The sequence below is a fragment of the Myxocyprinus asiaticus genome, chromosome 32 (genome assembly GCF_019703515.2).
Source record: "Myxocyprinus asiaticus isolate MX2 ecotype Aquarium Trade chromosome 32, UBuf_Myxa_2, whole genome shotgun sequence".
Classification (NCBI taxonomy): domain Eukaryota; kingdom Metazoa; phylum Chordata; class Actinopteri; order Cypriniformes; family Catostomidae; genus Myxocyprinus; species Myxocyprinus asiaticus.
In genome coordinates, this window is record NC_059375.1 from 1,121,278 (window position 1) to 1,265,456 (window position 144,179).

At 39.4% G+C, this 144,179-nt stretch overlaps 2 protein-coding genes across 13 annotated transcripts; both read right to left on the reverse strand.

The window, feature by feature from the left end:
• Positions 1-435: 435 nt before the first annotated feature.
• On the reverse strand, positions 436-88,420 carry plekha1b (pleckstrin homology domain containing, family A (phosphoinositide binding specific) member 1b). Of its 10 annotated transcripts, XR_007894326.1 has the most exons (15): positions 88,268-88,420; positions 66,174-66,334; positions 45,806-45,862; positions 45,531-45,576; positions 43,563-43,660; positions 32,065-32,193; positions 23,873-24,013; positions 22,058-22,126; positions 18,409-18,473; positions 15,410-15,473; positions 12,980-13,069; positions 7,244-7,314; positions 5,847-5,998; positions 3,571-3,772; positions 3,328-3,461 (listed from the first exon to the last, which is right to left on the reverse strand). XR_007894326.1 is itself a non-coding variant. In XM_051667814.1 (13 exons), exons 2-13 carry the CDS (start codon positions 66,312-66,314, stop codon positions 3,257-3,259), a joined length of 1,146 nt encoding a protein of 381 aa, XP_051523774.1. In that variant the 5' UTR covers positions 66,315-66,334; positions 88,268-88,420; the 3' UTR covers positions 436-3,256. The 10 variants fall into 10 exon arrangements, 5 of the variants coding, with proteins under 5 accessions (XP_051523774.1, XP_051523773.1, XP_051523772.1 ...); XR_007894327.1 differs by lacking the exon at positions 3,571-3,772 and having other exon boundaries at positions 3,335-3,461; positions 5,853-5,998; XR_007894328.1 differs by lacking the exon at positions 3,328-3,461 and having other exon boundaries at positions 3,468-3,772; positions 7,274-7,314.
• Positions 88,421-94,193: 5,773 nt separating this feature from the next.
• On the reverse strand, positions 94,194-133,397 carry btbd16 (BTB (POZ) domain containing 16). 3 transcript variants are annotated; one of them, XM_051667795.1, is made up of 17 exons: positions 133,258-133,397; positions 132,633-132,681; positions 131,774-131,930; positions 111,874-111,979; positions 111,478-111,566; positions 111,138-111,266; positions 108,595-108,726; positions 108,393-108,504; positions 105,102-105,171; positions 104,870-105,000; positions 102,378-102,497; positions 100,342-100,427; positions 97,690-97,772; positions 97,225-97,299; positions 96,886-96,987; positions 96,058-96,246; positions 94,194-95,963 (listed from the first exon to the last, which is right to left on the reverse strand). In XM_051667795.1, exons 1-17 carry the CDS (start codon positions 133,314-133,316, stop codon positions 95,898-95,900), a joined length of 1,755 nt encoding a protein of 584 aa, XP_051523755.1. In that variant the 5' UTR covers positions 133,317-133,397; the 3' UTR covers positions 94,194-95,897. The 3 variants fall into 3 exon arrangements, 2 of the variants coding, with proteins under 2 accessions (XP_051523755.1, XP_051523754.1); XM_051667794.1 differs by having other exon boundaries at positions 94,194-96,246; XR_007894324.1 differs by lacking the exon at positions 94,194-95,963 and having other exon boundaries at positions 96,221-96,246; positions 96,795-96,987.
• Between the last annotated feature and the right edge of the window lie 10,782 nt (positions 133,398-144,179).

A 144,179-nucleotide genomic window follows, 5' to 3' on the forward strand; every position in this document is an offset into this window, starting at 1 on the left:
GGATAATAAGAGGTTGTGCCACACCAGCAGAGGGCACTGGATGAACATTAGAAATGAGTTGCAGACTGAAGCTGTTGTCATTCATAGATGTGCATGACTGCTGTAATCTCTTATATATCTGTTGGGACTATTATACAGTATCACTCAGTTTGGTGTTCAGAGAATGAAAGAATGAAAATGGAATAAATGGGCAGGTCACTCATGACTGTATTCTTACACAGTGTTGGGTAGAGTACTTCTGAAATGTAATCTGCTACTGATTACATAATCCAGATTACGTGTCATCCGTTACTACCCAACAGCGTGCACAACACAATGTGCGGTTTTAATTTTTAATTCCACAAAATAAATAATGATCAGGATTATGAGGTACACAGTTTGTAAGGTCGACACAGCTGCAGACACAGAAAGAATGCACTTTTACAGCTGTACAGATGGAGTTGTGCAACATGATTTACTGACGGACAAGTCCACTCATACACAAACATGTGGACAGATTGGATTCAAATCTCCACAGTCACTGAATCCAGATTACATGAAATCTGTTTATGTTTATGCTTGTGCTTTATCAAACGTCTGAGCTATTTGTACTGTACACCAACCTGGGAACAATAAATTGTATTCGAGAGAGAGAGAGAGAGAGAGAGAGAGAGAAATACAGTGGCATTCAACAACAACATTAAAAAATCTGAAATTCAAAATCTAATTTAAACTTGGAAATAAACAATGTTTTGCAACAGAAAAACAAACAAACAAAAAAAGGTTATGATGTCAAATTAATTCAGATTATAATTATTTTTGCTTCTAGGTCACTAATCCAATTTGTGACCATGTTCACTAAGTTTAGAGAATTTTGGTAAATCCAAAGTAAAATCCAATCTTTAGTTACGCTCACCCTATAAAACTTGTGTGTAATAGTATGGAACCAAACATGTCAAGCTGGATATTTCCAGTTCTGTCAATGATCATTACAAGACATGCACAATACAAAAACGCAGATGCACATCAATATCATGATGCAGTACAGGGAGTGTTTGTACTGTATGTTTACATGGGTTTCAGTCTGTTCTCTGGAGTGTGTGTGTGTGTGTGTACATTCACCAAACACAAGAATACATGCCACTAGAACGACTTCTGTGAACAAGAGATGCAGTGGATTCAGAGTGTCGGTGTGTTGGTAGATGCTGAAATATAATGACAACACAAACACATTCTCTCTACAGCATTATGAAACAGAAGCATGTCTATGTTTCTGTGGTCTGACAAAGTCAAATTCAATGTAATACATAAAACATTCAAATGGAAAATTCAATTCAGTTAACAATAAAATCAAAAACAACTTAACCTTGCGGCCTTTCAAAATAAAACATGTTACTATCAGTCTAAACTGAACCCCAAGAAAAAGGACAGAAAAGCACCAGATTAATTAAAAGAATTATATATTGGAGATTTATTTCTTTAATTATATGAGTAGGTCAATAGTGGAAACAGATAATATAATACATTTTATTTTATATATTTATTTTTAATTTAATATTGTTTTAATAAAAATAAAAACATTATAAAAAAATAAAGTAATTTTAAGTATATTTGTATTTTTAAATAATAATTCAAAAAATGTTTTATTTTATTATATTAATAATACATATCTATGTATAAATAGTTATTTTATTATATATATATATATTTATAAATGAAAACCTATTTTATTATAATTTATTATATTTAATTTAGTTTTATTGATCTTATTTTTCCCAATTTAAACTGTAACAGCATTTTCAAAAGCACTAAACAATATTCCATCTTTTCTACGGCACATTAAATGTTTTGATGACTTGTGACACTACTGTATGTTTAAACACCCGCAGAACAGCACAGAGGAAATTACTCTGACGTCACACCGCTGGCAGCTGCGCTTCCGGGTTCATTTCAGCAGATTTCAATGGTGGATATGAGCAGTGGTGCACTTTTAATAATCTTTTGAGCATTATATAATGTAGTAATGTTTGTTTATGTTAATACAAGTTATTATAAAGGAATATCTATGGTTTACAGTGAAGAAATATATGTAGGTTCTTTCTAAACTATCAACAAAACCAGATTTAACTTGTTTCGAAAGGACTGTATGATTATGTCAAACATGTAAGAGCTTGATGATTATAATCCTCACACGCTTAACACACTTCTGAAGCCTGAGAAATGTGGCATAGAAAAATGAAAACTACCATCAGACATGCAATATATGTCTTTACTGCTTAAATTACATACAGTAAATAATAATATTTGACTTTAATTACAGCCGGTTTAGATTGAACGTTACTTTATGCATTCAAAATAAATGCAAAGACATTACATTATTATTATTTTTATTCGTATATCCACTCACAAACAGCCAGTATGCGCTGCGGTGGAGGCGAGACGGGTTGCAGCTCATCTTACATGGTGGTCCTGTTTATATAAGATCATCGTTAGATCATATTTGACCTCATATCTGTCACACTTTGAGAATTAGTTTGCAATCAGACTTTGTGCAATTCCCTCTTGAAAAGTTCAAATCTACAAACAACAGCAGCGGGATAACAATGACGGTGATCAGAGAAATATCATAAATGATGTCAAATCCTGAGTTTGTCCTGTTCCACCGATCCTGATGGAAATTTAAAGAAGCCCTCATATCTCCAATAATCTTTCAGAAACGGGGTGTTTCAACTCCTCAAACAGCACTTTTTGGGGCATTTTCAGATCAATTTGAGTGAAGAGCCCATAGACAGCAGTTCTTTTCTGCAGTGCCAAAAGAACCCGGAAGTGCCGTCGCTGAGCGTCTGTTTGTAAACTGTAACTTTATCTGCATTATTATCGGCCACACCATAAAAATCATTTTTGGCTATCAGTATCGAACAACATTTTAATATCAAGATTATAGTAATAACTTGTGATACAGTTGAGTTTGAGTGGAAAAGGGAAGTCACAGGCCTCATAATCACCTGACAGTTCTCTGGTTTTAATGTACACTTCTGTGAGAGGCTTGAGAATGATCAGCCAACTCTCATAATCCCACAGGGCAGTCCATGTCCTACTTTTGACCTTAATAGTTTTGCTTGTTTTCAGATTACACTATTTTTTGCACTGTGTGTGTGTGTGTGTGGACTAGTCGTATATTCTTACACCTTGGTAACCTGCAGATCTTCATCCGACGAGCAATTCGGTGACTCTGTTCTGTTGCTTGGGCATTGCCACAGCGACGAGTCATCGTCATTTACTTGAAGAAGATTTGGGGCGACTCCTGGAGCGACAGGCGTGTTCGGGCCCCCAGCAGCAGACTGTTGAGGTCGGGCCCCTCCCACGCCATGCTGAGGGCTCGAGGCGGAGTGCCATTCTGGGTAATGGAGTACGGGGAGGGGTGAGCGAGGGGCTGGCACACTCGATTCGCTGTTGAAGACGGGGGCGGGTTCAGTGGGCTCCTGCGGAGATGATGTAATGGGAGAGAGAGCAGTGGAGGTTACAGCAACAGCACAATGTGGCAGGGCTCAGTGCCTTAGAAAGGTGTCAAAAGTGCAGGAGAGTCAGTACAGTGAGGACCACTCAGGTAGTGAGGGAAGACAAGGAGCGGGTGAAGCAAGAGTTACAGCAGGAAGTTTAGCAGGAGCCACAGGGACACGGGCGACAGTCAGGTCAGGAGACAGTGGGAGTGAAAGCTACAGCAACAGATCTCCTGGTCGTATAGAGGAAGAGCTCACTTTGGACTGCTAGTGTCTCTGTGTCATTTTAATCTCTGAAAGGTAAAAATAAGAGATGGACATGCACGCACAGCAAACAAACACCACAGGGGAATTTAACATGAAGGCAGGTTCAAAAACAAAAAGTTGTCTTAAGTTGAAGAATAATAATGCTTTAATTAATTATTTACTGAAATACATTAAAGCGATAGTTCACCCAAAAAAGAAAATGCTGTCATCATTTACTCATTTGCATGTCGCTCCAAACCTAAGATTTGCTTCTTACGTGGAACATTCATGTTTGATTTGCGTGACGCACCAGGTTCGACATCAGTGATGGCCAACGGTATTTGTTCTTGTGTGTAATGTGACAAGTGTTGGTGGTAATCTGATTACAAAGTAAACAATTACTGTAATCTACTTTTAAAGTCAAAAAGTAGTGTAAAACATTACATTTAAAATTTTTATGACTGGATTACAGTTACTGACTTTTAGTTAAATTACATTTTTAAGTAGGGGTGTGCACGAGTAATCGACTAATCAAGTACTCGTTCTGGTCCAGATAGTCGACTATTAAAAACACTACTCAAATATCACAAATTGATTTTCCTTTGCACATTCGCCTGCAGTGAGCAGCGCTTAATTATCCTGTACTTTTCCACGGAATCTCCCACCAAATCTTGCAGTTACAATTGAGTCCGCTGAGGGGTGCTGTGGATGTGTGTCGTCAAGGCATCTTTGGCCTCTTTGAGTGCTTTCAAGCAAAGCCTAGTTATATTACAAGGCAGTACTTGTAATATTTGAATTGAATTATACTCCACTGATATTCAGTCTTTGTTGGAGTCATGCAAACCAACAGACATGGATCTGCTTTTATGGTGGAAAGAAACTGGGAAGCGGTACGAGAAACTTGGAAGCTTATCAGACCAGTATGTGTGTTAAATCTCTGAACATGGGCAGAGCGCATTTATAAAAAGCAAACTTTCACCACTAGTTTTTCTGAATAATAACATGTGAAATTATAAAAATGTGATAGCCTTTATCTAGACTAGAGTTTATGTATGTGCATTACCCTAATGCTGTCAATACTGGTCTCTATGTAAGCTCCAGGTGAGTGCAAATGTTGTTATTTTTTGTTGTTGTTGTTGTTATAATTGTTTTTTTTAATTAAATTTGTATTAATGCATATTGTTCATTTCATTTTTTTCCCAAAAGAAAAGCATAGTTTGTGAAAGTTAGCTTAAAATTGAAACAGTTCTTTTTTAATTTCACATACATGTCATACTTGTTATTTTTAACTTGCATGTTAATTTTCAAGTAATTGATTATTTGTTTTTTTTTTTTTCTGTGGGTTGGAGTACTTGACTAAAAAATACACCTGAAGGCTGTGCGCCATAGTAAGAAGCATGTGGTGCTGAGTGTATGACTTACATGTATTAATAAATGAGGAAATATAAAAAAAAATTTTTTTAAAGTGTTCTAGAAAGTAACTTAAAATAATTATCAATGTGATTACTTTTTTCAATGAAGTAATCTGACCGCAATTTGATAAAAGTACTTAGTAACTCCTAGTCAATTACTTTTGTCAGTAACTTTTAAATTAAGAAATGGTTTTGTGAATAACGACTTAAATTTCAGTCTGTTCCTCAGACAAATCTATCATATGACTTCAGATGATTTGGAATATAGCGCACATGTCATATGGACTACTTTTATGGTGCTTTTTTTTTTGTCATTTTTGGAGCTTGACAGAGTCACACTAGTTTGGAACGACATAAGGGTGAGTGAAGGATGACAGTACTTTTTGAGTGAATTATTCTTTTAAAGGTGCACTAAATAATGTCGTTCCAAAAACAACTCGAGGGGAGCAGCTTTTGTAGAATAAATCTTTTTTCTTTTCTCTAGACCACTGATAGGACTAGAGTCTCATGTGGGTACCAGTATAAATAATTTTAACCAGATTTGACAAAAGAATTGTTCATTAGAAGTGAAAGACTTAGTGCACCTTTAACACTCATGACACTCCACCTGGCTAAGATTGTGCTTTTGCTGTTTATAAATATCCAAATCCATCAAACTGAGTCTAATGAATCTAGCTTTAATACATGTTGTGGAGAGTGAATACGTTACTTCAACCTGACTTGGTGAGCGATAGAAACGTTTGCTCTTCGTGTTATAGAGTCAGGTGTGTTGTTAGATTCACTCTTGATCAGCTCTGATGAAACATTCACCATCCACAGCATGCACTCAAATCCATTTTCTTTTAGGATTTAGATTCCGTACTATCAAACACAGAGAACGCTTCAGTCAATACAGGGTGAACATGTGGAATGGATGATTGTAAACTGAGAGGTCAGGAAATGAAATGAAACAGTTAAGATGGACACTATAAAAGAAGATAAGAGTAAGAAATGTTACTTATTATTTCATGACCATTCATACAGTAAAAAAAAGCTAACATCAATTTTAAAGTGGGCTGAGGAAAAGTTTTCAGTGTTTTATACACTGTATAATTATTAAAAGACAAATTTACAATTTAAATTAAAAAAAAAAAAAAAAAAAAGCATGAATGGGCTTTTCCAAACCCAGAAAACTATGTTGACTATGTAGCAAACTCGCATTGGACAAAGAACACATCCATGCATCTACCGGCGAAGTCCTGAACAGAAGTGTAAGTGGATGAGTAGGTGCTTTATGTAATGAGTGGATGAACTGAACATACATTATCAGGGTTCGTACAGATGCTTCAAAGTTCAATTCAAGGACTTTCAAGCACATTTTTATTTGTTTTCAAGGACTATGCTCGAGATGTCATTGTTCATTTGAAATACAAATGTTTTATTCATTCAGTTGATTTATTTTGATAAAACACCACGTATTACAAGTACAACAATGAGCATCTTTAACTACATATTCTCACAGTAACAGTTCTTGGTTCGTTCATGTGTTCATTAAAACACTCTGTGAATAACTGTCTGTAAACACAAGTTCATGTGACTCGTGTGCTGTTTCATGTTTTCTAAAGTCACACAACAGATTCATGTGAGGAACCGGCCCAAATCATAAATGGGTCATTCTCAAACAACGTGACTTTCCAACGTACAAAATATTGACATTTTCTGTTTTTGCCTATAAACGCTGAGGTAAACATTTTGTAACATGTTGATATTCATTTTTATTCATAAACGTCAATTTGGCTTTTATTATTTCTATAATTCAAGAACTTTTTAAGCACCTCTTGGTAAAAATAGCTATTTTCAAGGGTTTTCCAGGACTTCAATTTGAAAAAGACAAATTCAAGCACTTCAAGCACCTTGTACGAACCCTGCAATAAAAAGGTAAAGCTCACAACTGCTGGGATGGACAGAATGATGGGTGTCAAAGGTCACTCGAGCATGAAATAAGGGTTGGTTTGTTTAGATGAAGCAGCTCTACTCTGCTGAGATCTAGTTAAAGCACTAAATTGGTCTAGGGTGCAGACACACAGACAGGCAGAAAGCACAAGTGTTTGATCTCCACACACATACGTGCTGCATTCACCAGTGCAGGATGTATACCTCTGTATACAAGGGTTTGAGAGCCGCCTGGCCTGACGCATCTGCAACACAGCGCACATTCATCAGGCACGAACAGACAGAAATAAGATATAGCAGAGTGGGGTAGAATTTGACACAGAATTTACTCTAGCTCGTTCTCTAAATTGAAATGTTAGCTTGCTTTTGAAATTAATTTGTTGGCATTTATCCATTGGGATATATAATTAAAATCTCTTCAAATATTATTCTTTTTTTATCCAAATGTTCTTCAATGGCTAGTTTAAAGCAGTCATTTAATACACGTTTAGCATTTTATTTTCTTCACTTATAATCCACTTATAATATTAGTAGGGCTGTCAATTGATTATAATTTTTAAATGAATTAATTACATGATATGTCTTTTAATGTCTTTAATCTAATTAATCACAAATATCAATACTTGATGAGAAAGGTGCCTAAATAAAGATAATTCCATACATAGTAATCAAAATAGCTATAAAACTAATCCTCGAACAGGGTGATCAGGACCCCAACGTTGAGCAGAAGTTCGTAAATAATGACCATCTGATCATCATTATCCAGCTTATTACACGACTACTACCAAATAAATAAATAAAATGGTCATAAAATATTGATTTGCATTAAAATGATGTATTATCAAATGAATCGCAGAGTCTCTAGAAACAGCTGATTCTGTTGAGTTCTGTTGGTGTTTATTTAGTGAATAATGACCGTCTGGCTGCTCATTATCCAGCTTATTACAAGGCTACTTGCCAAATACATAAATAAATGGACATGAAACATGGAAAATAATGTCTTTGAATTATTTTTACAGGCATTTATTTATTACACAGATCTGTGGTATACTCGATTCTAATTGGTCAACTGCACGATTCAAGTGCATTGATTTGACAACACAAACAGTGGCTTCAGAAGTCAATATATTGTTAGTTTTATTTCCATATCATTGAGCATAAGCCTATCACTGCTCTACGGTCCACAGCAATCACTTTTGAAATTGAGTTTGTCCATTTTTCAGGTTCTCACAAGATGCGTTCCAGTGTTTTTATCTGTACACGTCCAGTGTGATTGTGTCGCATTCACTTGGTTTGCAGTGTATCGCACCATTAATGCCACATTTTTAGGACGCTGTGTCAAGGTAAATGCAGTCTGATGGAGTTTAAATGCACTCGGCTCGTTCCAGCTACCCTTGAACACAGAAGCGTGTTGCGCTGACTGACACTTGAAAAACTTTTTAGTCGGCCCATGTGCCTGCTGCTGACTGTAATGAAAGCAGTCGTAGTACGTCCAACGCATTTGTATTCGCTCGCGGTCAAAAGAGTAAACACAGCCGACTATGACAGAGAAAATGAATTATACCCGGGCCTTTATAATTAAAGAAATGTTCTGGGTTCAATACAATTTAAGATCATTCGACAGCATGTGTCATAATGTTGATTTCCACAAAAATGAATTTCAACTCATCCCTCGTTTTCATTAAAAAAGCACAAATGTGTGTTCCAGTGAGACACTTACAATGGAAGTCAATGGGGTCAATTTCTGGAGGGTTTAAAGACAGAAATGTGAAGCTTATAATTTTATAAAAGCACTTACATTAATTCTTCTGTTAAACTCATGTATTATTTGAGCTGTAAAGTTGATTGAATGTTTTTTTTTTAGTCATTTAAGGGTTTTAGTGTTTGTTGACATTACATCGTCATTGTAAAATTGTATATAAGTTTCCACAGATGTGGTTAGTAAGTGATTTTATGACAGTAAAATCATGTGAACACACATATTGTTTATGTCTTGTGTCTATACTTTTGAAACAGTGAGTATTTTAATGTTTACAGATTATTGACCCCATTGACTTCCATTGGAAGTGTCCCTTATGAAAATTGAGAGTTCATGGCATATTGCCAAAAAAACTTGCCACAAATTCGCCACTGATTACATAGTTTTAAAATGTCCAATCCTGCAATAACAGCCTTTTTTGCAAAGCTGCATGACATCGTGAGAGACTCCTAAAACAATCTTTGCTTAAACAGTTCAAATCAGATCCACTCGTTCCTAATGTTAGGATTCTTCAGAAGGATCAGCAGAGCGGCAGGTGCTACACACAGACAGAAACAGCACAAGGTTTCATGAACTTTCCCTCATTTTACTCTTATTGTTAGAACTGCTGGTGTTTAGGAATACTAGTATCTATCCTCAATGTGACTGGATGGCCCAAGTTTCTGATCTCTGAATTCGGTCCTGTCCCAAATGACTGTGCGAGTTCAGAACGAGAAGTTTCAATAAATGCTCTTTTTGGAGTGGGAGGGAAGTTTTGAGTTCTGCAGGTTACAGTGCATTTTCAAACTCTTTTATCATTCTTGATCTAGAAGATCAAGGACAGTTGGATTCCTTATGATATGACCTCTTAAATGCTATTTTGATGTCAAATTAAGCAGAAAACAGGAAAACCTGATCTGAGAAGAATGTACAGTACGTGTCATTTAAAGTGTGTACCTTGATGTGGACTGAAGTGGTTTTCTGTGATCTTGCTTAAAGGAATAGTTCACCAAAAAGTGAAAATCAAGTCATCGTTTACTAGTCCTCATGCCATTCAAAACCTGTATGACTTTCTTTCCTCCGTAGAACATAAAAGGAGATGAAAAATGTTCATGCTGCTTTTTTCCACACAATAAGCCTCATTCATGAAACTTTCGTAAATATATGAATAAATTCTGAGTAATATATGCATAAAATGGACCTTCCTGAAAACTTTCCACCAGATACACAAATGCTGCGTACTCCCTAGATTTGTTAGTAAAAGGTGTGTATGTTAGTGAATTCCAAATATTCGTAAATAGGGGGCATGTACACGTTCATTCACAATTATCATAATCCATGAAAACACCTTATAAGTTAACATCCATGCATCTATGCGGAACAGTAATGAAATCGTTTTTATGAATGAAGTGCATTCACATCGTAAAATGTTGATTTATCAAGCACAATAGCATCACAAAGAAAGTGAGGATTTACTGTCATCGCATGTTTTTGCTGTCATCAGAGGCACTTTTGTAAATCAAACAGTTCAAGAAGTCAATAAAAATTGTTTGACATGAGTGTAAATAATACTATTAATCTTCTCTGGTTCAGTTATGCACATCGCCTGCATCATCTGTGAAACTTTTCGTGTAAATCATGATGGTAACATTGATATACAGGTGCATCTCAATAAATTAGAATGTCGTGGAAAAGTTCATTTATTTCAGTAATTCAACTCAAATTGTGAAACTCGTGTATTAAATAAATTCAATGTACACAGACTGAAGTAGTTTAAGTCTTTGGTTCTTTTAATTGTGATGATTTTGGCTCACATTTAACAAAAACCCACCAATTCACTCAAAAAATTAGAATACATCATAAGACCAATAAAAAAAACATTTTTAGTGAATTGTTGGCCTTCTGGAAAGTATGTTCATTTACTGTATATGTACTCAATACTTGGTAGGGGCTCCTTTTGCTTTAATTACTGCCTCAATTCGGCGTGGCATGGAGGTGAAGTGTTTGTGGCACTGCTGAGGTGGTATGGAAGCCCAGGTTTCTTTGACAGTGGCCTTCAGCTCATCTGCATTTTTTGGTCTCTTGTTTCTCATTTTCCTCTTGACAATACCCCATAGATTCTCTATGGGGTTCAGGTCTGGTGAGTTTGCTGGCCAGTCAAGCACACCAACACCATGGTCTTTTAACCAACTTTTGGTGCTTTTGGCAGTGTGGGCAGGTGCCAAATCTTGCTGGAAAATGAAATCAGCATCTTTAAAAAGCTGGTCAGCAGAAGGAAGCATGAAGTGCTCCAAAATTTCTTGGTAAACGGGTGCAGTGACTTTGGTTTTCAAAAAACACAATGCACCAACACCAGCAGATGACATTGCACCCCAAATCATCACAGACTGTGGAAACTTAACACTGGACTTCAAGCAACTTGGGCTATGAGCTTCTCCACCCTTCCTCCAGACTCTAGGACCTTGGTTTCCAAATGAAATACAAAACTTGCTCTCATCTGAAAAGAGGACTTTGGACCACTGGGCAACAGTCCAGTTCTTCTTCTCCTTAGCCCAGGTAAGACGCCTTTGACGTTGTCTGTGGTTCAGGAGTGGCTTAACAAGAGGAATACGACAACTGTAGCCAAATTCCTTGACACGTTTGTGTGTGGTGGCTCTTGATGCCTTGGCCCCAGCCTCAGTCCTTGTGAAGTTCACCCAAATTCTTGAATCGATTTTGCTTGACAATCCTCATAACGCTCATAAGGCTGCGGTTCTCTCGGTTGGTTGTGCATCTTTTTCTTCCACACTTTTTCCTTCCACTCAACTTTCTGTTAACATGCTTGGATACAGCACTCTGTGAACAGCCAGCTTCTTTGGCAATGAATGTTTGTGGCTTACCCTCCTTGTGAAGGGTGTCAATGATTGTCTTCTGGACAACTGTCAGATCAGCAGTCTTCCCCATGATTGTGTAGCCTAGTGAACCAAACTGAGAGACCATTTTGAAGGCTCAGGAAACCTTTGCGGGTGTTTTGAGTTGATTAGCTGATTGGCATGTCACCATATTCTAATTTGTTGAGATAGTGAATTGGTGGGTTTTTGTTAAATGTGAGCCAAAATCATCACAATTAAAAGAACCAAAGACTTAAACTACTTCAGTCTGTGTGCATTGAATTTATTTAATACACGAGTTTCACAATTTGAGTTGAATTACTGAAATAAATGAACTTTTCCACGACATTCTAATTTATTGAGATGCACCTGTACTTGAAACTGGAAGAATCTTCAGAGAAATTAACAGAATGCCTGAAGAAAACGCTGTAAGATATTACAGATTTGCCAGCTATATGACAGTGTGCAGGCTTTTTCTATTTTCCCCCATTGTGTCGTGTTCGCTTCACATCTGCCCGTGATGTGTTCATTTATGGATTTAACAGCATTAGCATTGACCATACGTTATCAACTGAATTTGCCTATGCCTACACTAAATTACAGCACTCATACCAAATAAAAAAAAAAAACTGTCCAACCAGTCACGTTAATTTGTTCGAGAAAAATCAAGCACTTATGGAAAAAAATTATACATTGAAAAAATAAATTCAAGCAGTAAAGTAACGGTTCTAAATAAATAAAACTACTCTTTTTTTTGTAATTTATGCAATTTGTTTAGTCAATTTCACTCACTGAATTATTAGTTAATGTTTTCATTACTTATTTAACTTCACTTCTATCTAAATGTACTCATGTCAGTTTGCCTGAAAGAACACAACACATTCGGATGTCGTAAGCATGATTTACACGTGGTCGGGGGCAGGTGTACATTTTGTTAGTACCAACTAACATTTTGAAAATACGAAAACTTTCATGAAACCGAGAATTTACATCAGAATGGATTTACGAACCATTTACACAAAAGTAGTTCTGCTCGTGATTCATGAATGAGGCCCAATGACAAGCTGTCAAGCTCCAAAATGCTAATTTTGTGTTGCATGGAAACATACAGGTCTCCAAGGACAAAATAGAGTAGACGATGACAGAATTTTCATTTTTGGGTGAACTTTCCTTATAAGACTGGACCTTTGGATCAACAAACACAAATGAGTGACATCTGAAGAGAATCCTGGCTGGTTTGGAGATGAACAAGATGAGAATGAACACTAAACAGCTGTTAGTACAGAGAGAGAGAGTTCTTACAGAGGCTGCCGTGCGCCCCGGGCCCCGCTGAGCCACTATGGCCCCAGAGATTGCCTTGATCCAGCCATGCATCTCCTCTGGACTGTCAGACTGAGACAAACAAAAACAAAGATCCATTATTTCCTTTTCAAATACCATATCAAAAGACATAGTGTATTTCCATGACCAATGTAGCCAGAACAGACTTAAGTTTGAAAGTTTGAACATTACATTTCACAATGCTGTGTTTTATCATAAACATTAAATGTGTTATTCCCTGATGTAAAATAAGAACATTTTAGTATTCTAGATATCTTCAACAGAACAGAAATTAGATACAGGTTTTGTGGTGTGATTTCATGTTTGATTTTCGTTTATTCTGCAGAGGACTACAATGGCTGAGTCTACACTGTATATTGTCAAAGCAGACTACATTACACATGTATGAGTCTGATTAAATGCACACAGCTGTTATAAAACTGTAAATAGAAAAAGAAAAAAGTACAGTGGGGTGCTAGTCTATTTTGCACTCTTTTGTCATTTAATACAAATCTATAAATTACAAATAATATTACCAGCATAACAATTTGAGATCAAAAATTACCATGAATTTGAGAATTCTTAGTATTTGGTAAGGTAGTTCAATTCAAGAAATGTTCCAGGTTCCCACATTTTTAAAGGAGTAAATCACAGCTTTATGGGGATTTATAATTACACTGGGTCATTTATCTGGAGGTGAAAATCTACCATCAGAAACACCAAAATAAAAGCTCCATTTAAATGGACACATGCATTTTTGCTTAAATATTACACTTGTTGGGCATGTAAAATGTCCTGGAAAATTGTGCCTTTAAGCTCAGGCCCACGAGAAGAAAAATAAAAAGGTCAATATGAATAACTACAGTCTTGACCAACACAAAATACGTATTGTTTGAAAGCTTAGAAGCTCTACTTTACAATGCATGCGGACATTATGACCAAAACTGAACAAGTGCTTTGAAATTTGCAGACAAATCAGAAGTGTTCTGTTTTGATAATTTTTATTTTTATTTTAATTGCATGTACATATTATTGCAATCAGTAAAAACATCAAACTGATCAAATAGCCATGTGTCATATGTTGTTGGAAAGCTCTCAAAGAGTAGAATACAACCAGCCTAGTGTTACTCACAGACAAAAATATAGCGAGTAATAGCGAAGTATATGTCTTTGACATTTATATTGGTGGTGCTTATATGCTGTGTTTTCGCTTATAACTTCACAAAAAATAAACAGAACATGAAATAACACATAACATTACTTAGAGGAGGTGATTATGTTTCAAACGAGTCCACACACAAGATAATCAGATGTATAGATCATTAGATAATCCACATGAAGCACAATGTTACATATGTCCACCAGGAGATGGCGCCAGATACATGACACAGACTCAATGATGACTCAAATGACACAGAATGAAACTCATTCTGTGAAATCTCATTACAAAAATCATGTCTGCGTGCTATGCAAACCTTTAGTCATTGTTGTGTTTGCATGTGTAATTAGTTCTTATGTACAATTATTATGTTTTATTTGTTTGGAGAGGATTTTGGACACAAGATGACGTTTTTAGAAACTATGATAAATTATTTTTGTAATGCTATAACTTTTGATTGCTTTGTCGCATCAACACAAGATTGTTCTCGGATACAGTTGACATGATTGGGAACAACACAAAAGCAGTCTTTCAGAGCCACCTTATTTACACCCAGAGATATATAATGTCAAATCAGAAAGAAAAAAGTACATTTTTGGCTCTTTTTTTAATGATTTTTCATCAGTTTCTTAGGCTGAGTGTCTCAGAATGTATCATAATCATGTATCATTAAAACATTTGAAAATTTTTCTTTACAATGATATCAAACACTTGACACCTTGTTTTGTTTTTTGTCGAGTTATAAGCCTTTAATTTTGGGTATGCCACTGAAACAGGAAATCTTTAAAAACACCTTCAGAGCTTAAAGGGTTAAACCACAGTATTCCACTAGAGCCGGCATGAACAAAAACCCGTTGATCATATTATAACAGCATGAGTTTTTAAATATTCTGTAATAAAAAAGCTCAAAACACAAACATTTCCACTAGTGAACTTTAGTTTTGTGTTGTGTACTACCTGGGGGTACTATGTATTCCACCGTTTGAGAAACACGAATTTATGTTTTCACAAATCTTTTTTTTTAAATGCTTAGTTTATTTTTGCTGATTACACTGGAAAAAATTTTTTTTCTAGACAGAAGAAAGAATAAAGAGGTGTGTGTGCGTGCCACCGTAAAGTTGAGAGATGTTTCTAATGTGTTCACTAGTGAAGAATCATTGAATGCAAAACTTCTTCAATATCAAGGTGGAGTTACATAAACCATCCTGGAGTTCATGCATTCAGAAAAAGTGACATGAATTTGACATTCTTACCTGAATATAGAAGGTTCTCGAGATCGTGACCAGCTCAAAGAGATTGTCTCTCATCATCAAATCACTGCAAACAAAAGGTTCATGAGAAAAATCATCCACTGTTGAGCACAGATGTGCGATGGAAGATCTGTTATTGTTCATTTTTATAATGAAGGGCCTGCCAGACTCAACAAACAGCAACTAAACATTCAAACATTGTGCATTTTCTCTAATGTAAACATGAAACTTGGCTCTTTGGAGATAAACAAAAATATAACAGATGTCATGTTTGTCTGATCCACCCTGACAGAACATGTAGGTCACAGAGACATCATTTGATATAAGTGTTTATGACATTTTTAAAGTGTTCTGTAATGCTACCTGAAGGTCGCAGCACCAAACAGAATAGCTAAATTAATGAATGTTTTCCCACACACTCCACCCACCCTGAACTCACACTGATGGCTGAATCAGAAAATGACATGTCAGGCCAATCAACAAACAGAGCAATGTTTTGAAAGAGCATCAGCATCTTCATGAAGTCAGTCTTCCAATGGATTACTGATCACTGACTCGCATATTGAACTGGGATAGGAGAAGGTATTTTACCATGAAAAAAATTGCACACATGACCTGAAAAATAGAATATGATTTTGTCCAGACGTCTTGTGACATATGTGCTCAGTGGGTATGTCAAAGAAAAGAACAGTAAACATTTTTATTTCCAGTGTGAATTAGGGCGATAGGACGATGAAATCAGGTATTGATGATATCTGACAAATATCCCAATGCCGATTGCGACGATGATGATCGACATGACAAAACCTGGGAAGTCACCAAATATATGAATCAGTAGCCTAATAGTTATCATGCACTTACGGTTTTAGACACTAATTGAAATATTAAAACGATAAAAGCATTACAGTTTAAAGAGGCCGGTTATGTCTATTTCCACTGCCGACACATTCTCTGAATAGCATGAAACGTTAGTTATAACCTAATCTCTAGACTCAGACATATACACTATGGCTTAGCAACTAGATAAAAACAGAACATTTATATTTAGAAAATGCAGCCTGTCGGGAAAATAAATTATTATGAAATGTCATCAAAGCAAAAATAATGAGAGTAATAAAACACATTGCTTTGTGACACCGACTTGTATTCATCATCCACTCAATAAAGAAAAGTTTTTAATTTGCAGGCCATGGAATCAAACTAATGTTTTCTTTTGAAGTTAAATTATGGCATACGACACGTCAAACAACCTTATGATTTGTTTAAAGAAAACGTCATTTCAGAAACAAAGATGAAAGTGATTCAGTCATAAAATAATCAAAAACACAGTCACCTTGAATCTAAAATTGAGTTTTGTTTCATTTTCTTTAGGCAGTAATAACTACATTAACAAAACGCAATACAATCACAAATTCGAAAAGAACACAGTGGAAATTATTAGGCAGCACTAATTTGGTGTTTATTAGTCTGACACCTAATAGAAAAAATGGTGTTTTATATTTTAAGGACAGAATAAGTGAAGTAACACTGTTGTCGCCATTTTATGCAAGTACAAATGATGTGGGTTGTGTTGAACGTTCTAGAGGTAATGGTTTATTTATATTTCAGTTATTTTCTTTTTTTATTATTATCATGTTATGTTTATATTTATAATTGTCTTTATGATTTTAATTTACATTGTTAATTTCAACCTAGTCTCTAATGAACATTACTATAACGAAACTTTAGCAACTTGAGTTAAGTGCCGCGTTTTGTTGCCGTTTTCTGGTGAAATGAAGGCGCGACAACATCTGTTTTCTTCACTTTCACAAAAATCACGACTACAACGGCTGATTATGACTTTAGAAACACTTAGTTCTTGTTCTATTACACATGATATCGAAACAATTTTACTCAAATGCATCATTTGAAAAATTATACATTTTAACGTTTGTATTACAGACTCACCAACATTCACACGCTTATTTCATCATGATTATCTTCAGTGGTAGCTCACTTCATAGAGTGTTGGACTTTGGAGAAGAAGATCCAGCCTCGAGCCCAGCTAAGGACCCTCAAAATGAAAGTGTCATAGAAGCGACACAAAATGATGTGGCTTCTTCAGAAAATGTGCTTTTCATGCGGCATTTGCTTTTACGACACTATCGGTTAGTTTAGGTGTTGGTTTAGGGCAGGGGTCTTAAACCGTAAGCCCTCCCTCTGACAAAATTTACAAGACTGCCCCTCATGAATTGTAATTTTGTAATATATGTAGGAAATCGTGAGCACTCACATTAAAATGAAGACTCCAGTCATATCAGTAACTTTATAAAAGCTGTTTTATTCTACATGGAGAGGGTCCACACATGGGGGCTGCCATGTTAGAATCACATGACCAGCTGAATATTACTCGCTTCTAATTAATCTCAGTAACCGTCCTGTTATCTGACGCTTTCACTCATTGATTACAGTAATCATGGCTGACTGTGAATACTACATTTCTACAATGGCATCTGACACTGAAAACTATTGATTTTATATGATGCTGCATCCAAGACACTAGGTGTCACTGTAAGTCCAAGATGACACAAAGACAAAAGTTACTGAGTGCACCTTTAAAAACATCGTCTGATTCCAACATAATTTCACTCGCTTTTGGCGCCCCTCGCTGGATATTTCACTGGGAAACTGCAGCCAAATGAATAATACAGCACATAATTTTGGTTTGCAAAAGTTTTGTCATGGTCACATACATTTCATGAGATCAGACTGGTTAATTTTCCATACGTTGTAGACAAAGGATACTTGCTTGACAGCCAGTAGTGGAAGTTGGAGACGGTAAATGTTTAGATTTGGGGAGGTGTTTATATACGATTTTTTGACCACTTTGTTATTTTAATTGCTTTTTCGTTTCATTAAAAGGGCAATTTGAATTTAGAAATTGTGTGAATGATTGCACTTTCTCATTCAGACCCAAATGAAACATACAACACACATATGAAACAATGCTAACCACGACTGACCTTTGCTTACACTCCTGTACTTTGTTGACCTCTTTCAGCAGGATAACTCGTAACGGCTCTCGCTCCTGAAGGCAGAGACACAAAATGTTGATGTGTTCAATTATTATCTTTATTTCAAGTGACACATTGTGAAAACACTGAGAAACATTCCAGCAGTGTAGTGTGCATGTGTAGGGCACTACAGGCCTGAGCAAAATACAAACCTGTGATTATCAGCCCTCAAATAAACTTTATTGACATCTACTGTATGATTAACCTTTGAACAAACATCTGTCCTACATCATCACAGCCTACAATATGCCTGCACTATACACACACACACACACAGTAGTTTATTATTTTTTTAATGATCATTAGTCTTTTTTTACAACAGTCCAGATGTAACATATCATAAAATATGAAATTTGGTCACAATTCAGTTCAATTTGATTATTCTGATTTGATTTGAACTGATAATTGTATTGCTGCTAAGAAATAAACATGTAATACATTGAGTATGTGCGGTATGATGTAATAAACAGTATGATGGTAGAAATGTGGCAATCGGCATTAATATAGAATTCAATAGATGTCTAGTCAGGTTTGCATACTGTATATAGACCATTTTACAATGCCTTCAAATATAACTCATCCAATCAGAATCCGAATCAGAGTCTGAATGATATGTATTTATGGCGAGCAGGGTGGGGCTGAGCGGGGTCTGAGCAGAGCGAAGCAGGAAGATAAGTGGTGAATGAGTTCCACCAGTGTGCCACACCGGTCTCACGTTCACGTGAGGGATGGCGGGAGTATTTAAGGAGAGGAGACAGCGGCGCACGAGAGATAGAGATGCACGAAGCTGACTGTGTGTAGTGTTGAGCTGACAAGCCAACAGAGTTTATGTGTAGTGAAGCTGAAAAGCATAACGTAGTGTGAAGCAGTGTGTTATTGTGTATGACTGAAAAGTACAACAATAAATGTATACATGTTTTGTCATGCCAGCCCAAACTTCCTCCTTTCCACAAAATGTTACACTGGTGCCAAAACCTGGGAGGAGGAAGGATGCACCGTCAAGGAGCTCTGTGTCCAGTGCCATCGCCTGGTGTCATGGACAGAAACAGTACACGAGCTGAGGGCCAGTCGACAGCGTGTCCGGGGGGCCAGTCGACAGCGTGTCCTGGGAGCCCGTCGTTCTCTCCTCTCTCTCTCTATTCTCCCCCTCCTCTCTCCCTCATCCCGGAGATCATCCTGATGCGTCAACACTCCCTCCCCAGAAATGGGGGGGGGAGTATGTCACAGGCCGGAGAATGGGGGTATGTGGCAAGCAGGGTGGGGCCAAGTGGCGCCTGGGCAGAGCAAGGCTGGGAAGATAAGTGTGCCACACCGGTCTCATGTTCCAGCGAGGGGCGGTCGGAGTATTTAAAGGAGAGGAGACAGTGGCAGAGGGGAGAGAGAGACACACGAAGCTGTCTGTGTGTGTGTATGTGTGAGTTAATTTGTTTGACGTTGCTGGCTGAAAAGCAGTGCGTGTGTTTTATGTGGTGCTGGAAAGCACCCTGTTACACTGTACACTGAAAAGTGTGATTAAAGTATCTTACGTGTTTGTTAAGCCAGTCCCACGAAATATTACAGTATTACTGTACTGTCTTTTGTTTTTAACTGTTATTTAACTCAGTATGAATATTAAGTATGAATAATGTTATCTTTTGTTTTGTGTCAATCAATCAAGTTCCAAATAATTAAAAAAAAAAATAAGAAGAGAACAAATACATTTTATTTGTAAGCATTTAATTCCCTGGATTAAACAAAAAATAGATATTACTACATTATATATATATATATATATATATATATATATACATATAAATCATTTTTATTATTGAATTTACAGCAAATAAATCTACAGTGTGACATATAACACTACAGTGGCATGTAGATAAATTAATCATATCTCAATATAAGATTTTGGTCATACCGTCCACCTCTAGTAATAATAATTGATGATTAAATTCTGTGATCAATACATTGAATTTTCATTGTCAGATGAAGAGTTTTTATGAAACAGCCTCTGCTCTTCATAACTCTATGGGAATGATAAAAGTAATTAGGTTATTATAATTCTGTGGAAAAGACTTTCGACAGGAAGTTGTGTTTTGAGTCCGCAGTGGAACAGCTCTCCATTGTTTCCCCCCTAAGTCAAAACAATTTATAACCGTTTACAATGATTTCAAACCACTACAGCACAAAGTGAGCCACAATCAGGCATGAAGGCATGGCAGTCCCTTTATTTGAGCGAAAACATGCTTCCACCCATCTATATTCCTGCGAGTTTACTGATATTACGGGCACACCTGATATTGTTAACTCGGGATTATTTTTAACCCTGGGTTATCTTGTTCCTCTGACCTGCCAATAGAGGATCTAAACGTCGAGTTGTGAGAAAGTAGATATCTGGAATATAATATTAAAATATGGTTAATTGACAAATAAGATTGACCAGGATGATAAAAATGATAAATCTCTTAAAAATCTAGTTTTAAACACACTTGTCAAGAAATGTAATCTTTGTGTCCATGTTGGTTTAATAATAAATAAAAAAAAGACTTACATTGAAGATAAACATCATATAAAGGTAAGGCTACTAAACATTAGATCACTTTCATCCAAAGCATTAATTGTAAATGAAAGTATTCCAGATCATAGTCATGAGTCCCCCAGGTTATTATTATAAACGTGAGCAGAAGGTGTTGCTAAAATGTACAGTGACGTTTATGGTGTTACTCAGAGGTCAGGATATAAGTTCAATTATTTTGAACTGATAATGCTTAATGTGACATGATGGCATAAGTAAACTACTCTGAAATAAATGAGTTTGGATGATAAAATAGGTTCTCAAAACTTTTAAACTCCATCATCTTTTTTTTACCGTATATGTAATAACTTAGGGATAGCTCTAAACCTGATTCCTTTATGCATTTTCTCTCTTACCACAGCAGCAATGTCATCTCTCCCTCACTTTAATGAGAGTAGAGTTGTGACGAAGTGACACGATCAGAGAAAAAAATATACAAATAAATATCTGTTCTCAGCCACAAGGCCTCCTAATGTTCCATGTTACTCATGTCTAATAAAATATATCAAAAAGTGTACAGATCTCGTGCAATGAATCATTTCTCTTGGCCCACCCACCTAAACGTTTCTGACTACACTACTGGTTGGGTATGTAAATCCCTAAAACTTCAAGCTTTTAAAACTTTTTTAAATGTCAGGGCAGGGTTTTCAAGCCAGCATCAAAGTTTGTCTTGACTTTAACAATCTAGTTATAATTACTATAGACTAACCCAAACCCTACCCCTAAAATATTAACATTAAACTATTTATTTTATGCATTAATGGACATTCGTACACACGATAAACTTTCACTCCCACATGAGTCACAGGTGAAATTGTGTGGGCACACATGTAAATATGTTTTATTTGTAAAATGTGATTATGCCAGGAACAATACACAGGCTGGACTTTCACTTATCAGATGTGAGCTTACAGATGCACAGGTGCAAAACACAATGAAAACAGGTCAAGAGGTTCAAGCAGGACTAAATGACAACAGCAATGAACTGTACAGAGAGAGAGAGAGAGAGAGAGAGAGAGAGAGAGAGAAGAGACTGACCATGTCTGATTTGAAGTAGCTGAGTGTATTGTCATCCAGCATGAAGTACCTCCTCTTCCAGTTTTTCATCTGAACCAAGACAAAACCACACATACACACATTAATCTTGATTCACATAGCTCTGTCCAAAACCTAGAAAGCTGCCAACTAGACAGTATTTTAAGGCATCAGACATGCTCGACGTGAACACTGCTCATAACATTCTGTTGCCTTTTAAGTGATGCTGGTGCTTGGGGGTCCATCTAAAAAATCTCAAAAATTAGGGCAGTCGATTTAATGCATTTAATCATGACCTTAGACCGTAATAAAGGTCAGAGGAATTCAACCTTAAAGTACCACCTCTTTTCAGCAGGGGGCAGTAAGTACAGCTGTACAGAGAACAAACCAAACTCAGCCCTGCTTGACACTAGCAACAGCTCAAGATGAGGAAGTTCTTGCATTCAAACACAGCTGGACGGAGTGCTGTTCTGAATAAATTGACCTCAAGAGGTGTTTTTCTAAGTTTCAAACTAAGTTTAACTTGACAAAGTGCCCTAAAATGCTGTTTATGACGCAACGTAAAATTTAAATATGAGGACGCTCTGTAAAACCTGAACTAATGTGACATTTAAAATGTATTATCAATTACCTTATACCTCATTCTATAGAGTACAATTTACATGAGGTCAGTAAAGGAAGTTGTTTTAACCACTCTGATGATTTAAAGTAATATTTAATTTATCTTGTTTGGATTCTAAATTCATGACGCTAATGTGCTAACATGTTAAACACGGCCATAATATGAGCTGGTTACACTCTGTTATTGTAATTTAAGATGACACTGATACTACTGCAAAGATATGTTTATAAAAGAGTGTTGATGTTCAGAATACAGACAAGAATGATAAGAGAGGCATCTTTCTTCAGGCAGATGTGTGAATGACTTTCACTGCAGATGGCACATGAGTGAATGGGCACTTGAGAGTATTTCAGTAGATTTGATTCCTTTTGTAGACTAATTAAAATAAATAAATAAAAATCGCATGACATGGTTTTGGAAAATGTGGTGGTGGCGTAGTGAGCTAAAGCACAGAACTGGTAAGCAGATTTGATCCCCACAGCCACCACCATTGTGTCCTTGAGCAAGGCACTTAACTCCAGGTTGGTCCGGGGGGATTGTCCCTGTAATAAGTGCACTATAAGTTGCTTTGGAGTTGAGTGGTTTTTATTTACTTTTACTATGTTCATCAAGTTCCAAATAACAGAGAAAGTAATCAAATGAGCTGAAGTACTTTCTTTTATTCAATATTTAATTCACTAACTGGATTATCCAAAAATATACATTACCACGTGCTTATTTAATATGTAAATCTTATTTTTTGGGGGGGGGGGGGGGGTTTCTGGAAAAAAGTTATATGCAGTATACCATTACCATGGTATAAAAGTATAACTACTACTGTAATATACTAGAATTTTGGTCACATTGCCCACCCATACATACAAGTACTGTATGCTAGCTAATCAAATACAGTAAACCATTACTGTACTTCTTTGGATTGCTCTACACGTTAAAGTAACTAACACAGCCCAGTTTCCCAGTCGTAGTGTGCATGCGTCCAACATGTCCATAAGCGTATATGTATAAGGCTAGAACGCCTGATTGTGCACAGACGTAATGGCAGGCAAAAATCTAAGAATATCCTATCCTTTAGAAGGCAGCTGCCTATGTAGACAGTTGACAACAAGACAGATCACTAGATTTTGGAAAAGAGCTAATGTCTGTGAACTTTACAATGGCACATCATTGAGCTCACTAGTTCTGCTTTCTTGACTCACCACAGCTCCTTGTTTAACACAATATCCAGCTTTAATCACCGACTGGTCCTGGTTAATGCGGCTCAGATAATATGGCAGCTGACCTGACGGAGGTTTCCTCAGTCCACTCCGGTCTGCTCCGTTCTGACCTTCACCCTTCTCCTGAAACACAATCAAACAGCCAGCGCCACACATCAATGTGCAACTTTAGCTGCATCTAACTGTAAAAAATTTTTAAAAAAATAATGTTCTCTCAACAACTGTCTTCATAATTATCCTTAGCAATATTGTTTTGCTTGGTCAGTTTGAATTTGTTCATTAACTAAATGAAACATGTCTCGTTCAGCCGATAAATTCTTATCAACACAACTGCAGATTTTTTGTTACAATACAAAACATTTAATTTGTTACCAATTGTGTGCAGTTCTATCTGACTTTAAAATGAGGAAACATCTTGCAAAGCAAAGACAGGATGAGCAATAACTTGAGTTTGATGCACATAGACCTCAACACTTGACACACAAACATCAGTCCTAGCATAAATAAAGCACAAACTAAGGCTAGCTGGATAAATAATGGTAAACACTATCAGACACCTACTCATTCAGTACTATTATTATTTTTCACATTTTAGAATAATAGTAAAAACTATCAAAACAAACACTAACATGTATGAAACAAATGAAAAAATCTTATATTTGAGCATCTTCAAAGTAGTCACTCTTTGTCTAGATTACACCTCTGCACACGTTCTCATCCATTAAAAAAATAATAATAAAAACATAAAAAAATTATAATATCTATCTATCTATCTAATATATATATATATATATATATATATATATATATATATATATATATATATATATATTTATATATACATACTCTGTACTTTTTAAAGCTTTTCAATTTTAGCTTTGTAAAGAAATGCATATATTGGCACAATTTATATTAGTCTACAATCTAATTTTAAGCATTTAAGCATAAGACTTAATACATGAGCTTTTTAAGATTATGAGAAACAAATTCAGTCAAGAGTATCTAAACTTTTAACTGGTAATATGTATCAAAGTACCATGATATAGTTTCTTCAACTTTGTTCAATTTCATGTCCCAGAGGTTGATTTTGATTCAAATGAACAGATTTCACCTTCTGTTATATGAAACATTAAAACTGAATTGGAAACATTATTTATTTTTGCTACTTTTCAAATGTCTTTTATGTATAGATTTGGCTTTCTTTAGTCTTGTCCCAGACCCAGACTTTCAATAATAAACTATGAAAATACTAATTATTACATGTTTAAAACTATGATCATCTAAACAAAGAGTGAAATAAACAAACTATTTGAATATTTATCTCGTGAAAATAATTCCTATACATTTTTCAATAATTACGACAGTTGTGATGTCATTTCCACCACATAAAACAATAGTTTCTTCAAAAGTTAGTGAACTTGATAACCAAGTGGACAAAAGTGTCAGTGAAGAGCATGCTTGAGATGAAATATGAGACAAAACTAAAAACTAAAAAATCATGGGAAATATCACTTTTTAGTGTCTGTCATTTACAGTTAAGGTTTAATTTAGCAAGATTACACAAAAAAGGATTTAGTATCCTTTTGTATTTAGGATAATAAAATGTTATCTATGTAATTAGTCTTAGCAAGACAAAGGAGTCGGTCATTTTATTTGAAAAAGTTAAAAACTATAATTTCCATCAGCATCATTTCCAGCACACAATTCTATTAAACACAATAGAGAATTTGAGATGTGCTGGAAATGACACAAAAATGACATAAATCTCCTGTGATGCATTTACATACACTGTTGGACACTGTTAGTAGACAAAATTAAATAAACTAATAAGAGTGTGAAACATGTTTTAATGAGTCTTTACTTTCTAGAAATCCACTGTGCTAAAATGCCTGAAGTTGAAGAAACACCCACCCATCTGATACCATCACAGTACTTTTTTTCATAAGGGCATTTAGCTAATATCAATTCACAAGCTAGTCTGAAAAACGAACTATTGTGATACATGTACGTTTATGAACATTGTTATTTCTCAATTCATTCTTAAATGGGTCATGAAATGCTATTTTTTAATATTTTTATTATCTTCCTTTGAGGTCCATTGATAATATAAGTAAAGTTTTTTTGCACCAAAACAGTCACAATTTAGTAATATATGATCATTTTCCACCCTATTTTTGGCCCTCTGTCTGAAACGTTTGGTTTTGGCCTCAGTGTCTCCTTAAAACTTCAACGTAAACACCCACTGTTATAATTGTCTAACATTTTGCAGCCCCTCAAATACAGCCATATTTAAAACTCATTGGAAGAAAATTGAACTAGCTCCACAACATTATAAAATGACATTTCAGGATTTACACATAACACACATCCAACACATTGCATCCGAATACATTTAACTGTTCATCTCAAGCACAACTGTTAACACTCAGCACCATAAACTATCAAACAGTCACGACATTTGAAATGTGAAACGATTTACTTACGTTTTTGATTGTGTCCAAGTGTTTTAAACTGCCCCATAAACACATAAAAACCACCAGTGTTTCCGCTCCTTAACGCGGAACGAGGTCGGCCGCCCGTTTGCCTTCACCCAGCAGCTCCGTGATGCTAGCCGGCAGTGGGTGCTGGCCAAGGAGGACAGCGACGCAGAGGATGTCATCAACCTGGTGGTGCTGGAGCAGTTCGTTGAAGGGGACGGCCAAGTGGGTACAGTGCCACCGGGCGGTGTCGCTGGACAAAGCGATCCATCTGGCAGTGTATCCAGGGGCCGGCGCTCCGCAAGCCCTTCCCCCATCTAATTTCTCCTCCCCTGTTCTCTCCCCCCTTCCTTCCATCCTGTTCCATTTCCCCAGAAACGGGGAACATTCCCCCAAGACCGGCTCCCCGTTCATGGGGTTCTCTGCTTCCACAAACCCCGTCTCTCTCCTCTCTTTGTCCCAGGTGAAAGAGTCCACTGCCACAAGTGTGGGCGGAAGCCTTGGGCCGGTCTGCTGAAGTTGTGGGGAGCCGGGTCATATTCAAGAGCAGTGCCCAGTAATGGAGGTGAGGGCCTTGATCCAGATCCCCGACACCCCACAGACTGCCCCAGAGAGAGCAGGGACATACCAAATACCCTTGAGTATTAAGGAGGGTACATACCAAGCCTTGGTGGATTCAGGTTGTAATCAAACCTCCATTCATCAATGCTTGGTTCAAAATGGGGCATTGGAGGCAAATAATAGGGTGAAGGTGAGGTGTGTGCACGGGGATTTCATGATTATCCTGTAGTGACATCACGGTAATATTCCGGGGGACAAAAGCATAATATTGAGGTGCTGGTCCTCGCCTCACCCATCTGCTAATTTTGAAATAATTGGCTGGCTTTCGATCATTACTGAAGGGGTTGTGTGTGGATGGGTCCTGTGAGAAAGTAAACCGGTGTGGAATGTGCGAAGCGCTGGCTGGGGAGGCATGTCCTGGGCTGCTCTGCATCAGGCTGATGCTGGGGAAGGGGAGGTGTCATCCTCCCCCACCCTTAGGGGTTTCCTGGTTGGGGATTTCCCACTAGAGCAGTCGCGAGATGAAACCCTGAAGCACGCATTTGACCAAGTGAAAGTGATTGATGGCCGGGCATCGCACTCACATATCATATTTTTCAATTAAAAAAGATTGGTTGTATAGAATAACAGAGGACACTCAGACATATGAAAACACAACCCAGTTGTTGATACCAAAGAGCCACTGGGAAATGTTATTCCAGGCGGCTCATCATAATCCGATGGCAGGTCACTTGGGACAGGGGAAAACACCAAGTTGTCTCATGGCCCATTTCTATTGGCCGGGCATTCACGGCGATGTTCGCCAGTGTTGTGCAGCATGCCGTGAATGTCAGCTCGTGAATCCGCCGGCCACTCCAAAAGCATGGACCTCTTCGGGCCATTAAAACGGACAGCACACGGACATCACTTTGCGTCAGTCCTGGTTGATTACGCAACACGATATCTGAAAGCAGTGACGCTGCGCAACATCTCAGCATGTAGTGTTGCGGAGGCACTCTTTATCTCCCGTATGGGGATTCCATAAGAAATCCTCACTGATCAGGGCACGGCTTTTATGTCACGTACACTACGCGAGCTGTATGAATGATTGGGTATTAAATCAATTCAGAAAAGCGTGTACCATCCACAAACGGACGGCTTGGTCGAACAATTTAATAAGACCTTAAAGAATATGATTCGTAAGTTCATGCACGAAGATGCTCTGAACTGGGATAAGTAGCTCGAACCCCTATTATTTGCTGCGCGAGAAGTCCCGCAAGCCTCCACAGGGTTTTCCCTGTTTGAATTGTTATATGGGCGTTAGCCCCATGGTGTGTTAGACGTCATGAAGGAAAATTGGGAGGAGGGACCTTCACAGAGCAAAAATGAAATTCAATACACTCTTGACCTGAGAGCAAAACTCCATACACTGGGGCGACTATCACAGGAGAATTTGCTACAGGCGCAAGAACGTCAGTCCCAACTGTATAACAGGTGAGCTCGGCTATGGGAGTTTGCACAGGGAGATAAAGTACTAGTATTGCTGCCCACATTGAGTTTGAAATTACTCACAAAGTGGCAAGGGCCCTTTGAGGTCACATGGCGAGTTGGGAAAGTTGATTATGAGGTAGTGGGTACAGATAGGGGTGGGGCACGTCAGATTTACCACCTCAATCTACTAAAACCATGGAGAGAGGCGGTCCCCGTATCCTTGGAGATAGTAGTTCTGGAGAGGGAGGAGCTTGGACCGGAATCTAAAAGCCAATCAATTCACCCCGGTCCCTTGTGGAGACCACCTCTCACCATCACTATGTAAGGAGGTTGCCAGGTTGCAAAATAATTTCTCTAAAGTGTTCTCACCTTTCCCCGGCCGCACTAATCTCATAAAACACCACATCGAGACAACCCCAGGGGTAGTGGTACGTAGTCATCCCTACCGCTTACCCGAACACAAGAAAGAGGTAGTATGGGAGGAATTAAAGGCCATGCTCAATATGAGGGTAATAGAAGAATCCCACAGAGATTGGGTCTAGGGCTGGGACGATTCATTGACGTAATCGACATCATCGATTACAGAAATACGTCGATTTGCATAACATGCGTCGGCGCGTCGCAATGGAGTAATTAAAATGGCAGCGCCCGGTTTAAGCATGGATTCCCCCGAAGAACAAGCTGCAGCTAAAAAAAAACTCGACCACGGTCATCTAAAGCGTGGGAGTATTTTAGCCAGAGACCCAACAATATGGTGCTGTGTAAGCTATGCAAATTGGAAATGGCTTATCACAGCAGTGCAACCGCCGAACAAGTATGCAAGTATGACCGAATACTTGAAGCGAAAGCATCCCGGAGTGCTTTGTCAAGATGGCAGAAAGGCAGCACCGTAAGTCCTGTTTACTTTTTGTCCCCACCCAAGCATGACATATTAGTATTACAACACGTGTTTCTGTTAGTAGTAGTCACTTTAAATTGATTTTCTAAATGTTTCCTCATCGCCCCCATGTTAAAAGTAATTTCTGCACCGCTGCTAAATGTAGGGTGACCATACGTCCTCTTTTTCGGAACTTGAAAAAGCGTCCGGCCGGGATTTCTAAATTTGTGAAATTGTCCGGGATTTGGCTTTAGTTGCATTATGATGTGCATCTGGTCTAATACTTCATTGTGTGTGCACGCATATTTGCATTGCTTTAACCCCTCTTTGTAAGTCCCGCCTTCTCGCACACCAATTGGTAAATTATAAGAGGCTTGCAGCAACTATTGGCCAAATTCCTGCCTGTCAATCTCTCCGCGAACACGCGAAGCGCTGTTGTGTTCGGCATCAAACAGTTGCTTGACAGTAGCAGCAAATGACAGCTGAGTGGAAACAATGCCCAAACGAAAGTGCAAATTTACAGAAGATTTGCACAAAAAATTCCCATGCTTTCGTCCAGGTCTAGATCCGTGGGAAGCAGAATGTATGACATGTAAAGCTGGCACTTATGTGTCAGTTGCTAATAAAGATGCAAGTGATTTAGAAGCACACATTAGCTCTGCGAAGCATAAAGGGTCAGCAAAAGGTGAAAGTTCATCAGGTAAATTAACGGACTACTTTTTGCGACCAGGTAAAATTATCATATTGCTTAATTTTCCATGGCCATTCAAAATAATAGTAATAGTAAATGAAGGTACACTCATGGCATCAAATATTTTATTTTAGTACATGGGCATTCAAAAGAATGTTGGAAATTTTTATTTATTTATATATATTTATGTTATGCTAATATATATATTAAAGTTTGCATTCATAGTAACACTGCTTTTTGTTGCAGAATAATGCCCTGCAGTGCACACTTTTTTTCTTGTACATTTGTTTGTGTTTAAGAGAAGATGATTTAATAAAATATTGAAATATTAATGAGACAAGTTTTTTATATTTATTTTGGGTTAAATAATTGTTATATTAAATCAAGTAATAATTATAAAAAATCTTTAGAATAATCTGCAAATTAGTCGTTAGATTAATCGACTAATCGGAAAAAAATCGTTAGATTAATCGATAAAAAAATAATCGTTAGGTGCAGCCCTAACTGGGCCAGCCTGGTGGTTCTGGTAAGCGATGTCTCGGTCCGGTTCTGTGTGGATTATAGGAAAGTTAATGCGTTGTCAAAATTTGATGCTTATCCAATGCCTAGTGTTGACGAAATGCTTGATCAGTTGGGCACGGCTCGCTTTTATTCGACATTGGATTAAACAAAGGGATATTTGCAGATCCCCTTAACACCGATGTCCTGTGAAAAAACAGCCTTCTCCACACCGTTTGATTTACACCAATTTGTGACCCTTCTGTTCAGTTTGTCTGGGGCCCCGGCTACATTTCAGCATATTGTGGACAGGGTCCTCAGACCGCATGCTGCTTATGCCTCTGCCTATTTGGATGATATCATTATTTATAGTAATGATTGGCAGCGGCACATTTAGCATCTGGGGGCAATTCTGAGATCACTGTGACGAGTGGAGCTCACAGCAAATCTGAAGAAGTGTGCAACTGGATGGGTGGAGGTACAGTATCTGGGGTTCCACTTGGGTCATAGTCAGGTGTGGCCCTAAATTGATAAAACCGTTGCGATTGTGACCTGCCTGAGACCCAAGACCAAAAAGGAGGTGAGACAGTTCCTGGGGCTGGCAGGCTATTATCGAAGGTTTGTGCCTAATTATTCAGACGTCACCAGCCCACTGACTGATGTCACTAAAAAGGGAGCTCCAGACCCAGTCCAGTGGATGGAGCCATGCATTCACCCATGTAAAAGCTGCACTTTGTGGCAGGCCGCTTCTGCATTCACCTGACTTCTCTCTCTCTCTTTCCATTTTTTTTTTTTTTTTACAGACGGATGCATCAGACAGGAGGCTGGGTGCGGTACTGTCCCAAGTGGTGAAGGGGGTGGAGTGCCCGGTGCTGTACATTAGTCAGAAGCTTTCTATGAGAGACAAAGTACAGCACCCTCAGTTCAGACCATGCACCACTCCATATGTGGTATGTGGAGGCGAGGGCCTGGTCAAGCGTTCCTCTGGGGAGAGAGAACTTGTTACATTAACATACATCGATAATTAAAAATATTGCAGATGGGCTCAAGAATGCGTCTATAACGAGTTTGTCAGCAGCAACTGAATGAATCTCCTTTTCAGAGTTGTAACTTGACACCGTGTCTTTTAAAAGTGGCATGAGATACATGACAGCAGTCAAAGACGTCTGCATAGTGCATGTTTATATACAAAAATAATTACAAATAGTACAGATGGGTCCCCTTTGGTGTTCAGGAATAGTTAGCCACACTAGGCCTGTCTGTCCTGCTCTCTCTCTGTTTACGATACAAACCGAGCGCCTGTGTGAGATGATGCGTGTTGTGGGATGTGTATACAAATGAGCAATAATTCGTAATGTCACGAACACACTCATTTCAAAACGAGACATTTCAGCAGGGTGGCAACTATAAATGCTCTTTTTAGACTGCGGAGGAAGTTTTGAGTTCTGAAATGTACAGTATGTTTTTATAGTACAGTTACCTCTTATTTGTCTAAATATCAAGGAAAATGTGATTCTCCATTTCATGACCCCTTTAAACATTCTCTTCATGTATAATGTTGCATGTGAAGTGTGAATGTGGTCAGTGTCTGCTGCTTGACCTGTGTGGTGGTGATGATGGGAACTCCAGCGATGATCTCCGTCTTATAGGACACTTGTTTTGTGGCACCCAGCGAGTCCACACATGTCTCTGCTGCATTATGACACACCTGCTCACCTGATTTTGGCACCTGCGGAAAAATGTTTTGTAATCCACAAATGATAAACAAGAATAAAATTCCAGATTCCATGTGGAGTTCATATACAGTACATATGCATGTATTTATTACATGGCTATATATCAGGAATACTTGATTGTATCAATGGTGGCATTCTACGGTCAAATATTTTTGTGTAATGAGCACTAAACTGCCCACAGGAAAATGTTATTTGTCAGGATCAGAGTGTAGGGAATGAGAGGCTCAGGACCCAAATGCAGAGTGAAAATAGCAGGTTTATTTTATACAACAAAAAGGGTAAAAAAACAAAAAAACAAAACACCCATGAGGGGGAAAAAACAAACATAAACTACCCCGTAGGGGAAAAAGGTATCCAGGCTGTGGCAGAGGGTAATGGGGAAACAGGACCGACCAGACTGACAGAATGAGGGAAGGTAATCCACACGGACTGGAACAAGACACAAGACCGACTGAACACATAAGATTGGAAACAAGACGAACTGGCACTGGACAGCAAACATGAGGAGACTAAAATAGGTAGAGAAATCAAACAGATCAACAAGACAGGGCAGGTGTGACAAATAAAATAATAATGGGCAAACAAGGAGACAGGACCATGACAGTACCCCCGCCTCCCGGTGTCCCAAAATGGGAACATCAAACAATACACAAGACAGACAAAACGAGCACTAACATACATTGGCGGCCAAAAGTTTGGAATAATGTACAGATTATGCTGTTTTGGAAGGAAATTGATACTTTAATTCACCAAAGTGGCATTCGACTGATCACAAAGTATAGTCAGGACATTACTGATGTAAAAAACAGCACCATCACTATTTGAAAAAGTCATTTTGTATCAAATCTAGACAGGCCCCATTTCCAGCAGCCATCACTCCAACACCTTATCCTTGAGTAATCATGCTAAATTGATCATTGGTACTAGAAAATCACTTGCCATTATATCAAACACAGTTGAAAGATATTTGGTTCGTTAAATGAAGCTTAACATTGTGTTTATGTTTGTTTTTGAGTTGCCACAGTATGCAATAGACTGGCATGTCTTAAGGTCAATATTAGATTAAAAAAATGGCAAAACAGAAACAGCTTTCTCTAGAAACTCATCAGTCAATCATTGTTTGGAGGAATACATTTTTTTTTTAGTTATACAATGCTTGAAATTGCCAAAAAACTGAAGATTTCATATAAAGGTGTACACTACAGTCTTCAAAGACAAAGGACAACTGGCTCTAATAAGGACAGAACGAGATGTGGAAGGCCCAGATACAACTAAACAAGAGGATAAGTACATCAGAGTCTCTAGTTTGAGAAATAGACGCCTCACATGTCCTCAGCTGACAGCTTCATTGAATTCTACCCACTCAACACCAGATTCATGTACAACAGTAAAGAGAAGACTCAGGGGTGCAGGCCTTATGGGAAGAATTGCAAAGAAAAAGACACTTTTGAAACAGAAAAACAAAAAGAAAAGGTCAGAGTGGGCAAAGAAACACAGACATTGGACAACAGATAATTGGAAAAGAGTGTTATGGATCTTAACCACATTGAGCTTTTGTGGGATCAGCTAGACTGGAAGGTGAATGAGAAGTGTCCGAAAAGACAGCCACATCTATGGCAAGTGCTGCAGGAAGCGTGGAGTGAAATGTCACCTGAGTATCTGGACAAACTGACAGCTAGAATGCCAAGGATCTGCAAAGCTGTCATTGCTGCACATGGAGGATTTTTTATGAGAAATCTTTGAAGTCGTTTAAGAAGTTCTGAATTGTTTTTCAAATTGTAATAGTAATTTTTCACATTATTAATGTCCTGACTATACACTGTGATCAGCTGAATGCCACTTTGGTGAATAAAAGTACCAATTTCTTTCCGTAAGACCAAAATCTGTACATTATTCCAAATTTTTGCCACCAGTGTAAAACAGAAAACACAACAGAAAGGGAGGGAAGGGAACCAAAGAGGGAACTTAAGGAAAGGGGTGGGGACCGGCGGCCTGGGGGGAGGCCTCAGGGTGAAGGCAGGGTCTGGCAGCCTGGGGGGGTGGCTTCAGGGCAGAGGGGACAGAGTAATGGGTGGCGGCCGCTGGACAGGGATCGGAGTACTGGGCGGCGGCCGCTAGATAAGGGGAAGTGAACTGGATGGCGGCCACTGGACAGGGTTCAGAAGGAAACGGCTCGGGGGCGGAGCCCTGGAAGGCTCGGGCACTGGCCGCGACAGGGGAATGGCCTCCATGGCCGTGAACACCAGCAGAGACTGGGGGATGATCTCATTGTTCTTGAGCACTGGCAGTGACGGGGGAACAGCCTTCGTGGCTGTGAGCACAGGCAGTGACCGGGGAATGACCTCTGTGTTCGTGGGCACTGGCAGGGAAACAGGCTTTGTGGCCGGGAGCGCTGGCAGCGACTGGGGAACGGCCTCCGTGGCCATGAGCGCTGGCTGCGACTGGGGAACAGGAGCCCTTCTCCTCCTCCTCTTCCGGGTGGCAGGGAGCACTCCTGTGGGAGCAGCTGTCATTACCAAGGATGCTGGCACTGGGACGGCCGAGGCTTCAGGCGCTGGTTCTGGGATGGATGAGGCTTCAGGTGCTGGCTTGTTTACCGTGGCAGGTGTGTTTGCTGGCTGGTCGACCGTGGCAGGCGTGGGCGCTGGCTGGTTGACCGTGGCAGGCGTGGGCGCTGGCTCGTTGACCGGGGCAGGCGTGGGCGTTGGCTCATTGACCGGGGCAGGCGTGGGCGCTGGCTCATTGACCGGGGCAGGCGTGGGCGCTGGCTCATTGACCGGGGCAGGCGTGGGCGCTGGCTCATTGACCGGGGCAGGCGTGGGCGCTGGCTCATTGACCGGGGCAGGCGTGGGCACTGTCTCGTTGACCGTAGCAGGTGTGGGCGCTGGCTCGTTGACCGTGGCAGGCGTGGGCGCTGGCTCATTGACCGTGGCAGGCGTGGGCGCTGGCTCATTAGGCGTGGCAGGCGTGGGCGCTGGCAGCAGCAGGGGAATGGTCTCCGTGGCTGTGGGCACTGACAGCAGCAGGGGAACAGTCTCTGTAGCAGTGGATACTGTCAGCAACTGAGGAGTAGGCACCCTCCTCCTCCTCCTCTTCCGGGCGGAGGGAAGTACTGCTGCTGTAGCAGCCTCCGCCTCCGCTTCATGACAGTCAGCAGCAGTGGTCTCGCCTGAGGTGTCCACTTCCTTATGGGGGGTGCCCTCGTCCTCAGGTTGGGATGAGGACTGGAAGTCCCCTGAGGCACAGACCGTGATGTTCTCCTCCCATTTAAGGGCAAGCCTGACTGCCTCGGGTTCTGGGACAATGGACCTAACGGGCTCGTTAAGGCCTGCCCAAAAGACATTGATTAGGCAGGTCTGATCGTATCCCAGACCCGAGAACAATGATAAAAATTCAAGGGCATACCCCCACACGGACTTCATCCTGCCGTAGCCTGTAAAGCTACTCAACCAGTGCTGCACACTGGCAGCCAGCTGAAAAAAAAAAATCTCTGCTGGGTCCATCTGGCCAGTTCATAATGTCAGGATCAGAGTGTAGGGAATGAGAGGCTCAGGACACAAACACAGAGTGAAAAAAATAACAAGTTTATTTTATACAACAAAAAGGGTAAAAAAACAAACCAAAACTCCCACGAGGGGGAAAAAACAAACACAAACTACCCCGTAGGGGAAAAAGGTATCCAGGCTGGGTCAGAGGGTAATGGGGAAACAGGACCGACTGGACCGAAAGAATGAGGGAAGGTAATCCACACTGACTGGAACAAGACACAAGACCGACTGAACACACAAGACTGGAAACAAGACGAACTAGCACTGGACAGCAAACACGAGGAGACTAAAATAGGGAGAGAAATCAAATGGGTTAACAAGATAGGGCAGGTGTGACTAATAAATTAATAATGGGTAAACAAGGAGGCGGGGTATGATGTAAGACAGAGAGACATGCGGCGATTCAGAAACAAAACAAGCCACGTGCTCTCACAAGACAACAAAACACCTGAATGGCATGATCGCACATCGGCAAGGCAATAAGGCAATATACGCTCATGCCAACCAACAAACAAGACGAGAGAATGCATAGAAACACCAAACAAAGTGATGCCACGCATTCTCACACTAAACGAAACCTGAGCGTACAACGCGAGGCAAATGCCACGCAATGCACGCAACAGGCAACAAAAATAAGACAGGACACCAGTGTGAGAGTTCGGCCACACACACACACCCAACACCTTAGACCGAAGTGACCGAACCTCAGCACAACATGAAGACAGCTCGCGACCCAGGTGTGCAACGCAAAGCGAGCGTGACGCGAGGCACACCTGCGTTCGCGAGAGCCAGACAAACTACTGACGCATGCTGCCAAGATGACATAAGCGTGATGCACCCACGCCAATCACAGACATACATGGAACACAAGTGATCCAGACACCGTGCTCCCGACATGAAACAAGACAGACCGAAATGTGCAGGGAATACAACTGAAAAAGCGCACTCACACAAAGACAGACAACGAAACACAAGACAGACATAGGACAATAATGCCACAGTCCTGTCAGACCAAAACCCAGACTGACAGAGTGACAGGACCGTGACAGTTATCGCTCAGATTTTGGTCCTTCATAGCTAAGAAGACTTCATGGAGTTCTCAGTTATTTAAGTATCAGCTTTGACTTGGAACATTTTTCCAAGAGTTCCTTGAGAGGAATAAAAAGACACAATTGAGACAAGTGATGGCATACAGTAAAAGAATATAACTGTAAAATTAAAGTGGATAGTATACTGTAGATAAGATAATTTGGTCTTGGGCGAATTTGGTGTATCTTGACACACTTGAGCACGGTTTGAGACATTGTTGAGATCCGCAAAATAAAACCAAACAGGATCATAGATCATACACACAAAAATGGACCACAAAATTACTTTTTGAAAAGATTCAAAATCACATCAGAAAACATGCAGTGCAAACGTTTGAAAGGGTGTAACGAACTCAGGACCAGAGTCAGATTAGAATCTATTTGCAGAAGTTCAATAAAAGAAGTACAGTTCACACAATCCAATTCGATAGGCAAATAGTGTAGTAAAAGTCCAGGCAGAGGTCACAAACACAGATAGGCAAATTAATATCAAACAAATATAAAACAGTAATCCAAAAACGTGAGTCGAATGAACAGGCCAAAAAAATCCAAACACTTGAAATCCACATACAATGAAAAATGCTCAGTAAGACAGGTAAAAACTGGCAATACTTCGCAACGTGGTGTTGCAAGCACATGTCTTATATATACAGGTGCATCTCAATAAATTAGAATGTCGTGGAAAAGTTCATTTATTTCAGTAATTCAACTCAAATTGTGAAACTCGTGTATTAAATAAATTCAATGCACACAGACTGAAGTAGTTTAAGTCTTTGGTTCTTTTAATTGTGATGATTTTGGCTCACATTTAACAAAAACCCACCAATTCACTATCTCAAAAAATTAGAATATGGTGACATGCCAATCAGCTAATCAACTCAAAACACCCGCAAAGGTTTCCTGAGCCTTCAAAATGGTCTCTCAGTTTGGTTCACTAGGCTACACAATCATGGGGAAGACTGCTGATCTGACAGTTGTCCAGAAGACAATCATTGACACCCTTCACAAGGAGGGTAAGCCACAAACATTCATTGCCAAAGAAGCTGGCTGTTCACAGAGTGCTGTATCCAAGCATGTTAACAGAAAGTTGAGTGGAAGGAAAAAGTGTGGAAGAAAAAGATGCACAACCAACCGAGTGAACCACAGCCTTATGAGGATTGTCAAGGAATGGACTGAGGCTGGGGTCAAGGCATCAAGAGCCACCACACACAGACGTGTCAAGGAATTTGGCTACAGTTATCGTATTCCTCTTGTTAAGCCACTCCTGAACCACAGACAACGTCAGAGGCGTCTTACCTGGGCTAAGGAGAAGAAGAACTAGACTGTTGCCCAGTGGTCCAAAGTCCTCTTTTCAGATGAGAGCAAGTTTTGTATTTCATTTGGAAACCAAGGTCCTAGAGTCTGGAGGAAGGGTGGAGAAGCTCATAGCCCAAGTTGCTTGAAGTCCAGTGTTAAGTTTCCACAGTCTGTGATGATTTGGGGTGCAATGTCATCTGCTGGTGTTGGTCCATTGTGTTTTTTGAAAACCAAAGTCACTGCACCCGTTTACCAAGAAATTTTGGAGCACTTCAAGCTTCCTTCTGCTGACCAGCTTTTTAAAGATGCTGATTTAATTTTCCAGCAGGATTTGGCACCTGCCCACACTGCCAAAAGCACCAAAAGTTGGTTAAATGACCATGGTGTTGGTGTGCTTGACTGGCCAGCAAACTCACCAGACCTGAACCCCATAGAGAATCTATGGGGTATTGTCAAGAGGAAAATGAGAAACAAGAGACCAAAAAATGCAGATGAGCTGAAGGCCACTGTCAAAGAAACCTGGGCTTCCATACCACCTCAGCAGTGCCACAAACTGATCACCTCCATGCCACGCCGAATTGAGGCAGTAATTAAAGCAAAAGGAGCCCCTACCAAGTATTGAGTACATATACAGTAAATGAACATACTTTCCAGAAGGCCAACAATTCACTAAAAATGTTTCTTTTATTGGTCTTATGATGTATTCTAATTTTTTGAGAAAGTGAATTGGTGGGTTTTTATTAAATGTGAGCCAAAATCATCACAATTAAAAGAACCAAAGACTTAAACTACTTCAGTCTGTGAGCATTGAATTTATTTAATACACGAGTTTCACAATTTTAGTTGAATTACTGAAATAAATGAACTTTTCCACGACATTCTAATTTATTGAGATGCACCTGTACACTGGTGGCCAAAAGTTTAGAATAATGTACAGATTTTGCTCTTATGGAAAGAAATTGGTACTTTTATTCATCAAAGCGGCATTCAACTGATCACAATGTATAGTCAGGACATTTATAACGTGAAAAATTACTATTACAATTTTAAAAAAAAAATTTCAAAACTTCTTAAACTACTTCAAAGTGTTTGCATCAAAAATCCTCCACGTGCAGCAATGACAGCTTTGCAGATCCTTGTTATTCTAGCTGTCAGTTTGTCCAGATACTCAGGTGACATTTCACCCAACACTTCCTGTAGCACTTGCCATAGATGTGGCTGTCTTGTTGGGCACTTTTCATACACCTTCCAGTCTAGCTGATCCCACAAAAGCTCAATGGGGTTAAGATCCATAACACTCTTTTCCAATTATCTGTTGTCCAATGTCTCTGTTTCTTTGCCCACTCTAACCTTTTCTCTTTGTATTTCAGTTTCAAAAGTGTCTTTTTCTTTGCAATTCTTCCCATAAGGCCTGCACCCCTGAGTCTTCTCTTTACTGTTGTACATGAAACTGGTGTTGAGCGAGTAGAATTCAATGAAGCTGTCCGTACTCCAAAACAATTATCTTGATTCTGAGATAACCTTGGAGGAACTTGGCAAGGTAATTAAGGCCTTGCCTACAGGCAAGGCTCCAGGGCCAGATGGCTTTGCCGCTCAGTTTTGTAGATCTTATGCTACAGAGTTGGCTCCACTTCTGCTAGAAGTTTATACATAATCATTAAAGAATGGAAAACTTCCACCAACCATGACACAAGCCCGGATCAGTCTGATTCTTAAAAAGGACAAAGATCCAAGCGAGTGTAAGAGTTACCATCCAAGACGTTAAAATATTGTCATAAATTCTGGCTAACCGATTAAGTGAAGTTATGGCATCTCTTATACATACAGATCAGGTGGGGTTTATTCGGGGCCGTAGCTCTTCTGATAACATTAGACATTTCATCAATATCACACCGAAAAGGCGTTTGATAGGGTAGAATGGGATTATCTTTTTAAGATTTTGGAAATGTACAGGTTCGAGAATACTTTTATTGGTTGGATTAAGTTACTTTATAGACACCCTGTAGCAGCGGTACAAACAAATGGATTAATTTTAGATTATTTTACTCTGGATAGGGGCACCCGGCAGAGTTGCCCTCTTTCCCCATTATTGTTCTGTCTTGCTCTGGAACCATTAGCAGCCGTGATAAGAAAGGAAGATGATTTAACAGGGGTGGCGGCGGGAGGTGTGGTGCATAAGCTTCTGCTTTACGCAGATGATATTTTATTATTCATCTCCGACCCCACTAGATCTATGCCTTGCCTCCACAGAATTATTAATTCCTTTTCCAAGTTCTCAGGATACAGAGTTAATTGGTCTAAATCTGAAGCTTTGGCTCTGACAGCATAATGCCCTGTAACGGCTTTTCAGCCAGGCGCCTTCCAGTGGCCCAAACAAGGCATTAAATATTTGGGTATTTTATTCCCAGCAAATTTGTGTGATTTAGTTAATTGAATTAATTTTGACCCTTTAATAAAAAGGTTTGATCGATGTGGGCAGGTGGGCTTCATTACATTTATCTATGATTGGGAAGGTTAATATTATTAAAATGAATTGTATTCCAAAATTTAACTACCTGCTACGGTCTCTCCCTATAGATGTCCCCCTCTCTTATTTCAAGCAATTTGATAGCATAGCGAAGTCCTTCATTTGGAATGGTAAATGTCCCAGATTACATTTCAGTAAGTTGCATAGGCCGACTGACAAAGGTGGGCTAGGCCTACCCAAGATTTTGTTTTATTATTATGCATTCGGTCTCAGATATTTGGCTCATTGGTCGCTTCCACCTGAGAGAGCCCCTCCCTGGTTTTGTATTGAACAGGAAGTTCTTGCCCCTATTTCGCCATTGCAAAGCCTTTCTATCAAACTATCCGGAGAAGTTAAGTTACACCCCGTTATCTTGCACTCGGTATGGACAAAAGTGTCCAGAGTGTTTAATTCGGACATTTATTTAAATGTTGCCTTGAGCATATGGCTGAACCCTAATCTATGTATTAATAAGTCCCCATTCTTCTGGTCAGAGTGGATTGTGAGGGAGGTTAATACACTCAGTGACCTGTATGAGAGTGGAGTGTTTTTTTGTTTTTTGGGATTTTTCCCCTTTTTCACCCAATTTGGAATGCCCAATTCCCAATGCGCTTTTAAGTCCTCGTGGTCGCGTAGTGATTCACCTCAATCCGGGTGGCGGAGGACACCGGCTTGTTGAGTGCGTTGCCATAGAGACATAGCACGTGTGGAGGCTTCACGCCATCCACCGCGGCATCCACGCTCAACTCACCACGCGCCCCACCGAGAATGAACCACATTATAGTGACCACGAGGAGGTTACCCCATGTGACTCTACCCTCCCTAGCAACCGGGCCAATTTGGTTGCTTAGGAGACCTGTCTGGAGTCACTCAGCATGCCCTGAGATTCGAACTAGTGAACTCCAGGGGTAGTAGCCAGCGTCTTTTACCACTGAGCTACCCAGGCCCCCGAGAGTGGAGTGTTGAGATCCTTTGAAAATTTGGTTCAACATCTTGGGATTCCCAGATCTCAGTTCTTTAGGTATTTACAGCTGTGCCACCTGCTCTGTACTATTTTTGAGAGTAGCATACACCCCCTTGAAGCAGCAGATACTCTGGGAGTGGTGATTACTGCTTTTGGAAAAGGCCATGAGGCATCAGTGTATTACTCCCTGCTAATTCAGAGTCTGGGGGATGGAGCTTCAACTTCTCTCAACAGATTATGGGAGAAAGATTTCAACTTGGTATTGGGGGAGGGAGTGTGGGCTAGGATTCTAAAAAACTTCAAGTCTGCATCTAGAGATGCAAGGGTGTGCCTTATACAATTCAAGATTTTACTTCGCTTCTATTGGACCCCCTCTAGATTGTATAGGCTTGGTCTTAAAGACACACTCACCTACTGGCGATGTCAATCTGAAGATGGAGACACAATCCATGTTTTTTGGTGGTGTGTTAAGATCCAAGAATTATGGTTGAAGGTTCAGAGTTTTATGTGTGATGTATTGGGCACTCGAATTTCATTTTTCCCCAGACTCTGTATTTTAGGCGATGGGGCGGTCATCAATATAGGAGATAAACACATCAAAAATTGGTTCCTAGCCAGTGTTATGATCGGCAGACAGATTGTTTTAAGGGGATGGAAGTCGTCTGGAGTGCCCTCATTTCAAGAGTGGTGTGCGGAGATGGGGAGGGTGGTGGCTTTCGAGGAAATGTCATCTAGAAGGCTAGGCAACTTGGATTATTTTTTTGGGAAATGGGGCAGCAATTTGTTGTTCTTGGAGGGCTCTCGGGGAGGGGCAGTGGAGAGAGAAGTATAGTTTTAAATGTGTGTGGTGATTATTATTACATATGTATATATATTTGTGAGTATGTGTGACCACAGGGATGTTTGTTGAGGGTCAGGGTGGGTTGGGGATTGGGAGTGGGAGGGGTAATAATGTGGGTTAAATGTTGATTCTATGTATATATGTTTTGCTTTTCTTTGTTAACTGTATGAATCAATAAAAATGTTAATCAGAAAAAAAGAGTGGGTATCTTAATTCCGTAAATAATGAAACATTTTGTAACGATGTTGGCAGTGCTGGCAATGATGATGACGATGACGTAGTGTAGAGAACCCAAGTGCAGTTTATTTACAAAGTGAGAACCAATAACCCTGACTACAAAACAAAACATGAACATGGACTAGACTAGACTTGACTATGGCTTGGCTTGACTTGACAACAGCGTACCAAACACATATATTCACATTCAGTACGTGACAAAAGACAATGGTGAACATGAGGGCTTAAATACATGGACATGGGGGAACATAAACCAATGAACAAACAGAACTGATAACAAGATAATTAAACAATAAACCAATGAAAACATGACACATAAACATGGAGGGAAAACATGAAATCACATGACAAGGGAAACAGGAACTAAACTTTTCAAAATAAAAGACACGAATCAACAAAATACACATGACACATTTCCTGTTAATGTGAACACTGGATCCAATCACAATAATTTCTGAGAGAAAATGAGTTCATTAATAAAAAGCTGTTTCCAGAACAGAATAAAAGGAAAAGAACACGCATGTCTTAACTTAATGGAATATGCTGAGATATATATATATATATATATATATATATATATATATATAAACATATATATGCTGATATAGAGGGATATTCCAATAGCTGCAGAGCTTGTGAAACTATTTTTCAGAATAAAGGCTTAAAGGAATGTGACCTGTTCCTTTAAACAGAATATGGACTTAAATCAAATATTATGTGTGCACAAACAAGGTGATTTATGAAAAGGATTTCTGTATTTGTATTTAATGTGTCAATACACCAAAAGGGATCCAGTTCTGAACTGTCCTTGTGACAGTAACTGATAATAAGTTAGTATGTTAGTAAGTAATTGGAATCTGATCCGAGATCAGCAAGACTTACTGTGATTTTGGTGGCATTGTTGAGTGAACTGACCCACTCCACTAAATCCTGCTTATCATTGGCTTGAAGATAAAACTTCCTCATTCCAGCATTGATGACTAAGAGGGAGGAGATAGAAATAGATTAAGTATTTTTTAAAGATTCAAGTAGAAGGCAGAACTTTTGACAATTAGCATGGCCATTCAAGCATTAGTGAACATTTTTTAATTTAATCCTCCTCAGAAAGAATGAGTGTAGTCACTATTCATTCAGTCTTACTATAACAAAAAGCACTATGGCGTTACCGCGGTACAGTGATGGAATCAGATGGTAATTCAATGGTACTTTGATATAAACTGGTTTTTAATGTACATGGTACTCCAAAGTGCTTCAAAAAACATAATTCATGGTATTATATCATGATAAATAATCAAATACCAAATACTTGGAACTTGGAATTTTGTCCAGAAGAACAAGTCACTGCCAAAGTTTCCATGTTAGTGGCATCAAATCTTTGAAAGATCAGATCAGAGTTGGGTTACACTTTATTTTACAGTGTCCTTGTTAAAGTGTAATTACACAAGTTATTACAGAGTAATACTAATTAACAACAAGTACTTCCTATAGGTTTAGGGTTGTCTTGTTATTATGCATAATTTACTGTTATTACTATAGTCAATACATGTAATATTTATAACAAGGACACTGTAAAGTAAGTGTTACCCAGAGTTGTTTGAGGAAGTAAAACTAGATATTCACGAGCAGAACCTTATGTTCCAATTAGTTTTCTGAATTATGTCTGTAAAATAATGAGTAATTTTTACTTTTGATTGGACAGAAACTCTGATCACAGAGTTTATACACATTTGCATACATTTTTCCCCCTGAATTTTCTCTTCAAACTGTTGCAGACAGACACATTTTGATGTGAAAAAAATAAAATAAAATCACAGATTCACTTGACCCCTGCATAAAGGTCAACTGCATCTTCATTCTTTTTTTAATAAAAATATTTAGGTAATTGCATCAGTTCATCAAAATGTTTTCAACTCGGTTATATGAAATTAAGTTTTATTACTTTGATTTATAAAAGTTCGTCCGGAGAGAGAGAAAGCTGTAAGGGTACACACCTGTGTGCTATATCTAACAGCTGTTTCTGACTGCAGTAAGCACTGGGAGAGCAATCAAAGGAGAGACCACGCCAGAGACACTGAGAGAAGAGACTGGCATGCAGGTTCTGTATGTGTCTGCGTGTTAATGTGGTTAAAGACTTTGCTGAAAAGCAGTATTTGATTTCATTTACGTTAAAACCGGATCTTCGTTTGTTGTGAATAAAACTTAAGTGGAATTGTTTTTCTAACTTCTGCTTCCTCCTTCCTCATTTCCACGAATTTTGTTACAAGGTATTTTAATAAAGTCCTAAATTACCAATGACATCAATGTGTCTCTGCCAAACAGATATAAATCTAAACTTTAATTCCTGTGCTATATGCAAATAATCATTTCCGTGATTATGCTAAGGTCGAGCAGCGAATTTAGCGCGCGGGTATCTGTGTGTGCGCGCTTTGTATTTTTTCCCCTCTAGGCTTGTAGTTAAGATGTGCATTAGCTGCGCTCATTGTCAGTGTTTAGTTGTTGTTTAGTTTAATTGTCAGCGAGCTGCATCAAATAAAGAAAGAAAAAGGTTCTGTCTCTCCTACAAAGTGCATCCATTTCTAACTTTGTTATTCTTTACTGCGCGACACGAGCCCTATGCAAATACTCGGTAGCAGCTGTAACAGTCATGCTGACGTAGCGTTGATTGGACGGAGTAAAGTTTACATCTGTAGCTTGAACAGCCAGATGCGAATGGAATGTATCTCAAACCACCTGTCTGTGTCTGGCCCTGATGTCAGAAACAAAAGCTGGGGACAGAGGTCATGGTCTGACAAGTCACCTGGAAGAGAGAGAGAGAGAGAGAGAGAGAGAGAGAGAGAATTGCTCTCTTACCGAAGCAGAACTCTGCCTTTGGTCGCAGCTTGGTGGCATCACTAACCTTCAGTGAGAAAGTAACAGCAGATAAATAACACAGTAGACCACATGACATGTACAAGCACTGAAAATGTAAAGGTGCACTAAACTTGATGCTGCTTCCACACAAACAGGTGTCAGTATAAAGTCCAAGATCAGCGCAACAAAACAATAATGGCTTAATACATTTCTAATTAAATATTTACCAAAATGTGCCCCAATATTAGTCATGAATAAGTAGAACAGTGACAAACCTTGGAAATATATGTTAGTTTGAGGGATCCAACATTGGATGTTCCTACTGGAAGATTCTGTAGAGGGAAAGATAGAAAAGAGTTCTGAAACTACGAATATAAAATAATACACAGTCACTGTGTGTGTGTATTGAGCCATATCTGAGGACAGATGTGGACAAAATACACTGAGTTTACTACATTCTTAAGAAATGAACAAAGGTGTATAAAGGTTTCAATTATTAACTGCTAGATAAGAAAATAAATAAATACTTAATCTGAACAATTATGACTATATTTGTATCTATGAAATTAAAACAACATCAACTACAAAAGTAGTAAATAATGGAAAAGATATGAGGCCTAGAGTTTAACTGTAGACTAAAGACTCATCTATTTAGCCAGGCATACACCTAATTTGTCCTTCAACTCACAATTAGGCTGCTTTAGTTAGCCAGAAACAGTGATCATGATCTATAACTCTGCAATAAACTGAATAGCATCTACGCTAATATTATTCCATTTGTTTCCCTGTCTCAACCTTGGGACTCCTAACCAGAGGTCACCAGAACAAGCTGGATCCAGCTCCATTCCTGGTTCGTGTTGGACTCCACTGCTACGTGTCACTGTGTGATGATGACTAATAGCAGCCGGTGCCAGCCAAACATCACTTCAGTCCATTACGATGGACTTCAGATGATGAACTGATGCCAACTCCAACCATAAGACATGGGATACTTCACATGCCATAGCCTGAACCTTGGACTTAGGATAGATCTCACCGAAATTACCGGCCAGGTTGAACTACAATGCACCTAAATGATCTCTGCATGCATCACCTTTGTCTATTGATGGACTACACTCTTATAATGGAATACATAGACTATCAATTAATTGCCAACAAAACCCTTCATCAGCCAACTAACAAGGACAATTGCATCTATGTGAACTTCTGCAGTTAATCCAGGATGAACTTCAAAGACATTAGTCATTAATCTTACAGTTCATACAAAATCTTTGTTTTAAACACTGACCCTTAACACTTACTTAGTTTACTAATTTTAAACCATGACTTGCACTATACATAAGTAATATTGGCATTATATTCATGATTTTTACCAGAGGGGAACTGGCTCCCACAGTGAGTCTGGTTTCTCTCAAGGTTATTTTTCTCCATTAACCAACATCTTATGGAGTTTTGTGTTCCTTGCCACAGTCACCTACGGCTTGCTCACTGGGGTTCTAAATACAATTATTATTTAATTACTCATTTTTAAACACAATTCACAATTGTATTTTATCAAACTACACAATGATGACTAAGACATTATAGATATTACAGCTTCATTTTCTGTTAATGCATGATTTTCTGTAAAGCTGCTTTGGAACAATGTTGTGAAAGGCGCTATACAAATAAAAATGACTTGACTTGGTGAATGTAAATATTTAAAACACAAATATTATTGAACATTTACAGTGCATTAAGAAAGTATTCAGACCCCTTCATTTTTTCACAATTTGTTGTTGCAGCCTTATGCTAAAATGCTTTAAATTATTTATTTTTCCACATCAATCTACACTCTATACCCCATAATGACAAAGCAAAAACCAGATTTTTGATAACTTTGCAAATGTATTAAAAAGTAAAAACTGAAATATCACATATACATAAGTATTCAGACCCTTAACTCAGTACTTAGCTGAAGCACCTTTGGCAGCGATTACAGTCTTTTTGTGTATTATGCGACAAGCTTTGCACACATGGATTTGGGGATTTTCTGCCATTCTTCTCTGCAGATCCTCTCAAGCTGTCAGGTTGGATGGGGACCGTCGGTGGACAGCCATTTTCAGATCTCTCCAGAGATGATCGATTGGTTTCAAGTCCGGGCCCTGGCTGGGCCACTCAAGGACATTCACAGGGTTGTCTTGGCTGTGTGCTTAGGGTTACTGTCCAGTTGGAAGGTGAACCTTCGGCCCAGTCTGAGGTCCCGAGCACTCTGGACCAGGTTTTCATTAGGATATCTCTGTATTTTGCTGTGTTCAGCTTTCCTTCAACCCTGACCAATCCTCCAGTCCTTGCCACTGAAAACCACCCCCACAGCATGATGTTACCACCACCATGCTTCACCGTTGGGATGGTATTGCGCAGGTGATGAGCGGTATCTGGTTTCCTCCAGACATGACGCTTGGAATTGAGGCCAAACAGTTTAATCTTCATTTCATCAGACCAGAGAATCTTGTTTCTCACAGTCTGAGAGTCCTTTAGGTGCTTTTTTGCATGTCTTGCACTGAGGAGAGGCTTCCGTCTGGCTACTCTGCCATAAAGCCCAGATCGTAGAGTGTTGCAGTAATGGTTGTCCTTCTGGGGGAGGTCACGTGACGCCATGCAAGAAGCAGACGTGTGAATGACGAGCTCTGCGCACTTTGCTACATTTTTTAATATTCTCATGTTATAATTTGATGAAATTCAATACACCCAGTTACACATTTGCTCTTTGAGGTAAAACATGGCAAAGAAGTCAAAATCCTCGGGCTCTGGAGACATTAAAAGACACTCATGTGTTCAGGATGAAAGCCCCGATAGACCTACAGACCGGGGACTCGATCTGGATGGCGCTGTGGGAGAGGAGATCCAGCATCAGTTGTCCAACATGTCGGTGATGTTGACGAAGGTTCTTACTGACTTGGAGGATCTCGCTGTAATACGTCGATCGATTACGGCGATGGAAATAAAATTCTCTGAGTTAGTTACAAGAGTGTCAGATGCTGAGAAATGAATTGATTATTTGGAGTCTTCGGAGAGGGAACTAACTAATCCACCCGCGACCAAAGTTGATCTGGAACGTATTCTTGAAAAGCTTGAAGATCTTGAGAATAGAAACCGCAGGAATAACGTCAGAATTGTTGGAATTCCTGAGCATGCTCGAAATAACAGGCCACAAGCTGGAAATCGAGCAAGCTCACAGAGTCCCAGCTCACAGATCTGCTGAGGGAGGAAGGCCCCGATCGATTCTGGCCAAATTTCTGAGGTCATCCGATAAAGATCTTGTGTTGTGCCAGGCGAGGAGCAAAGGGAAGCTTTCTTGGAGGAATCATAATATTTTCTTGTTCCTGGACTTTGCGAGTTCGACAAGAGAGAAACGCGATCGGCTCAAGGAATGCAAGAAACTCTTACATCGGCGAAAGATCTCGTTTGCTCTAATGTTTCCGGCCAAACTGAGAATAGAAACGAAGAACGGTCACAAAGTATTTACATGCCCCAATCAGGCAATGTCTTTTATTGAATCAGTGGGTGAGTAAACCATTGGATGTTTCTCATATGAGTGGGTCTGACTCGCTGTACTTACTCTGGCTTTTGAGGAAGCTGGGGGTCATTTTGGCTTCTTTTTGCGTTGGTTCCGCCTAGTGGCTGGAATTTGTTTTGTGAATAACACTTTGCTTAAAGAAGTTTTTGCATTGATGAAAGATTACTTTTGCATTGAAGTTCCCCGCCAGTTTGAGAGTGGACACTACGAATGACCGCAAAATATCTACATGCTCACACAAAGGATGTCTTTTATAAAGTTGACGGATTGAGTAAGTCATGGTATATACTTTTATGCGGCCTCCGAGTGAATTGACTTGACCATCCGGGGAACCGGGATGTCGGTTTTGTTTCTTTTTGAGTTGGCTCTGCCTAGCGGCTGGAACTTGTGCCGTTTACGGGACACTGGAATGATTACGTCATCCGCTGAACTCATAACAGCTGGCTCACTGAACATTTGTTTGTCTATCTGTGAAACTGAATGGTTTTATATCAGCTGAAATTTGTTTTGTGGAGGATCAAACCTTTAAAACATTTCTGTGAATTAATCTACATGTTCTGTGTTCATTCTTCCTTTTGGCTGAGGGTTATTTTACAAAGTATTTTCTGTTATGTAATTTTGCCTAAACAAATTTGTGAGGCAAAATTGAGCAATCCGATGGCAAAGTTGTCGTGGGGGCTCGTGGGCGTTCATGGACCTTTTGAGTTTAGAGGGATTGACGCAGGTTGGCGCTTTCGTGCGTGGGGTTAATGCGCACGTTTTTCTTTATTCTGTATGTTTTGTTCGGGGGGAAGTTTGGGGTTTGATTGTTGTACTAATGGGCAATGTGGTCTGTATAATTTTGTTTTTGACACAGTTTATTTTTTTTATTATATCAATATGTCAGTTGTTAATATGAGTGTACTATCTCTCTCCACATGGAATGTGAATGGGTTGGGGGCACCCCATAAAAGAAGGAAGGTTATTACTTTTCTTAAACGTAAGAAATATGATATAGCGTTTCTTTAAGAAACGCATCTTTTCCCGCAGGAAGCTGAAAAATTTGGGAAGATATGGGGTGGACGTGTTTTCTTTAGTGCTGGCTCAAGTAAGTGCAAGGGAGTCATTATATTGGTAAATAAACATTTACAATTCAAATTTCTCAAACAGATTAAAGATAAATTAGGAAAAGTAATTACTGTTTTAGCTGAAATTCAAGGGCAAAGGTTGATTTTGGCTAATATTTACGCACCTAACGCTGATGATCAGGGCTTTTTAATAGATCTTGAAGGGATGTTGCAAGCCGCTGGCACCCCTCATGATATAATATTGGGAGGAGACTTTAATCTTTTGATGGACTCAATCCTTGATCCCAGTGAAGCAAAAGTGTGTAAGCCCCCTAGAGCAACACTGACACTTCACAGGATGTGTAAAAATCTTGGTCTTACAGATATTTGGAGACTTTTGAACCCATCTGGTAGGGACTATAAATTTTTTTCCCATCAGTCCATAAGATTTATTCTAGAATAGATTTTTTATTTTTGATATCCAAGTCCCTCATTTCATCTGTTGTTGATTGCTCAATTGGAAACATCTTAGTTTCAGATCACGCCCTGGTGAGTTTAGAGGTGTTGCCACATATGAAGAAAAAGAAATCATATTGTTGGCACCTTAATGTATCCCTTTTACAAAATCCTGATTTCCAACAAATGCTAAAGGCTGAAATCAATGTTTATATGGAGACCAATTGGTCCTCAGTATCCACTGTGGACATGGCTTGGGAGAAACTTAAGGCGGTTCTTAGGGGTCGGATCATACAGTATGCCTCATTCATCAAAAAATCCAAAGCACGAGAACTCGTGGAGTTGGAAGGAAATATAAAAAATGCCAAAGCAGAGCTGAAGCGCCGTTTGTCATCCGATGGCCTCAGAGAATTGACTTGATTGAAATACAGATATAATACTGTTTTGTCACGGAAAGTGGAGTTTTGGTTATTCAGGGCAAGACAGTCATACTTTGAGTCGGGTGACAAATCAGGAAAACTTTTGGCTAGATATATAAAGCAGAGAAAGTCTTTTTCTACCATTCCCTCAGTGAAATCTGCTGGTGGTGAAATATTTACCTCAGCCATTGATATTTATAATGCTTTGAAAGAATTCTACTTTGATCTCTATAGTTCCACGTCTTCGTCTACTGATGAAGATATTAGAAACTTTGTGGAACCATTAGATCTCCCTTAAATGACGACTGAGCAAAAAAATTCTCTTGATTCTGAGATAACCTTGGAGGAGCTCGGCGAGGTTATTAAGGCCTTACCTACAGGCAAGGCTCCGGGGCCTGATGGCTTTGCTGCTGAATTTTTCAAATCTTATGCTACAGAACTGGCTCCACTTTTGTTAGAAGTTTATATTGAATCATTAAAGAATGGAAAGCTTCCGCCAACCATGACACAAGCCCAGATCAGTCTGATTCTTAAACAGGACAAAGATCCAAGCGAGTGTAAAAGTTACCATCCAATTTCCCTGATCCAGTTAGATGTAAAAATGTTGTAAAAAATTCTGGCTAATCGATTAAGTAAAGTTATGACATCACTTATACATATAGATCAGGTGGGGTTTATTCGGGGCCGTAGCTCTTCTGATAACATTAGGCGTCTCATCAATATCATGTGGTCAGTAGCGAATGAACAATCTCCAGTCACTGCCATCTCACTTGATGCCGAAAAGGCATTTGATATGGTAGAATGGGATTATCTTTTTAAGGTTTTGGAAATATACGGGTTCGGGAGTACATTTATTGGATGGATTAAGTTACTTTATAGACACCCAGTAGCGGTGGTACAAACAAATGGACCAATTTCAGATTATTTTACTTTGGATAGGGGCACCCGGCAGGGTTGCCCTCTTTCCCCATTATTGTTCTGTCTTGCCCTGGAACCATTAGCAACCACGATAAGAAAGGAGGATGATTTTCCAGGGGTGGTGGCGGGAGGTATGGTGCATAAACTCTTGCTTTACGCAGATGATATTTTATTTGTCTCTGACCCCAGTAGATCTATGCCTTGCCTCCACAGAATTATTAGTTCCTTTTCTAAGTTTTCAGGATATAGAGTCAATTGGTCTAAATCCGAAGCTTTGGCTCTGACAGCGTACTGCCCAGAAACGGCTTTCCAGCCGGGTACTTTCCAGTGGCCCAAATAGGGCATTAAGTATTTGGGTATTTTATTTCCAGCAAATTTGTGCGATTTAGTTAGAGTTAATTTTGACCCCTTAATAAAAACGTTTTTTGAGCGATGTGGGCAGGTGGGCTTCATTACATTTATCTATGACTGAGAAGGTTAATGTTATTGAAATGAATTGTATTCCAAAATACAATTACTTACTGCAGTCTCTCCCTGTAGATGTCCCCCTCTCTTATTTCAAGCAATTTGATAGCATAGCAAAGTCTTTCATTTGGAATGGTAAACGTCCCAAATGACATTTCAATAAGTTACATAGGCCGATTGACAAAGGTGGGCTAGGCCTACCCAAGATTTTGTTTTATTATTATGCATTCGGTCTCAGACATTTGGCTCATTGGTCAGTTCCACCTGAGAGAGCCCCTCCCTGGTTCTGTATAGAACGGGAAGTTCTTGCTCCTATTTCTCCACTGCAGAGCCTTTCTATCAAATTAATCGGAGAAGCTAAGTTACATCCCGTTATCTCGCACTTGAACTCAGTATGGACTAAAGTGTCCAGACTGTTTAATTCTGACATTTTTTAAATGTTGCCTTGAGCATATGGCTGAACCCCAAACTATGCATCAACAAGTCCCCTTTTTGCTGGTCAGAGTGGATTGTGAGGGGGGTTATTACACTCAGTGACCTGTATGAGAATGGAGTGTTGAGATCCTTTCAAAATTTGGTTAAACTTTTTGGGATTCCTAGATCTCAGTTCTATAAGTATTTACAGCTGCGCCACCTGCTCTGTACTGTTTTTGGGAGTGGTTTATACCCTCCTAAAGCGGCAGACACTCTGGGAGAGGTGATTACTGCTTTTGGAAAAGGTCATGAGGCATCGGTGTATTACTCCCTACTAATTCAGAGTCTGGGAGACGGAACTTCAACTTCTCTTAAGAGATTATGGGAGAAAGATCTAAATTTGGTATTGGAGGAGGGAGAGTGGGCTGGGATTCTAAAAAATTTCAAATCTGCATCCAGAGACACAAGTGTTCGCCTCATGCAATTTAAGATTTTACATAGAGTCTATTGGACCCCCTCTAGATTGCATAGGCTTGGTCTTAAAGACACACCCACCTGCTGGCGATGTCAATTAGAAGATGGAGACACAACCCATGTCTTTTGGGGATGTGTTAAGATGCAGGAATTTTGGATGAGGATTCAGAGTTTTATGTGCGAGGTTTTGGCCTCTCAAATGTTATTTTGCCCCAGGCTCTGTATCTTGGGAGATGGGGCAGTCATTAATTTGGAGAATAAGCACATGAAAAACTGGGTCCTATCTAGTGTTATGATCACCAGACAGATCACTCTGAGGAGTTGGAAGTCGGCTGGAGCGCCCCCTTTTCAGGAGTGGTGTTCAGAGATGGCCAGAGTGGCAGCTCTTGAGGAGGGGGTATCCAGAAGACTGGGGAGTCTGGACATGTTTGCGAAGAAGTGGGGCAGATATCTGTCTTTTTTGGAGGGCTCTCGGGGAGGGACAGTGGAGAGAGAGGTGTAGGGGTTTTATGTGTGTGATTGTTTTATTTATTTTATTTTATTTTTCTTTTTTTATTAATTTATTTATTTATTTTTGTTGTGTGTCTATGGTTTTGTGACCACTGGGGTGTTGTCGGGGGTCGGGTGGGGGATTGGGGGGGGGGGTAGTGGGGGTTGTATATTGATTCTGTATATGTGTGTTCTGCTATGTATATATTTAATGGTTGAATCAATAAAAAATGTTAATCGGAAATGGTTGTCCTTCTGCAAGTTTCTCCCATCTCCACACATGATCTCTGGAGCTCAACCAGAGTGACCATCGGGTTCTTGATCACCTCTCTTACCAAGGCCCTTCTCCCCCAATTGCTCAGTTTGGCCGGGTGGCCAGCTTTAGTAAGAGTCCTGGTTGTTCCAAACTTCTTCCATTTAAGAATTATGGAGGCCACTGTGCTCTTGGGAACCTTCAATGCGGCCAAAAAAAAATGTGTAGCCTTTCCCAGATCTGTTCCTCGAAACAAACCTGTCTCTGAGCTCTGCAGGCAGTTCCTTTGACCTCATGGCTTGGTTTTTACTCTGATATCCATTTTCAGCTGAGACTTTATGTAGACTAGGGATGGGCACAAGTACTCGAGTACTTGGGTACTCGGACATGGCAGCAATGATCGATCATGAAAACAATGATCGATGGTGATCATACATGAAGTGACTTCACTTAATTTGAAATTCAGTGACAATTACCTGACAACTAAACAAAAACGTGTCAAAGAGGGAGCTTATTTTTAATTTTGATATTGATTACACTGTAATTTTGAGAAGTACATTGATTGTCCGAGATGTCTAATAGCAACCAGACTGATATACGACGCTGCAATGCTATCATTACGATTATCAAAAGAGAGTGTAATTAGCTGTGTTTTGAACACCTGTCTCAGCAAAACATTTGCTAAACATGTTTTATTATCATTTAATGCAGTGCTACTCAACACGTGGCCCGCGTTATGATATCATCATCACAAATATATTTATCAGCAGCCTATCAAATCTTTATTCCTTGTGTGGTGTACATTTTCATGAGGACTTATGCTAGTTTTCTAAATTGCTGAATCATATTAGAGAGGGAATTCAACTGCAAGAAGATGTTAAAAATAAATAAATAAGAAACAACAAATAATATAGCTGCAAGCAGAGATGACAGGCCCAAGCACCATGGGTCTGTTTCCACCCAGTGGCTTTCGGAAAACAATGCAAGGTGGACACATGCATTTGGCATTATTCTAAACAATTTTGAAGCAATTTAAATACAAGAGGACTATTTTAAAGTCAGTTGTTAGAGCCACACTTCCTGCTGCCAGGTGGTGGCGCTATAACCATGTCCCAAAATAGTCACATCCATGTGATTAGCCCCAAAACATACATCTCAATTTTGATCTAAATCACACACTGCACACAGAAGATAGAAGACACTTCGTTTCCCATTTTTGCCATTAATTTAATGCCTCGCCATGGCAACACCATTCGATATATCCAAAATCTGTTCACAATTTAGCATCTTCAATGTCTTGGCATAATGTTGTCTAAATGTGGTGACAGTCTCATAAATCCCCTAGGAGGAGTATTTAAAAGTTCAGAGACTGCAATATAAAATAAATCCAAAATGGCCGACTTCCTGTTGGGTGGACCTAATGACTATAATTATGAAAGTTCTCCAGGTTGATATATGCACCAATTTTGGTGACTGTAGGTGAAAACGGGGGTGCTACAGAGGCCGTCTCACACGCCCATTTTAAACCTTTTAACTGACACTGGCCAACAGGCGGCCTGTTTGAGTGTGGCTTTGTTTTATATCAAAAACTTCATCAATGTTCACATACTTGGTATCAAATTAAAGCTTAAAAACTCAATTTTCATCTTCTGCAGTCTATTTTGCAATTAGAATATTACAGTGAAAAACATTTTAAAATGTTAAAAGAGAGCATTTTTAAAACATGCGACATGTGAGCAACAGTAGGCTACTTATGTTTCATGTTTTCTGCTTATGATCCAATCCAATGATTGAAGAAAAAACAGCATGCATTTCATTAGGCTCATTTGAGATGAGCAAGTTCTGTGCAGAACCGATCACCGGTGATCACATGACAGGTGCATGCCTGTTAGAAATCTGTCCAACTTGCTGTGATATCATGACCACGCATGTCAAAAATACACCCATGAGAGCGATGAGGTCGCAGTTGTAGCAGGCAGGCAGCGCAGTTGCTTTTTCCGAGTTGAGTGAACTGCAAGCACGATGGGAAATGACTTGCTGACGACACAGCTTAATGATCATTGGCTTAAACAACCGTGATGTTTTGTTCTCTTTTAAAATGTTTGATTTTTTATTTCTAATATCATGTTTTTATGTGTATAAATTATATGTGAATATTCCCAACAATCTGACAGTGTGATATCTGTAAGGGATATGTGATTGGTATCATATTTCTGAAATATCTAAAATCTTTATTAAACTAAAAATGTATGGAAAGACACATCTTATGGAGGAAATAAATAACAGGTACACTGAGTGTTTTGTTCTTCATATTTATTTTAATTTAAAAGCAACAGAATTTAAATTGCATCCACTTTATTAACAACAAAGCACTTGAACGTGAATCACGCGATATCTGCCTTTAATCTCGTAGAGGCTGATCCACTACGAGAAGAGAGAACTGTCCTACTTGACAGCTCAAATTTCACTCCTCCCCAGACTGCACTAGCCTGCTCTCCTCTACTTTCAAGGCGAGGCATTTGACATCTCAAACGAGCCTAACATGAGGGTCCACTGATGGAAATGAACTCAACGATTTTATTCAAAACATCGAAAATAGGGTGTAAATGGGGAAAAAGCCCGACTGATCCTCTATTTTTATGTTATTATGTAATCAAAAATGTCTAATTTCAATAAAATATTGATACTAATTCATTTTTATGCAATCAAAATCGATCGCTGTGTCTGAAATCGTTCACTCATTCACTATTTCCTATATAGTTGTGGCAGTGAGCGCACTATATCTCAGCAGTGAGTGAACGAAATGAGTGAGTGAATTTGGATGCTGACGTATACACCGAGCGTAGGAGCTCTGGGGCTGTCGCAGAATCAACGTCGCATGAACTTTTAAAATACTTGGGCCTGGATGCATAAAGCACCTACAGTGTAATTTTCCCTTAAGAACACCTTAAAGTTTCCCTTAAAATTAAAGGAGTTGCAGAAAATAACCATTAAGTGTTATTTAAGGGGTTCATAAGTAAAACGTCATAATCCTTTTCGGTTTCCCTTAAAGTCATCCTAAAATGCCTTGACAAGCAAGGTTGGAGTTACTGTTTTACCGTATTTCCTACTGAAACAGGAAGTGGTGGCGGGACATGTCAAACTACTCGCCCCAATTTTTAAAACAAGCCAATAGGTTTTGGGTTGTAGCCACACACTGACACGCACCCCTTTCCATCATGCTAATCAAGGTAAAGTACTCTTACAGCTGAAACTTGAGAGGTAATATATAGTCCAAATATTTGAAAACAGAACAGTGATCTAACTGTGTCAAAATTACTGCATTACCTGCCCACAACCGCACACAGTAAATCGCAGTCTGTACATCCCAGAAAAATATATAAACTCCAGCCACTTGTCCTCACATCTAGCTCCAGCGATGGTGAATTAATTCCTTTGAAAACAATTACCCTACACTGTGAGAGCTTCAGAGATGTGAAAGGTGATAACCGACAGTCAGAACTCACTTTTTAAGCAATTCTTATCAGAAAGTCTGTTCAGAACGACTCTATTTCATTTTTTTGCTCTCTTCAAAGTGTCCTGCGTAGGCTTGATCAGCACCAGTTAGAACACAGCCAGACATTGTAAGGGGAGGGTTGGTTTTCATTCAAAAAAGCATTTGAGTGGACAGAAAGTTAGAAAGTCTGAAGTGTAGAATGAGTCATAACATTTTTTGATCCGTATTGGTGGAAGAAACTGCAGACTTCAAATGCTTGTACCTTATGAAAACTAATTTTGTCAACGTTTAGAAGTACACTAGCAAACAGATTACCTTAAAGGTAATAGATATAGATGAAAAGCAGCAAAACTTTATTTTTAAGTATTTATTTTTTACTTAAGAATGCCTTTAAAACACGTTAAGTGTTGCATAAAGTCTCTTAAGTGCCATTTTTCTAAGTAAACCTTAAGGTTGGGAAGATAAAGGGTTTCAAAAAACAAGATGGTTTAGTTTATATAACCAGTTGAAGAGTACAGAAGGTCAAGGTGATTTATTTCACAATAGAAAAACTATTGCAGGAGTACATATTTGACCATTACATAATATGAGAAATCGCCAACAAGCTGGAGGGTGATCTAATAGGAACACACAAACAGAAATGTGCCTAGTATTTTCTGCTCTATGCATCTTTATAAACTGTATAAATGTTTACTCGGATAATTGTGCAGATGTGGTCTTTTGGGAATCATTCACCTATGGAGCTTGGCTGTCCTCTATTGGACATTTCTGGTACTGCATCTGAATAAAAACTGCCACCAAATGGTAATTTTTTGATATATCGATCTAAAATGTGGATCATATCTGGGTTAGACATGTGGCCTTGATTTTCAAATATTTTTACATTTCAGATGATATTTTTAGTATATTTTATTTATATAAAAAAAGTTTGTTTAAAAATTAAACTTCTATAACTTTTATATTTCACTTTAAAAAAAAAATTACTTGCACAATAAACTGCCAAGTTTCTTCTTTAAAAAGAGACCAGGCTTAGGTCTGTACTCCCTAGCATTCATGAGTTACAACCATTTAAGTTTAAACCCAAATATAGGAAGAAAGGAATAATAACAATTAATGTGTTGCCATGGCAGCAAATATATCAAATATATCAAATATCCCTTTACAGTTTTACACCAGCAGTGTCTTGGCATTAATCTAAAGAATTTTGAAGCAATTCATGCAAACACAAGAGGGCTGGATTCCACAGCTCCTTCCTCCAAGCCTTCCATGACTCCTTCCTCCAAGCCTTCCACGGCCACCTCCGGATCCTCCTCCTGGAACTCAAATCCCTGCTCCTCCTGCAGCTCTGCCCGCTCCACTTCCGGCTCCTCCTCCTGGAACTCAAATACCTGATCCTCCAGCGGTTCCGCCTGCTCCACCTCCGGATCCTCCTTCTGGAACTCAAGCCCCTGCCCGCTCCACCTCCAGCTCTTCTGCGGCCTCCTGATCATCCGCAGGCTCCTCCCTGGCCTCCTGATTGTCCGCAGACTCCTCCCTGGCCTCCTGATCATCTACCAACTCCTCCATGGTCTCTTGACCATCTGTCAGACATCCCTTGGTGCCCCGGCCGTCCGTCTGATATCCCTTCCCAGTACCATACTCTTCATTCGGGCGTCGGGAGCCATCCATTTTGGGGTTCTGTCACGAACTGTTCTGTGTTTTCCCCTGACTTCAAGAGACTCTGTTGTTGAAATCACCTTCTGCACTACATTTCCCAAGATGCCCAGCCATCATCCTCACCTGTCCTCCATTATTGTGTTCAGCTGTTTTGCATTTACCTTCATTTGTGCCCCTATTTAGACTGTCATGTTCAGTTATTCCTTGTCTAGTCTTGTTCATAGTAGCTTTGAAGCTAGTAGTTCCTTTGTTCTTCAAGCCTTGTGTTAGATGTATTTGTATATTCATCTTCTTCATTAAATACTGCATATGTGTTCACTAACTTCTCTCTCTCTCCTGGCTCATTGCTGACACCACAGAGCTGAGATATTTTTTTCTAAATAATCTAAATAATAATAATAATTTGTCTTCAGCAGAAAAAAGGAAAGTTATACACTTCTGGGATGACATGAAGGTGAGTAAATGATGAGAGAATTAACATTTTTAGGTGAACTATCCCGTATACTAACATTCCAACATTCTTACTATAAAAATGTTTACTTGTTTGTGTGTGTGTGTGTATATATATATATATATATATATATATATATATATATATATATATATATATATATATATATATATATATATGTACATAAAAATCATAAAAATTAAGAGTGAGGCCCTCAAGGGTACACTGATCCAGCTTTACAGCCCCTGACCTTTCCAAAGTTGAGTAGCCCTGATTTAATGTAAGAACTTTGACTCGTTAATGGATATTATTTATTAAAAGTGAATGTTTGTCACTGACTGTAAACCTCCCTGCCCTGGGTGATGTAACACACCTGCATCTAGACAAAATGGGAGTTAAAGATTTCCGCATGAGTTTCCAAGTTAAAATCCGACATAGTGTCATTCTGTTGCACTTTCCCCAGTTGAAAGATGGAAATTCCGACTCTGAGTTGAACAGAATGCTCCATGAATCATCACAGCAACAACATTACGGAGCATCGTGGCTTTCCCACAGGAGCAAACACACACACACCAGGCGCGTGTGGCAGTGGACTCAACACATATACAGCAGGCGTGTGTTTCAAACAGATAGACAGAGCACAGATAAATCAAACAGAATCCAGTGTCTTCAAAACTGAACTTCAACTTAACACGCATATTAAAACCGCGATGGTTATGGCATCTCCTGTTAAAGCCAACTGCGATTGAAAATAGACAGTTCAGACAGTCACTAAAAAAACTGGTGCACGCTTACTAAGATTACTATGGTAACTCGACGAGTACTCAAGTAATTAGTCCGAGTACTTGAGTAGACAAAATGACCAAAATGCCCATCCCTAATATAGACAGGTGTGTGCCTTTCCAAATCATATCCAATCAATTAAATTTGCAACCAGTGGACTCCAATTGAAGTGTAGAAACATCTCAAAGATGATCCAGAGAAACTGGATGCACCTGAGCTAAATTTCAAGTGTCATAGCAAAGGGTCTGAATACTTATGTCAATGTGATATCAGTTTTTTTATTTTTAATAAATTTGCAGTTATAAAAAATCTGTTTTTTTTGCTTTGTCATTATGGGGTATGGAGTGTAGATTGATGTGAAAAAAATAATTTAAGCATTTTATCATAAGGCTACAACATAACAAAATGTGAAAAAAATGAAGGGTCTGAATAATTTCTGAATGCACTGTATTTATATAACCATTGTTGATTATTTTGTTCATGACTTTGATACATGCTGTCCCTAGAGAAAAGAGAAAAAAGTTTTAATTTGACCAGATTACCTGATAACCAGATTTATGACACAAATTCACTGATGATCTTCTGTTGATGAGTGATTGCTCATATTTGTTATACAACAATTTTTGGCCAATACAGATTTTCACAAAAACCTATAGGTTAATACCGATATTTTGTCACTTACCATATTTTGTCATCAGATCAATGTTTTACTTAGGAATAATCCTTTAAAATGTACAAAGAGGTACAAAAGCTTTTTTACTGTTCTAACAATAAATAATTTCCATTAAAAGTTTGGATCTGTTGAACACATGACAGGCCAAAATTTGAAAGACAACCACAATGAAAGATAATGCACATGTTGGGCATTTCCACAGAAATGTCAACCGCATCATGGAAAATTAAAATGTTTAAGCCAACGGAACAAAACCCCCTTTTAAATTCTGTATGATAATGGTATAATAGATAATGGATAATGCCATCCAGACCGCAAGAGGGCGCCGCTTGCTCACACAGCGCTGACTGAAGCACTGAATGCAGATTATATTTTCAAACACATCCTTTTATGCTTCGTAATCGCACAGCCCATATTGCAATTTTAATCATATTACAATCAATCGTGCAGCATTAAAAGATATCGTACTGATGTCTCAGAAGTCAAAGTCTGCTGGTTTCAAAGTGTTTTGGATGGTTTCCCTCATCATGTAGCCTATAGGTAAATGCCCCTTCACAACTGTCACGTCCGTTTATGGCATTTTTTCCGCATTAATGTGAAAACGAGAAAGAAAGAAATGTAAATATTACATTCTTAGGAGTGCCAACCCTTCTACATGTTGCCATTATTGTTTCTTGATTATGCATGTGAATTCACAGAGTTTTTACAAAGTATGACTAATAAATTATAAATAAACCATCAGGTATTCATATCAGCATTTTCATGATTAAAACCGATATGCTGATGTTTTAATTTGGTCAATAATTGACCAATAAATATCGGCAGTTGATACATCAGTGAATCTCTAGTTTATGGTTAAAAGTTATGGGATCAAAATCCCATCAAAAGTATTCTGGTCACGGATACAAAAATAATAAGCATGAATCAAAATAATAAGCGTGACTCAAAAACTAACAAGCATGAATCAAAAATATATAAACACATTTAAAATATGCTGCAAGAAAAACAACAGAAAAATTGCAAACAAAATCATGTTTTCCTTTGGTTATATTACAGTTTTTTGTGCTCTCTGACAATTTTGCTAATATTTTCTTTTCTTTTTTCTTTTTTTTTTTTTGTACGTTTACACTGTATTTTTCTTTGCTTTTGTTTCCAAGTCCTGCGCTTGGTTTTCCAAAACTTGTGAGTAGAGTTTCATGTAAATCAGGGGGCGTTTTGCGTCCCTATTGGTCCACAAATTCTTGATCGACAGCTCCTCCTCTAGCCAATCACTGGAAGAGGGGAGGTGATGTCACTCCAATGCAACTCTGACAGCTGCTGCTCAATATTATATAATTTGTGGTTGATAGATACGTTGCTTGTGTCTGTTTTGAGTATTTTCTGCCAGCTCTAGGAAACAATGTGTTGTCCGAGTAGGCCATTAGTCCATTAACACATGTATCGAGTCAGCTGTGTCTTTAGTGTAGGAGTCTGATTGGTCCGACCAGCACTGGATCGTTCTGAGGGTGGGTGCTTCCTGTTTCAATTTCTGCCTGTAAGCGGGCAGAAGCAGAATGGAAGAGTGGTCCGATTTGCCAAATGGTGGGTCGGGGGAGGGATTTGTAGCCATCCCGGAACGGAGAGTAGCAATGGTCCAAAACCCAGTCCCCTCGTGTGTTGAAACTAATGTGCTGGTGGTATTTTGGTGTGACTGATTTTAAACTGGCTTTATTAAAGTCCCCGGTCACAATGAACGTGACCTCAGGGTGCGCGGTTTCCTGCTCACTTATAATACCATACAGATCCTTGAGAGCCCGGTCTGTGTCGGCTTGTGGGGGAATGTACACAGCAGTGATAATGACCGCTGTGAATTCCCTCGGTAGCCAGAATGGTCGACACAGAAGCGTAAGAAATTCCAGATCAGGAGAGCAGAAAGACTTGATAGAATGTACGTTCCTCTGATCACACCAGGATTTGTTGATCATAAAACATACACCACCTCCTCTGCTTTTACCTGAGAGGTCTTTCGCTCTGTCCGCTCGGTGCACGGAGAACCCCGTGGGTTCAATGGCTGAGTCTGGAATCTCCGCAGACATCCAAGTTTCCTTAAGGCAGATAATGCAGCAGTCCCTTGTATCTCGTTGGAAAGAGATCCGCGCTTTCAGCAGAGCTTGTTATCCAGAGACTGAACATTTGCCAGTAGAATACTGGGTAGCGGGGGTCATACATCAACTTTATATACTGTAAGCACAGTTACATAAGTACTGAGGGGTGGGGGAAAAAATTGCACTCAATTACAAAAATGTGTTATATCCAAAAGGGTCTTATCTGGTGGCCAGCTGACAGAAATAAAATCCAGATCCCGACACCAAGGCATAATACAATACTGACGAATATAGAAATGCTTACATATTATTGGACTTTTTTTAATTTGTTTTTTATTATTATTATATCAAAAATCTAAAAGGTGTGCATTATTGCAGACACCTACATGCACACTTTGGAGTTGGTTGTATGCTCTATATCAGGGGTCGGGAACCTTTTTTCATTAAGGAGACTTTTTTTTTTACATTTTTGGTTGATGCATTTTTTCGAAAGAGCCATAGCACAAACAAATAACTTACTATTTTCAAAAACAAAGTTTTTCAATAAAATATGATGTTTATATTTCCCATAGACTACTCAAAAACACAAAAACAAATATGCAAAAATTAATATGTAACGTTGCAATTTGGAATTGAGTACACGTGTTTGTGCGGGTCTCCATAAAATGACTTCATTTTACAATTGTTCATGAAAAATTTTACTTCCCTTTTGAGCTGGGCGAAATGTAAAAAATATTTTAACAATAATCGGCTTTAAAATATTGCAATATCTGATTATATGGTCAACCGCCCTGCCAAGGGTCGGTGAATATTTTTGCTTTATTTATTTTGCTTTAAAAATTTAATAAATGTATTGGAACACAAAAAACTCAAAAGACATTTCTAAATTAAATAAATAAACCTAATAAATTCACTTGTGTTCCCAAAAAATGCTGCCAAATGTGTGTTCTTATCGAATGTGTTTGTATTGCGTTTTGGTAATACAGTTAATGCTGCCTAAAGAAAATGAAATTGAATGTAATTTTAGGTTCAAGGTGAACGTGTCTTGTATTACTTTATGATTTAATCACTTTAGTCTTTGTTTCTTTAATACAAAGATACCTGTATATATTAATGAACCTGTAGAGTTGCGTTCACAATGTGTAAAAGCGTTCACAATGCAAACTGCTCCGTGGAAATAAAACAAACTAAACTCACAGTACGTCACGAGATGATCGAAGATCATTTGCAGCATTCTCATAGACTACATTATACTTGCAAACAATTTTCAGTCAAATGAAACAGAGAAAAAGGGGTGATAACTCTTTACATGCGCTTGTTCCACGAGACAGGGTTTTGCATGCCTCTGAACAAACAGCAAAACAGACACAAGCATTGACAGCTTTTCTTTTGTTTGTTCTTAAAAATATAATAAACTGTGATTCTTCACGCATGTGTCTTTTTGACTAACAGCATTATGTCATGTGTCACTCCGAGACGTCTTACAGGTCACCCACCTGTTGCAGGTAGATGAGAAAATTACTCGTGCATGAAATACCTGCATTTGAACGAGTAGCTTGTGAACTGGATTGAGCCTCATCGCATTTGGAGTGTGGCAGGTGCTATTTCACACCCTAGGCGCACATCAAAAATAACGAAGGTTCATAAAATCACTCATAGAAAATGCTCTTAACACCTAAGACAATAGTTATTGGGAAACAAGAACTCTATGAATGTGCGTGTCTTGGAGAAGCACTTTCATTGCACTCGTGAACAGCAGAGCTCGCTGCGCACATAACAAATCAGACGTGCATCAGCGGCTTTTCTTTCATCTGTTCTTCAAAATATAATCATGTTTCATCAAATGCGCGTCTTTGTGTCTAATTTCTTGTAATATATCACTCCGAGAAGTCTTACAGGTCACCCTCCACAGTGGCTGGTTAATGGACTAATGGCCTACTCGGACAACACATTGTTTCCTAGAGCTGGCAGAAAATACTCAAAACAGACACAAGCAACGTATCTATCAACCACAAATTATATAATATTGAGCAGCAGCTGTCAGAGTTGCATTGGAGTGACATCACCTCCCCTCTTCCAGTGATTGGCTAGAGGAGGAGCTGTCGATCAAGAATTTGTGGACCAATAGGGACGTAAATCAGGGGGCGTTTTGCATGAAACTCTACCCACAAGTTTTGGAAAACCAAGCGCAGGACTTGGAAACAAAAGCAAAGAAAAATACAGTGTAAACGTACAAAAAAAACAAAACAATATGAGCAAAATTGTCAGAGAGCACAAAAAACTGTAATATAACCAAAGGAAAACATGATTTTGTTTGCAATTCTGATGACTTAATTTTTCTGTTGTTTTTTTTTTTTTTTTTAAGCATACTTTAAATGTGTTTATATATTTTTGATTCATGCTTGTTATTATTTTGATCTGCACTTTTTATGTATTTTTGCGCTTACTATTTTTTATCTGCGCTTTTTATTTTTTGATTCACGCTTACTATTTTGATTTACGCTTATTATTTTTGGATCCGTGACCACAATACTTTTGACAGGATTTTGATCCCATAAAAAGTCCCTTGTTATGCAGCAAATCTTGGTTGGATTTTGGTTGCACAATAAACTGCATCTGAGACTGCAACTCAACCTTAGTAGACCGTTTCGGCAAAATCAAATGTCGGTCAACCTCTAGTTCAAATAAGACAGGAGAAGCGATTACATTTCAGTCTGTTCCTCACACAAACCGATCATACAGAAGCTTCAGCACAAGTTGAATAATACTTTTATGGTGCTTTTTTTGTACTTTTAGGAAATTAACAGCCCTGGTCTCCATTAACTGTTATTGTATGGAAAATAGTAGTGTGAACATTCTGCTAAACATCTCCTTTTGTGTTCCTCATAAGTCATTCAAGTTTGAAAAGACATGAAGGTGAGTAAATCATGACAGAATTAACTGACTGTTCCTGTAGCTCTTGCCAAGTAACGGAGCACAGTCAGAAACACTTTAGATGGGTTAGTACCTGAGGGTTATCCATGTACCACACCAGGCTGCACTCCTGTGTGTCCAGGATGAAGTAGCGCCGCAAAAACTTGCCGCTGTTCTCCATTTCCTCGATGTCTAAAAAGCCACAGATCCGATTCTGACGATCTACGTATGGCATTTCTGAACATGTGCATTACCCTGAAAGAAAAGCAGAGAGATGGAGATTATGAGGGAGTGTGATGAGAATGGGGGCGGATGGTGATTAAGAGAAATTTGGTATCTTGGTGTGCAATGGTCTGGCAAAACGCTGGTAATTATATCTTGTGACGTCACCCTGTGGTCACGCTTCATGGAAGTGACATTTACTTCTTGTTACTTCAGTGCTGAGGAAAAACCGTCACACAACGCTGTATGAATACAAACGGGCTGAGAGGCAATGTATACCCACTGGTCTCACTGATTCAGTGACTTCACAGGCAGTGATCTGCATATGAAGGCACCTCTTAAGGACGCTGGTTTCGAACTGCCTTCCAAGGCACCATAGCGTCATGTCTTATGATCTAGAACAAATGAAGGTGAGACATAACCAAGCACATATTTAGTAACCAAGTTAAAAAACAGGGACATTTATAAACTAATTACTGCTTTAAACAGCTCCATCGGGTGCCATTTTTATTCTTTCAACCAACCAGCGAACAGCACATGCAGGATGTTAGGTTTTCAAAGTCAGTAAAGGCTGGATCTATGCTCCTTTCAAAAACTGACCAGATGAAAGCATCTCAGCAGACAGGATGTGACACAAATATTGGATATGGCGTGCCTTGATGCCTTCCTACCTTGGCATTCAGCCTCCGAAGACAGCATTTTTCAACTTTCGGACACAGCCAGAGACCATTTTTTCAATAGCAGCACTCAAACTCAGTATGAAAGCAAAATGGACACTAGTTACTTTGCTATATATGGGCTCTGGTTGTATTGTGCAAATTTAATCAGAACAAGTTAAAAAAGTTTGTAGCCTTTTGTATCTTTCTTCATAATGTAATCATTTGATAAAAGATTTTCAGCAGACATCATAAATTCTTCTTATTTTCTAACCCCTCTCCTTCAACCACTCAATATTCTGGTATGTAGTGCCACATTTCACAATCCAGTACATTCTTGTTGGATAAAATCAAGTTTTCTCATTGAATATCCGGTTTCTCTCAGAAATACTTTACCAAAGTAAAATGGGTTAAAAACAGCCTCACGTTGACTTTAAAGTAGTGATGTGCACAGTGACATAAAAAGAAGCGGGGCAGCAGGAGCAGAAAGAAAATGTGAAGCAGTACAAGAAACTCAGAAGCTGATCAGACCAGTATGTGTAATAGTGCGATAAACCTCTGAACACGAGCAGAGTGCATTTTATAAAAAGTAAACTTTTACCACTTGCTTTTATAAATAATAACATGTGAAATTATGAAAATGTGATAGCCTTTATGTAGACTTTAAATATTTTTACATATAGTATGTTCATTGTCCTAATGCCGCCACTATTGGTTTCTATGTTTCTACGCTCCAGGTGAGGGGATTTTTTTACTAATGCATATTTCTCATGTCATTTCTTTCCCAAAATAAAGGCATAGTTTGAAGTTACCTTATTTTGAAACCATTGTTGGTAACGTTTGTAAATAAAACAATTTATACATTTCATGCGCATTAATTTACTAATAATCGATTACTCGTTTTTTGTGGGTTGGAGTACTCGACTAGTAAATGACTCGAAAATGCCCATCCCTACTTTAAAGGAATAGTTTGCCCAAAAATTGAAATTCTGTCTTCATATACTGTAATGCCTAATGTCACTCAAAGCCTGTTTGACTTTCTTCCTTTGTTTGTAGACAAAACATGAATTTTGTGAATTTCTGAAGTCCTCATTGGTTCTTACCAATGTGTCTTTTGGTTCTTATTGTGTCTCTAGAGCAAATGTACAACATAAAATCATGGTGACATCACACTGTTTTACAATGAAATACCATATGGACATCCCATACATCTACATTACAGTGCTTTATGGCATAGTTAACTTGTAGTACCACTTAATGCTAAAGCCAGCCTAAAATGTCATGCCAGTCATGCAGAACATTGCTCTCTAATTGCACACATCATTGAACATGTGACTGCATAAGACTGAACCTAACAGGTATAAATTAAGCAATCTGATTGGCTGATGAATTGGACTATAGATTCCTATTGACTTGCTCTGGCTGTTAGAGGTGGAGCTCAGACTCACACATTGCTTGTAAACATCAAGAAACGAAATCTGATTGCATAAAAATTTCACCACTATACATTTGCACACTGATCAGGTCTGCCAGGTCTGACAAGACCACTGCAGACGTTCTGCACTTCCTGCAATCGCCTGTGAACAGGAAGTGAACGAGCACTCTTGCTGGAAATATTACAAACATCTTACTAAGAAACACTGCAGAGAATGTGAGCCCTGAGGCCATGAGAGTTCGCTCTTCTTCTGTTCCCATGTCACCACTCCATCCATCCACTGCTTGACCTCTGACCTCTGTGTGTGTGTGTGTGTGTGTGTGTGTGTGAATGAACAGGGACAGTGACTGTGGAATGAGCATGTTGGACCTGACAGATACCAAACAGGTCAAACAGCACATGATGGGAGACTTCAAATTCATATGGATTGTGAAAATTTTAATTGTGATGATTGTACTCTTTTGCAATAATTAAGCTGCAAAACGTTTATTACATTTATAGTCTTCCTTCAGTTTTTTGCCAAAAATGAAGACATGCTGGGTTTAATAAGTTACAGTTTAAATGGGGTTTAAAAAATTGTGACAGAATCTCTTGCACCGATGAATCGACTGTCAATTTTTATTGGCCAATTATTGGCCAAATTAAAACCATCGGCATATTGGTCATAAGCATGCAAACACAGATCTGCAACACTGATGGTTTATTTATAATTTATTAGTAACACACTTTGTAAAAACTCTGTGAATTCACATGCACAATCCAGAATTAATAAACGCCACAATATGTAGAAGGGTTGGCACTCCTAAGAATATTTCATTTTTATTCTTTCTCTTTTTCCTGTTAATGTGGAAAAAATGCCACAAACGGACGTGACAGTTGTAAAAGCTACACTTATCTACAGTATAGGCTTCATGATGAGGGAAACCATTGCAAACGCTTTGAAACCAGAAGACTTTGACTTCTGACAAACGCGTATATTATCAATTAAAGCTGCATGATTGATTGAATTAAGATTGAAAGCGCAATATGGCCTAAAACCCATGTTTGAAAATATAATCTGCATTCAGTGCTTCAGTCAGCGCTTTGTGAGCAAGCGGCGCCCTCTTGCGGTCTGGATGGCATTATCCATTATCTATTATACCATTTGTGTGTGTGTGTGTGTGTGTAAAGAGGAAGAGAGAGTGAGAGGTGGGTTTACACAGCACAGGTGCAGCATGTACACACTGAACAGCTTCAAGCTCTTTGCATGAGCTCATATGAGAATGGAATGAGGACAGTTTTTTCACCTGCCAGTCAATAACACGTCCTTACATTTCCCCACCATAAACTGACACAATGAATGTTTTGTCACTGTAGGAGGATTTTAAGCAAAATGTTAAAATATTTCATAAAGTACACTGTAAAAAAAATCCTGTTGTTTTTACAAAAACAATTTTGCAGCTGTTTACCAGAATAATTATGTAAACAAATACAGTAAAAATGTAAACAACTTTACAGAACAACCTGTACATTTTACAGTTTAAAACGGTTGTAATTTACATGACCACAATGCACTTAAAAAACGTCATAAACTTGATATTAGCCTACTGAAACTGTAAAAATGTGCTTTTTACTTTATACGGTATTTGTTGTAACTACAGAAGAGCACATGATGACATGAAGTTCACCAATATTGGCCTTTCCAAGAGCAATGATCAACAAACATATAAAGACAGTGCTCAGTGTCACTCACACAAACACTAAACACCATCAGGGTAACACATGTGAAATTTAAATAATGTAATAAACATTAACTAAACTACATCAAATATCAAATAGCGCACCCCGATGTACGTAACTGACATTAAAAATAAGAAGAAACATAACTATTCCCATAAAATATAATGAACGTCACGCAGGGAATTGTGGGAACGCTGTAATTTTAACAATAATTTGCTGTAAAAAGTAAATGTATTCTCTTGTTAAACATGTAATTTTTTTTTACCATTAATTATACAGCAAAAACATACTTTTTCAATCTAAAAAATTTTATTTTTACAACATTTAAAGGTAAAAACTTCTGTATTGACTTTTAAAATATATTAAAAAATGTTACTGCATATTTTACAGTTAATACTCGTTAATCAATTAACGTTTTATTTCTGTAGCATTTTTACAGTGTTTTACTGTTAAAATTACAGACATTTTTTACAGTGTACTTATAGCAATAGTTGTACATTATACGACAACATTTGTGTTTTCATCACAAGACAGATGGTCTTATGTACCATTTGTGATTGAAGGATGTCCAAATGAACACAGGTCACCACTGTTATGTTAATAATCAGAAAAAGAGAAAGAAATGTTGTAGGGATGCACTGTTATGAAAATGTTTGGCCAGTACGATAATGACAAACAGCTACAACCTGATTCTGATATTTTTTTGTCATCAGATCACCGTTTCGCATAGGAATTATGCTTTACAAAAAAAAGAAAAAATTTAAAGACAACAATAAATAATTTCCATTGAACATGGATTGCATCTACTGAACACATGATAGGCCAAAAATGTAAAGAGAGCACCAATAAAAGTTAAATAAAAGATTAAAAAGATTTTTTTTTTTAAGATAAAAACTATGATATCATGACAATTGAGGTGTGAAAAAAAGGTTATTTTGCACTTGTGATAGAACATTACAAATTCATATTATGCATAGTAGACATGCTTCATTATTTTGGTTCACGTTTCTTTATATTACTTACATAAAAAAATATTAGAAGTTAGAACGCAATAAAATTTCATAATTAATTATAAATAAATGACATTTATATATGTATATATGTATATACATATAAATTCTACCCCCTGACCAGTAGGTGGCATTATGCATGAAGAATGTGAATTGCCAAAAACAAAAGAAGTGGAGATTTATAGTAAAAATGGACAAATGTATTGATCCGTTTCTCACTCACACCTATCATATCAGTTCTGAAGACATGGATTTAACCACTGGAGTCTTATGGATTACTTTTATGATGCATTTATGTGTTTTTATGAGCTTCAAAATTCTGGTCACCATTCACTTGCATTGTATGGTGATGAGAGATGAGATATTCTTCTAAATATCTTAATTTGGGTTCAGCTGAAGAAAGAAAGTCATACACATCTGGGATGTCATGAGGGTAAATAATGAGAGAATTTTCATCTGTGGGTGAACTACCCCTTTAAAACTAATGTACTTATACTGATACTATAGTCATGATTTTTGGACCCGAACTATGGTTTACATGGTATTGCACAGTAATTCAAAGAATGAAAACGTACTATATCATGGTAAAACCACAGCTTTATTTCTTTATTTTGAGAAGCCTTCAGTTTTAAAAGCACTTCAAGAGTTAGCTCACTTCCATATGATCCAGGCCAATACAGACATTTGTTTTCTGTTACAAAGTAAGACAAACTACGATTGTAACAAACTGAAAACTAGCATGAACATTCAGTGGACATTATTCCCACTTTCTTTTTAGGACAGTAAAATTCTGTAAACTGATGATAAGTGCGTGATTTAATGCTCATGTGAGGCATAATCAGTGTAGCGCTCGTCTCAGTTACATCTCTGAATGTGCAGTTTCCTAAAGGACTGATGTTAAATAACTAGAAGAAGCTTTCAGAGCGGTTTTGCCTTTCTAAAGATCAGAACTTGATTTCATAAGCAAGGAATTTGACAATCAAGTAAGGGATAATGTACAGTCAGCCAGTCATTATGGCAAAATAAACTCTAACAGGGTGATCAGAAGGAGCCCAACATAAAGTGAAGGTTGACTGTACATTGTGCCATTATTTCACCTATTTATAAAAAAATGAATGGGCACGATGAAATATACATTTAACATTTTGTGAGAAGAAAGAGAGTGTGGAGCCATATAAGACAATTCTACTGTTTAGTGCTCTTCATACAAAAATATGTGGCCGCAGAATGCCGGGTTTAGGCACTTAGGTATCCTAGAAAGCAGAAAATGAACATCTACGGCAAGCACTTCTGGACATCATTTTTCAAAATAAAAGCCCCTCACTGAATGAACTAATTTTGAAATAAATATGAAGAATAAAATTAATAGTGTAAAAATAAAGAAGATGAATTTAAATATCTGCTAATAGTAAAACTGTACATATTATACACAATCTATATGCAATTTGAAACAAAAGACAACAATGGCTGTGTCTCGTTTGGAAGGATGCGTCCTCCAGAGGTTGCATTTGTCGGAAGCATATGTCATCGAGGCTGTCTCGTTTCATTTTTTTTCATTTATTTTTTTTTTAATTGGGAATGCAAAAAAGGTTAACAAATGTATAAATGTAAGTGCATACAGTTGTGTTCAAAAGTTTGCATACCCTGGCAGAAATTGTGAAATTTTGGCATTGATTTTGAAAAAGATGGTGTGGTTGTTTCAAGGAGCACAATACTTGTTGACCCCTCTCCAAACACAGCGCTTATGGTTGTGACCATAAAGCTCTATTTTGGTCTCGTCACTCCAAATTACAGTGTGCCAGAAGCTGTGAGGCATGTCAAGGTGTTGTCGGGCATATTGTAACTGGGCTTTTCTGTGGCATTGGCACAGTAAAGGCTTCTTTCTGGCAACTCGACCATGCAGCTCATTTCTGTTCAAGTATCGTCGTATTGTGCTCCTTGAAACAACCACACCGTCTTTTTCCAGAGCAGCCTGTATTTCTCCTGAGGTTACCTGTGGGTTTTTCTTTGTATCCCGAACAATTCTTCTGGCAGTTGTGGCTGAAATCTTTCTTGGTCTACCTGACCTTGACTTGGTATCAAGAGATCCCCGAATTTTCCACCTCTTAATAAGTGATTGAACAGTACTGACTGGCATTTTCAAGGCTTTGGATATCTTTTTATATTCTTTTCCATCTTTATAAAGTTCCATTACCTTGTGACGCAGGTCTTTTGACAGTTCTATTCTGCTCCCCATGGCTCAGTATCTAGCCTGCTCAGTGCATCCACGTGAGAGCTAACAAACTCATTGACTATTTATACACAGACACTAATTGCAATTTAAAAAGCCACAGGTGTGGGAAATTAACCTTTAATTGCCATTTAAACCTGTGTGTGTCATCTTGTGTGTCTGTAACAAGGCCAAACATTCAAGGGTATGTAAACTTTTGATCAGGGCCATTTGGGTGGTTTCTGTTCTCATTATGATTTAAAAAGGAGCCAAACAACTATGTGATGATAAATGGCTTCATATGAAATAAAAGACAGTTTTTTTGCATGATCAGTCATATTTTCAAAATCAATGCCAAAATTTCACCATTTCTGAAAGGGTATGCAAACTTTTGAGCACAACTGTATACATAAAATGCATTGACAATGGATCAAAAATAAGAAAAAGACAGCCTCGATGACGTATGGGGCTGAAAAATGTGACATCCGGAGGACGCAGCCTTCCAAATGAGACACAGCCAATGTTTGTGAACTCTGGGATATAGGGTCCTTTTTTTTATTCCAATAAACTTCATGCTCCAATGATGTCATCACAGGATTATCTTATGGCATATTGCATTTTCCAACTATTTAGCATATTGTGCATCCCTATCCAGAAGTTGCAGGTCTAATGTTAGCTGATTATAGGCTATAAATAAATTATGTATCTTGTTACTAGGGCTGGGCGGTATATCGACTTTTAAAGATATATCGACATATTTTCAAATGAGATACAGGATGAGACAATGCTGTTTATCAGGGCTCCAGACTAAAAAAAAATGACTAAGGAGCCATTGGCTCCTAAACTGAAACATTAAGGAGACAAATGGCTGTTTTTAGTCACCAAATCGCAGAATTGCTCAATTTAGATTGCTGTTCAGAAACAAGATAGAAAGCAGAACTAAAGACGGGTGATAACCCATTAATCGGAGGATTAATAAACAGTATATAGTTGAGAAGATAAGTTAGTATTCCCTTTTGTCTCATAAATGTTCACACCCCTTTCATAATTTATACAAATATAAGAGATAAGAGATTTTTATTTAATACTGCTCTTCAAAATCTACATTACAGATAATTACATAAAATATAGTATGCATATAGTAGTGTGTTGTATCCTTGAGCATCAATGAATGTTTTCACCTTGCGTAATAGATCAGTCACAACATTAAAACCACCTGCCTAATATTGTGTAGGTCCCCCTCGTGCCACCAAAACAGCGCCAACCGGCATCTCAGAATAGCATTCAGAGATGATATTCTTCTCACCACAATTGTACAGAGTGGTTATCTGAGTTACTGTAGACTTTGTCAGTTTGAACCAGTCTGGCCATTCTCTGTTGACCTCTCTCATCAACAGATATTTCCATCCGCAGAACTGCCGCTCACTGGATGTTTTTTTGTTTTTAGCACCATTCTGAGTAAACTCTAGAGACTGTTGTGTGTGAAAATCCCAGGAGATCAGCAGTTACAGAAATACTCAAACCAGCCCATCTGGCACCAACAATCATCCATGCGATTATCTAATCAGCCAATCGTGTGACAGCAGTGTGTATATATATATATATATATATATATATATATATATATATATATATATATATACACACTGCTGTCACACGATTGGCTGATTAGATAATCGCATGGATGATAATGTAAATATATTTACATTTTGTACATTACAAACTCAACGCTAAGGATTTTTTGTACTGGCCTGGTCGGGCCAGTGCTTCAGATTTTCACTGGCCCCAACACAAAAATGATAAATATCTGTTTTTACCATCATGGCTTTAAACGTGTCCGAAGATAATTATTTTTTTACATATATTATATATTATGTTTTTAAGACAATGTCCTGCCAAACTGAAACACATTTATAATTTGCAAGATATGATTTATGCCTTATGTAATCCCATATAAATGCTTTACAGATATAAATTCATAAACACATCATATTAACCTCAGCCATACTGCCATTTACACATGAGCTTTTAAGTGAAGAGTTCTGTGGAGGAGATGATGTGTTTTCGGTCACCCGTTTAGTCATGCCGTCATGCAACTTTTGTCCATGTGTGGTGTATTCACACACAGGATTGAAGATTTAGTCACTGAGTTAAAGATGTGATTATAGTCTGCATGTAATAAACATATGAATCCCTGAGAGAACAGACTTGCTACTAAATCGGTTGTGACTGTGTAATATACAGTAGGTAGATATTAGGCCTAATCTATGAATTAAGAATGTGGATATAAACATAAAATCAGACAACCCAAACAAGACCAACACTGACTGATTTACAAAGCACAAAAACACCTGTACGGTCCAGAAATGAGAAATGTAACTGGTGTTTGAGGATGAAATTAAGTAGACTGTTTTAAATATTCATCTTCACCCTGCAGCTGAACAGCTCTGATAATAATAGCCATATTGATTTTGCTTCTTTTCATATCAAACGCCATTATCATGTCGAATTAATGTTTACGTTTTGAAACATCACCTAATTAAATGTATAATTACATTTTGGATACTGAGCAGCTCATGATTTCCAGACACGTGTATAATCAGGGTTTAACAAAGTTTATTATGTCTCATTATGCACTTCATCTCTAAAGGCAAATTAATGAGAGAAAATGTGTTTGTTTTTTTACAGTGGAATAAAACTAGCGCTCTGTCACTTTACGAGAGCGCATGCATGTTAAACCATCTATGCTGCCCGGAGAGAGATGATGATGAGACATATGCACGGAGAAACATGGATTTTCAGTCCTATAGAATGAAACTGTTGATTTCTTGTGTTCCAATGTGTGGATTAAAAAGGAAAATGTGGGGATTTCACGCACTGTGAACACGGAATGCGCGGGGATACTTAAAATGTTGCACAAGACGTTACATCCCACTACAAAATTCATTAAGTGGGGTTTGTTTTTCCCATCTATTTTCTTCACATTGGTAATAGCTGCTGCTAAGACACTTGGAAAAGAGCGAGGACAGTGCAAGGAGTGCGCTCGGTGTCTGCATGCTCTTGTGCGTGCACAGGACTGTGCCTTGGCGTGTCCAGTATATTATGCGCTCATGCATCTTTGCAAGATAAATATATTCGTGCTCGCTCCTCGGTTAGAAGACTTTGTTCGCTTTGTGTAATTTTTGTGCTCTCTCGCTTGTTGTTTGCTTGCACTAATGTTAGAAATGCAGCACTGGCCCGATCGGGCAAGTGACAGTTCTAGCAACTGGCCCGAATCTCTCTCATACAGGCCCCGGGCCATCGGGCAGTGCTTATTGCTTAGTCTTTTACTGTTACAGGATGGCCCAGAGTGCAAATTGAATGAAATCCCTGATGCAGTTTATTGTGCTACTTCAATCCCAATCAATAACTACCAGAAGAAAAAAGTGGTATACAATACGGGACTTAATTATAAAGAAGTCTGAAATACACATGGGACTCTTATTTTGAAATGTGTGCACTCCCAGTTGTGAGCTCACTAACGGCTGATTCACTGATAAAGTGAATCTGATTCAAACTGCTAACCTGAGCTCCTGAGTTCAAACCCTCAGTTCTTTTCGGGTGATTCATGAAAAAGATCCGGTTCAAAAGAATCATTTGTTCACGACTCTCTCACGCTGGGTTTGTTGTTGCGTGCGGTGCAGCGAGCTCATCAGAAACAGAACGGGTGAAAAGTGGCGCGAGACACACTGGTGTGCGCTCTAAAGATGTTTTCACAAGATGATATCTGATGAAACCACATATGAACGCACACAACCCGACTGTCCCCAATGGCGAAAAGATTTTAAATTATAATTGCAATAAATTATTTTTGGTCGCATTTGCGACCATTGTAGTTGCAGTCTGGAGCCCTGTTTATATTGATGTAGTTTGATGTTGTGTTACATAACCCGTTTCTTCTTTAAAGCCATGCCTGTGTTTGCTTCTCTCACACTCTCCGCGCAACCCCGCCCCCACTCTCCCTCCGCGCGCAACACCGCCCCCCACTCTCCCTCCGCGCGCAACACCGCCCCCCACTCTCCCTCCGCGCGCAACACGCGGAGAGTGTGAGAGAAGCAAACACAGGCATGGCTTTAAGGAAGAAACGGGTTATGTAACACAACATCAAACTACATCAATATAAACAGGGCTCCAGACTGCAACTACAATGGTCGCAAATGCGACCAAAAATAATTTATTGCAATTATAATTTATGTATATATATATATATACACACAGTGCTGTGGAAAAGTATCTGCCCCCATCCTGATTTCTTCTGTTTTTGTCTATATCTCATACTAAATATTTTCAAAAATTCTAACAAAATCTAACATAAAACAAAGGCAGTCTGAGTAAACACAAAATACAGTTTTTAAATGATAATGTTATTTATTGAAGCAAAAAAGTTATCCAATACCAACTGGGCCTGTGTGAAAACGTATTTGCCCTTAGTTACTAAATCCCCAAATCTATGAAACTGCATTCATTATTGGGTTCAGCTGCACTAGACACACCCAGACCTGATTACTGCCAGTCTTGTTCAATTAAATCAACACCTAAATAGAAATTTTTCAGCAGCATGAAGTTGGCTAAAAGGTCTCACCCAGTAGTACACTATGCCAAGGTCAAAAGAAATTCTAGAAATGATGAGGAAAATGGTGACTGAAATACATCAGTCTGGGAAGGGTTACAAAGCTATTTCAAAGTCTCTGGGATGGGGCGCTTAATCTGGGAAGATTTTTCCAAATGGAGAAAACTTTGCACAGTACTGAACCTTCCCAGAAGTGGCCGACCTTCCAAAATTCCTCCAAGAGCACAGCGATGACTCATCCAGGAAGTCACAACAAAGCCAAGGACAACATCCAAGAAACTGCAGGCCTCTCTCGTATCAATAAAGGTCACTGTTCATGACTCCACTATCAGAAAGACACTTGGCAAAAATGCCATCCATGGAAGAGTGACAAGGCGAAAACCACTGCTAACCCAGAAGAACATTAAGGCTCGTCTGAATTTTGCCAAAACACACCTTGATGATCCTCAAACCTTTTGGGGGAATGTTCTGTGGACTAATGAGTCGAAAGTGGAACTGTTTGGGAAATTAGGGTCCCGTTACATCTGGCGTAAATCAAACAGAATTCCACAAAAAGAACATCATACCTACTGTCAAGCATGGTGGTTGTAGTGTGATGGTGTGAGGATGCTTTACTGCTTCAGGGCCAGGGTGACTTGCATTAATTGAGGGAAACCTGAATTCTGCTCTCTACCAGAAAATCCTAAAGGAGAACGTCCGGTCATCAGTCCGTGAGTTAAAGCTCAAGCGCAACTGGATTATGCAGCAACACAATGATCCAAAGCATAGGAGTAAGTCCACCTCTGAATGACTCAACAGAAGCAAAATTAAAGTTTTGGAGTGGCCTAGTCAAAGTCCTGACTTGAACCCGATTGAGATGCTGTGGCAGGACCTTAAACGGGCAGTTCATGCTTGAAAACCCTCCAATGTGACTGAACTAAAGCAGTTCTGCAAAGAAGAGTGGGCCAAAATTCCACCACAGCGCTGTGAGAGACTGATCTCCAGTTTTCAGAAGCGTTTAGTTGCAGTTGTTGCTGCTAAAGGTGACACAACCAGCTCTTAAGTATAAGGGGGCAGTTATTTTTTCATATTAGTGATACAGGTGTTGGATAACTTTTTTTCCTTCAATTAAAAAAAAAAAATGAATATTTGAATACTGTATTTTGTGTTTACTCAGTTTGCCTTTGTTTTATGTTATATATCGTTTGAAGATCTTAAACAATTTAGTATGAAAAATACACAAAAACAGAAGAAATCAGGAAGGGGGCAAATACTTTCCCAAAGCACTGTATATATATATTAGTCCGTATTGAGAAAACACATAACCAAGTTTTAAAAATGGTCTGGTACAAATGAGATATTGAAAAGAGTTTTGGTGAGCCTTTTTTAGTGGCAAACACACATGTAGCAGTAATGACATGGACAGATACAGGTCTGATAGTGTGAACATGTACAAAGAGTGTCATTCTGTCTTCCCATCAAAAGTTGTGAAGTTTCACAAACATTATGACAGGAAGTCACCCCTCACTCAGCCAAACCACTTATAAAGGTGATGCACTTTTCCTGCGTCAGTTTTGCAGATCTGAAGCTCCGCAGGTGACTGACTGCAGACAGGTCACATACATTAGAAAAAAACCTGACAAATGCAAGAACAAAAAACATAGTTGCTAAATCCACATTAAAGGGCCCCATCTCTGTCTCTCTTTCTGCCACAGCAACAGACATCTGTACTCATCAAGAGCTCTGATGACCCTCAAAATAAGTATGTACCGTATATATTAATCACACACCTAATTAAACAGTCCCATAATCAGCACTAACTCATAATGCTGCAACGAGACCAGCACTCACATCATGCCATTTGTCTTCCTCTCTACAGATCTGTGACTTGAACACAGAAACAGACAATGTTAAGAACGGGTTATGTGAGGTAAAGTGACACTTCCCTCTGTCTTCAATAGATATGGATTATTGTTGCAAGTTCTCCAAATGCACAAATAAACTCAAGACTTACCAGAAACGTCACAAATAAAAGGTCTTTAATAGGTCAGTTGTTTTTCCTACACAGCAATGAGATAAAATGGAGACATCTGCTGAAGTGAGAGAAAGACAACAGTAATCTCACGTGTGTCTCCTCCATGTTTCAGAAGAGATCTCAGTGACTGCGTTTAGACACGGAGCCTTTATTCCATAAAAGGTGTTGATATTCTTCACAGCTATTGGTATTTTCTTGGATCAGCATTACAACAGCATGATGATCTGCAAACTGTGGATCATGAGACTCCTATAGGGTCATTTGGTGTCAAGTGAGTTCCCCACTTGAAATTAGGGATGCACCAATCTGATACCGATACTGAAGCTTTTAGACAGATTGGGTATCGGTCCGATGAGCCCGATCCAAATCCGATATTGTGTGTTAGTCATGTTCGTTACTGTCAAGCTCCAAGCAGCATTATCCAGTATACAAGTTAACAATAACGTTTTTCTTAATGGTTTGTACATTTATATTGAAATAATGTGTAGTTAAAGGTTTGTGTTTCTTTACATATAAATAGCATCACTCAGTGAGGTATAGATATTCTAAACTGATTATGAAAAAAACAACACTGGTATCGGATCGGTATCGGCCGATACTGAGATTTCAGATATCGGAATCAGTTGGAAGAGAAAAAGTGTTATCGATGCATTCCTACTTGAAATCTTGTTTTAATTAAGTTTTTTTTAAAGTGAAAGATGAACAAAAATAATGATGAAAGACAAAATATGATGCCTATGACATAAAATATTTCACCTATAAAATGATCACACAGATTTGAGGCTCTCAATGTGGCACCATCCGATATTAGTTATAGCTATTGCACTAATTGAAGAGCTTATTCTTTTTTTTTTTTACTCATGAAAATCAAGATTTTAACATTACTGTTGTTACATGAATAAAAATAAATAAAACTAGCTTCATACCATGTCAAGTCATTTTTATTTGTATAGCACCTTTCACAACACACATCGTTTCAAAGCAGCTTTACATGTGACCCACATTTGGCTTTTGACCATTGAAAGTTTGTGAAATGTAACATTTTTGGATGTAGCCACAGAGTCCCATATCTCTGGGATTTCACCATAAATGGAGCCTTAAAAATGAAGATGCAAAAAGGAAAGTTTGTTCTGAAGCAGAATCTAAAAGGATATTAAGCTATCTTCAATACTTCTGGAGCTGCAGGCGCTCCAACTTTAGAAAAACAAACAAAAAAAGTGTTTTCCCACTGATATACATGTAGAACTGGATTGCTCATGACGTCATATCAGTGAAGCCACTGCGCCACCATATTACTCTGCCCAAACATTGACTTTATAGGAAATCATCTCATTTCAGCGAGTAAACATGAATCATTCAGTCATTGATTTTATATCTGAAATCTGCATGTACATCCCTACAATGCAAACGTCTTACACCTGTAATTATTTATTTATATAAATATATTTTCCTGTTTCTTGAAAGCCCGAGCGAGTTATGTATATCTACAGTATATCAAACAGTATCCACCACTAACAAACTTCATCAGCGAACAGATCTGCTGAATGTAAACAAGTTCACTGAAACTGAGGTAAGAATTATTTATTGTGAACATCAAAGTGTTTGTTCAGAGTTACTTGTTTTATGTTTTTATCAAAAAGTGCCTTGTTCTCGCGATCACATGAATAAGAGAGCGTGCTCTCTCTCCCTCTATCACACACGCAGCGGGCGCTGAGATTGAGGGAGACGAGCAAACAAAACCGTTTCAAATTAAACTGATACGGGTTCGACTGGTGGACAATGAATTAAACTGACTACAGAGAGCACTTCAATATGAAAACAAGAAAATCCCGGGCATTTAAGGCGATTTAGAAATCCAGGTCTGACTTTTTTTAAAGTCCCTTTCGGGGGTAAGGATGTATTGTCACCCTAAACAAGCAGATATTACAGCTTTTCCTACTTATATTACAACTTGTGGACAGTTTTCCCACTTCCTTTGGTGATTGTTGTGCTGCACTGATAGTCTGAACACCAGGGCAGGTGAATGCTCTGACATCACGATGACAGAGCATTAGTTAGTTTTACTCTGACGTCACACTGCAGGAAACCACATTTCTGGGTTCTTACAAACAGCAGATTTCAATGGTGGATATAGGTAGCGCTGCAGTTTAACCCTCTGGGGTTGACGGATGTGCCGGCACGTCCTGCTGGATTTTTTTCCTCATAACAGCGGAAACAACTTAAAATACTCCGTCATTTTTGGGCATACAGATAAGTGTAAGACATCATTAGAGACTATAAAGGGTCTACTTTTATTTGTGTACACTCACAATAACAACAAAACCTTGTGCTTTTGTAAAATAAAGAAAATAAACAGGGTGCGCTTTCAGCCGTCTCTGTCTCCGTGAGCATCTTTCTGAAACACGTCACAAAAATGAACTGAAACTCAGCGAATACTTATCAGACAAACATGAAACATATGTCTAAAGAAAGCTTAAAATGTCTACTTTAAAATAAAATAATTCAAATTTAAAACAAATATTCTCCTGCAATGTAATCTGTATGAAACCTAAGAGATGTACAGTTTCTCCTGGCTCAGCTAATTATCGCTAATGTGACCCCACCCACAAGCAGAGCGCGCTATTCATACCGTAATGTGCTGAGGCGATCAATGCAAATGGTAAACGCCCCCAACAATGCCGTTCAACAATCAGATTCATTCACTTTCCTGCATGTTTGGAAGATGGCATGCTACACAGGTGAGGAAGCTCTTCAGATGGTCCTGGATAGTGATGAAGAGTTCAAATTTTCCTCAGAAGAAGAGCGGGACTCTGACGATGAACGTTTGAAGAGCGACTTGATCCAGCCGAGGATACAATTTCGGATGAGTAAGTCTTTACTTACATTAGTTGACATACTATTTTATATAAACGTACATATTTTACTAGTTGGACTATTTTATTAGTTGGACTATTTCCAGACTTGCCAGCCAGGATTCAGAGTATTGAAATTTGAAATATGTCCTAATAGGCAAGTTTTAGTTACATTTAAATGTTGTATCAGCTAAAGCAGGTATTTAAATTGTATGCTGTATGATATCAATATTCTATGTAATATGATATAAAAATAACATGAATGTTTAGATTATATTTTAACTAGTGTTTATGCTGCCTCATTATCATCAACGAAGCTTGTGCTTGCAAATATCTGTTCGGGTGTAAATGTGTAAAATGTGCTGTAAATTGGCGTATATTTTACCGATATGCAAACTTTTTTTCAGAACATATAATGCACAAAACAATGCTTTAGAATTGGTGTCAGAGCGTAGTTTGTCCAGCAGAGCACGCTCCAACTCCATTGTTTACAGAGCTGACTCTGAACTGACGGTGGTTCTGCAGACAGGGCGGAGTTCAGCTGTGTAAATTTGAATGATCTCTTATCATTAAATTGCTAACTAGTTTGTGAAATACATACTGGAAAGTTAATAAAAAATTACCCCATCATTTTATATAACTAATATAACATTAACCCTGTCCCTGACAACCATGTCACTCATGTCTGTTTGCTGTTAGCCAGCTATAGTTTGTCAGTGCAGTCAGTAATGTAGCAGACTGAAAGGTAAACATCAGAGCATCTTTTTGCAGCTCAGCAGACAACGGTGCGGTGGTGGATTGTGTCTGAGTGTTGATTTCACGCTATGTTGTTACCTAATTGGTGAGACACAATGCTGGAAAGTAAAGTCCATCTTTTGCTCTCCGTGACAACGAGTGTATAGCTAACTAGCTAATCACGTAGCTGCTTTCATTGTTGTCAGCTGAGTGGAAGCTAATGAGTAAACATGTATTCACCAAACTGTTTAGTTCAAGATTCACAGTTTGGTACCCCCTTCAACCGAACAATTTCAGTCATTGCATTTATAAAATGTAATATTTAAAAGTCTGGTTTTCCAGACATTAAAATAGGATACAAAAGTAGATTTAATAAATAGTATATTTGCCCTGTGTAAATAATAATATACAGGAACTGAATCTAAAATAAATGAGGGATGATAAATAAATACTAATACAACAGGCTGGAAAAATAGACATTTATTCATTTTAATATCTTATATATTGAATGTGCTGAAACTTGACACTGGGCGACACACCCTAAAAACTGCACCGTTAGAAAGGTTTCATGCTGAAGAGCCGCTTAAAAGTACGTTTTTTTTTCCTCTCTCGTAAATGTAAATTAGTGTAAATGCCAACACCATCATATATGTCGAAAGGACTGAAGCCTGTCAACCAAAACATGAGCTCATTGATGTCATTAAATGAGTCTGCTTTTTATTCCATCAATTACTTCTGGTCGGAGGCTGCCGTATATATTTAGTATATACGTAGGGTTACTTCCTACATAAATGTAATGGTGCAACGCTCAAATATTTAGTAGAGCATAAATTGTGACTTAGTGCCCATTTACACCACAACTAGGCTAAGTTGTAACGTACGTATAGCTGGTGCAACCAGCCCCTGATGTTTATTTAGCTATTTATTTTATTTTTATTTATTATTTATTTTAATGGACAGCATTTGACTGATACTAAACAGTACTGATGTTTATTTGGATATTTATTTTATTTGTATTTATTCTTTATTTTAATGGTCAGCATTTGACTGATACTAAACATACAGTACTGATGTTTATTTAGCTATTTATTTTATTTGTATTTATTCTTTATTTTAAATGGACAGCATTTGACTGATACTAAACAGTACTGATGTTTATTTGGCTATTTATTTTATTTTTATTTATTATTTATTTTAATGGTCAGCATTTGACTGATACTAAACAGTACTGATGTTTATTTGGATATTTATTTTATTTTTATTTATTCTTTATTTTAATGGTCAGCATTTGACTGATACTAAACATACAGTACTGATGTTTATTTAGCTATTTATTTTATTTGTATTTATTCTTTATTTTAATGGACAGCATTTGACTGATACTAAACAGTACTGATGTTTATTTAGCTATTTATTTTATTTGTGTTTATTCTTTATTTAAATGGTCAGCATTTGACTGATACTAAACAGTACTGATGTTTATTTAGCTATTTATTTTATTTGTATTTATTCTTTATTTTAATGGTCAGCATTTGACTGATACTAAACAGTACTGATGTTTATTTAGCTATTTATTTTATTTTTATTTATTCTTTATTTTAATGGTCAGCATTTGACTGATACTAAACATACAGTACTGATGTTTTTTAAGCTATTTGTTGTATTTGTATTTATTCTTTATTTCCTCAGTGTTCATTTCTAGAATTTGTTGACAATGTATAATAATAATGTCAAATATTCTTTGATAAAATATTTAAGAAAGCCTTCTGAGTATCTTTGCATAGTCGTATCGGTGCAAAATCGGTGAACAATCCACATAGAAAAGGTCTGTTTTCATTCCAGCTCAAAAATTAACTATATTGGCCACCATATCAGTAATCTGTGAATTTTCCCTCTCTAAAATCGGTATCAGTCTAAAAACAAATCCCATATTGGTCGGTCTCTAGTCACACTGTCAGAATATTTCAAATTAGCCATATAAAAATTAGGTGTTAATTTTTTTACACAGATATTACTGTTAATATCATAATTTTCATCTGCATCCCAACCTCAAAATTAATGCTGGACTGTCAAATGTACATTTTAAATGCAATAACATGATATATTTGCATGGGTGCTACCAAAGCAGGTGCTGGTGCCACATTTTCAAAGGGCCCTTTGAGAGCACAAATAAACCCTGATGTTGACCAGGCTGAAATTGAGTTTGACACCACTGTTTTAATCTATTCTTTGAACAACATACATTAATACGGGTCTGGCGTTGCAGGCTTGTGGACGCGTGCAGAACAGCACCGCTGCTGAAAAAAATCCTAGGGGAAACACTGTACTTTTGTTTGGACATGCACTGATATAAATAAACAGTGGATATTCTGAATACGATTTTTACATGACACAGAATTCCGATTAATACAAGCATATACCAGCTTTATTATTCAGACTCGTAAACTTGTTTTCCAGAAGTAACCGGAAACGTGGCTCAAACTGTGTCTACAATCAAGTTATATCTCTCAATATGAACTCAAACATTTCTCATCAAATTCTTCAAGACCACATTATCTGAGCTATCCACATAAAAAATATAGCTCTATACTCTTAATGTACGTCATCTACGGTCTCATTTGACAAACTAACATAAGGAAATAAAAACTGGATTGACTACATTTATGGAAACTGAAGTGTACTGGTACAGTGTGATACGAGTTGTAAAAATCTGAACTGCAGTGGAGTCATTTCACCATAGTATCACCATGCTTTTTTTGGACCTTTGTTCTTTTAAGCACATTGTAGAAGCATGTAAATGAACATGGTAATCATACAATACCATCAAAATACTGTAATATTACCATCTGATACCATCACTGAGCAATGATATCACTACTTTTGTATTTTTGCTTTAAGTGAAATACTGCAGATATCACAACACTAGAATCATTATGACTTCACATAATACACCATAAAAATTTAATTAAGTAGGCTTCAATACATATATTCAAACTTTCCGTGCTCTGATCGTTTAAGAGACACATGAGCACGCTGACATGCACAATCTTACACTGATCACACTTAATAAGCCAACAACATGTGTGGTCATGTAAATGCTTTAAACAGTGGTTTTTTTTTTTTTTTTATCAGAGTAAGGTCATAAACAACTTAATCAAAAAACTATCGGCACATCCCATTACCCTGATTTCCCATTATATATACCTGCTTATCTAATTTGCACAATGCCAGTTTATGCTTTGCCGTCAAAAGTGGAGAAAAATGTGATAATTTCAAATCTAATGTAAACGCAGGTTTCTTAAGTTAATGTTTTTTTTTTTTTTTTTAAATGCGCTGATTTCTGATTTGAAAGCGACGTGGAGAGGATAACTGTAAATAATAACAGTGAATCTGTGAATAACCACATACAGTTTGGTCTGTTCCTCACGCCAAGCTAACATATGATTTATGGCACAAGTCTATAGAGCAAACAAGATGTATGGATGACTTTTATTTTCATTTTTGGAGCTTGAAACCTCTAGTCCCCTTTCACTTTCATTGTATGGAAAAGAGCAGCTTGGATATTCTGCTAAAAATCTCCTTTAGTGTTCAATGGAAGAGAGAAAGTTCACATGCAAATTGACATTTTTGGGTGATCTATTCCTTTAAACACTTCCAGTTTGTTTGGGGAAACTTGGATATACATTTGATATACTTGAAATACTTGCTTGACAAGTCAGACACATCTTACTCTAGTAACTGAGTGTAATGTACAATGATCAAACAATGAGAAGCCATTTATTCTGCATCTTCCATAAGATACAGTTAAGTGTTGCCAAAACTATTATAGTCTGTGTTACAAGCCTACATTTTATACTTTTATCATATGAAAACAGATGGATTGCCAAATTTTCCTGAGGACATTTATCAGCCATTCTAAAGCATCTTGTTATGATGTACATTCACATTTTAACATGTTTCCAGCTGAATAAGAGTGTAACAGCAGGATAGGACCGTGACCTCTCAATGAACAACAGTAAAAACTGAAACAAGGAACAGCCTGAACGTGTTTAATCAAGCGTTTGGATCTCAGTGCGCATTCAACACATACATGACATAAACAAACACATGCATGACATAAACAAACACATGCATGACATAAACAAACACATGCATGACATAAACAAACGCATGCATGATATTATCAAACACATGCATGATATAAACAAACACATGCATGATATAAACAAACACATGCATGATATAAACAAACACATGCATGCAGGTAATCATTCAGTACCAAAGTATATCTCAACACACTGTGGTATTACTAATGGATACGTTCACTGTACCCTGGTAACACCACGGTCATTTTTTGTCTGGGAACCTTTTCAAGCATTCTGGGCATCATGTACGCTTTATAACGTTCCATTCATGCCAATGATGTGCAAATATGCAGCCTAAGTAGTGCACTAGGTTTTGAGCCACAGTCATGACACACAGACGTAACGCATCAATCCCACATCTCCAGACACGATTCATCTACCGTGTTCAAAGTGGTTTTAATATATTTCCAGGGATCGATGAGTAAATAATATTTAACCTGCTGTCTAAAAACCCAAGCGACAGGTTTTGCATAAAGTAAGCTAATGAAAAAATTCCATTAATGCGTAACTACGGATCAGAACACACATTTAACGCTTCATATTCAAAAATATGTCTCATTAGTATAAGCAGAGATAACTTACACTCTTTTAAGCAGCTGTGAATCTCTTGTACGGTAGTGTGCAACCGTCAGCCCATCTCCACAAACTTCCGACGGTCTGCCTATCCCGCAAATGACGGGTAAAGAGCGGAATCACCACTCCTACTTTGGGCAAGGCTAAGCTCATGAATAGTTATTAGGTCATGCTGACGTTATTAGTTAACCTTCCTAGAGCGTCCCACGGAGAGTGCGTGCTTATTAATATTAATGAGACGAGCCTTTGTCCCATTTGAATTCGATAATTCGTCAACCGACGGACGCCCACATTCAAACTCCTGCGTTTCAGCCAATCAGTTATAATATCAAGGAATCTAAATTAATATTTATGAGCCAATCCTTCTCCGTCCTAGGATTGGTAAACACGCGGAGAAAGGCGGGAGATCGTTTCTGTACCGGATATAGTTCAAACGATGACGGGAATTGTAGTATCTAAAATTCGCGACTTGCACATTTTAAAGATATTTCATTTAAGGTATATAAAGTATACACTACACAAGGTTAACTAAATGTTTTAACAACAAATTAACAAAATAACTTTTTAAAGGTGTACTCAGTAGCTTTTGTCTGTGTTATCTTGGACTTTTTTAATGAGGAAAAAACGACTGAGTGCACCTTTAAGTTTTACAACAGACAGACACTGATTAGGATATTTATTTATTTTTAATTCATAATTCATAGTTGCAAACTAAAAGGAAAATCGCCTCCTTATTTTAACGCTCTTATAATGCTATGTTCTTTGTAAATGATGTCAAGCATTAAAAAAGTACCAAAAACATGTAAAATCACCATGTGCTACTTATCATATTTTTAGAAATTTGTTGTGCTTTTTTTTTTTAGAACTTTGTGGCACAATTTATTCTAACTGAACAATCCCATTAATTATATATATATCGTCGCTGTCTGACATGTATCTCCAAAAAACAAATTTCTCAAGAGCATGGAAAAACTCTTTTTCTCATAAACAGTCTTACAAGATACTTGTTAAACAGACAATTGTTAAACATATTTTCAGGAGTCACGTGACGCCATGCAAGGTTCGGATGTGTGAATGGTGAGCTCTGCGCACTTTGCTAGTTTTAACACTTTTTATGATATAAACCGGTGAGATTCGATACTCTCTGTTCCATAACTGTTCTAGGAGGACAATATGTCAAAGAATTCAAAAACCTCGGGCTCTGGAGACATTAAAAGACACTTACATGCTCAAGCTGACACCCCTGAGCAGGCCGTGGGCCTGGGAGTCAATTTGGTCGGAGAGATGAGGGAAATGTGGAGAGAGATGCTGAATATGTCGGCAATGCTGACGAAGGTCGCTGTTGACTTGGAAGATCTTGCTGTGATATGTCGATCGATCACTGCCATGGAGGCAAAGTTCATTGAGATGATTACAAGAGTGGGGGATGTTGAGAAACGGATCGATTATCTGGAGTCATCGGAGAGGGAATTAGCTACTAATCCGCTAGCAACCAAGGTGGATTTGGAGCATGTATGGGAGAAGTTGGAGGACATAAAAAACTGTAGCCGGCAGAATAACGTCCGTATCATGTGAGTACCAGAGGGAGTGGAGGGACAGGATATGGTGGAATTCCTAGACAAGCTCTTTCCGAGTCTGCTCAACATGGCAGGCCATAAGCTGAAAATCGAGCGAGCTCACAAGTTTCCAGCTCAGTGATCCGCGGAAGGAGCCAATCAATTCTGGCCAAATTTCTGAGATCATCCGATAAAGATATTGTGTTATGCGAGGCGAGGAGTAAAGGAAGGCTTTCTTGGAAGAACCACAGCATTTTCTTGTTCCCAGACTTTGCGAATTCGACAAGAGAAAAACGTGATTGATTCAAGGAATGCAAGAAACTCTTACATCAACGGAAGGTCGCTTTTGCACTGATATTCCCAGCCAAATTGAGAATAGATACTAAAGATGGCCGTTAAACATTCACATGCCCACGGCAAGCGATGTCCTTCATGAAGTCAATGGAGTGAGTGAGTCATCTTGTGGTACTCATGTTGCAGCCAAGTGGACCGGCTCAATGAACATTCACTTGACTGTTTGAAGATTCTGCGCGCTCTTTTTGTGCCAGTTCCGCCTAGTGGCTGGAGTTTATTTTGTAGAACAGCAAACCTTCGGGACGGTTTTGTGGATGAATCTACATGCTCTTTGTGCTTAGTCCACTTATCAGCTGGAGTTTGTTTTGTAGAATAACACACCTTCGGGACAGTTATGTGGATGAATCTACACGTTCTTTGTATTTATTCCACCTATTGGCTGGAGTTTGTTTTATAGATTATCTTTTGCTGTGTAATTCTGTCTCACAAAATGTGTATAGAAACACCGACATGAGCAATCTGATAACAAAGTTGTCGCGGGGGTTCTCGTAGGCGTGTATGGACTGTTTGAGTCTGGAGGGATGGACGCCAGTTGGCGCTGTCGTGCGCGGGGTTAATACGCACGTATTTCTTTTTTCTGTTTTTTTTTTTTATTTTTATTTTATTTTTTTTCTAGGGGAAGTTTGGGGTTTGATTGTCGCACTAATGTTGGAATGTGGTCTTTATAATCTTGTTTTTGACACACAATTTATTTTTTCTCATATGTCAAATGTTAATATGGTGTAGGTTATCTCTCTCCACATGGAATGTGAATGGGTTGGGGCACCCCATAAAAAGAAGGAAGGTTATTTCTTTTCTTAAACATAAGAAATATGATATAGTGTTTCTATTTGGGAAGAAATGAGGTGGACATGTTTTCTTTAGTGCTGGCTCAAGTAAGAGCAAGGGAGTCATTACACTGATAAGTAAACATCTACAATTCAAATGTCTCAAACAGATTAAAGATAAATTAGGAAGAGTAATTATTGTTTTAGCTGAAATTCAGGGGCAAAGGTTGATTTTGGCTAATATTTACACACCTAACGCTGATGATCAGGGCTTTTTTATAGATCTTGATGGGATGTTGCAAGCCGCTGGCACCCCTCATGATATAATATTGGGAGGAGACTTTAATCTTTTGATGGATTCAGTCCTTGATCATAGTGAAGCAAAAGTGTGCAAGCCCCCTAGAGTAACAATGATGATCACAGGATGTGTAAAAATCTTGGTCTTTCAGATATTTGGAGACTTTTGAACCCATCCGGTAGGGACTATACATTTTTTTCATCAGTCCATAAGATTTATTCTAGAACAGATTTTTTTTTTTTTATATCTAAATCCCTCATTTCATCTGTTGTTGATTGCTCATTGGAAACATCTTAGTCTCAGATCACACCCTGGTGAGTATAGAGGTGTTGCCACATATGGAGAAAAAGAAATCATATAGTTGGCGCTTTAATGTGTCCCTTTTGCAAAATCCTGATTTCCAACAAATGTTAAAGACTGAAATCAATGTTTATATGGAGAACAGCTGGTCCTCAGTATCCTCTGTGGGCGCGGAAAGTGGAGTTTTGGTTATTCAGGGCAAGACAGTCATACTTTGAGTTGGGGGACAAAGCAGGAAAGCTTTTGGCTAGATATATAAAACAGAGAGAGTCTTTTTCTACCATTCCCTCAGTGAAATCTGCTGGTGGTGAAATATTTACCTCAGCCATTGATATTAATAATGCCTTTAAAGAATTCTATCTTGATCTCTATAGTGCCATGTCTTCGTCTACTGATGAAGATATTAGAAACTTTGTGGAACCATTAGAACTCCCTAAACTGACGACGGAGCTTGGCGAGGTAATTAAGGCCTAGCCTACAGTGGAGATACGTGTTTATCTTCGGACAGCGACGATATATAGTATAAATAAAAACAACCTTTATCATTTTAATTCAATATATCATTGTTGTGAGTGCTATACCCTGGTGACACCACAGCACTTCTTTGTAATGGTACATAGACAGAATTTTTGGGCATCTTACTTTTAAATGTTCAATTCATTTGTTGCCAAAAATGCAGCACATAGGTGACTTTGTTTTATTACACGATTTTAATCTATGGGAAATCCCGCTAGCTACAGTCGACTCTCGCCAAGCCCCTGTTTTATTGTGAGATACACATTTGAGATTTGAGTAAAGGTTATTACAGGTTATAGTGATACTACCATTGAGTGTGGTTCACTGAAAAGTGTTGGCTGCTTTTTCTTCATTATCTGCCCTAACTCATCCATGTAAAAACTTGTTCATAAATTAATGCATAGACACTATTTATATTTGTTTGCTAGACTTATTTCAAGCATTTGAGCATAAACCTTTAGATGAAAAGGATTTTAAGATCATGAGGAACATAAATTCAGTCAAGTGTGTCTAAACTTTTAACTGGCCATGTATTTCTAGACAATATTTCACAAGTTCTCTGCTTTCTCGTATTAATATTTGGGTGAGGTTCAGTTGGTGTTGGGTCATAGCAGCAGGTCAGGGAGTCACACAGGGCTCCAGAACATCCGCTGCGCTCTGTTGAACATTCTTCAGCATGTATTGTGATGGGATGGATTTGCTTCCTCAGTGGCAGTTTGCCAATGTGAAAACACAGCGCGCACCACACAAATCACGCTTCCTCTTCCCTCAATTTGCAGCCCTTGAAAACAATAGCAATGCAATATATTTAAACAGCAGGGCAACTATTTTTAGGCTGCATGAGTCAAATGACGACAGGTTTGACATGGACAATCTGTCAGATCTACTGTACATATTCAGAGGAAAGAGCTTCAGAAAAGAGTTTAAATGCATTTAAATGCATTAAACATTTTAAAGATTTTAACAACATTCAAATTAAGGTGACAGAGGATGTTCTTTGAGAAGATAATTTCTGCATAAATCCCATGTGCCGTAGGCTATGTTCAGAACAGAATACTACTCTTATAATTTTTGCAGTATGCAGTAGGTGTACTGTACACAGTGTGCAAAATGTTCTGTTAGCATGGAAAATATGGATAACCCGAAGTTTCAGTGTTTTGCTGGTATGTATGGTCAAGCCCTGCTGGTACTGTAGATATCAGAATTACACCATTATCAGGGCAAAAAGCATCTTTATCCATTGACAGCCATTCAAAAGTAATAATGTATTCTGACCAAATACATTTATTTATTTTATTTTATTTTATTTTTTAAAGCAACATGCACATGTTAAATATTTCATTGTAAAATAATAATATAGTGGATCAGGGTCAGCAGTGGCAGTTCTAGCTTGTATGGTGCCCTGGGTGAACCCCCCCTTCAGAAGTTCACCGGACAAGCACACCAATGGCGTGTATGGAAGTGTCACTCAAAATCACTGATTATGACTTTCAGAAAAGCAGCATAAAAACATAGGTAGAACTGCTAAAAATTAAAGCTGCACTACGGAACTTTGTGCTCTCAAGCGACATCTGTGTTTGAAACTTAAAATTGCAAGAATACATAACGTCAGTCGTGTTTTGACACTGCTCTTCTGGCGGATGAATCTCCCAGTTTGAACTTAACTGGACATCGTCTATGTGTGAACATGACTGGAGCCGGAATCGTTACGTGCTATTTTCATGTTGATATTATGTTATATGTTTAAACATTTGAAACAGAAATATCACTTGCTTTGATGAAGATAAACAACACTCTTATTTACATATTTGATTGAATTTTACTCTTAAATCTCTTTTCTGACACTACACTCAATGCACTTTTAAACAGAGAACAGGGGACTCTCCTCAGCCACCACCAGTATATCTTAATATAATTATTCAAGTGTTTTATCTACTACTAATTTTTGAATTGTACTACAGTTTTCAATTTAGGAGGTTAAACTCGTGATATGGCTGATACGAGTTTAATAGAAGACTTTATTATTTCTTTATTATTTTTTATACTGTATTGTCCAGCCTCAGTTATTACAATAGTATGTCTATGAATGTACACAATATCACATAAACTAAAAACATAAAATGAGGATTCAGTAATGATGGGGATAAAATATACTTTATTAAACGTAAATAATAAGCTTAAATATAAAAATAACAATAACAAGAAGTCAATTTCAGAAGTCATACATATTAAACATGTCACAGTAACTTCACCGGACAATGTAGATACATTGCGATCGGTTAACACACGAGTAATGTTCAATTCATAAAAGCATGACAAGCAATATAAGCTTCTACAACCCTTCCAGAAAACATATCCCAGCATTATAGCAGGTAAACAGCTTCACCAAATGAATAACAGATAAACATCCATCTAGAGTGCAGTGATGATGTCCTGAACTGTGTGAGTGTGACTGAACTGAGCTGAACAGTGTAGTTAGTTTCTCCAGCCGGAACATGAGACAGCCGGCACTTCTTTCCTGTGTGTGCAAACATGGTGTAATGACGCAAGGATGTACGTCATAAGCCAGCGATTTCACGCCAAATCGAACCCGACAGCTCAAAATACAAATCATTTTTGCAGGCTTATAGTAGTGAATCAGGGTAAGGTAAGGACACTGTTTTGAACACTGATTGTTTATGTACTCAATCAATAATGGCAATTACGCAGCTTTAAAATACAATTAATTATAACTTTTGACCAATAGGTGGCGCTGTCACCAACTTTACATGGTGAGGTAAGGGTTGGGTCATTATGACACACAAAGTTTCATGAAAATACGGATACTTTTTGGTGACTTGCCATCAAATTAGTTGGTGTGCTATTCAAGAACCGTTTTGTCTATCAAAAAGCTTTTGATACATTTTTCGAGTGTCGAGTGTCCCTAGATTATACACACCAAATTTCGTGCAAATCGGATTTCTGGCATAGGTGAAGTTTGATAAAATAGTTTTTTTCAGAAAATGTAAAATGGTGTAAAATGTAGTTGGGCAGAAATTGCAACCGCGATCTGCATTCTGCATGAGCCAAGGAATCCAAGGAAAAAATAATTTTGATTCTATTTCTTACAGTTCAAAAGTAATAAGCATAAACATATGTGCAACTTTGAACAGTTGGTGGCACTAGAAGGTTTGAGTTAGAGACCTCACATTTGGGTTAGTTATAGGTATGATTCTATGGGCTGCCATAGACTTCAAAGGCGGAAGAAGAAGAACACTAATGAATACAACAGGTGCATATGCACTTTCAGTGCTTGGCCCCTAATTATTAAATACTGTAGACTGTTAAGCTACCAATAAAATTGAAGGGCTTTTATTTGATGCAATATCAATTACATTAATTTGGGAATATTTTAGTTACAATATCAACAGGCATGTTTCAATAATTACATCTTGCCTGATCTCTATACTGCATAATGTGCATAATTGTGACTGAAACATATTCCAGGATCACTTTAAGGTCCGTAGTGCAGTTTACGGTAATCAAATAATAGAAAAGAAATTGACTGCACTCTTCTGTGTGCTAATATATTTTTTGCATCACCAGCACCAGTATGTGTACTGCCCTGCTCTGGATCCAAAGTATATTTGTTGAGTAAAATATCCTTTATTTACACTGTACTTGTACTTTTCATGCATACCATAGACATTTTAATTGACTGTAATGGGGGCAATCAAGTAGCATCTATCTTTAGAAAAGTTTGCATGGATCAATAATGAATTGTGCATTTCAAGCAAGTGCATTACCTATGTATAATTTAGTGACCGTAAGTGTGTGTGTGTTTTATGTAAGTGGAGACATTCTAAACATCACAATGGGAATGTCAAAGCAAACATCACCAGGATGGGTGCAGAAAGTTTCTCAATTTGAAACAACTGTTAAAAAAGACAAATAACACAAATTTAGCCCAGAGGCATCTGTCATGAAGTGTATTGTTGTCATTGTCTCATTAAATGTGTGTGTATGTACCTTGCTCCTACAGCGGCGTTTACATAAGCCAAACTCTTGATTGACAGGTCCACTGCTGTGCTCTTGCCATGTGCCGCTGGCGTAGCTTTGCACTGTGATCTGATAGCACACTAAACGTTCAGACCTCATACAGAATGGACGAGTCACAATAAAAGACTGTGACAGAGCCGTGTCCCAGTGTCTTAACCTCTACATGGAGAAAGAGCGACAGATGGTATAGGGAAATCCATATTTGACGTAATAGTTCACCCAAAACTGAAAATTCAGTTATCATATTTTTTTTAAACTTCTATTTCTTCGAGAAAAATCACACATGCATACAGTCAAATATGGTGCATGATTGCAACAAGACTTGTCCTTCCAGGTTTGGCTGCCCAAATTGTAATGTACACAAGTGAAAATGTGATTTGAGAGCTAAGGTGGAGGGGATTTTTTCCCGCTAATCCCCAAAGCGATTATATTGCTTCAGAAGACATGGATTAAATTACTGGAGTAGTATGGATTACCTTTATGATGACTTTATGTACTTTTTTGAGTTTTAAGTGTTGGACCCCATTGACTTGCATTGTATGAACAAAAACACCTTATAGATCTTTTAAAATATCTTCAATTGTGTTCCACAAAACAAAGAAAGTTATATGAGTTTGAGACGGCATGAGACTGAGGAAATGATAAGAGAATTATCATTTTTGGGTGAACTATTCCTTTAAACACAATGGAAATATCATGGATCTCACTGTGCCATCTGTTGAAGACATTGGATAAAACATCAAGATGTGATGAAAGGCCTTGATGGGTGGACATTTATGAAGCTGTGAGTGCTCTGACCTCAATGGAGAAGCTGTATGTATCTGCTTTGCACACTTTAGCAGCCTTTAGAAGAAAGTAAAAGCCATAGAGGCTGATGGTCTGAGTACAGCAATCCTGTTCCTACAGTGTAACAGTGAAAAGCACATAAACACAAAACACTTTTGCACTAAAAGCAAACAATGAAAGGCTAAGCATGGATTAAATTTTGCCATCTTGTAATTGTCATATTTAATCAGGTTGTATCTGAGCAACAGAAAAGCGTGTGATTTAAGGACAGAAAGGCATTATGGGTGTAATGCTCGACATCTAAGAACTGGATCATAATGACATTACAAATGGCTTGAAAGTGTACCACACCCTGTCCACAATCATTCCGAACCGGACCGCTTGTTTGGAGAAGTCAGTAACAGCCGTGTCACCCCCACTGTAAAGCTACAGGAAATAAATCACAGATTTTTCAGCTTAAAATGAAGCTAATGAATTAGTTCTCACTCTGTACAAAACAATCAGCAATGCTGCGTCTAACCATGAGCAGCTCATGAAATATAATGCCTCTGGAATGCAAAATGGCACTTTTGTAATCAGTACTTTTTGTCTTGTTTTCCAGTTTTAAGTGAGGTTTACGCTTATAACGAGAACAATCTTTTTGCCAATAGGGTAAGAAAAAGTCACTTGTTACAATTTTCCTTACACCGTGTATCTTGTTTTAAGGATGCTTAGATATTCTGGCTGGAAAACAAGACTGTTTACGGCTACTGATTAAGCCCATGATTTGTGCAGTATGTGTTGAAGCTGGTGTTTGTGGTCTGTATAGACACTCACAGTGTGGTAGTGTTTGGACAGGATGTGCAGAAGGCAGGATTGAGGAAACACTCTGATGTTTTGCAGCTCCTGTAGATGCGGCCCTGACACACAACCAGCACAACTCAACACATAAAATTGGAAATAAAAACTTTATTTTGCATTTCTAATCAAATTTTTTCATCTAAAGATAACCTTAAAATGTCTAGATATTAAACATATTCCTGGTTCATTCATCACACTGGAAAAGGAAGGTCGAGTGCATTGCAATGTGGGATAAAGTATGCCACACAGTGTGCTCAGGTTGTATACTGCACGTGTTCATGAGTTCAGAATGGCATACTACTCATACTTATCTTACTACTTCTGCCATATGGTATAAATAGTAAGAGTAGTATGGTGGTATGCCATTCCAAACTTGAACTAGGTCTCCGGGTGTCCCGTGCACAGTATACATACTTTATAAGAAGTCTGTGAGAATGCTTTTCTGATCATAGCCATTGACAAACAGGTACACACGCCCCAAACTTACATGTCAGGTTGCTCAAAGCGTTTACACTCTTCAGGTCAACCAACTAATAGTTTACTCATAGTTGTATATTAGATTGGGATAGGAGAATATGTTTATTTTTCATAAACTGTAAACCCTTCTACTCGCCACGCAAATTTGCCTCTTTCATTCTAGTCGGTGTGTACAGTATATTCCACCACAAGCCTGTGTGCGTGCCGTGCAGCATATGTTGGTTGAGCAAATTGCGAGGGTTGCTGTCCTTTTCTGCATATCGCTGCCCCCTTCTGCATATCGCGGTGCCGTTTTGTGGCGCATTCTGCATAACGCGGCAGCCCATGCGGTGCCTGGCCAACAGGGAAAAGTCCCGGTTCTCCCAATGGCCAGTCCGCGCCTGAGTTGTCCCAGTACCGAAAAAGCAAAGGATCTCATGCCTAAATGACTACAGACCAGTTTCTTTGACTTCGGTGGTCATGAAGACCTTTGAGAGACTTGTGCTTTCTTATCTTAAAACTATCATGGACCCCTGGCCAGACCCTTTGCAGTTTGCTTACAGAGCCAACAGGTCAGCAGAGGACACTGTGAACATGAGCCTGCACTACATCTTACAACATCTGGATAATACTGGACCGTATGTTAGGATTTAGTTTTTTTGTAGACTTCAGTTCTGCTTTTAATACAATCAATTCCCAAGCTTTTACAAACCAAGTTGGCCCAGCAGGCTGTGCAAGACTCCATCTGTCTCTGGATCACTGACTTCTGACAAATTGGAAGCAGTATGTGAAACTAGGCAAATACACCTCTGACTCATTGACTCTCAGCACTGGGGCACCACAGGGCTGTGTACTCGCTCCGCTGCTCTACTCTTTATATACCAATGACTGCACTTCTAAGGACCCCTCTGTTAAGCTCTTAAAGTTTGCAGATGATACAATGTTCAACTGCCTCATTAGAAACCACGATGAGTCTGCACAGAGACAGGAGGTGGAACGGCTGGCGTCCTGGTGCAGCGCTAACAACCTAGAGCTGAACGCTGTAGGATTGTAGACTTTAGAAGATCACCCCCACCCTCACTCCCACTAGTCATCAATGGATCACCTGTTGCAGTCAAAAATCCCTCAAATTTCTAGGGACAATAATCTTCCATGACCTAAAATGGGACAATAACACTGCGTCCATCACTAAGAAGGCACAGCAAAGGATGTACTTCTTGCGGCAGCTAAGAAAGTTCAACCTCCCACAAGCACTGATGATACAATTCTATACAGCCATCATAGAATCTGTCCTCACTTCATCCTTTACTGTGTCATTTGGATCAATTACCACATGTGAGAGGATGAAACTCCAGGGCATCATCAGGACTGCTGAAAAGATCATTGGCTGTAGTTTGCCTTCTATCAAAGATCTGTATGAGGCCCGTTGCAGAAAGAGAGCAATTAAAATAACCAAGGACTCTTTACATCCTGCCCACTGTATTTTCCAGCCTCTTCCATCAGGAAGGAGATTCAGGTCCATTAGAACAAAAACAACAAGACACAAGTATAGAACTGTATCTTTGCTGAACACATAAGAACATAGGTGGTGCTGCACTTTCTAATATCATAGGCCATTTTTTGTGTATATCTGTACGTCTGCACTTGCACTTTTTGTCCATACATACAGTACATACATATTGATGTAATCGTATATATGCTATACACTGTTGCACATCTTTGCTTTTCTCTATCTATGTATTCACACATATTTGTATTTACTATATTGTATTACATGTCTGTACTTATAAGTAGGTTTGTCTATCTTAATGTATGTCCTCTGTCTACAACTGCCACGTCAAATTCCTTGTAAGAGTAATCTTACCTGGCTAATAAAACTATTCTAATTCTGATTCTGAATGTATTTTAACATCACACATCACCAGTGTAATACAGTAGTGTGCATGTGTTTGTGAGATGTGCTGCTAGTAGCTGATACGGTTGTTATGTCTTTTGGGTAGGAGTATTTATGACGTGGTCTCTTTACCAGATTGTCTGTTTTTAGTTAAGACAACCAGTGGTCATCCAAATCAGAGAAGAGATTTTAGAAAAATCAGAGAATGCATGCCTTCTTTTAACATTGTTTTTGAAGAAGTCCATCCATTGCAAACAGTGTTAGCATCAAATACGTACATTCGGTAATGCCATGCAGGCGAAGAGCTTGGAAGATAGCGATGTATTTTTGTCCCAGAGGCTGTTCCAAGAAAACTCTTGTGTCCCTAAAACAGAAACATGATGGAGAGATGTCATTAAAAGAATGATGTTGTTACAGTACAACTAAAGCTCTATGGATGGACAGCATCAAGTAATCAATAGAACACAACAGTCTGTTCCGGAAGAAAAAATCCCATTCATTTTCTCCATAGACAAATTGAATATTAATGATGACTTATAAACCTTTAAAGACAGACCTACCGTGAGCTCTGAGGTTGTTAATCAATGATATATGTTTCTGTCGAACACATCAGTCTGCATTATTTCAACTTCTTGTGTTCTTCTGCTGAACACAAATGAAGATTTTAACAAGAATATTTCAGCTCTGTAGGTCCATGTAATGCAAGTGAATGGTGGCCAGAACTTTGAAACTCCAAAAAGCACATAACCTCAGCATAAACATAATCCATCAGACTCCAGTGGTTTAATCCATGTCTTCAGAAGTGATCCGGTTGGTTTTGGGTGAGAACAGACCAAAATATAACTCCTTTTTCAATGTATATCTTGACAGCAATCTCCTTAGCAATGATTTCAAGCATAATTATGCTTCCTATAGCGCCATCTAGCGCTCTGCGCATGCATCAAGCACTAGGAAGTGTAATCGAGCTTGAAATCATGATAGTGCCTAGAGACTGCAATGACAAGATGTACAGTGAATAAGGAGTTACATTTTGGTCTGTACTCACCCAAAACCAACTGGATTGCTTCAGAAGTACCATTGATTAAACCAGTGGAGTCTGATGGATTATGTTTATGCTGACTTTATCTGCCTTTTGGAGCCCATTCATTTGATATGTGAGGACATACAGAGCTGAAATATTCTTCAAAAATCTTAGTTTGTGTTCAACAAAAGAAAGTCATACACATCTGGGATGGCATGAGGGGATGTTTGGGTGAACTATCTCTTTAAATAGCAGAATTCCTGGTGAAGAACTACACTACCCATAATCCTAAATAGAAAGGTCCACCAATCAGAGAAGGGCTCTGCAGCCCCGCCCACTCTTATGATGCAGTGTGAATGACACAATCGAGTCGCTCTCCCTACACTCTCAAACTACTTATATACTGTATATGTACTGTATATATCTAAATATATTGCAATAAAATTAAAATCTATTGTTTTTATGCCTATAATCAACAATTTTAAAACAATAGTTTTATATTTTTTATTAGTTCTTAGTTGGATTACATCATTTGCAATGCTTAATGGGATTGTAGTTCATTCCCTCATTAAAGACGTTAAGTACACAGTCTTGTACCTTTGTGTTTTTGTCTGATTTTTGTCTGATTTTGAATATGTTTTTACTTCAAATCAAAGTTTGTAGTATTGTGATTCACCTTTTTATGAAGGATTTTATGAAATCCCTATGGAAGAAATGAATGGGAAAAACACTTCCGGAACCCCGACGGCTGAAAAGTGGGCGGCAATGTCGCACTTTATACTTTACAGACAGTTGTGTCATGTCGCTTTCTGGTATCCTTGTGTGTATCGTGTCAATGTTACCAAGTTTAAAGGCTTTACATGGTCGTGACAGGAGTTTAAACAGTAGATAGAACTTTGCACAAACAAGGTTAGTACATTTTAAATTTAAAGCAAATTTATCACACTAGTCTCATGTTAACACATATAATTTTCAAGTCTTATGGCTATACATTTATAACAGAGTGTATTTCAACATTAATCCCAGTGCAATAACTTGCCCAACAGACTTCTATATTGTAAGTAAAGCATATGAAGTATAAATACATGATAAAACATATTATGTACATCAAAACAGTCATTCCTTATGTACACAATAAACCACACATGTGCCATGACTGAATTAATGTCCATAACAAATGCAGTTTCACATAATTTCTGGAATTATACAACAATAGTGCCATCTGGTCTGTTGTGCTTAGGATGGGTGGGTGATAACTGACAATATAAGTGTGAAACTGTAATAAATGTCCACCTGGAGAAGAAGTTGATGATGGCGCTATGAGAAGGTAGTGTCTGTCTAAGGGGGTTTAACTGCAGGAAAAGCCAATACAGCACTGCTCTCAACACATCATATTCACTACATGTAAACAGTCTGCACACAAAGAGACAAAATGACCATATTAATGTCCTGTTCATCACTGTTATTTGATTACAAAGTCATTTGTTATGGTCAAATAATTACCTTTAGTCCATTACATTTTCAATTCTTGTAATCAGATTACACCCAGCTAACAAAAAAAGGTCCTCAGAACGTCCCCTAAGTGACCTCTACGAACGTCCCACGAACGTCCATGTGTAGGGTCCTCTTGCCGTCCTCCGGACATTCAAGGGGACGTTCACAGGACGTCCATTCAGGACGTTTAGGGGACGTTCTGAGGACCTTTTTTTGTTAGCTGGGTTAGTTTAATTTTTCCTTTGTCTGAGTTGCAAGGTGTCAGGTCTGATGATAAAAGGGAACACATGGGCGAATGGGTTTTGCAAGTGTTGTAATGGAAATGTCAGATGAGGGACAATATAGGGACGGTCGCAAACTCTGGCCCGGACAAAAATTGGACTTGTAGCGAACGTTCGGAATGTCCTCGGAAAGTCTGCTAGCTAACGTTACAAAGCAGACCAAATGCGGACCTAAGTGGACGTTCGCAACATCCAGGGGACGTCCCCTGTTTGCTGGGCATTTACAGATTTCTTTTTTTTTAATCACGTTAATTATACAATCCTTGGATTACTTACTTCAAAAATAATAGAAACATAATGAGTGTATTACTTGTGTGCAACAATGAACGAGGAAATACAGACATTATTTTGAATTTGTTGAGGAGGAAAAACAAAAATCTTTCTGTGAGAAGTGTTTTAGAAAGTAACTTAAAAGTAAAGTAATTAGTAATGTTTTGAAGTAATCTGTAAAGTAATCTGATTATTATTTTAGAGAAGTAATTTGTAGCTGATTACTTTCTTTGTGTAAGGGTTAGGGTTAACACTGCTGTTGATTTACTTTGATGGGTTTAAGCAATTTAAAGTTAATATAATAATAATAATAATAATAATAATAATAATAATAATAATAATAATGAAGTGATTCATAGCAGAGAATATTACTGAATACACCTGGATGGTTGGGAGCTTATATTAAATGTATAATTCCAATACACAGATGTTACTTCCTGCGGTGTTTTGGTATTTTGTAGTATTTTATATACTGTAATGATTATCCTGACGACCACCAGAGGTCACCACATTGTTTCCTTGTCTTTAGTTGGTTTATGGGTTTTGTAGTGTTTTTGTTTTTTTCATTGGTCCTTGTATTCATTAGTGTCAGATGTCCCTCATTTCATCATTATTTGTCTGTGTATTTAGTCCCCATGTTCCCCAGTATTCATTGTCAGTTTTCCTTTCAGGCTGTAGCGTGTGGATTTCGGTTTCTTTTGTTTCTTGTTTCCAAAGTTTGTTCTGCATTTTTATTAAAACTGCTGTGTTTAGATCCTGTACTCTTGACTCATCATTCTGCACATCATTACATGTATGGTTCAAAGTACTTTAATATGGTAAAGCACAAACATGTAATGGAGTGAATCCCACAAAGCCTGTTAAGAGCATTGATATAAAAGTATATTTTACAGAGAGAAAATGAAGCCTGTTCTGCATTGTGACCAGGCTCACAAATCTAGGGGGTCTCAGGGCAATAATGTTATAAATGTGACGAAAATGCCACCAAATTTCTAAATGTGAGGGCAAAAAATGCCCTCGTAATGATTTCTTCTTTTTATTTTTTTTAGATTTAATATCTGCTATAGTTCTAATATTTTATTAAAGTCCTCGTTATACATATTATATCTTAGGCTAATGGTAATACATTCTCAATGTTGAGAATTTGTTTTAATGATTTGATTATATTTATGTATTTGACACATTTTGGTTCGAAATAAAATATACCTCTCATGAAGGTCAAAATACCCCTGAAAATCAAATCCAGAGGACCAATATTGCCCCTTAATGTAGAAGTTATTTTCTGACACTGTGACCTTATTTTCATCGCAATACGCACATTTGCGCCCCAAATTGTTATTGATACTATGGTGTGGAAAAAATTCTCTGTAACACTGCTGTTAGTTAATATATTGATATATTATTTAACCAGTAAAGTAATTATACACCAAGGCAGTATTTGTTGTACCTGACTTTACAGTAATGAGAATAAAGTTCAAATTTATAAGAGAATTATCATTTAGAATAAAGAGAATTTCAAATAAACCCCTGTTACAGTAATGAGATATAAACTGAATGCAAAACCTAAAAGTCCTAAAAAAATAACAAAATACATTTTGTGGAGAAATATGACCTTACTCTTGACAGGCTTCATGAGATTAACTCCAAACACATCATAACACAACAACCTGCTTTTCAAAATGTATGATTGTGATTTGTCACTGACTCATTTGAAGAGGTCAAAAAGAAAAAGTATGAGACCTTGGAGAACACAGAGTCTTGAGCAGGAGATCAAAGGTCAAGTCTTTGAGTTTGATGTGATAGCAGAGCTCGGTGACTAAGAACAGCTCTAACCAGCGCTCACAAGCTCTCTGCAGACCCGTGTCTTTAAACTGAAGAACACACAGACAGATTTACACACAGAAAATGCAGTCCAAAGTCTCCATCTGCTGGTCACAGTCAAAAACTCCACATGTGAGAATAAGATTTTTACCTTACAGGACACCTGATGAAAACTGCACACAGTTGAAGCTGAGATATTCATCAACATCTCTTTAAGACACCTGTCAATCATATACATTTGTCAGTCACAATAAAATAAAAAGAATACCATATCTGACATGTGACATACCGAAACTCAACATGTTTGGGTAAAATGTTTGCTTTACAGCGTACAAATTGACACACCCACGGCCAAGGGAGTAAAGAATTGTGATGTAATGCATTTTGTCTTTGAAACACAGTAGGGTGGAATCAGGTTTAATGGGGAAAATAAATGCAGTGACTGGCATCAGTGCAGCGTCAACTCATCCAATTCCACCCAACATCCTGTTATGAATCCATCTGGAATTGAACCACAAATTTCTCTAGAAAGAGGGGTGTGGACTTACGGAGCGTTAATCATTTAATATGAAACATTATACACACACATAGAGTAAACATGTGTGTAGTAGAGAGGGTCAGGAATCATGCGTTTCACTTTCGTTATTTGGACTGGCGGCAATTCTTTTTTTTCTCTTCAGAAATCAAAGACTACTCAAATCTACCTGCCATATTTTGCTCTAATAATCATACATATGTGCTGCGAGCAGTGTTGGGTGTATCCGATTACAAAGCAATTAGTTACTGTAATAAAATTACTTTTTAAGTCAAAAAGGTATTACATTACATTTTAAATTCTTGTAATCAGATTACTGACTTTCAATTAAATTAATAACTTTTAAATACATTACTTGTGCTAAAGTAATACATATAATACATTTAAAATATGAATTCACATGTACATGTGTTAGTTTCAGTGACAGCTGAAGGGTGTGGGACAATGAATGAGGAAATATAGACATTTTCAATTTAAACGGAAAACTTGTAGGAAAAGTGATTTAGAAATTAACTTAAAAGTAAAATAATCAGAAATGTGATTACTTTTTAGATTAAGTATTCAGTTAAGTAATCTGATTATATTTTAGAGAAGTAATAAGTCATTTGTAATCAGTTACTTTTCTTGAGTAACTTACCCAACACTGACTGTGAGTAAAAGGACCATATTAACATTCATAAAGATGTGATCACAATATTCAGTTTAATACAAGAATTCAGAGAGACTGTATCATCAGAGGTTATTATGGAGGTGATTGTAACACTTAAGAACTCAGTTAATCCACTGTATTTCAAATAACACTTTAAAGAAATAATACAATCGTTTTAATACTTATTTATGCTACTGAACAGTGGTTGCCTTTACATGGTAACAAATTACATTACGAATTACAAATTATTTTAACTGCCTGGAATAGGCATAATATGTGAGTCTTTAAAGTCTAAGTGTGACCTACATTATAATTATTGGAAATGGGTCAAATCCTTTTTTACTAAAATATATCAGAGACTGTTTAGCCTGAGACAGAGCACTTTTATTAAAATGAATGGGAGAAATTGGAATGCCCAATATGGCAGATGTAGTCCTGCCTTACAGGAAAATTAGCCAATCACCTTTTAGGAGAAAGCATTAAATATTCCAGCATGTAAAATAGCATTTTTAGTGTGATCTGAACTAAAGAAGCACAGTTTATGATACCACTGTTGTCAGATTTTACTGAGCCAGGTGGACTGACTTGCAATGAAAGGGACTTTGAATATATTGATCAGCTGGTGAGTCAAGAATGGTCTTCAGCTAGATATTTTTAATGAAATAATGTGCGTTCCAATCCGCAGGGTCTCTGCACAGTGTTCACTGCTCCCTACTCACTGGGCATGGGATACTGTATCTGCTGAAGTCCACTTCACTTGACAAAATTTGTTCATTTGGAATACCCTGCCACATCATCAGACACAGACAACGTTTGTGTCGCGCTGATCACGGGGTTCAAGTAAGATGGCACAATATACTTGTGTAAATACATAGAATGTATTTAAATAACCTTACATTCATATATATACATTTACTGTATATAATACATCCACATTTATACTTATAAAATGTATTGTTATAAAATAGAAATAGAAAAATAGAAAAATATCTCGGCTCAGTAGGTCCTTATAATGGATGTGGATGGTAACACTATTTTTGATGCCCCAAAAATCACAGACAATCAGCATTAACGTCATCCATATGACTAGTGGTTAAATGAATGTCTTATACGATCACTTTTGGTGCTAAAAATATCAATATTTAAATACTTTTTAACTATAAATAAACGCTTCCATTAAGCAGCAGTATGTGCGTTCACGAGAGGGCCGAGGTCGTGTGGTCTCTCGTGTGACGTATTGCCGTTGGCATGTTCACGTGAAAAGTGATGCATATGCGATACACCCGGAAGAGCAGCGCTGTTTACAACCGAGTAGGAGGAACACTATACAGACTGAACGCCGATGTCATAAGATTTTCATTTAAGAGAAGAGGAGATACAAGTTTTTGCACAGCCATATATATTTGAACCCGAGTACTCAGAACAGGAGGACAGGGAGTTGGAGGAGGCTGGACCAACAAGCCTCACAGAGACAGAGAGCTCAGGAGACGTGGTGGTGCACATTTAGGCAATGCCAGGCAGTGCCAACACAGGTAGAGAGCATCTGCTGCAACGAATGGAAATTTGCCATGCCATCGCTGGAAAGACCATGTGAACGCCGCCCTCTCATGAATGCCCATACTGCCGCTTACAGGATGCGATGATTTATAGATAAAAAGCACCTAAATATAGATTTTTTTTGTTTCGCACCAAAAGCGATCGTATCGCTTTATAAGACATTCATTTAACCACTGGAGTCGTATGGATGACGTTAATGCTGATTGTCTGTGCTTTTTGGAGCATCAAATATCGTGTTATCCACATCCATTATAAGGACCTACTGAGCTGAGATATTGTTCTCTTTTTCTTTAAACGTGTTCTGCTGGAGAAAGGAAGTCATACACATCTGGGATGGCGTGAGGGTTGGTAAATGATGAGAGAATTTTCATTTTTGGGTGAACTATTTCTTTAATGGTGCTAACATAGATATACGTTTAAATAAAAATGCATTATAATTTTAGAGAGAGTAAAGAAAAAATACTAGACATAAAAAATCACTTTAATGGCCTACACTTACAGTAGCATGTGCTTAGTGTGTTCACTCATTGTATGTGATTGAAAAATGCTACAGTTGCTGCCAGTCTACTCTACAGGACCCAGTAGATATGTCAGTGCAATAACGTTCATCATGACATTGTAAAATATCTGATTTGAAATCATGTGTTAACATGTTTAAGGCAAATAACTGCTCACATAGCAGCATGAATGTGTACACTCACTTGTGGAAGAGGTCTGACATGCCCAGCAGAGCAGCAGTGGCGATTACGCCCTCTCCCCAATCATCAGGGCGTTCCTCTGGGTCATAGAGCGTCCGCAGGGCAAATGACAGAGCTGGAGCGGAGCGGAGACTCTTACATCACTTACATCACTGACTAATGGCAAATTCAAGTTATGATGACTGCTATATTATGGTAAATATACCCTCTTTAGTGATGGAGGGCTCTTTGACAGACAGCCTGAGGGTCAGTGGGCCAGTGAGATTCCACTTCTGGTGGAGCAGACCTCTCCCGGTCCTACACGGAGAACTTTCAGCTCTGCTGCATTTCCTACTGACTGCAGTATTACAACACAGCAGACGGGATCTGTTTCATTTTTTAACTTCACTTTTTCAAAATGTGTCTGCCTGTTTCACAAACTCTGTGATAAACAGTCTGTTAAAGGGAATGACAACTTTTATTTTTATTGCATCTTTTTTTCCATACAATGCAAGTGAACAGAGACGGAGGCTGTTATTCTGCCTGACATCTCCTTTTGGTCTTCCGCAGAAGAAAGAATGTCATACGGGTTCAGAACAACATGAATGAGTAAATGATGGAAGCATTTTATTTTAACTATCCCTTTAAAGGTGCACTCGATAATTTTTTTTATTTAAATTTTGTTTATTTTTTTGGCTGATATGATGGAGGTCTTCTGACACCTATAGAGCGCTTCTAGAAGTAGGGAAGTAATTTTTAATGATAATTTATAAACCTTTAAAGACAGACCTACTGTGAACTCTGAGGTTGCTCATCGATGGTATTGAAACTATCAGTCTGCATTATTTCAAATTCATAAAATAATAATAATAAAATAAATAAATAAATAAATAAACATTTTTAACAGCAGAATTCCTGGTGAAGAACTACACTACCCATAATCCTGAATAGAAAGGTCCACCTATCTGAGAAGAGCTCTGCAGCTCCGCCTACTCTTATGATGCAGTGTGAATGACACAATCAAGTCACTCTCCCTACACTCTCAAACTACTTATATATATGTATATATATATATATATATATATATATATATGAATATTTTGTAATAAAATCTAAATATATTATTTCTACACTAATAATCAACAACTTTAAATCAATAGACTATATTTTTCCATCGCCTTTAATTCAATTATGTCATTCGCAATGCTTCATGGCATTGTAGTTCATTCCCTCATTAAAGTTGCTGTAAGTGATTTTTTCATGGAAAAGTATGTGAAAAATGTCTCTACTCCCTGAAAGATATTAATGAAATAAGTGTTGTGAGATATCTCACCGGTCTCTGTGACAGCTCTAAACTCTGTAAACAGCAAACAAAAATGTGTCCACAGTCAAAGACACTTTTGACCTGTCAATCATTTTGCATGTTCTCATAGTATTGTAGTTGCAGCGAATTATTGAGATTTACTGCCATGTTGTTCATAACAGTAGTCAGTTGAGGGCGCTATTTTGCTGCTGTTGTTTTTTGTTCTGCTCAATATCGGTCTCAATGAAGCTAATTTGGTATCTTTGGAGTGCAGGAGTTTGGAAAGAGGGGCCGTGGCTAATCCAATGGCACAGTCTCCTGGAAGTAGGACGGCTGAAATCACTTAAAGCACCTTTAAAGACGTTAAGTACTCAGTCTTTTATCTTTGTCTTTTTGTCCAATTTTCTACTACTTTTGTGCTTCAAATCAAAGTTTGTAATGTTGTGATTCACCTCGGAGCTGTTTAGTTTTGTTAATGGCTTACAACTCTTTTATGACCAATTTTATGAAATCCATATGGTACAAATGATTGGGAAAAATACTTCCGGAATCAAGATGGCTGAAAAAGTGGGTGGGCACTGTTGCCCTCTAATGGTGTTGATGCAGCATCACGCAAAAGCAAGCGTTTTCATTTATTGAGCCCTCATTTGAAAGTCTCTGATAACAGGGAGATTACTGAGATAAAGTGAGTAATATTTGGCTGGTCATGTGATCTCCACATGGTGGTGCCTGTGAGGGTGCACCCCGCTCCATGTAGAATAAAGCAGCCTTTTCTCTGTATGGCTTATTCTGTATAATAACACCAGATACAGCAGGTTTATTAATCATGATCACCATAATGCCATGAATTCTACATCTTCCCGTTTGCATTATTTATAAAGCAATTATCAAGGCCAGACCAAGGGTTTGTGTGGCCCTGGATAAGATTATGAAAATGTACATTTTATTTTTATTTGATCAGTTCCCTGGAATTCAATCCAACGTCCCATTCGAATTACAATGGCATGGATTGATGTTTGCCAGTCCCGTGCTGATTTGATATTAAGCACATTGCTTCAGAAGTTGTGATCTACTTGTTTATTATGGACCCTCCCCCTATGGACGTGGTTGGTCCTGGTAATAATGATCACAAGTTATTATCCTACATATTTTATGAGTATTGTAATGAACACTAGTGTAAACAAACAGTCCTGTGCAGTGAATTATGCGGTGACTTTTAGTGGAGTCGACTATTTCTAATTTCTTTAGACGGTTTCTGAGGACTGATCTGTTGAGGCTCGTCTCATGCACACCAAACTGTCTTTTAGCACCCATATCTTAAAGACTTATGATGATGATGATGATGATTATGAATATGACAACGAATAACCCAGATCACTATAATTCATCTCTCTACGTACTCATCATTACAAAAACATATTTTAAAAATGCACTAAATGTGGTTATCATATGGACAGGCTGTATACCTGCTCTGTCCTGAAGATGAACATCCCTCTGTCTCTTGCTGTTGGTATACAGCTCATATAATGTGTCTGACCTACTGATGAAGGAGCAATGCAACTCCCACCGGCCCCCTAAACACTCCAGTACTGCATCTATGAACATGAACAGAGAACACTAATTACCATTAGTTTTATTTCATTATGTACAGTTTTTAGGTATTTTTACAGTTTTGTAGAAACATGTATTCTTGAAAAATGATGTAAGTGATTACTTTTCAGTAATGTCGCCTTTAGTATAATAAATAGTTATAGTGATGCTTGCCTTAATAAACACCACTAATTGTCAGATTAGATTCATTAATACCTGGTTTAGCGTTATGGGCCACTCGGCGAGAAAGAAAGTAAAAAATTTTCTCTGCACTGTCAAGCTTTGTAGAGCATGTGACATCATTGCTGTAAAGGTAAAGAGAGGCACTGTTAAAGGTGCATCTATTACTTGCAGAAACACACATACACATTTTGTCAGTCTAATCCCCTCTGATCCCACAATGCCTCAGTGCCAAGTGTCCTCCTGATAGTATTTGTGTTCAAAGGCCCACCACATTGAAAGTTGTCATTCTCTAATGTGCATGTTGGCTGGAAGATATCCCATAGATCTCTCCCCGGAGTGAGATAAACTGTCTCCCTCTCTCCTCGCCTGCCTGTCTCTCTCTCCTGCTAAACAGTTGTCATGGAAGTGCACTCGCCCCTGGTAGCGTACCAGAGTCTGGTGTGCGTGTTGGCAGAGAGCGGGTGAACGAGATGCGGCAGAGGCGACTCTGGACAGATAGTGGCATCCTCTCGCCAGTACTGTGCCATGGGGTCAGCTGCAACATAAACACACAGTGAGAGAAAATCTGTTTGTGTGTTCAAGAAGAGCATGAAGTGATCCAGATATTTTGAGCTTTGAGCAAACATATGTCTTTGTTTTGTGACAGATGAATGATGCACTAATGAAAAATATACACAGACTTGATGTAAGTCTATTAAAAAGAGAAACTTACATAACTAATACTTACATCGTCTATGCTTTTCAATACACAACTTCCTTTTAAAATCATAAACCATAGATAATGGGGTGATTCTCATAAACCTGTCAAGAAAAAGCATGGTCATATTTAACCCCAAAATAATACAAATAAAATGTAAATAATATATAACTTTCTTCGTGTTGCGGTAATGAGAATTGGGGAGATAAAACGTGAGTAAATGTCATGAAAATAATGTCACAATGGAAAAAAATCTTAAAGGAATATTCCAGGTTTAGTACAAGTTAAGTTCAATCGACAGCATTTGTGTCATAATATTGATTAACACAGAAATTAATTTCGACCCATCCCTCCTTTTCCTTTAAAAAAAAAAAGCACAAATGTGTGTTCCAGTGAGACACTTCCAATGGAAGTCAATGAGATCAATCTGTAAACATTAAAATACTCACTGTTTCAAAAGTATAGACACAAGACATAAACAATATGTGTGTTAACATGATTTTACTGTCATAAAATCACTTACTAACCACATCTGTGGAAACTTATATACAATTTTTACAACTAAAACCCTAAAACGACTATAAAAATTATGATTTAAACAACTTTACAGCTCAAATAATACACAAATTTTAACAGACAAATTAATGTAAGTGCATTTATAAAATTATAAGATTCACATTTCTGTCTTTAAACCCTCCAAACATTGACCCCATTGACTTCCATTGTAAGTGTCTTGCTGGAACACAGATTGGTGGGTTTTTTTTAAAGAAAAGGAGGGACAGGGGGCTGGGTAGCTCAACGAGTAAAGACGCTGACTACCACCCCTGGATTCACGAGTGGGTCTCGGTGGGGCGCGTAGTGATTTGTGCGTGGATGCCGTGGAGAATAGCGTGAAGTGCTATGTCTACACGGTAACGCGCTCAACAAGCCTCGTGATAAGATGTGCGGACTGACGGTCTCAGATGCGGAGGCAACTGTGATTCGTCTACTGCCACCCGGATTGAGGTGAGTCACTACACCACCACGAGGACCTAGAGCACATTGAGAATTGGGCATTCCAAATTGGGCAGAAAAAGGGAGAAAAGAAAAAAGAAAGAAAAATAAAATAAAATGAGGGGGCAGGTCAAAGTCATTTTCTCCTTTTTTTTTCAGTGAAATAAAGTGCTTAACCTCAGAAAATATTGATTATCAACCTCAAGAGGTCAAACTAAATATTATATAAGCTGTATGACTTTCTACTTCTTTTATTTGAGGCTTGCAATTTTTGGAACAAGTTTGAATACAGTTTAAAGCACTGATTTCAGTGTCACTATTTTCAGCAATAAACATGAAATGGCATTTTTTTAAATGAAGAAGAAAAAAAAATGGGTGACGAGTAAAAGGGTAGCAAATTAAGGCTAAATTAAGCTATCATTCAGTTGTGGAACAAATATTGGCCTGCATAGTTATATAGATAAACCTATATTTCCAATAAATTAATGGAAGCAAAATTAGTTTGATCGTTTTCTTCTAATAACTTTGATATGGTTGAGGTTGATGTAAACAATTTGTGTAAAAATTGAGAAAAAGGAATTTATCACGAACTGAAGGACTTCTCCTGTTCACCACCAGAGGTCTCCCTCGCCCGAGTTCTGAGAACATCAGGAACTACACTTCCCAGCATGCCTACCTGGACTGATTACTCACGTTCCCAATCTCATGAACTATTTATCTAATCAATGCAAAGTCTTGTTTTGCCCTTGCTAACATTTCTGAGTGTTTTCACTGTTGATATTGCCTACCCGTGTTTGACTCCTGCCTGTTTACCCACCATTTGATTCTCTACTGCCTGCCTTGTTTACCTATTGATCACCTGGATTTGTACTTTGATTGTTTGCTGCCTGCCCTGACCATTGCCTGTTCATGACTACGACTCTTGTCTACCTACACTGTATTATTGCTGGAGATTTATCTTGCCTGTCTATTTACGATTTGCACAGATATTAATAAACCGCACATGGATCTAAAACCCTGCTCTCCAGAGTCTGTGTTACAGAAGACTTTGCCAAATACAGATCCAGCGGCAATCCTTCAATTATCTACAGAAGTTTCTGCTCAAGCGAATGTGTTGGTTGTTCATGAACAACAACTTACTCGGCTGACTGCTTATATGGAGGAATTAGTAAAGACCTTACAAAACCTTCACCACCACAGGCATCACAACCCATTCTGGTAAATAACCTTCCTTCTCCTAACACCTTCACTGCTAACCCATGACTTGCTTTCCCGGAAAAGTTTGACGGAACATCATCTAAATGCAAGGGATTTTTGATGCAGTGTTCGATGTTTGTGAAGCAGCAACCCATGCTCTATCCCTCTGATGACAGCTGCATCTCTTTTGTTTTCTTATTAACTAGAAGGGCACTGGACTGGGAAACCACTATATGGACTAATGAGGCGTCGAGTTTCACCACTTTCAATAAATTCCTCCAGCGTTTCCGAAAAGTTTGAGCATCCCGAGGGAGGTAAGAATGCTGGTGAATTGTTACTCTCACTCCATCAGGGGAAAAACACCGCCGCCGATTATGCGCTCTCTTTCTGCACTCTCGCCGCTCAGACAGTATGGGTTGAGGACACACTCAAGTTACTTTTTCGAAGGGGACTCAATCTGTAGCTACAGTCTGAGCTGGCATGCCGCAATGAGGGGAGAACCCTAGACCAGTTTATTGACCTAGCCATTTGCCTAGATAATCTCATCCATTCATGAAGACCAGTTCACCTCCCTACTGCCACATCACAGACCACTTTCAGCACAGATGTGACAGGGACCATGCAGATTGGGCACACTCATCTGACATTGCAGGAAAGAGAACGCCGCATGAAGCTACATCTGTGTTTGTATTGCGGTCGGACCGGACATCTATGAGCAACCTGTCCTCTACAGCCAGCCCCATCATCTAAACCGCAAATATCCTTTGGCAGTGGCAGCGTTAGATGGACGTCCTCTGGGGACCGGCCACGTTCATTTCACCACTACAGACATCACTCTTCAAGTTAGCACGATTCACACAGAAAGAACACACCTTAATATCATTCATTCTCCACACAACCCTGTAATACTTGGATTACCATGGCTTCAACAACACAACCCTCAAATTTCTTGGCGTGAAGGACAAATCTCCAGCTGCCTAAAGGCCATTTCACCTGTTTCCGTCGGATCCACTACTGTCACAGAGGTCTTCTCTTCTGTGCTCAACCTACCCTCCGAGTATAACAACCTCGTCGAAGCCTTTAGTAAGCCCAAAGCATCTCAATTCCCTCCTCACCGTTCCAGTGACTTTGCCATTGAACTGTTGCCCGGCACTACACTACCACGAGGAAGGATTTTTCCTTTGTCTGAACCTGAGTCTGAGGCTACGAAAAACTACATTGAGGAGGAACTGGCAGAGGGCTTCATCTGACCATCCACTTCACCCGTGGCAGCTGGGTTCTTCTTCGTTGGCAAGAAGGATGGTGGGTTCCGTCCATACATCGATTACCGCACTCCCAACGACATTATGGTAAAGTTCTGTTATCCTTTACCACTGGTTCCAGCAGCACTAGAACAGTTACACACTGCAAAATACTTCACCAAGCTCGAACTTCGCAGTGCATACAACCTCATATACATCCGAGAGGGGGACGAATGGAAGACAGCATTTTCCACCAGCAGTGGCCACTATGAATATCTGGTCATGCCCTTCAGAATGGCGAATAGTCCTGTGTTTCAGTCATTCATAAATGATGTGTTCAGGGATATGTTGAATCGGTGGGTAATTGTATATATCGATGATATCCTCATTTACTCGAACTCCCTGGAAGAACACGTCACCCATGTTAGAGCAATTCTTCAGCATCTGATCTAGCACCAAATCTATGCCAAAGCTGAGAAGTGTGAATTCCATCAGACCTCAGTGTCATTCCTTGGCTACCTCATCAGCTCAGAGGGGGTAGCCATGGACGACAGCAAGGTATGTGCGGTACTAAATTGGCCTCAACTCGCATCCGTGAAGGAGTTGCAATGCTTCTTGGGGTTCACCAATTTCTACAGACGGTTTATTAGGGGCTTCAGTTCAGTCGCTGCCCCACTGACATCTATGTTAAGTGGAGGGGGCACCAAACTGTGCTGGTCTACTACAACCCTCCAGGCCTTCAAGAACATGAAATCCCGTTTTACCTCCGCCCCTATCCTGCATCAACCTGACTCCAGTACCCCTTTCACTGTTGAAATAGACGCTTCCAACACAGGAATCGGAGCCATTCTCTCACAACGACATGGTACCCCTCCGAAGCTCTAACCTTGTGCTTATTTTTCCTGTAAGCTATCTCCTGCTGAGCAAAACTACGATCTGGGCAACCGGGAATTGCTGGCAATGAAGGTGGCTCTCGAGGAATGGCGACATTGGCTGGAGGGGGCAAGACATCCTTTCCTCGTGCTAACGGACCCTCAAAACCTTGAATATATATGCTCAGCGAAAAGACTGAATCAGAGGCAGGCTAGGTGGTCTTTGTTCTTTACCCGTTTCAATTTTACCATTACATATCGTCCAGATTCTAATTATTCCAAAGATGATACACTCTCTTGTCTGTTTGAGTCTGATACCCAGAACCAAACATCAGAATCCATCATCCCCACATCATTGATCTTGGCTCCAGTTCATTGGGACATCATGACCAAGATCGCCCAAGCTCAGATTCAGGATCTGACCCCTCCTGGGAAGACCTACGTTCCACAACTCCATTGGGAGAAAACCTTACAATGGGTCCATACTACCACCTGTTCCGGACACCCAGGTATCGCAGCCACCCTTCAACTGCTTCGGAACCATTTCTGGTGGAATACTAGGCAGGCTGAAACCAACTCTTATGTCAACAACTGTCCCACCTGTGCAACAAACAAATCCTTCAAGCAACTTCCTGCAGGACTCCTCCAACCGCTACCTATTCTCCATTGTCCTTGGTCACATATTGCCATCGACTTTATCACAGACCTCCCTGTTTCCCAAGGTAATACAATCATTCTAACTGTCATTGATTGGTTCTCAAAGGCATGTCGACTAATACCTCTGCCCAAGCTTCCCACAGCCTTCGAGACTGCTGAACATCTTCTACATTAGGTGTTTCGCTTCTATGGACTACCTGAGGACATCGTCTCCGACAGGGGTCCACAGTTTACATCCCGGGACTGGAAAGCTTTCTTTCAACAACTCAACATCAACATCAGCCTCACTTCAGGGTACCATCCTCAATCAAACGGCCAAACTGAGCGCTTAAACCAGGAGATCACATGCTTTCTTATCTGCTCTGGGCAGAGTATGTGCAGAATTCCATCCAGAAGTCGTCCACGGGCATGACCCCTTTTCAATGTGTGCTGGGATTTCAACCCCCTTTATTCCCCTGGCCAGGAGAACCCACAGAGCTTCCTGCCATCAATAACAGGCTCCAGCGGAGCGAAGAGGTGTGAGACCAAGTTCATGTCCATCTCTAAAGGGCAGTTAGGAGACAGATCGTCGATCGACGCCCCAGTCCTATCTACACTCCTGGTCAATGGGTTTGGCTTTCCACACGTGACCTTCGTCTCCATCTGCCATGCAAGAAACTCAACCACAGGTATGTGGGACCTTTCAAAATTCTGAGACAGATCTTATCGCCTTCAACTACCCTCTAACTATCGCATTTCTCCCACCTTTCATGTGTCTCTGCTCAAACCCGCTGGTGGCCCGAGGGAGGAGGAGGAGATCGATGTTCCAAACCCCCCACCCATAATCGTGGATGGCGAGGAGGCTTATCAGATCCGAGAGCTCCTAGATTGCAGATGTCGGGGTTGCTTTCTTCAGTACTTGGTTGACTGGGAGGGGTATGGCCCAGAGGAGCGTTCCTGGGTCAGAGCAGATGATTTTCTTGGCCCCACACTCACCACTGAATTCCACAGGACTCATCCGGAAAGACCTGCCCCTCGACCACGTGGAAGACCCTGGTGTCGAATGTCTTCTCGCGTCAGGAGCCGCTCACGGTGGGGGGGTTCTGTCACAAACTCAAGGACTTCTCCTGTTCACCACCAGAGGTCTCCCTCACCCAAGTTCTGAAAACATCAGGAACTACACTTCACAGCATGCCTATCTGGACTGATTACTCACACCTTTTCCCAATCTCATGAACTATTTAAGCGCTGTTCTATCTCTAATCAATGCGAAGTCTTGTTTTGCCCTTGCTAACATTTCTGAGAGTTTTCACTGTTGATATTGCCAACCCGTGTTTGGCTCCTGCCTGTTTAGCCACTGTTTGATTCTCTACTGCCTGCCTTGTTTACCTCTTGATCACTTTGATTTGTACTTTGATTGTTTGCTGCCTGCCCTGACCATTGCCTGTTCATTACTATGACCCTTGTCTACCTACGCTGTATTATTGCTGGAGATTTACCCTGCCTGTCTGTTTACGTTTTGCACAGATATTAATAAACTGCACATGGATCTAAAACCCTGCTCTCCAGAGTCTGTTTCAGAATTAGAGTATTTACTAGCCTTCCTACCATACTGTAGAAAGTGTCAACATTATGTTATTTATTAGGTGTGACAGTTTTATAGAATGTTACATTTTTTTATAGTAGGAAAATCATGTGTTAACAGGGTTGCATAATCTGGGGCACATAAAAATATTATGCTTGTGGTATTTAAAATAAATAAAGAATTTAAAATATTTTTATTTCAATCATGAATTGATAAATTCAGATCAAGCAATCCAACAATTATGTCATAATTATGACATTGTTTATGATTTTAAACAACCAAATGTTTCATTTCATGTAATGTTAATTATAAGTTAGATAATAATTTATAAAAACATATCTAACAGTTCTTTCTCCAAACACAGGATTTGTTCCTTTATTGCTTTGTAATGGGACACCAGTTTACACCCTATTTGTGGAAGATCAAGACTTTTCATGCTGCAACGGCAATTGCTTTTAACATCCTTATGTTCATTGTCTAAGATGACTTCAGCTGCAATCATAAGAAGCATTCAACTGAAGCAGATGTCTCTCAAAATGTGCATCACCACAATATTCTGATTAAAACAGACCCCCAGAAATCTGGCACTGGACAAAACGCCATTCTGTCTCTCTTAAAGGGCGTCCATGTGCGTAACGGCCAATGCCTCTTAAGCCTCTCTCATGCCAGAACCCTCCAGGTGTCTATCTCTATACTCATGCCAGGTTTGTGACACCAGGTTTGTGGGTTGGTACAGAGTGGCACTCATATTCCCTTAGTCAGCCCAGGAACCTGGCAAAGTCAATTCTGAGGACGTCTTTAGGCATCATCATTGGTAAAGCCCAGGGCATTATTTTGAGTTGGTCAATCCATGATGCTAAAAAAGCTTTTGCCAAACACTCATTTTCAAAAAGTATTACAAAAAAATTCCAGATCATTAGTAGATATATTGGATTGATCTTGATCTGTATACTTAGTTTAATTAAAGGAAGATGTCTAATCCTGTAAAAAAATAAATAAAAAAATAAAACCTGAGGTACACTACTACTCAAACCATTCAGATATCTGTAATGTTATTGTAACATGGAATGTATTGTATTGTCCATTTCCGGATATCTGAAATACTGAATCTATCATGTTGAAATACATTTACAGATATAAAACATTAGCATTTTCACATTTTCAGTTGTTGATCCTGCACGTGATTAAACGTCGAAAGGGCTTTCAATAACAGAGCTGTAATATAGACAAAGAGTGGATGTGTTGAAGAAGTTCAAATATAAGCTAGTTTTGATTTGTTTAACAGTTGGTTACTCCATTAGTCACATACTTCTATTTGTGTTATTTCATAGTTCTGATACTGCTGTTCAAAAATGCAAAAAATAGTAATAATAAAGAATGTGTTGTGTTTTGTGTCCAAACTTTTGATTGGTAGTTTACAGTATTCTGTCAGATATATCTATAGTATTTATTGTAGTTTTGTTTGATTTTTTAGTTGTTGTTTTTTTGATTTTTTTTTTTGTTTTTTTGGTATTTGTTGAGTCTGAAGGTATGATTTTTTTCATAACATCATAACTATTCTTATTTTATGTTTTACATGGTATCTGTCATGGATTGAGAGACTCAAGACCCAAACGCAGAGTTAAAATAAATTAATTTATTAATTCAAACAAAAAGGGCAAAAATCAAACCAAAACACCCGCAAGGGGGAAAACAAACATAAACTACCCCATAGGGGAAAACGTAAAGTAATTAATCCAGGCTGGGGCAGAGGTTACGGGGAACAGAACCGACCGGACCAAGAACAGGAACAGGGATGAAACAGGACCGATTAAACACCACCAATATACAGACAAGGCCGACTGAAAAACAAGACGAACTGGCCCTGGACAGCAAACACGGGGAGACTAAAATAGAAATCAAATGGTTTAACGGGACAGGTGAGGCAAATGAACAAATAATAAGCAAACAAAGAGGCGGAGTATGACGTAAGACAGAGAGACACGTGGCGATACAGAAATTAAACAAAGCCACGTGCTCTCACAAGACAACAAAACACCCGAATGGCATGAGCGCACATCGCCAAGACAATAAGGCAATATACGCCCATGCCAACTGACAAACAAGACGAGAGAATGCGTAGCAACGCCAAATAAAGCGATGCCACACACTCTCACACTAAACAAAACCTAAGCGTGCATCACTTGGTAAACGCCACGTGATGCACGCAACAGGCGACAAAAACAAGACAGGACACCTGTGCGAGAGTTCGGCCACTCACAAACCCGAAATCTCAGACTGAAGTGACCGAACCTCAGCACAACATGCAGCGTTACGCAAGCGCGACGCGAGGTGCACCCGTGTTCGCAAGAGACAGACATAAACTATTGACGCGAGTGCATGCTGCCAAGATGACATAAGCGCGATGCACCCACGTAAATAACAGACAGGCATGGAACATGAGTGTCCGGATCCTGACACAGACCGAAACCGAACCAGACAGGAGGTCTGGACCCAGACACCATACTCCAGACATAAAACAAGACAGACCGAAGAGCGCACGGCAGGGAATACAACCGAAACCGTGCGCTCACACAAAGACAGACAATGAAACACAAGATAGACATGGGACGATGATGCCACAGTCTTGTCAGACAAAAACCCAGACTGACAGAGTGGCTGGACCATGACAGTATCAGGGTTGTGGATTCGAGTCACATGACTTAGACTTGACTTGGACTCGAGTCACAAATTTGATGACTTGCAACTTGACTCAACATAATCAACTTGGCCTCAAGCCCTCTGACTTGGAAAGACTTTATACCTTCTAAAACCACAGATCAGAGTTGTACATTTAAAAATGTGCAGCAAATCTACAAATCATTTTCCCAATAAACAATTCATTTGATTTTCAAATCTGCATTTCCACGCTCCTTCTTAGACGACCTTGTTGAAACCCTTATTCAATCACGCCAATCCTGTGATTGGCAATGGTGTCTGAGCCCCGCCCCTTCGGGCATGCAGTTGGTCGTTGATATACACTTACAGTGAACAGAACTTCTCAGCAAGACAAGAACAGGATGACACATACCCTGTGTATTCCGGTGAAGAGTTCTCCACATCGTCGTCGAAGACGCTCTCGGTGAACGGGTTGATCAACAAGGCACTTAAGCGAAACTTCTACCTGCTTCCCACAGCACTCCGGCTGGAGTTACTGTATCCTTTTATAAGCAATATTAACTAAAGAGCCGCTTGCATGATACACATCTTTTTAAAGATGTAGTTTCGCAAGTGTTTCCTATGCGAACGGTACATCCCGCCATCTGATGAGCACGAGAGCTGTGAGCACTACCTGGGCCGCACCCACGCACAGGCAGCTCTCATGGAGACAGACTGCCCTCACTGCGAGGGCATGAATCTCCAGACGTTGCACTCTAGGATTGACCTTGTTCTGTGGGAAGATCCAGCCTCTCGTGCCCTCCAACCCACCTCTTCTATGTTAAGTCTCAAGGGACCACATGAGGAGGGCAGTGCGGTTGAGCTGGAAGAATTAGAGGAGGATCTCATGCCAGCGCAAGCCCTGCGAGCCCCCCGAACTTCCGATCTAATGTCCTTGTCTGTGCAATATGCACGTGATGAGCTCCAGCCCTCTATTGGAGCACACAGCCTCATTACGTTTGGTGGCTCTGACAATGGGGATGATGCTATGTCACTTGTAGCTTCAGGCGTGTGGTTCACAGAGGATGTTGCCACTTCTTCCTCCAGCGAGTTTGAAGAACGTGCACACACCACAGACAATGAGCTTCTTAGTGTTCTCACGAAAGCGGTTGAAGAGCTCAGTTTTGAGTGGTCCCCTCCAGAAGAGCCAGAAAAGTCTTGCCTGGCTGAATGATTTTTGCAAACCGGCCGTCATCAAGAGATCGCGGACTGGAGGAGCCAACCATTCTTCCCTGAGGTCCATGCGGAGCTCACAAAGACCTGGTTTGTGCCTTAGTCTTCACATATTCAGGTTGGAGGTGCTGCCGTCCTCACTAAAGTGGACCACGCAGATGAAAAAGGCTACTCAATGCTTCCCCTGGTGGAACAGGCGGTCGCAGCTCACCTCTGTCGTAATACTGCCATGGGATGGAAATACCACCCTGCCCATCCCTCCAAGCTGTGTTGACTGACATCCACACTGGCTAGAAAAGCTTATACAGCAGCAGGCCAAGCTGGTTCAGCACTCCACAGCATGTCGGTGCTCCAGGTTTTTCAAGCTAAGCTCCTTAAACAAATTAATGAGCAAGGCTCCGAACCAGAGCTGTTCAAAGAGCTCCGCACTGCTACAGATTTGGCACTGTGAGCCACAAAAGCTACCACACAGGCCATCGGCAAAGCGATGAGCAACCTGGTGGTTCTGGATCCGCACATTTGGCTAACTCTCACAGAGATGCGTGACGCAGTGAAAGCCGCCCTCCTCGACACCCCGGTGTTGCCCAATGGTCTCTTTGGCAATGCCGTGGAAGGCTTTTCAGAGTGTTTCATCGTGGCGCAAAAGCATTCTCAAGCAATGAAGCACTTTCTGCCAAAGAGAAGTAGCAATTCCCCTTTCCCAGCATGCTCCTGATCTAATTCCAGTCAGCGCCCAGCAAAGAATCCATCTCTTGCTGCCCCAGCACAGCCAAAAGCTACTACTGAGCTGTCAATGAAGCTACACAAACCCTGGCCCAAGCATAAGCACCCGTCATCTCAGTGCGAAAAACGCGCCAACAGAAAAACCCTGGCCGGGCAGCAGAAACGTTCCTGAAATGCCCAGCCCCGTGAAGAGGAGCCCAGAGTTCACCGTTATTGATGGCCCAGAGCTGAAGAAGGCTTGATTCGAGGCACACAGTGTTTCTCCCCTCTTCCCCAATACTGTTCATCGGGAACGGGACAATATTCAAAATGTTGCTCCTGTGTGTATTACTCAAACAAATATTGTTCTCACAAAAGAGAAAAAAGCGCCCATTGTACAAACATGGGATGTTCACACATTCATTATTTATTTATTTATTTTTATCCCCTTTTCTCCCAATTTGCAATGCCCAGTTCCCATTACTTTGTAGGTCCTCGTGGTGGCGCGATTACTCACCTCAATCTGGGTGGCGGAGGACAAGTCTTATTTGCCTCCACTTCAGGAACAGTCAATCCACGCATCTTATCACATCGCATCTTGACACTGCGGAGACTCACAGCATGTGGAGGCTCATGCTACTCTCCATGATCCATGCACAACTCACCACACACCCCACTGAGAGTGAGAACCCCTAATCGTGACCATGAGGAAGTTACCCCATGTGACTCTATCCTCCCTAGCAACAATGCTCTGTTCCCAGACTTTGCGAATTCAACAAGTGAGAAACGTGATCGATTCAAGGAATGCAAGAATCTCTTATATCAACGGAAAGTCGCTTTTGCTCTGATGTTCCCGGCCAAATTGAGAATAGATGCTAAGGATGGCCGCAAAATATTTATATGCTCACAGCAAGCTATGTCCTACATAAAGTCAATGGAATGAGTAAGTCATGGTGTGATTCTCACATTGCAGTCGATTGGACCTGACTCACTGAACATTCACTTGACAGTCCGAGGAAGCTGGGTGCCTTTTTTGTTTCTCTTTGTGCTAGTTCTGCCTAGTGGCTGGAGTTTGTTTTGTGGAAAAACACTCCTTCAAGAAACTCTTGCATCAACAGAGGGTTGCTTTTGCACTGATGTTCCCAGACAGCAGAGTTGTCCCAGGGGCTCTTGTAGATGTACATGGACTGTTTGAATTTAGATGGATGGACGCCGGTTGGCACTGTCGAGCGTGGGGTTAATGCGCATGTTTTTCTTTTTTCTGTTTGTTTGGTTCTGGGGGAAGTTCAGGGTTTGATTGTTGAACTAATGTTGGAATGTAGTCTTTATAATTTTGTTTTTGACACACAATCTATTTTTTCTAATATGTCAAAATATCAAATGTTAATATGAGTCGATTCTCTCTCCATGAGGAATGTGAATGGGTTGAGGCACCCCATAAAAAGAAGGAAGGTTATTTCTTTTCTTAAACAAAAGAAATATGATATAGTGTTTCTTCAAGAAATGCATCTTTCCCCACAGGAAGCTGAAAAATTTGGGAAGATATGGGGTGGACATGTTTTCTTTAGTGCTGGCTCAAGTAAGAGCAGGGGAGTCATTACACTGATAAGTAAGCATCTACAATTCAAATGTCTCAAACAGATTAAAGATAAATTAGGAAGAGTCATTATTGTTTTAGCAGAAATTCAGAGGCAAAGGTTGATTTTGGCTAATATTTACACACCTAACACTGATGATCAGGGCTTTTTTATACATCATGAAGGGATGTTGCAAGCCACTGGCACCCCTCATCTCACGATATAATATTGGGAGGAGACTTTAATCTTTTGATGGACTCAGTCCTTGATCATAGTGAAGCAAAAGTGTGTAAGCCCACTAGAGCAACACTGACACTTCACAGGATGTGTAAAAATATTGGTCTTACAGATATTTTGAGACTTTTGAACCCATCTGGTAGGGACTATACATTTTTTTCATCAGTCCATAAGATTTATTCTAGAATAGATTTTTTTTTAAATATCTAAGTCCCTCATTTCATCTGTTGTGGATTGCTCAATTGGAAACATTTTAGTCTCAGATAACACCCTGGTGAGTTTAGAGGTGTTGCCACATACAGAGAAAAAGAAATCATATAGTTGCTGCTTTAATGTAAGCCTTTTGCAAAATCCTTAATTTCAACAAATGCTAAAAGCTGAAATTAATGTTTATATGGAGACTAACTGGTCCTCAGTATCCTCTGTGGGCATGGCTTGGGAGGCACTTAAGGCAGTTCTTAGGGGCCGGATCATACACTATGCCTCATTCACCAAATAAATACAAAGCATGAGAACTCGTGGAATTGGAAGGGAATATTAAAAGTGCAGAGGCAGAGCTGAAGTTTTGGTTATTCAGGGCAAGACAGTCATACTTTGAGTCAGGGGACAAAGCAGGTAAGCTTCTGGCTCGATATATCAAATCAAATCAAATCAAATCACTTTTATTGTCACACAACCATATACACAAGTGCAATAGTGTGTGAAATTCTTGGGTGCAGTTCCGAGCAACATAGTAGTCGTGACAGTGATGAGACATATACCAATGTACAATAACATCAGATTTACACAACACAATATACAAATAATAATATACAATGTGCAGTATACAATACACACAATATAGAATACACATTATACAATAAAAATATAGTATATATAGTATATATAAAATATACAGTAGGTTGTATTGTACTGTATTGACATTCAGGCTGTCGGTTGATAGTAAATTGCCAGTGTGTTGTTAAGAGAGAATATAATTTATGACAGTCTGGTGTGAGATAATAAGATTAATAAATTGCAGTGCTGATGTATTTTGATTGTGAGAGATCAAGAGTTCAAAAGTCTGATTGCTTGGGGGAAGAAGCTGTCATGTAGTCGGCTGGTGCGGGTCCTGATGTTGCGATACCGCCTGCCCGATGGTAGCAGTGAGAACAGCCCATGGCTCGGGTGGCTGGAGTCTCTGATGATCCTCCAAGCTTTATTCACACACTGCCTGGTATATATGTCCTGGAGGTAGGGAAGCTCACCTCTGATGATGTGTCTGGCAGTTCGCACCACCCTTTGCAGGGCTTTGCGGTTGTGGGTGGTGCTATTGCCATACTAGGCGGAGATGCAGCCGGTCAGGATGCTTTCTACAGTGCTGGTGTAGAACCTTGTGAGGATGTGGCGGTTCATTCCAAACTTCCTCAGCCGTCTCAGGAAGAAGAGGCGCTGATGAGCCTTCTTCACAACGGCCTCAGTGTGGACGGACCATGTGAGTTCCTCAGTGATGTGGATACCCAGGAACTTGAAGCTGCTGACTCTCTCCACTGGTGCTCCGTTGATGGTGATTGGGCTGTGTTCTCTTTCTCTTCTCCTGAAATCCACCACAAGCTCCTTTGTCTTACTGACGTTGAGGGAGAGGTTGTGCTCCTGACACCAGTGTGTCAGAGTGTGCACCTCCTCTCTGTAGGCTGTTTCATCATTGTCAGTGATCAGACCTACCACCGTCGTATCATCAGCAAACTTGATGGCATTGGAGCTGTGTGTTGCCACACAGTCATGTGTGTACAGAGAATACAGGAGTGGGCTGAGAACACAGCCCTGTGGGGCTCCAGTGTTGAGGGTCAGTGATGAGGAGATGTTGCTGCCCAATCTAACCACCTGGCGTCTGCTTGACAGGAAGTCCAGGATCCAGCTGCACAGCGAGCTGTTTAAGCCCAGAGCCCGGAGTTTGACTGAGTCTGGAATCTCCACAGACATCCAAGTTTCTGTAAGGCAGATAATGCAGCAGTCCCTTGTATCTCGTTGGAAAGAGATCCACGCTCTCAGCTCACAGAACTTGTTGTCCAGAGACTGAATATTTGCCAGTATAAATATAAAACAGAGAGTGTCTTTTTCTACCATTCCCTCAGTGAAATCTGCTGGTGGTGAAATATTTACCTCAGACATTGATATTAATAATGCTTTTAAAGAATTATATCTTGATCTTTATAGTTCCATGTCTTCGTCTGTTGATGAAGATACTAGAAACTTTTTGGAACCATTAGAACTCCCTAAACTGACGACTGAGCAAAAAAAATATCTTGATTCTGAGATATATTTGGAGGAGCTTGACAAGGTAATTAAGACCCTGCCTACAGGCAAGGCTCCGGGGCCAGCTTTGCTGCTGGATTTTTTAGATCTTATGCTACAGAACTGGCTCCACTTTTGCTAGAAGTTTATACGGAATCATTAAAGAATGGAAAGCTTCCACCAACCATGACACCAGCCCGGATCAGTCTGATACTTAAAAAGGACAAAGTTCCAAGTGAGTGTAAAAGTTACTGTCCAATTTCCCTGATCCAGCTAGATGTTAAAATATTGTCAAAAATTGTGGCTAACCGATTGAGTAAAGTTATGACATCTCTTATACATATAGATCAGGTGGGGTTTATTCGGGGCCGCGGTGGTCAATGGCGAATGATCAGACTCTGGTCGCTGCCATCTCACTTGACGGCGAAAAGGCATTTGATATGGTAGAATGGGATTATCTTTTTAAGATTTTGGAAATATACGGGTTTGGAAAATTACTTTATAGACACATGGTAGTAGGGGTACAAACAAATTGATTATTTTCAGATTATTTTACTCTGGATAGGGGCACCCAGCAAGGTTGCCCTCTTTCCCCATTATTGTTCTGTCTTGCCCTGTAACCATTAGCAGCTGCGATAAGAAGGGATGATGATTTTCCAGGGGTGGTGGCGGGAGGTGTGGCGCATAAGCTTTTGCTTTACGCTGATGATATTTTATTATTCGTCTCCGACCCCACTAGATCTATGCCTTGCCTCCACAGAATTATTAGTTTCTTTTCTAAGTTCTCAGGATACAGAGTCAATTGGTGTAAATCCGAAGCTTTGGCTCTGACAGCGTACTGCTCAGTAACAGCTTTTCAGCCGGGCACCTTTCAGTGGCCCAAAGTGTGTGGGCATTTTATTCCCAGCAAATTTGTCTGATTTAGTTAGAGTTAATTTTGAGCCCATAATAAAAAGGTTTTTGAGCTATGTGGGCAAGTGGGCTTCATTACATTTATGTATGATTGGAAAGGTTGATGTTATTAAAATGAATTTTATTCCAAAATTCAACTGCTACAATCTCTCCCTGTAGATGTCCCTCTCTCTTATTTCAAACAATTTGATAGCATAGCGAAGTCCTTCATTTGGAACGGTAAGCATCCCAGATTACATTTCAGTAAGTTACATAGGCCAATTGACAAAGGTGGGCTAGATTTTGTTTTATTATTATGCATTCGGTCTCAGACATTTGGCTCATTGGTCTCTTCCACCTGAGAGAGCCCCTCCCTGGTTTTGTATTGAACAGGAAGTTCTTGCCTCTATTTCACCTTTGCAAAGCCTTTCTATCAAACTAATTGGAGAAGTTAAGTTACACCTCGTTGTCTTGCATTTACACTCGGTATGGACAAAAGTGTCCAGAGTGTGTAATTTGGACATTTATATAAATGTTGCCTTGAGCATATGGCTGAACCCCAAATTGTGTATCGACAAGTCCCCTTTTTGCTGGTCAGAGTGGATTGTGAGGGGGGTTACTACACTTGGTGACCTATATGAGAGTGGAGTGTTGAGATCCTTTCAAAATTTGGTTCAGCTTTTTGGGATTCCCTGATCTCAGTTCTATAAATATTTACAGCTGCACCACCTGCTCTGTACTATTTTTGGGAGTAGTTTAACCCCACCCCCAAGCGGCAGATACTCTGGGAGTGGTGATTACTGCTTTTGGAAAAGGTCATGAGGAATCAATGCATTACTCCCTGCTAATTTAGAGTCTGATTATGGGAGAAAGACGGAGTGGTGGTGGTGCAGTGGACTAAAGCACTGAACTGATCAGTGGAAGGTTGTTGGTTCAATCCCCACAGCCACCACCATTGTGTCCTTGAGCAAGGCACTTAACTCCAGGGGGATTGTCCCTGTAATCAGGGCACTGTAAGTTGCTTTTGATAAAAGCGTCTGCCAAATGCGTAAATGTAAATGTAAAGATCTAAACCTGGTATTGGAGGAGGGAGTGTGGTCTAGGATTCTAAATAACATTGAGTCTGTTTGCCTTATGCAATTTAAGATTTTACATAGAGTCTATTGGACCACCTCTAGATTGCATAGGCTTGGTCTTAAAGACACACCCACCTGCTGGTGATGTCAATCAGAAGATGGAGACACAACCCATGTCTTTTTCACCCCAGACTCTGTATTTTAGGAGATGGGGCGGTCATTAATTTGAAGAATAAGCACATAAAAACTGGGTCCTAACTAGTATAATGATTGCCAGACAGATAATTTTAAGGGGTTGGAAGTCAGCTGGAGCGCCCCCATTTCAGGAGTGGTGTTCGGAGATAGCCAGGGTGGCAGCTTTTAAGGAGGGGGCATCCAGACAACTGGGGAGTTTAGACCTGTTTGTGGAGAAATGGGGTAAGTATCTGTCTATTTTTGGAGGGCTCTCGGGGAGGGACAGTGGAGAGAGAGGTGTAGTAGATGTGTGTTTATTATATTATTCTTTGTTTGTGTGTCTATGGTTGTGTGGCCACTGGGGTGTTATTGGGGGTCGGGCTGGGGTTGGGGCTTGGGTAGGAGGGCTGCAATTGTGAGGGTTAAATGTGTATGTGTTTTGTTATTCATTGTTTAATAACTGAATCAATAAAAAATGTTAATCACAAAAAGAGTGGTGCACAGAGATGGGGAGGGTGGCGGCATTCGAGGAAATGTCATGTAGAAGGCTGGGGAACTTGGTGTAACATATGTTGGCTGGAACTGCTGACAATGATGACGATGACGAGGACGTAAAGATGAAGAACCCAAGTGCAGTTTATTTAGACCGTGAAAACCAATAACCCTGACTACAAACATGAAGCAATCATAACATGAAACTTGACTAGACTTGACTTGACTTGGCTTGGCTTGGCTTGGCCATGGCTTGACAAACACATCCGATAACATTCAATACTCCAGCAATAGACAATGCAAACATGAGGGCTTAAATACAAGACATGGGAGAACATAAACCAATGAACAAACAGAACTGATAACAAGATAATTAAACAATAAACCAATGAAAACATGACACATGAACATGGAGGGAAAACAGAAATCACATGACTAGGGAAACAGGAACACATGACATGAAACAGGAACTAGAATTTCAAAATAAAAGACATGAATCAATAGAATACACCTGACACTTGGATTCATTTGATGGGAAATGGGGCAGCTATTTGACGCTCTTGGAGGGCTCTTGGGGAGGGGCAGTGGAGAGAGAAGTATAGTTTTAAATGTGTGTGATTTATATTGTGTGTGTGTGTGTGTGTGTATATATATACTCATGTGTTACCACAGGGATGTTTGTTGAGGGTCAGGGTGGTGTTGGGGTTTGGGATGGGGAGGGATAATAGTGGGGGGGTAAATGTTGATTTTGTGAATATATGTTTTGCTTTTCTTTGTTAATTGTATGAATCAATAAAAACTGTTAATCAGAAAGATGGTCAGATGGTGTCACGGCAAAATCTTTCCAGATAGTTACTTTAACATTAATTAGGACATTTTGCCTAAGTGGGTAAGGGACTGTCTGAAAAGTCTACACATTGTGCTTAAATGTGCTAATACTATGGAGGGTGTAATTATTATAGTTATTAATACTCGGACACTAATTTGGGTAAACAGCACTTATGACTTGTTTAAGACTTGACACTTGAAGTTGAGGACTGGACTTGTGACTTGACTTAGACTTGCTTGCCTTGACTTGAGACTTGAATACAAAGACTTGAGACTTACTTGTGACTTACAAAACAATGACTTGGTCCCACCTCTGCATGGTATTCCTATTGGGTTATGATTATAGACTGTTTAAAGGTTCTGTAAGCGATATTTTATGGAATGTTATACAGAAAATGTTTCTACTGCCTGAAATATATGACTGAAATAAATGTCCTGAAATATCTCACCTGTCTCTGTGACAGCACTAGATGGTGTAAACTTCAAACAAAAATGTGATTTGATCAGCCAGTCAGAAGACTTTGATGTGCTTTCTGCCTGTCAATCATCATAGTGTAGCTGAAGCGGTTCATTTAGGTTTAAAGCCATCTTAAGATTCATAAAAGTCGTCAGTTGTGAGTGATATTTTGCTACTTTTGTGTTTGACAACCCTGAGAGGACACACTGCTGCTCTTTGGTCTCAAAGGTATCCATGAAGGGTGAGATTTCTGGAAAGAGGGGCATGTCTAATTCAACGGTTCAGTCTCGAGGAAGTTCCAGAACGGCTAAAATCGCTTACACCACCTTTAAGTATGATTATTTTTTCACACATATTTATATATTGATTTGAAAGAGTGATAATGTATTGTGTATGTGTGCAGCACCCTGGAGTCAAAGACGAATGTTCTTTTTGGGACATTCGAAACAATAAAGTATGTTTCAATTTCAAAATTCCTTGTTCCGTTATTATTGTAGTTTTACTTTATGTGTGCTGACAGCTTCTCTCACCTGACTTGATTTTCCTGTGTGATGATGATTTATTGGGAAACTCCTCTGCTCTCTGTACCTGTGCCTGTCCTAACAGGTCACTGCCCAACAGACCGGCCAGCTGCCAGCGGTTAGTGTGCCCAGCTTGTGTGCGCTGGCATAGTGAGCGAGTTGGCACCTGTAACAATAGAAGAGAAACATCGACAGCAATAAGCAAATGATGCTTATTTTTTGATAGGCGCAAAATCCAGTGCAGTAATCCAATTTAATAATGCAAGTCCAGTAAGGTTCAAACTTTGTGAATTTCTGTGGCTCAACTGGTAGAGTGTGGCACAAGTAACATCAAGGTCATGGGTTTGATTCCCAGATTCTAAAGACGTTTTGGATGCACTTTATATTCTGTGTCTTTAACTACTATGTACTTAAGCATTTGTTACAATGTACTTATTATGTACATACATGTGTTGCATTGTACTTACATTTCAAGTACTTGCATTTAATTACATCTGTAGTTACACTGTTAACCTTAACCTTAACCCCTTATCTTAAACCTAACTCTACCCAATCCTTACTCTAAACCCTAAACTAAACCCTAACCCTAACTTTTATTGTATGTATTTTAATGTTAGTACATAGTAGTTAAAGACTACTACCATAAAGTGGGACAGAAGTTTTTACACTACAAAGAACATTTTGTGCAATGGGACGGATCCATGGATGATGTAATACACGCTGACAAAAAAAACGTTTTTGCTGATAAAGAACCTATTTTTAAGAGTGCATGCATGTATACTGATCAAATGTACATATCATTTGAATGCACTATAAGTCACTTTGGATAAAAACATCTGCCAAAAGAATAAATGCAATGTACACTTACACATCTTGTTGAGTTTTGCTGTGAAATGTGGGAGGGAATAAGCATCGACCTGAAACAAGTAAAACAAATAAAAGTTAATAGTCTTTTAAGCGACACTAGCATCACCAAACGGAATTGCAAGAATAAACGTTGTTTTCAAACAATTTTCCAAATACACCCTACATCTGCCATTGGTCGAAAAAAACAGATAGTCCCACCCCAAACTCATGACATTGGTTGAGCCGATGTTGCTGTGTCAAGCTGGCAGAGGCGCTCAAGTTTTGAAAGCGCTACAGAGCCACCGTGTTTACACTTTTCGGGGAAATCTACCTAAATGCTTTCAACTGCATCAGCATTAAGTCAATACATAAACCAAACTTGAAATTTTTAAATGAACAGAGTTCTGTATGTGTAATGTCCAAAAACACACACAAAACACATACTTAAACATCACTTTTTGTTGTTTTTATCAGCTCAGGTTTAGCACCTTAATTTGCATTCAATTCTCAAAAGGGGCAGTATATTGATGTTTATTATAGTGCATAGTAGAGTATTGTAGTTATTTTACTCTTTAAAAAAGTGAGGACCCTATTGTAAGTTATTCTATAGTAAACATATACATGACAATTCTTATGTATTAACATACCTTGTGTGAGACCTGGATGACATGTTCCTGGCAGATAACGGACTCCAATGAATGTGCATTTTCTTTTATTCCAAATACTCGAAAAAGTGGTGCAGACTGACAGCCTAAAACAGATGGCCTAATGAGAAAGCTTTTGTTTCTCACAACTTCTCATCTTGACTAAAACACTGAAAGCCACTAAACAAACCCAGGCAGCACTGTACAGGTGGATGAGGAATGAGGAAGAGATAGTCTTTGTTTTTAGTGCCCTTATGTACTGTTGACAGGTCTGGTTGCTTAGAGACGTTGAGGTCATTTGACCTGTTAAGTATCAGATTACCCACAGTTTACACCAGTGCTGCTGGTGCTTACAAAGCCATTTCCCTCCCCACCGTTGGACAGTCTGATTACCTCTCCCTATTTCTATTCTCCAAATACACCACCATTAAAAAGCATGTGGAGCTGATTCATCACAACAACATCAGTTTCAGCACACAGACTGGAGGGAGTTTCCTACTCAGGCTACCTGGGACACCCCCACAGACATTCACAACTACACAAACTTTGTTCTGGACCACATAAACTGGTGTGTAGATACAGTAACCAGCCATGAAGTAATAAAAACATACCCCAATCAGAAATCTTAGATGAAAAAGGAGGTTTGTCTCCTACTGAAAGCACATGAAGACTACAACTCATTTAGGGCTGATCTAAAGAATGGTATTAAAGAAGCCAAATTCAAATATAAGCTGCAAATAGAGGAAAACATTAACAACTCAGACCCCAGCCACATGTGGGCAGGCACAGACTACAAACCACCAAACAACACCCTCTTTACCAGGGACAACATCCTCCCAGATGAGCCCAACATCTTTTATGCTCGCTTTGATCGTGGGAACGCAGAACTATCAATCTTAGCTGAGCTTCTTCCTGATGACCTGTCGCTCACATTCTCCACCAGTGATCCTGAGCAGGGTGAATGTAGGCAAAGCTGCAGGTCCTGATGGCACTCCAGACTGTGTGCTCAGGGCCTGTGTAGAGCAGCTGGCTGGGGTGTTTTTAACCTGTCCCTAGTCTAACCAGTTGTCCCCACTCGCTTCAAAACAGCCACCACTGTACCAGTGCCGAAGCATGCTGCTGCAATGGCCCACAACAACTTTCCACCCCGTTGCTCTTACTTCCATAATTGCCAAGTGTTTTGAGAGGCTGGTCCTCTGCCACCTGAAATCCTGTATGCTTCCAATTCTGGACCCACATCAGTTTGCCTACCGCTACAACAACCATAATAAAGTTTGTAGATGACACTACAGTGGCAGGCCTGATCAGTGGCGATAATGAGATGGCCTTCATGGAAGAGGTTAAGCACCTAGCAGAGTGGTGCACAGACAACAACTTAGCTCTCAACACGTAGAAGGCCAACAGGGGAATGTTTTCGCCTTCCCACCCTCTGAAGGCAAATCGTTCAACGTCACTATAGTTTACACCACCAGCTTCAAGTTCCTGGGTGTCCACATCTCTAAAGGAATATTTTCTGGGCCCTCAACACATCCACCATCAAGAAGGCACAGAAGCCTCTTCCAGAGGAGACTAAAAAAACCTCACCTGTCTAATCAGATTCTGTCAAACGTTTACCGCTGCACCTTTAAAAGCATCTTAACACACTGCACCACAGTGTAGTATGGCAGCTGCACTGTCTCAGACCAGAAGGCCCTCCAGCAGGTGGTAAAACTGCCCAATACATCAATGGGGTCCAGCTACTCTCCATCAGGGACATTCATTACAAACGCTGTTTACAGAGGGTGAGAAGTATTATCAAGGAAACCTCTTGCCTCAACCACAAACTGTTTACTCTCCTTCCATCTGTGAAATGCTACAGGAGTCTTCGCTGTCGAACCAGAAGACTCAGAAACAGCTATTTCCCTTCAGCTGTCAACCTGCTGAACACAGAACTAAAGCAAGAACTAAGCACCGAAGGTCCGTAGGCAACTCTTGTATCCGTTCCATTTTTACTTATCATTATTCTTCCTCTGGCTGGGAATCTAGGGCAGCCCCATAAAGAGTTTGGAGGAAAGTTATGAAATTTGGCACACTCATAGTTGTGGGTATGCACCTTTCTTTTAAACCAATGTAACTTTTGAACCGTTTAATCTACAAACAAAATTATTCCTTTCTCTGATCACTCTCCTCAAGGAGATTGTAAACCCCTTTCATGTGACCACTACAGTTGCAACCATATTGGATTATGATGTAAATATTTTTTTTCCACTTTTTTTCATACAAATCTAGTCCGATTGTCAATTAAAATTTCCCAGATGATCCTCAGACTAACCTCACAAAAGTTATCAAAATGTTTTTGATTTACGCAACTGTTACTGGATTATGTTAACAAGATTGAAACAGGAATTGAGGCTGTATCTCAGCAACGCTTTGTCCTATTGAAGCAGAAATTAATTTGCTTCATTAGGACCATAATCATGCAAAGTTTGGTGACAGCACCACCTCATTTTTTATTTTATTTTTTTGTCATTCAAAACCTGCATGAACAACAGCAGTACCTCTGCAACAAGTCTGTGTTCTGACTCCCAGCTTGGTATGTCTCTTTAGCACCTGTCAAACTTGTACCAGTGTGCCCTGGAGATTGAAAGGATGCTGTTTTGAGCCCGACTTCGGGCAAATTGTGAACTATTGAGAATTTGCAATGTATATCATGCTTGGATGCAGTGTTTGTAGCTTGCTAGCCTGCTTAGCATTGCTTATTCTTATACGTTCATCATTTTATCCTTTGCCATTTTACCACGTGCTTCGGGTTTTTCTGCTTTTCTACTGTTTCAACTGCATGTATTTTACCGCGCACACCCATTTTCTCTCTTTTTTCTTTCCGCTTGTCTACATTTCGCGTCTCATTTGCATGTACAAATGCATGCGTTCGTTTTCTCTACTGTGTTTTACACGGATTATTGCATCAGTTTCAAACATCTGCTGATTAGGAACCGCATCGATCCACATCGCTCTCAAACACTCGCCACTCAAGAACAACCATAACAACAACAACAACAAACAATTACGGTAAGTCATGGCATCCGCTCATGTTATTTCTTCCTGCGTTGCATGCCACATGTTTACTATAGCTTCTTTCGTCAGCAGTGAGGGATTCACATGTGATAAATGTAAGGAATTAGTCAGGCTGACGGAGTAGGTTAATGAGTTAGAGACATGCATCTGAACGCTAGTTGAGGTCATTGAGAAAGAGAAGCTGGTAGATACCGTTTCGGATGTGGGTAGTACAGGGAGCAACACACGCACTTTTGTTCTGGATATAGAGCCCCCGTAGCAGGGCATTTGGGTGACGTCTCGGTGGCATACTCAGGTAGCAAAGCGACACCGATCTCCCGTTCCTGTTAAGGTTTCCAGTTGATTCTCCCCACTCAGTGATGCACCCACTGAGAATCATGTTGAAAGAGCCATAATAATTGGTGATTCTAATGTAAGGAATGTGGAAATAGAGACTTCAGCCACCATTGTTAAATGCATTTCTGAGGCTTGAGCGTCTGACATCAGATCAAATTTACAAGTGCCGACTAATGCTAAATGTAGATTTTCTAAAATTGTTATTCATGTCGGCACTAATGATGTCCGGCTTCACCAGTCAGAGATCACTTAAGATAATGTTAAAGAGGTGTGTGAACTTGCAAATATGATGTCAGACACTGTAATATGCTCTGGCCCCCTCCCTACTCATTGTGGTGATGTGGTTTATAGTAGATCAGTGTCACTGAACGACTGGATGTCAGAATAGCATAGGATTTATAGACAATTGGGAGAGTTTTTGGGGTAGACCTGACATGCTAAAGAGAGATGGACTCCATCCCTCCAGGGAAGGAGTCGCTCTCTTCTCTAGTAATTTGTCTCATAGTCTTAATAGTGATAGTATTTGACTAACTGGGGCCCAGGTCAGGAAGCAGACAAACTGGTTAATCCGAACATCTGCTAGCTGCCTTGAGACATCACACAAGTCACATAAACTAGAGACTGTATAACCTAGATATCATATAGAGACTGTGTCTGTTCCCCAAACTACCAAACACAAAACTCTCACTAAATCTTCTAGAAAAAATATGATTAAGGTCAAACTTAAAAAAAATTAAATAATTGAAAATAAATATCATATAAAGGTAGGGCTACTAAACATTAGATGTCTTTCTATCAAAACACCAATTGTAAATTAAATTATTACAGATCATAGTTTGGATAGGCTCGGTGATTGAAATGGCCGAGATTCACTAATGAGGTGGAGGAGGTGAAAGGTCACTGAAAAACATTCATGAATTACATGTGCATAAAACACCTTTCATTCAACAGAATTTGAGAACTTCCTGTGCAATTCCATCCAAATTAAAGATACAATGTGCAGGAACCTACACATGGGGTCCAGTCACACAAACCTTTTAATTACATGTGTTAAAGGTTAAAGAAAAGTTAATAAGGGCCTGGGTAGCTCAGCGAGTAAAGACACTGACTACCACCCCTGGAGTCGTGAGTTCAAATCCAGGGCATGCTGAGTGACTCCAGCCAGGTCTCCTAAGCAACCAAATTGGCCCGATTGCTAGGGAGGGTAGAGTCACATGGGGCAACCTCCTCGTGGTCACTATAATGTGGTTCTCACTCTCGGTGGGGCACATGGTGAGTGCGTGGATGCCGCGGAGAATAGCGTGAAGCCTCCACACGCGTTATGTCTCCATGGTAACGTGCTCAACAAGCCACGTGATAAGATGCGTGGATTGACTGTCTCAGACGCGGAGGCAACTGAGGTTCGTCCTCCACCACCCAGATTGAGGCGAGTCACTATGCCACCACAAGGACCTATTGGGAATTGGGCATTCCAAATTTGGGGAGAAAAGGGGAGAAAAGAAACAAAAAGAAAGGTTAAATAAAACTGCAAATTGTTTTAGACCTCTCGGTTTAGTGCATTGTTATACACATGTAAAGTTGTAAGGAAGGATGCAGTTGACACTAACTAAAGAAAGAGGAGACAGGAGTTTCTTTTCTAACTGTACTGACAGTAGCATAAATCATATGAAAATATAAACATCAGTGCATTTGCAATGAGCACTAGAGATTGCAAACTACAGAAGATGAAAATGATGCAACCATGCATTTCTTTATGGCTATGGAGAGCATTAGAACAAACACTTGACCACAAAAAGAAACTGTTGGGAAAAACTGGTTGAGGAAACTACCCAATATACACTCAATACATGTCTCATCAACTGTAAACACGAGCTCTTCGGCAAGACACCTGGATCATTTCACGTACGATTACGCAGCTTTATCGATGTAATGTAATCATTTCTGAATAGTTTCTGTTATCGGGGTACTATTCAAGTTGTTTGAATATAGATGCGTAAATCTGCATGTGTTAGGCAGTTCCTGCATATAGGCTCTAGGGGGCAGTGGGTAAACAATATGGAAGTGGTGTTTGCAAGAATATAGAGGAATAAAGAGAGACCTGCATGTGTTAAAGTTGATCCAAGATTCTGGTCATCTTTTCCAAATAATACATGGTGTCAGAAGTGAATCGCGAAGATGGATGCTGCCGGAGTGCCTGCACAGCGAATGGATTGGGAATCACAGAATCTTCCTGATGCATGGAGAAAGTTTAGGCAGCACATTGAACTGATGTTTTCGGGACCGTTTCGCCACAAGGAGACGAAGAAATTCAGCTACCTGCTTCTATGGGTCGGGGAGAAAGTACGGGATATTTATAACACATGGACTCTCACCGAGGATGAAGCTAAGTTGCTCAAAACTTACTACGACAAATTTGAAGCTTATGTAGTACCAAAGGCGAACCCAATTATTGACAGATACAAATTCAATGAGAAAAAGCAGTGTGCCACGGAAACATTTGATCAGTTCGTCACTGAACTCAGACTGCTCGTTAAAGACTGTGGCTACAAAAATCCAGAGGAGATGGTGAGAGACCATGTCGTTTTCGGCATTTATTCCCCACAAGTTCAAGAGAAATTACTCAACCAGGGTGCTGAATTAACATTACAAACAGCAATCGACATTGCCAGATCGCATGAGATTGTGTAGGCTCAGATGAGAAGTATGGGCACCGGCAGCACAAACGCAGATCAGGAGCAACAAGTGCACGCAATAGGAAAGCATGCAAAAATGCGTCAGAGCTGTCAGAAAAACTCAAAAACAAACAGTGTGCATACAGCACACCTCCATACATGCAGATACTGTGGGAAAGAGCACAAAAGTAGAGAGACATGTCCAGCAAAAGGAAAGCAGTGTGCTAAATGTGGAAAGTGGAATCATTTTGCAAAGGTTTGCAAGTCTAAATCAAAATCTGTGCACTATGTAAGTGAAAACAAACCTGAAGATAGATACCCAGATGTGAGTAGTGAATTCTCTATTGACTCTGTCACAAACGCAAACACATTTACTTCATCAGAGCAAGCTTTTGCTGAAGTTGAAATAAAAGAATATGGCTCGCCATTGAAATTTAAACTGGACAAGGGTGCTCAGGTTAATGTAATACCTGAGAGAGACTTCAAAAAATTTGCAACAAAGACAAAGATGCAACCTACTCACAAAAAGCTCACAGGATATAGTGGACAGCCATTGTCAGTTAAAGGCACATGCCAACTGCACTGCAAATATAAAGAGAATGCCATGCCACTAAACTTCTTTATTGTGGACACCCAGTCACCACCTGTGCTTGGATTAAAAGCATGTTTAGACATAGACATGTTTAAGCTGGTGCTGTCTGTATCCTCCTCGGAGAGAGATTCTGATTCAGTTATTATGAATTTGCTGATTTGTTTACAGGCATCGGCCTGTTTCCTGGAGAATGCAACATTCAGCTGGACCCAACAGACACGGTAGTCATTCACCCACCAAGGAGAATTCCTTTCGCCCTGCGAGACCGGCTGAAAGAGGAGCTGGACTCCATGGAGGAGCAAGGTATCATTGTGAAAGAGACAGAGCCAACAGATTGGGTAAATGCCCTGTGCGTTGTCGAGAAACCCAAAACTGGTAAGCTGAGAGTCTGTCTGGATCCACGGGATCTTAATAAGGCTATAAAGCGGCCACACTATCCTCTGCCTACACTAGATGACATCACACCAAAGTTGGCAGGAGCCCGTTACTTCAGTGTAATGGATGCTAGATCCGCTACTGGGCAATCAAACTTTCTGTAAAAGCCTCGAAACTGACCATTTTAAATACGATCTTTGGAAGATACTGATTTTGTCACCTACCCTTTGGCATTGTCTCAGCACAGGATATTTTTCAGCAGAAGATAGGTGAGATTTACAAAGGTCTGCCGGTAGTCGTGGCCATTGTGGATGATATATTGGTCTACGGAAAGACAAAGGAGGAACATGACCATAATCTCAGGAGGATGCTGGCAAGGTCCCGAGAAAAAGGGGTGTGCCTCAATCCTGAGAAAATAACTGTTTGCGTTCCGGAAGTCAGCTATTTCGGCCACCGTCTTTCCAAAGATGGAATCAAACCGGACCCTCACAAGGTGGAGGCCATAAAAGAGATGTCACCACCTAAGAATCGTGCTGAACTTGAAACAATTCTTGGCATGCTCAGTTATCTTTCAAAGTTTGCACCAAGCCTTTCAGACATAAGCTACTGCTGCACGACAATGAGTTCGTATGGGACAAGCAACATGATGCAGCTTTCCAAAAGATGAAAGACATAATTACCAGGGAACTAGGACCCATGTTGGCATTCTTCGACACAAGCAAAGACCTCACACTGCAAGTGGATGCCTCCAAATATGGATTAGGCGCAGTGTTGCTGCAGGAAGGTAAACCGCTCGCATATGCCTCAAAGTCACTCACGGACTCAGAAATAAGCTACGCTCAGTTCAAGAAAGAGCTCCTGGCTATCCTCTGGCGTTGCAAAAGATTCCATCAATATGTTTATGGATGGCACATAACAGTGGAATCCGATCATAAAACCCTGGAAGCGATCATCAGAAAGCCACTAGCTGCAGCACCACCAAGACTGCAAAGGATGATCTGGCAATTGCAAAAGTACAGTTTCACCATCGTACACAGTTCTGGGAAAAATATTCCAGTGGCTGACATGCTGTCAAGAAAATCGATGCCTTGCACTGATCACAGCCTCAGCGAGGAGATGGATGTGCAAGTACAAACCGTACTCAGCGTTCTCCCTGTCAGTGATGCGAAGCTCAGCAATATTCGAGAAGAAACAGAAAGGGGGGTCACGTGACGCCATGCGAGAAGCAGACGTGTGAGCGACTAGCTCTGCGCACTTTGCTAGTTTTTAATTATTTTCATGTTTAATCCGGTGAGATTCGATACACCCAGTTACATATTTGCTCTTTGAGGTAAACATGGCAAAGCAGTCAAAATCCTCAGACTCTGGAGACATTAAAAGACACTTACGTGCTCTAGCTGAAACCTCTGACAGGCCTGCGAGCCAGGGACTCGATTTGGGAAGCACGACGGGAGAAGATATTCGGCGTCAACTGTCCAGCATCTCGGTGATGCTGAGGTTGTTGCTGACTTGGAGGATCTTGCTGTAATACGTCGATCTATTACGGCGATGGAAACAAAATTCTCTGAGTTGGTCACAAGAGTCGCAGATGTTGAGAAACAAATTGATTATCTGGAGTCGTCAGAAAGGGAATTATCCGCTAATCCGCCCGTGTCCAAAACAGACTTGGAAAACATTTTGGAAAAATTGGAAGATCTTGAAAATAGAAATCGAAGGAACAATATAAGAATTGTTGGAATTCCTGAACATGAAGAGGGCAGAGATATGGTGAAATTCCTGGATGAGCTCTTCCCAAGTCTGCTCAACATAACAGGCCATAAGCTGGAAATCGAGCGAGCTCACAGAGTCCCGTCTCGCAGATCTGCTGAGAGAGACAGGCCCAGATCAATTCTGGCCAAATTTCAGAGATCATCCGATAAAGATCTCGTGTTGTGCCAGGCGAGGAGCAAAGGAAAGCTTTCTTGGAAGAATCACAGTATTTTCTTGTTCCCAGACTTTGTGAATTCGACAAGAGAGAAACATGGACTTTCGGTTAGGCGAGTTATGGTGTAGGACATGTTCGCGGGATGTCCTGCAGAATTTCGTCATATTTCGATAATTATGCACTTTTTCATATATTATTAAGTGTCTATGCGTAGTTTTGGTTAGTGATGTCTTATTTTTTTTCATCTCGTGCAACAAAAATGAAAACTAAAAGCAGTAAATGGGGTAATGTGCAAACATCGCAACAGCAGTCTCGGCAGAGTATGATTTAGACTGGAGGAGTGCACTGAGCTCGGGACGACTCCAGATGATACACAAACTCTTAAAACTGAGATACTAACATGGAAGCCAGATCTCGTCATAACAACATAAGGATAATTGGAGTTCCAGAGGAAAAACCATCTACTACTGTGGTGATTTCCAAGCTACTTAAAGAGGCATCGACAAGGACATCATCATTGACAGGTCACATTGCACATTACAACCGAGGCCAGGACCGGGGAAGCATCCGCGAGTTATTATGGTAAGATTGCATTATCACTCTGACTGTGTTGATGTCTTAAAGCGGGCACGCTCATACCAAAGTCGGTGATATGAGTATATTCATCTTCCCGGATTTTAAAGCAAAAACTGCTCGTGTCCGGTCTGCCCCAATTGCTCTCAATTCCTGGGGTGAAGTTTGGTTTTCTTCATCCGGCTAGACTGCGTGTTACTTTCAATGGGGTCGAAAGGCAGTTCAACTCACCAGATCTGGCTAAAGCCTATGCCAATTATTTACAGTCTCACCAGAGTGTATCTAGTGACTCGTAAGTGTTTATGTGTAGATATGTGAGTAGGGTAAGTGTAAGGGGGTTCAGTGGAAAGGAGGAGGCGAGAACCGGCTTGACAACTTAAATAATAATTTAATAAACAATTTAAACAAACACACAACCAAAAACACACAGTACAGCTGCCTGCAATTCTCTCTCGCTCGAACTGTCATCCCCGGCCGCCTTTATCCCTCGTGCGCCCCATCAGGCTGATTGGGGACTGGGTGTGTCTCATTCCAGCCCGGCCCCGCCCTCCTCGGCTCTACACTCCTCCCGGCGTTGCCTCAGGCCGGGGAGCCCCCGGCATGACGTACATCCCCCACCCTTCCTCTCTGGGGGGGGGGGCGTGCCTTACGCCCCGACTGCCGGCGGGTCATCCCCGCCTTCCTTGACCTGGGAGGAGACAGGAGGGGAAAAACAACAAAACAAAATGGCGAGGGAAAGGCCAACACGGAGCGACAGAGAGGAGAGAGAGGAGAGAGAGAAAAAGAAACTCACCGGTTCTCTGATGCGCCGTCGCGTGGTCCTCGATCACTACTCCACTCTCTCAGGCGGACTGCAGCCGTTCCTCCCCGGGCGGACCGGAGTCAGACCTCCAACCCCCAGCGGACAGAACACCCCTCTGCGTTCCCGGCGTCCCGTGGGGACACTCCTCCGCCCCTGGCAGTGGCCCTACCACTCCAGGCAGTCGGGGAGTCACTTCCCTCCTCCCCCCGCGGACGGCGGTCTTCTCTCGACCCCTCCACATTCCCGGGGGACGGCAGGGCACTCCTCCACCCCCAGCAGCGGCTCCCTCGCTCCAGGCGGTCGGGGAGTCCCGTCCCCACTCGCCTCGCGGACGGCGGCCATTCCCCGCGTCCGGGTGGTCGGGCTACTCCGTCCCTCGTCGGACGGCAGCGGCGCTCCCCTGGGTGGACGGCAGTGTCGAGGAATCTGCGACGGGAATCCCTCCTCCTTCCCGGGTTTCGGCACCAGTATAAGGGGGTTCAGTGGAAAGGAGGAGGCGAGAACCGGCTTGACAACTTAAATAATAATTTAATAAACAATTTAAACAAAACACACAACCAAAAACACACAGTACAGCTGCCTGCAATTCTCTCTCTC

What these genes read in the sequence shown, in the direction of transcription:
- btbd16 (XM_051667794.1), bottom strand. Translation starts at nt 133,316, where the DNA reads ATGCACATTCATTGGAGTCCGTTATCTGCCAGGAACATGTCATCCAGG. An exon ending in ACACAGGAAAATCAAGTCAG is followed by an intron (nt 111,980 to 131,773) that starts GTGAGAGAAGCT and finishes TTTATGTTGCAG; the next exon opens with CTGACCCCATGGCACAGTAC. An exon ending in TTCATCAGGTGTCCTGTAAG is followed by an intron (nt 105,001 to 105,101) that starts GTAAAAATCTTA and finishes TGTGTTCTTCAG; the next exon opens with TTTAAAGACACGGGTCTGCA.
- plekha1b (XM_051667812.1), bottom strand. Translation starts at nt 66,314, where the DNA reads ATGCCATACGTAGATCGTCAGAATCGGATCTGTGGCTTTTTAGACATC. An exon ending in GGTACATGGATAACCCTCAG is followed by an intron (nt 45,863 to 66,173) that starts GTACTAACCCAT and finishes TTCCCTCTACAG; the next exon opens with AATCTTCCAGTAGGAACATC. An exon ending in GTACAGGAGTGTAAGCAAAG is followed by an intron (nt 15,474 to 18,408) that starts GTCAGTCGTGGT and finishes TTTTGTTTGCAG; the next exon opens with TGATTTGATGATGAGAGACA.